The sequence below is a fragment of the Astatotilapia calliptera genome, chromosome 23 (assembly GCF_900246225.1).
Source record: "Astatotilapia calliptera chromosome 23, fAstCal1.2, whole genome shotgun sequence".
NCBI lineage: Eukaryota > Metazoa > Chordata > Actinopteri > Cichliformes > Cichlidae > Astatotilapia > Astatotilapia calliptera.
Window position 1 is genome coordinate 31,210,709 of NC_039323.1, and position 139,474 is coordinate 31,350,182.

Below are 139,474 nucleotides of genomic sequence, written 5' to 3' on the forward strand. Positions count from 1 at the left end.
CAGATTGGCACATTTTCTCAGCCAGTAAATGGGTGTTTCACCTTGAATTATTCAAACACTGGTAAATAATTAAGTATTGTTATGCCTCCTAATGCGAGTAGGGACCTGGACGCTGGAAGCTGGGGGAGGTCGGAGGTGAAAGAATCAGGGTGAGACAGGCTCAAACGCGGCACTCTGGGGTCCGACGAGCTGCATGAGGATTGGACAGAGTCCTGATGAAACTGTAAGTCTAGGCATGAATTAATAATACAAGGCCGTGCAAGACTCGTTATTCCCCTGGAGGAGGATGTGATGTAGTGTGTCAACAGGATGTTTGTATCATGATGGGGGATTTGCAGTTAATCTATGCCAGGTGATGAGAAACATTCAAGTGTGTGCGCATTTAAAACATGACCCTGGGGCAACTAGACATGTCATACTCTCTCGTGATGAGAAACAGCTAGTCATGGTATTGGTGTAAGTGTTGGATGCTGTGCGAGTGCTTTATGGTGACAAAGTCGCTGTGAATATCAGATGTGATGGGGTTTTACGTGAAGACTGACCAAATGAAGGACAAGATGGATTTCTCTCCTTTCTCCCAGGAGAGGAGGAATTACAAAATCACACTGACTAAGGTTCAATAAAAACAGCAAAGAACAAAGAAAAGACAGGAGTAAGATGAATTAAGGTGCAGATTTCTGTTCAAAATCAAAGCTACAAGACGTAAGAGGGGATTTACTCTCATGTCTCCATCTACACATAACCAAGCCATTACACAAAAGTGAGAGCGAGAGAAATGAAGGGAAGAAAACATTCCATTTAGATGCAAATGCTCCTCATTTTCCTCTCTACCAATGTCTCTTCCTTCTCACCCAGGTTCTGCAATGGAGCAGGTGGGTACGGGAGGGGGATTAAGCCAAGGACAGATGAGTTCCGACAGGCGGCCTTGCACCCGGGGCTCACGGAGGGATGAGGTTGTTCGTTTTCAGCACTGGACAGCGACATTGACATTCATTTACCCACAAGGGCCGGCTGCGCCGCTCTGACAGGCTGACGGCAAGCCAATTACCGCTGAGCTCCATAACAACAAAAAGCCACCAAAATATGGACAAAAAAGATGATATTTTGCTCAGGCGTGTCACTAAGCACGACCGGCCGCTTAATTTGCAACGACAGAATAGAGTGTTAGCGAGCAAACAGCCAGGGCATCGAACAAGTGCATATGGAGATAGCGATGATGTGAACAGAAGACTTGTTAGTTTGTGAGAAATGGAGATAAGAAAGGAAAAAAGACTACAACTGGGAACATTTAAAAATGGATCGCCATGGTGTAGAGTTGGACAGCAGGCTGTGATGTGTTTGCTGGAAAAATCTAACAAAAAAAAAAGTTAGAGTGAGTGTGAACTGTGATGGTGTAATCCTGGGTTACCTCGACACGTCACAAACACTTAAGGTAATCCTGGAAGTAAAAAGAGCAGCCCAGTACTCAGCAGCTTTACAAATGTTCATAAAAATGATTTATTTTTTTCTACAAACGCTAACGCTGTGAGATCGAAACACATCTTACATTGCAACGTCACGTTCATTATCAGAAAACCGCCCATCAGAAACCAATCCATGACAGAGGACTGTAACTTGGCAACAGTGTGACAGATGGTGGAGGAGGGGGTCGGGTTGGGGCTGGTTGTGTGAACTGGAATGGCACACACACAAACACACACACGCTTACATAAATAGATACAGTTTAAAAACAGGAGGCACCATCACATCAGGATCATACAAAGTTTAGTTAGTTGGTACAAAATCTGACCAATGACACGTGTTTAAAATTTAAAAAAAGAAAAGAAAAAAGATTTGCTGTGGACGTGTCACACAGAAAACAGCACGTATCTGACTTTTTTGCAGGTGTTTTAACATTTTGTTTACAGTGAAATAATTATAGTATAAAATTACCAGTAGTTTTTTTCTTTTTGTCTGAAAAGATGCAGTGACAATGCTGTGTTGCATCACCAGGGGGCAGTAGGGGACAACCTTGCTCTCAGGCAAAGCTATACTGCTTGCATGTCTTCTTGAGCGTGCTCAGTGCGACTCTTCTTTTTCTCCCCCTCTCTTTGGTGATTTTACCAGATCAGTTTTATCAGTTTCGACAGTAACAGAGGAACAGACACGTGTCATTTTGACTTCATTTAACTGTATTTTTCTGGCCTGCCGGTGTAAACCCATTCAGCAGGCGAGAGAATCCCTTCTGAGCCTTCCATGAAAGGACTGACCTCGAGGGAATTGTCAGACAACAGGGGTGAGACGAGGCAGTAAAGGAAAACCAGACAGTCCAGTTGGGAAGGAGGTTCCGCCCTGCTGCCGCAGCTCTCACTGCTGATAAAGACTCTGGTGATTTATCATCATACATAATGAAACCCTGTGAGCCCTGAAAGATGGAATCAGACTTTACATGTTGCTGTTTGTTTAAGCCAGTTGTTTAGTTGCTCATCTTGCAAATTAAGCATTAATGTCTGTTTTCACTTCACTACAGAGGAAGAAAATTTAACATTTTCTCTTGAATTTTCAAATTAAAAGCATTGCAGCAGGGGTAAGTTAAAGGTAAAAGGTGCATACTTGCACCACGTGTGCATACATATGTCAAAACCCAAACAAAACAAAGGAAACGTGGAGTGTTTGCAGACAGTAGTTTAGAAAAAGGAGGGTCAGTGCTGTGAAAATGGACACAATGGTAACTTAACGCCCACCTCACGCCAGGTGGGAGAGGTGTTACCTGTAACTTCAACCATTATTTGAAGACTGAGGTCTAAAGGAGAATGTACACACAATGAATACATCTGCTTTGTAACCCAAAGTCTGGAGAAATCAGTAGTACTTTTTAATTCCAACATGATGGCTGGGTCTCTCTTTCCCGCTGCCTTCCCCTTCCATCACGTCAGGCAGATGTGAGCGACATGAAAGCCCTGAGAAGGTTACCGAACCGCTGAGGCAGGGCAAATGTTTTTGGGCACGTGTCCATCTCAGTGCGTCTCCTATTATCCGGTTCATGCCAAGTTCACCCTGGTGTTCAAACACGGCACGCTTGCGTCGCTCCTGACTGGATTGGAAATGTTTCAGATTTGTGCTCCGTTGCACCTGGAGAGGAACTGAAAACAACTCAAAGAGTCCCAACTTTGGCTGCTAAAATTAGCGCTCAAGGGCGTGGGCCGCACGCCACAGGATGGACACGGTGGAGTGTGACGTCTCAGCTGTCAGGAAAAAGTGTTGAGGAGGCGTGCCTCTTCCTTTATGTGCAGACTGAGATCATTCCCACCGTCATGTGAATGTGCATTTAATGCTGAAACTGAAGTTGTTTCATTCTTGTATATATAAGTCCATTTATTTTTTTTGGTGTCCAAAAATATTCAAATACTTCCAAGTGTACACAAAACAACAAAACAACACACTTTCCTCCTGTTACTCTGTCCGTCTCATGGAAATCCAACACAAAAACTGCTCTCTGTGGAGATGTCAACCTTTAAATGCTACTTGTTCCCATCTTGTTTGAAGGGGTGATTGTTTTGACACAAAATTACATCACACACACACGCGCACGCACACACACACACACACACACACACACACACACACACACACACACACACACACACACACACACACACACACACACACACACACACAGAGCATGTGCACTCAACCGCTTCCAGAATCCAGTGAGCAAAAATCCTGCTGCAACTCTTCTTTTTTCGATTTTATCAACAATAAAAGATCAATATATTCAAACGTGTGCGATAGCTAGATTCATATATAATATATTTTTAAAAAAGTAAAAATTGAAAACTGCAAAACCCAAAATGAAAATATTGGAGAGCAACAGGGTGTGAAATAAAAATAAAACATCTGGCGTCCTACACAGATGTTTCCGACTGTAGCCGCAGGACAAACTTGTGTGATTTGGGATCGATGTACTCCTCGGACATCTGGATGTAGGGGATCTTCTTGGATGTCACCACCAGGCTAAAGTCCACACATTTGAGCAGGAAGATGGTGCCGTCTTTCAGGCCGCTGGTGACTGACGCCTCGCTGATCAGCGTCCACTGACGGGCTCGCCAGAAGTCCCGGCTGTACTGAACGGTTGGACCTGGAGTCAGGTAGCTCTCAAGGAACGCCTGGAAAAGAAGGAAGTATGAAACCATTATATTATAAAGATGCATTTAAATATTAGTTATTATTAATCTCTGGCCTTCTTCCACAGCATGTTGTGTCCTGTCTTTATCAGATGGCCCCTCCCTGAGCTTGGTTTTGCTGGAGGTTTCTTCCTGTTAAAATTGAGCTTTTCCTTCCCACTTTTGCTTGGTCGTAGTGTGTCATATGATTGTTGGGGTTTTTCTCTCTGTTTTCCTTGTAGGTTCGTTACCTTTTTTGACACTATATAAATATAATTCACTGAAATGACCCCCAAAGAAAGGCCGAATGCCGTGTGTAGAGGTCACAGGACTGACCTTGGGCGTCATGTTGTTGGTGATGCAGAAGGCCAGGTGTTGCTGGATGCTCTCCATGCTGTGGCAGTGCTGTTGCTTGGTGGTCCTCAGGTACTTCTGCAGAGCCCGAGCCATGGATGGGAAGATGGCTTGTGCTGCTTCTCGAGGGTCCATAACATCCCCAGGTGCTTTTTTCTGCTCTTCCTCCTGCATGCGCTTAATGTGTGTAAACGCTTCCTCTACTGCCACCACCAGCCTGGGAGGGGAAACAGCAAACAACAGCAGTTTCAATAACAGCAGGCTTTTGTGTTTTACTGCTTGAAACGCGTTTTGATCTGACCGACTCACCGTGCTCTGCGTTTGCGGACGCGCCTCTCGTGCTCGGCCTCTTCGTAGTACAGCTCGTTGTGGCTGGTGTCTCTGCGGCGGGCGGCAGCTGCGATCATCGCTCTGGACTGAGAATGGGCGATTCCCGCTGCTGCGTTGTTTCCGGGACCTGCCGCGGCAAAATCAGATTGACGGGAAGGGTTAAACGCATGTATGAGAGTGTTCACAGGTGGTAGCGGCCGGTGAAGGAAGAAAGAAATCTTTGGTGATGACACAGAGTGCAATGTGAGAGAACAAGCTGCTGTTAGAGTGAAGGGGGGAGATTATTAATGCACATAAACCTCAGTCCATTTCCTTTTATCACCTGCAACACTTAAAACCCCAGAAGCTGACAAGAAGAGCCGCACAAAGTCTGAATTTTTTATTGTTCCGAGCGATGTCATCAGTGGAAAATCCAAAACACATTCCTTCCCCCATGTACGGGCCATTGATATGCAAACACTTCCATTACTCTGCCTTCAGGAGGTACGGGGAGTGCAATTAAATGAGGGTCTCGGGCAACTTCAAAAGTTTACATTTTTAGAATTAGAAATTGGAGGCGGCTGATGAACCCCGCCTGATGTTAATGCAGGTTAAAAGATGGCAGCGCTGGCGAATTATTAATGCGGGGCAGGGATCGAGCATGAACAGAATAATTCATGGACCCCCCCTCCCAACTCTGCTCCTGGCATCACTGCACTGACATGAGGTTTACGGGCGGGAAACGTTACACTAAATGTCAGGGGAAGGAAGGTGCACTTGGAATTTGCCATGTGGCGCTTTCTGTACGGAAGATTTCAAATAACTCTACGAGACACACTTACAACAGAAACACGTGTCGGTTAGAAGTCGAGTGGAAGTAAAAGTAGTCTAGAGGGTCTTCAATAGTTCAAGACTGTATCTCTCAAATGTGAAAATTCATTGGTGTGAACAATAATAATCTGGAGTATGATGGTTTCTCAGGGGCACTGATACTGGAAAAAAACAAAAACAAATACAAACCGAGCCGAGCAGTGGGGTTCATAGTTTAGGAGAAGGATTTGTGAGATTAAAGCCACAAATTTACAAATAAACTTGGGAATTCTCCGACACTGTGAAGTCATAAGGCCACACCACATGATCGTACATCCTGTTTACAGCCAGTTCACAGTTTAAAGCTACATCAGTGAAATAATATTAACAGATGTACGTATCACAAAATGTTGAAAATCATGAATCTCATGTGTGGTGAGTCCCACCTGTACTATTCACACAGTGTCATTGTGTGTAACTGCTTAGGTACCTGTGGACACATGAAATGCTGTGTGGACTTTTCAAGTGAAAATGATACTAATCTTGTTAACAGCCGTGCTTAAAAAGAGCTTTTCTTTAAAGTCTGAGCAATGTTAGGCTGCATGTAGATGAAGCAGAACTGTCGCCAACTGTTAAGAAATGGGGAGATAATATCCAGCGCTGGGGCGATAGATATTAGGAAGCATTGCATGTACAGAAATGAGAATATTCCACAGATTCAGGAATGTGTCATACAATCAGACAAGAAAGTGGGACGACGATCCAAAACGCAGATCAGACTTTTAATGCTGCCTGAAAGAGTGGCACCATTACTCATGACTGCAACAGGAAATACCTGTAACAGCGGTGACTGTATTTCACTCCGCTTCTTTGATTTGGTAGTTCAGTCACAGAAACTTGAGCTGACTAAACAACACAGTTAAAATGTTGTTCCAGGAATCACAAAGCTCACCCGAAGCCATTTGGACGCAGTCTAATCGAGTATTACGGCTGTTTTGTGCTCAGAGCTTCACCAGTTTTTCATTAAGAAATGATTATCGTCTGTCCCTGAGTCAGAATTATTTATTACAGTAGCAGTGTGGCCGCAGAAAGCAAGAAGTAGGAAGTAAAAGTTCAAGACAAGAGAGCGATGAGAGCGACGGAGGGGTCCCCGAGCAGCTGCTGCGGGAGGAAAATGAAGGAGGATGAGGCTCGAGAGAGAAATGAGAATACTGGTGTTGTAATAGCTATTGATTTATCAGCCATCTCCGTCAACGCCTCCCACGAACATTTGAGAGGAGGAGGAAGAAAGGAGGGAAATAAATGGCAGGAAAATAAAACACCAAACCGAGAGGTGGGAGTCGAGTTAGTGCACTTAAGTGAAGCTTGAGTACACTTAAGGGACTGCAATAATTTAATCGAGGGTTTGTGTTGCATTCTGCCAGCTGTTGTAAGGACAACGCTGAACTTTTTCATCAACCTGTGGCATGCAAAGAGAGAATAGGAGTGGGTGGAAGTGGGGTGGGGGAGGTGGGGGCTTTTCATTTCAAGTACACTGAAGGAATATCTTTGTTTAAAGCGAGCACCAGCAGGCTGTGAGGGTACTTTTATTGGTGGCAGTGTTGCATTTACTTACTGTCCAACAGGTAGGCTTTCAGTTTAGCTTTAAAGATGTCTTAACGGGTTAGCGTCAGTGTGAGGAAAAACACAGAGAGAAGAGCAAGTTTAAAACACTCCACCTGCTCCAGAAGGTGCGCCCGGGGCGATATAGATAGCCACACTTTTTTTGCATGTTGTAACACATCAGCTACAAATCACCTGTGCTTTATACTACACTGGTCAATTTTCTAATTATGCCAAGACTGCAGATCAATTTTCTTCCTTCCAGGCAGTTATATGTTTTAGCACATTCCAGCACAGCTAAGGAGATTCGACCTGCAGAGACTTGAAATGTCATTTGGAGCGAACGACTGCTACACAAAAACGCAGTTTCTAACAGTTAACTCAAAAACAATGTGGCCTCTGTGTAATGGTGTTAAAGATGTATTTATTCTGCCAGTTAAGTGGTCACATTACATTGAAATGAGGGCAAAATATTGGCAGATATTATATTAAATATAATTAGAGACAGCCATATTTAGTTTAATTGTCATAAACAGACCAGAACCATTTAAGCGAATAAGCCTAATTAACTGGAACAATGTTGCCAATCGTTGGACATTTGCTGGTTTTCTCAGTCTGACTCTTGCTGCTCTGTCATTAAACAAAACAAGTCATATCTCAATATATAGTGTGGGAAATTGTGACCAGACAATCAACATGACCCTGAAGACTGGATCACAGTTGAGGCGGATTCTTTTTAAGCAAAACATTAGACAAACTTGCTGTTAAAGTTTTCAAATGAGAAGATTTGGAGACTTTTTTTTGTCTTTTTTAGCTAAAAATGTTGCGTTTAAATGTTGGACCCAAAAATAGGCAACGCGCGAATATGAATCCTTGGAGTTTAAAGGCATTATGGCAAATCAAATATCAAATACATGTTGTTTAAAAAGGGTCAGTGGTCAAACTACAAATCTGAATATGAGATAACTAATCCACATCATTTAAACTAACAAGAATTGAGAAACAGTTTTGGTGTCTAATCACTCATTTACCGAATGTCACTGATTCTTAATTGTCAAAATCCTATTTAAATCTATAGATTTCAATTCAATTCAATTTTTATAGTCAGTTTTATTTATACAGCGCCAAATCACAACATCAGTTGCCTCAAGGCGCTTTATATTGTAAGGTAGACCCTACAATAATACATACAGAGAAAAACCCAACAATCATATGACCCCCTATGAGCAAGCACTTTGGCGACAGTGGGAAGGAAAAACTCCCTTTTAACAGGAAGAAATCTCCAGCAGAACCAGGCTCAGGGAGGGGCGGGGCCATCTGTTGCGACTAGTTGGGGTGAGAGAAGGAAGACAGGATAAAAGATCTGAGCTGTGGGTCAGTCTGAAAACAGGGAAATATTCAGTGTCTGTGAGCATTTTAAAGACTGAACAATAATCAGTTTGTTGAACAGATAGTTGTAATAAGTAAAACACACAGTTTGCCCAAACAGATCAGTATAAGGAAGGAAAAGCAGACCTCTGAGACTCCACCACCCCAGAGCACAAAGAACAACCAAAATCACTGAAGACATGAAGCATCCCACTCACCCTCAGCAGGGGCTGCTGGGAACTCACCATCCACATTGTACACCTTGAGGCCAGCCAGATGCTTGGCAGCGCGGGACTTGGAGGCGGAAAGCAGCGCTGGGTTATGAACCGGAAAGTCACAGTAGTAGTGCTCTATGATGGCCAGAGCTGCCCGCTGAATACTGCAGAGGAAGAAATGGGAAAATCAAAGGGAAGTTTAAGCCACAGGAAATGTTTGAGTTTGGAATTCAGGTAGCTTTGGGCCAGCATGAGAGCTTCAGGTCCGAGAGCAGGACATGAGGAACATTAGCCACGGGATGTTTAACACCAAAGACTAGAAAATAGCCGTAGTAATTCTACAAGCCTTCCTGCTGAATACAAACGCACAGCGAAAAGGCAGAAGGCAAAAAGCAGGAGGAAGCACTAGCCAACAGACATTTCTGGCTTTCTTTGAAAACTTTCTGCGAGTGAAGAAAAACCCTTCTAGCATTTCTTCAGACTAACAGTACCATCAACATAAAACAGGGAGAGAGAGACAGAGCGAGGGGACGGAAGTGATATGGAACAAAGGTGGAACAGTGCAGCAACTGAAATGAAAAGATCTGACAGTAATACTTAATGACTAAGTGGAAATGATTCTTAAAGACACACAAAAAAACCACCTTGGAGAACAGAATATCAGCACGTCTAGAAGATAATGCACAGTGTAGAGGTGGATCTGCTGTGCTTGACGAGATTTAAGTGAAGATATAAACACAGAGAACAGAACCAGTGACAAAAACATTTACAGATCTTCATCACCGGATGACCCGCAATCCTCTGGAACTACATTAATGCATTAGTCAGAGCTGAAGACTGCGACAGAAAATCGGATTTCTGCTTCTCCTCGATGTCTCATTAATGCAATTTATTTTCACTGCTCGTCCTGGCAAACGTAAGATTTGAAAAGGCAGGGTGATTTATAGCCTGGAGGAAAAGACAAATCATGAGGTGGAAAAAAGGAGAGCTAGAGCTAGAAGAGACGTGGAGTGCTATTCACATTTATACCTTTATATAATTGTTCATGTACATGGTGAGCAGCAGCAGGTGATAACTGCATGTTCACAAACATCAGACGGGGGGCCACTACGAGCTGCAGGGTGAAGGTTGCCTTACAGGTGTTTAAGAGCCAACCAAGAAAAGGAAGTGAGGTTTGAGGTTACAAGAGGCGCAAAGATGACAGAAGGAGTCACGAGCATGAAAGAGAAGCCAGAGACTCAAAGTGAGCTCGAAGTGTATAACCCAGACCCTGATACTTTATACCATGGATCACTAAGCATGCCAGGTCCTGCACACAGGTAAAGTACTTTCACACGATAAAGGTCATAAATCACTGGCTTGATAATAATATAGTTCCTCTGTGGTTCCTCTTTCAAATAAAAAGGTAAATCACGCCAAAACGACACACTTACTCAAGCAGCGACACTACAGCCTTACTTGCGTTTACCAATACTTTACAGCAGTCATGCTAATATCAGCTGACTATAAATACCGACTCTCGTGTCACGGTTCAAAAATGTGATCGCTGATTGGAAAAGGTTTGCAGTTTTATATCAAAACATTATAGCTTCACATCAATAGTTTTACAGGGGCTTTTCGGTCCAAAGACATGCTCACTAGGTTAACAAGTGATTTTGGTGTAGGTATCAACAAGAGTGTGAATGATCATGAGTATAACTCTGTCATAGATGTTAATTAGTCTAAATGTTACGTATGATATCTTTTAACTCACAGTTAGTCTCAACAACTGTACCAACTCTGTAGCAACATCATGGGCTCAGTTTCACACCCTGCATTTGGCTGAAAGGAGGACAGCAGATGCTGCTGTTAACTAGCACATAACAAGACTTTACAGCTCAACACTGGACTCTTTTCATTCATTGTGTGAGCCGTCCTGTGTCATTCTTCTAACTTAATAAACCCAAACAACAACACGTGCTAGTCTGCAGCATGCGCTTCCTATTATCCCAAAGGAGGCAAAATGAATACAGACTCACTGATGAAAGCTCTTATATCCTTTTTCTGACCTTTAACATTCCTGCTTCTAAAGCAAACCTTACATTAAATAATGCGTCATGTGATGTATTACAGAGAGCTGGAAATCACCCAGGCAGCATTAAAAAGTCATTCGTTGTTACCGCTCTGCCATCTGATGACAGTCACATGTATGTGAGCTCACACTAACATCACCAGAGGCAAGCAGAGTTCTAAGAAATACTTCTCAATGACAGAGGATGTCTCCTCATGTCGATCCATAGGATTTGTTACACACTGGAGAAAAGTGAAGAAGACTCTAAACACCACATTCGCACTATGTCCTCTAACACGGTGAAGATACAGATCTCGAGACAGTGTTTTTGCTGGACTTTTTTATTTGGGCTGCCTTCATTGCCACTAATCTCATTGAGACTTTGAAAAACAAAACAAGTTTAAGTGAGCTAAGATGACAGCTAAAGGTTGTACAACATGCTTGAACAGGAGGATCTTTAAAATAAACAAGCGTGGTCTTGCCAATTTCCTAATCAAACAAGCTTAATTCTCTAAATTTAGCATAGGATTCATGCAGTTTCAGTCTGATGATTTCTTTGCCCGGCGGCACGGCGTTGCAGTGATCGGCACTGTCGGATCGCAGCAGGGTAGTTAGGGTATGAGATGGGTGGACTTATTTGCCAGATCACCGAGAAATAATGGCATCAATATTGACTCTGTGATCATTCTCAGAGATTAGCACCCTGTTGCATCCACTTCAATAACTTGGAAGTGAGACAGCACTTTGTTCTTGATTTCTGTTTGAATGTTTCTGACCCTAAGAAGCAGAGAGTTGCCTAAAAGCCCTCAAGACCAGAAACACAGCAAATTAACACAAAATTCTTTATCTAGTTATACAATCAGGTGTTAGGCTCACACACTGTTTACTGATATTTCAAAAAGAAAGTGTACATACGCATTTAGAGAAACTCTGAAGATTTTAGGAGATAATCTCTAATGGGATCTCCAGCTGCAGAAAAACAAATAAATCACAGGGTATTGATTATTTTAGCACGAGTGGAGTCGGCGCTCATTTTCGCCAAAGAGGCAGCAGAAAGTGTGATAACACCCAGACAGCCCTGTGCTGCATTAAGCACTCACACTAGGCAGCACCATTGTTTAGCTGTAACTTACGTAAATAGTGAGTCAGTCCCTGCTTCTTCCCAAGTTCATTCAATTATTAAGCAGAGCAAACATGACACAAAGCAATTCAAACCGAGGAGCTCAACTGGGCCCACAGAGCAAGGAGAATGCAAACTCAGAGAAGGAAATAAAGAACCTTCTCTTAAAACTTTGCAGTTCAATCATAAACCAGATCCTCTGAGAGCGAGGTGATTGATCACTGTTCTGATGCACAGGAATGCTCGGTAAGAGGGAAGTCCCCCCAACTGTGAATGTGTTTAAACCACTCCTCTCTTAACAACTTGGTAAGGAATGCACTCTGTATTCGACTCATCCGGTCAAACAACGAAGCAAAAAAAAAGAAGAAAAACCTCCTCTGGCCCTCAGATTGGCATCAAAGGCAGACAGAAACAAGCCACCGGGGCCTGAGGGCCCAGGATAGGGTCCTCATTATGATAAGGCTGAGGATGGATGCCAGAAAAGCAGGAATGTGAGCAGCACCAGCCACCGCCTGTTAATAGAGAACATACACGAGAGGTTGGCTGGGAAAACATAACACCCACTAGTGTGTCTGGGATTCTCTGTATGATACGCTGCTCGTGTTTGAGGCAATGTGTGCACAAATCTGTCATTTGCATGTATATGGTGCAATTATCCATGCACACACACACAGGCGTGCCTCCGTTTGTGTATGGCTGTGCGCGTCAGGCTGACCAGATGCCGCGCTGCAGTCTGTAGGGAGCACTAATTAGCTGTGTGTTTACAGTCACAGACGGACAACAGAGCGAGGCTGGGCCTGCTGCCGGCCGTGCAGGGATGAATGGCAAGGCTTACAAAAGGACGACACCCCCAAGGCAACCGGCGAACACACCGCTCAGACCAATAAACGCTTTAACTTGTCTGACCTGTTCCTGCTGATGCTTAGCAATTTTATTTCTTTTTTCCCCACATTTTAGCTTACTGATTACTTTTTTTAAAAAGTCTGAAAAGAGCCAGAAATGTTCAAAAAACAGTTAAAAAATTTCCATCCTGCTTTTCCAAACAAAAATATGGTTTTGTGCTAGGACCAATTCTATTTACATTATACATCCTTTCTCAATTCAGGTAAAACATGAGGTTAATGTACACGGTACACGGTTAACGTTAGAAACGTAGTGTGGAGGAACATACACTACCAGTCAAAAGTTTGGACACAGCTTCTCATTTAATGGTTTTTCTTTATTTTTTACTACTTTCTACAATGTAGATACATACTGAAGACATCAAATATATGAAGCAAGATATATGGAATTATGTAGCAAAATTAATAAATAACTCTAAATATGTCTTATATTGTACATTCCTGAAAGTAGCCACCCTTTGCTACTCCATGTTTGACAGACAGTGATGTGGATGCTGTACCAAAGTTTTCAGTTTTAGTGTAGCCTCATCTACTGTATGTCCACGAGCTGTGGGTAGTGAATGAGATCGTGGATATGAGTGACAGAAATGAGCTTCCTCTGAAAGGTGGTGGCGGCGGCGCTCCCTTAGAAATAGGGTGAGGAGATAGGTCACTTGGGTGCAGCTCAGAGTAGAGCTGCTACTCCTCCACATCAACATGAGCCAGTTAAGGTAGTGTGGGCATCTGATTAGGATGCCTCCTGAGTGAGGCGATTTGGATATGTCCAACTGGATGGAGGCCTCAGGGCAGACTCAGGGCATGCTGGAGATTGTGTCTTTCGGCTGGCCTGGAAATGCCTTGGTGTCCCCCCAGAAGGGCTGGAAGAGGTGGTTGGGGAAAGGGGTCCTAGGCATTTCTACTTAGACTGCTGTGCCTACGACCCACATCTGGATAAATGGTAGAAGATGTGTGGATGGAGTGTTTCAGTGCAAAGTTCTTCAATTTGTTAGTCAACAATGGCACCAATGCTCCAAAATGGTGCCAATGAACGCCTGGGACAAATAACCCCTTAAACACTTAGAGCAATAGGGCTGTGCGATATGACCAAAATCTCATATCCCGATATAAGAATTGTATCGTCCCGATAACGATATAAATCACAAAAATGTAACACGTTCTGTAAATTCTGTGAATCTCCGGCAGCTCGACTTGCGGGAAGTGTTTCCAGCTGCGCGTCATGTAGCTGGAGTCGAGTGTTTTAACCGATGTATGAAACTTTACATTTTTAGACATAAGTTGTAACGGCTGCCGTTTTCTTTGTGAGCATTTATTACACAGCGTGCTGCGGTGAAAAGCCTGTTCTAATGTTTGAGTCTAAGGTTTATTTTTTTAGCACCTAGTGGCTCTTTTTTAATTCTCATCCGTAAATAATCTGCTCTTTCACGTGATTCAGTTTATTTTGAAAAGTCCCAACAGGATCTTGAGCTTTATTGTGAAAGGTTTATGTGGAACATAAACAAGCGGACACGCGATGCCGTTACCGTCGTTGTTGCCAACCACAACGCATAAAAACAGGCGCTTGTCCATCAGTCGTGTGGTTATATAAAATATAAGAGAAAGAGAGAACATTAAGAAATTTATATAGCCACTACAGTGACCATCAAAACGATGAAAAAATATTGCCGTAAACAGTTTATTTTGCGACATCATGAAACAAACGATAGACATTTTTATATCGTCATCCGATACAGTGGGGCAAAACAGTATTTAGTCAGCCACCGATTGTGCAAGTTCCCCCACCTAAAATGATGACAGAGGTCAGTAATTTGCACCAGAGGTACACTTCAACTGTGAGAGACAGAATGTGAAAAAAAAATCCATGAATCCACATGGTAGGATTTGTAAAGAATTTATTCGTAAATCAGGGTGGAAAATAAGTATTTGGTCAATAACAAAAATACAACTCAATACTTTGTAACATAACCTTTGTTGGCAATAACAGAGGTCAAACGTTTACTATAGGTCTTTACCAGGTTTGCACACACAGTAGCTGGTATTTTGGCCCATTCCTCCATGCAGATCTTCTCGAGAGCAGTGATGTTTTGGGGCTGTTGCCGAGCAACACGGACTTTCAACTCCCGCCACAGATTTTCTATGGGGTTGAGGTCTGGAGACTGGCTAGGCCACTCCAGGACTTTCAAATGCTTCTTACGGAGCCACTCCTTTGTTGCCCGGGCGGTGTGTTTTGGATCATTGTCATGTTGGAAGACCCAGCCTCGTTTCATCTTCAAAGTTCTCACTGATGAAAGGAGGTTTTGGCTCAAAATCTCACGATACATGGCCCCATTCATTTTGTCCTTAACACGGATCAGTCGTCCTGTCCCCTTGGCAGAAAAACAGCCCCATAGCATGATGTTTCTACCCCCATGCTTCACAGTAGGTATGGTGCTCTTGGGATGCAACTCAGTATTCTTCTTCCTCCAAACACGACGAGTTGAGTTTACACCAAAAAGTTCTACTTTGGTTTCATCTGACCACATGACATTCTCCCAATCCTCTGCTGTATCATCCATGTGCTCTCTGGCAAACTTCAGACGGGCCTGGACATGCACTGGCTTCAGCAGCGGAACACGTCTGGCACTGCGGGATTTGATTCCCTGCCGTTGTAGTGTGTTACTGATGGTGACCTTTGTTACTTTGGTCCCGGCTCTCTGCAGGTCATTCACCAGGTCCCCCCGTGTGGTTCTGGGATCTTTGCTCACCGTTCTCATGATCATTTTGACCCCACGGGATGAGATCTTGCGTGGAGCCCCAGATCGAGGGAGATTATCAGTGGTCTTGTATGTCTTCCATTTTCTGATGATTGCTCCCACAGTTGATTTTTTCACACCAAGCTGCTTGCCTATTGTAGATTCACTCTTCCCAGTCTGGTGCAGGTCTACAATACTTTTCCTGGTGTCCTTCGAAAGCTCTTTGGTCTTGGCCATGGCGGAGTTTGGAGTCTGACTGTTTGAGGCTGTGGACAGGTGTCTTTTATACAGATGAAGAGTTCAAACAGGTGCCATTCATACAGGTAACGAGTGGGGGACAGAAAAGCTTCTTACAGAAGACGTTACAGGTCTGTGAGAGCCAGAGATTTTCCTTGTTTGAGGTGACCAAATACTTATTTTCCACCCTAATTTATGAATAAATTCTTTACAAATCCTACCATGTGAATTCATGGATTTTTTTTTCACATTCTGTCTCTCACAGTTGAAGTGTACCTCTGGTGCAAATTACTGACCTCTGTCATCATTTTAAGTGGGGGAACTTGCACAATCGGTGGCTGACTAAATACTTTTTTGCCCCACTGTATATATCGTTATATCGAACAGCCCTATATAATAATATTAAATCTGAGCAAAACCAGTAATTCCAAAATAAAAGACATGAAGTAGTTTTGGTGGTGGAGTTGACAAGAGGCGTAAATAGGTAAAATAAAACAGCAGAGTAACAATTATAACGGGTGCACTGGACGCCTGCATGAATATGATCAGATGTTATTTAGTGGCAATCGGCGAGTTAGCCAGATAAACATAATTGAAAATGCTAATGCAAGACTGACTGCACGTTCATGTATGGACTTGCTTGTTATTTCTGTCTCAGTGTGCATTTTGGCTGATGAATAAAAACATCTTTAAATATTTTGAGGCTGGATATGCAAATAGAAGTCCATGGGCAAAAATGCAGGAAGACATAAACCTTAAAATATAAGTGCAGATACAGTATACAGATAGTGTTTCACCTATCCGGTCATAAAAAAAGCTCCATCCATAAATCCGTCAGGTTTTATTAGATACCCAAAAGCAAAAGGTATGTCAGACTAAGGGCTGTGTATTGATAGCAGAGAGCAACGGGGGAGCTGCTGGGTCTGGCTGAAAATGGTCTCTTCCTGTTTTTACTCAGAGACGATAAAGTCATAAAAAGGTTGGTCTTGACGGTTCCTTCCCACACACACACACACACACACCTTCTTTCTTTCTTTACAACATTTTACAATTCGTCAGCACAACCTTTCCATTAACTATTAGTTCCTTGTTCTCTATTCTCCTTTTTGGTCCCTCCTTTAGATTTTTCCTTGTTCCAGTCTCCCGGGCTTTCCTATGTACTCCGCCCTGTGTCTGCAGCTCTTTTCTGAGGAGTTTCCTCTCTGAAGTCTTCCCCACCCTCTCCTTTCTTTCCTTCTGGCATGGTTTTCTCTCCACATCAGGCACTTTGTCTTTGTGCCTTTTTCATACATTCTACATTTTCTTCAGCTCTACCTTATAATAATCATTTCTACTATCTATGTGTTAATGACTCCTTAATATTCATCTTCTTCTCTTTCTTGACTTTCCTACATGAATTTCTTACTCCCATCTCTGTGCTAGTAAGCAGCTATTAGCCTCTTATTTTCCCACCTCTCTAACTTGAGGTGCCCCAGTTTCTGTCCTTTCCTCTGCCTTCATCTCGCCCACACGGACGTCTTTTGTTTTCCCTAAATTCATCTCCCCTTGATCTCTTCCTCTCTCTCCTGGTTGCTAACACAGTGTCACTAAGTCTTATAAAGTTGTTGACTTTTTAGTTCTCATCAGCAACAGCAAAGCATTTGAAAGCTCGCTGAGCCACATTTGGATGTAAATATGCTTTTCTTTCCAGTCCGATTGACATGGAAGCTACGATAGCAAAGAGTGTCACATCTCATTTTAACCCTCTGAGAACAAGTAGGCCAGAAAAATGAAACCAAAAGGCAAATGGAACTGCAAAACTGCAGTTCCCCTGATGGCCACTAGAGGCAAGCCTGGCTGCCAAATATGTCAATGTGTGCATTTTATTGGAAAGAACTCCCTCAAAAACCTACCTCAAACACTCCCTCTTGCTCACACTGTTAATGCTTTACCCTCGAACTAACGTCATGAAAAACACAAATTTATTCAAAGACGATGCTAAAAGAAGAGAATGTCTACATTTAATTGAGTCACTCTGTGCTCCTTACCTGAGCTGTCCCAGGTTGTAGTGCCTTGTCTCGCCATCTGTGGAGCGTGTGACGCACACGGAGTAGCACGGCTGAAGCTGCCGCAGTTCCAGCAGGACGATGGCCAGGTAGTGGATGAAGAGGAGAGCGTCCACAAGCGACACGGCGTACTGCACGATACCCTGGTAGTTCTCGTCCTATCAACAGTTAGGATTTTTGGGAATCATTTGTGACCGATTTACTTTATATGTAAAGTAAACACAAATCTAATAAAATAACTGCATAGTAAATATGTCCCAACACAGTTCCAAGCACAGATTATGCCTAAAATAGTCTTCCAGGCATAAACACATGTGAGACTAGATGTAGAGCATATAAATATTTAGCAGCGTTTCAAAGGACGGCTGAAACACCGTCCTTTGAAAGTGTGTATTCCTACAGGGATTCTCAATCAGGGACTTACAAGGATTTTAAATTATGGCTCACAGAGTAAACACACAGCACTGGGAAATCAAATATCTGTGTTTTAGCTGTTTGTGGCTTTGTTGAGCTTCTGATGGCATTAAAAATGAATGTGACTGCAGTACTCGTGCTACTGAAACCTTTGTTTCTGTGCGTATGTGTGTGTAGTACTCAATGAATTTTCATTCATACGTACAGTTTTCCCCTCTCTTAGCTCACCTGTGAGTCGAGTATCCTGACTCCATAGAAGAGCCAATAGGAGATCACAAAGAGCAGAACCAGTACAGCAAGTAGTGCCCGGAATACATAGACCCTTGGGAGTCCTGCCCGCGCTGGCCTGAAGAAGAGCGCCCAGACAGCCAGCAGCAGTATGAGCAGTTTGAAGGCCACAGAGATGAAGAGGCCCTCGCAGGCCGTCCCACAGCTCTGCAGCTTGTCTGGCCAGAGGATATGGGGTAGCACCAGAAAGGCCAGTGGCGTGAGAAACACCAGCAGGCCTAAGATTATTGCCAGGGTCCGGGTGAAGTAACGGCGGCAGTCGAGCCCCACACTGTCCTCCAGATCCTTTGTGATGCGAACGATGTCCTCCTGAGAGAGGCTGTGCTCCGAGGTGCCCGTGATGGCTGTGGTGGTCTCACCCCAGTTGTCATCCTGTGAAAATACAAAGGTCAAAGGTCATTAAAAAACACAACCTTGCCCTCCAGATTCTTCCCACAGTCCAAAGACTGATTGTAAGCTGGCCGTGGATGTTGGAAAATGGTTAAAGGGTGTCTTGCAGTGAGCGGTCAATAAGATGCATTCCATTTCTAGTAAACATTGGATGGTACTTGCCTTCTGAAGCCATCCCTATTCACATCATTTAGTCAAGGAAAAAAAGGATGGATTGACAGATGGATGGTTTTCCCCTCTGTTTGAGCCACTTCTCTTTAGCTTAACATACACTTGTAGATGGATATCACCTGTTACTGCATTCTAAAGTGGTTTTTCACCTTTGACTGAAGCATCAGGTGAAAGGAAAGAGAGACTCTTTCCAAGCACGTGAGAAAGAAGGGACTAAAAATGGGAAGTGGAAAAAGCTAACAGCACAAGCTGCCAACTGGGCTACACGCTGACGTCTGGGCTGGACTGCATCCGCAGATAATGATGGTTAGCGGTGTCAGAGCAGAGCTGCTAGAATAACAAAGATAAGAACTCTTTACGCTGTAGTCATAACAGGCCTCTAACATGACCATGCGAGCCGCTGAGTTCCGCCTCTAAAAGCAAAAAAAGGGTAGATGATGAACTGCCATCAGCTATAAGTAAATTCAGTAACAGATTTACCCACCAATCGGCCAGAAATGCTGCACCTAATGTGGATTATAATGCATATTTCGGGTTCATATCCATAACATGTGCCTGAGACTTGTAGAGATGGGAGAGACACATTATGAACAATTCCACTGAGGAGGTTGAAAGGATGATGATGCTGCACGGGAACAGAAAATATCCCACTGGCCTCAGGGTGAAAACTTTGCAGTTAATCTGCATACTCAAGTTTTAATAAGAGAATTCCACTACAAGACCACGTCTGCACCCACATACAAGCCAAGATGATGAGAGAAAAAGGTAAAAAGGTTTTATCAGGACCTTTCAGATGAATGGGAAAATGGACTGGTTCTTATATAGCGCTTTAAACAACAAGGGCAGCCTTATCATAGGATCAGGCTGGTCTAGAACTACCTTAATATCACCAAACAAGCCTGATTTTTATTCTAGCAAAAGGTATTTGCACATTTGCCTTCACACGCATAGTAACATGAGCGACATCCCATTCCTAATCCACATCTTAATGGACCTTGTTTTGTGCATGTTGGAACAGAGTTGGGAGCATGAAAGCATGAAATTGTCCAAAATGTCTTGGTATGCTGATGCATTAAGAGGTCCTTTCATTGGAACTAAAGGGGCAAGCCCAACTCCTGAAAAACAACCCCACAGCATCAACAAAGCTTTAAAAATGATGCATGAGGTATATTTTTAGTAGCGCCAACACTCACAGGGGACCACCCAGGCACCTGTTTTTACTGGTCTCTCTCTGAAGAGGTTCAACACTGAAAGCAGTCTCAAGATGGTCTGACGTTTGACCCGCTACAGTCATAAAAACGGACTCATATGATGCATTCCCATGATGCATTGAGTATTTCTTCTTCAGTCACCTTTCTCACTCACTATGTGTTAACAGACCTCTCTGCACTGAATCATACTTGTTATTAATCTCCGTCTCTCTTCCACAGCATGTCTTTTATCCTGTCTTCCTTCTCTCACCCCAACCGGTTGCAGCAGATGGCCCCGCCCCTCCCTGAGCCTGGTTCTGCTGGAAGTTTCTTCCTGTTAAAAGGGAGTTTTTCCTTCCCACTGTCACCAAAGTGCTCACTCATAGGGGGTTACACGATTGTTGGGTTTTTCTCTGTATGTATTATTGTAGGGTCTACCTTACAATATAAAGTATCTTGAGGCGACTGTTGTTGTGATTTGGCGCAGTATAAATAAATTGAACTGAATATGATAAGCAACTAAATGTAAGACTTACGAACATGTGTAGCCTGACAGTGGATGTATTTTTATATCTAACAAAGTGGAAAAAGTCCTTTTTCTCCACTGAATTTCAGTTATTCCCCAGAAACTGCAGAATACTACTACTGGAACGCCTGTTTACTATAGCAGACACAGATGAACTCTGTACATCGATTTAGCTGATTAAACCTAAGAGTTAAAGGAGATTAACAGACTATAGCAAAGCACAAAGCAAATGCACAACCGTTAATAAAACAGGCTTTAGTCCACTCAACAGGAGTGCAGATTGTTTGTGGAACAGTTGCAGCCACTTCATTAATAATGAAAGAGACAGACTGGAGAGCCCTCAGCTTCTCCGTGGAGACTTATGCAACAGGTCTTTAATTCACATGAAGCAATTATCCGCAGCTGAGATCTAAAGTTAGCTAAAGTCATTATTTTGTCTTTGCACTGGCAGATATCAGCAGAGACTGACAACCGGTGTACCTGGACAGGGGCTTTACATCACACGTCATCAGTTTTTCCCCTAAAGTATGGAAAAATGTGCTATATGAACTTCCCCTGCTTAGTCTACTATTACAGCCAATGTTAAACTGCTGCTGCTCAGATTAAGACAGATGTACAGCAGCACAGAAGATAAGTGAGAGCAGCTTTAATTTTGAAATGTTCCAGTGTCTGAATGAGAAAACCTACAACCACTGACCCGCTGACCCATGCTGAGCCGAGTACAGAGCATCTGATTCTTGTCTGCTCGCTCTCTAAGTCAAGCCAAGCATGCCGTGTGCGTGTTTGTGAGGAAGTGAATCGATAGGCATTAGCTGTAAGGAAGACTGCCTCTCTAACCACAGTGTACTTCGACAACACCCAGGGGGAAACATGAATCACAGCTTCTCAAGCCTCATGGCTGTTGTACACTCATCGCTCGTTGCCCTTGCCTCGAGCACCTGAATCTCACACCGCATAAATTACTCCATCAAGAACTCTATCATCACATACCCCCAAAACAGAAAAGGAAAAACAGATGTCCACTGACGTGTTTCCACTTTTCTTCTTGGTCTCATAGACAAAAATCATTGAACTGTTAAATCAGCAAAACTTAAAATAAAGCAAACCTGCCGACATTCCCCTCAGTCGGCTCACTGCTCCTAAAATTTGGAGCTGGATTTTTGCTGGATGCCTATTACCATACCTGGGCTTTCCCTCTGCCAGCGTGACTAAAAATAGACATCAGTGACCCACATTTCATCATGGGATTAACCAATCACCACAGGCTGATCTGGTTCAGTACCGGCAGCCTCGCAGGAGGCCCAGACCCATTCATCATATGAAAATAGGCGAAACAGAGAGGAAAAGTGAGAAGAGAAAGGGAACAAAGACGCAGGAAGAAAAGGGCAGGAGCATGACAAGAATGTTCAACAATAGGAAAGCCAATTAAACGAGGAAAGGGACTGATCCAGAGGGGCAGGCAAAGCCAGGCCAGTTCAAGGGCCAGACGGAGAGACCAACACATCTTCCATTCGTGACTACATACACACACGGCAGCTGAACACTTGTCAGGTCTGCTCTTGTCCTACATCTGCAGTGATTTGTTGGATGCAGACTGGGTGACAAACAATGACGAAAACATCTGAAATGACGTGTCCGCACGGGAATAACTCCAGGCTGCAACTTTACAAATATAACCACACATTCCTGAACTGCCAGTAACAGTTTCTCAACTGTGCAGCCAAAATGAAACAACCTTTAACTTAATGATAAGAAGCACATGGTAGAATTTTGAACCCTGATTGAGAGATTTTAAAATACTCTAGAAAAAGAGAAGATTTTTTTATTTCCAGCCAATCAAAACTAGTTGTTTTCCACCAATAGACTTTTTAATTTTTATTTTTATTTTGTTTATGTGTGACCACTGCCCTTGCTCCATCCATCCAACGTCTACTGTGCCACTCATCAGGATCTAGGAGTTAAGCTGAAGTGTCCAGACCACACTCTTCCCAGCCACCACCTCCAACTATTCCAGCAGGAAACTGAAGTTTTTATAGGCCGGCACAGAAACTGATTCTTTTCAGTGTGTCTTGGGTTTTTTTGTCACAGAACACAGCTCACGGTGATAGGTTAAGATCAGAAAGTGGACGTCTTGTTCTTCATGCTCAGCTCTAATTACCACAACTAATCAGAACAGTGCACTGCAATTAATCTCCCACTTCACTCTTCCCCCGGCTTAACCCTGATACTTTAACTCATCAACTTCAGGCAGCAACTCATTCCTAACCCAAAGTCAGCAATCTGCCCTTCGTCAGCCAAGAACCTTTGAATTTGGTACTGAAAAAAATAAAAAAAAATCACTAACAAAATTGTGACAGAGACGTTACACGTTTACATTCTCTCTGTCACGACAATGAGACAAACCCCCAGAATGAGATCTAATGATAACTCTGTATCAAAAACAGAGGTACTTCAGCAACCTCCAACAAAGCACAAATCTTTCACCCAGCAAACAATGTAGTGAGACATAACAATCAGCTGAGTAGAGACACTATGGAAAGCACGGCAGGTGCAGCAGGTGTAGTTTTTACATTGAAAGCATTTCTTTGAAAAGAGAAATTTATTGGTGAGGCAGCAAACTAAGTGTTGCAACACGATACCGTATCTGCTGAGCTTTAAACGCATCCAGAGAGGCTGATCTGAGCTGCACACGAGCCCGTGTTTGGATGCATCGTATTGCATTACTGAACTGCTTTGCTCAAAAGGCCTCTGGGGTGCTTTTGATGTGAAACTGTGTGACAGTTCCAGCTGTTTTTGCCAAAGTAGTGGCCCTGGGTGAGACATCAACCCATTTCTGCTGTATAAGTGGGAGAAACCAACACATTTTGCACCTGCAGAAATTCTTTACAAGTGAAATAACTGCCATAAGCTTTCAACTCAGCCTGCCAGCTCACTAATAACCTAAACCCTGAGCTGACTTCCCTTTTTCTGCTGCAAGTAGTGGAGTAGTTAAGAAATGATTAGAGTGATAACAGAGCAAAACAGACTCAGAAAGCTCCATGTGTGTTTGACACAGGTGTATATATATATTTATATATATAGTGCATGCCGTGTCAGCCAGGACACTTTTACAAAGCTTTCACTTGAGTATTTTCTGCCTTCTAGGTCCACCAGAGTATAAATAACAGCTATTGTTTCTCACAGTAAATCAAATGTTCACTAAAAGCCTGTTTTCTGTTCAGCTCTAAGTGGGCAGCAAACAAAGCCCCTCACTCAGGGCAGGAACAAGTGCACTCTACTGACTCCTGGGAGGCAAGGTGTGTGTGTCTGCATGTGTGTGTGTAAAATATAGCATCAAGCTGCCCCAAAGAGCTCTTCACAGCAATTTAAAACCTCCTTTGTTTAAAGTGCGGACAGCGTGTGCGGCTGCCAACAACTTGTCTGGACAAGGAAGCAAAGCACTTAAAAAAGTTTCTTTGACTAATTCGCGGGATAGAGGAGGGAGTGTTAGACAACAGGAGACTGACAGCTGAGTGGCACATGAAAAAGAGCCAAACTGCTGTATGATTAACAGGGTTATACACGATGTCAGGTAATCATGAGGGGGTAGTTGTAGAGTGGATGCAGAAACATGATTCATAGAGTCCTATCCCCACCTCAAAAGCCACAGTGTCAGTCATTTAGCTTCAGATCAAGATTCAAGTACATGCCAGCCATAAATAAGGCTTTTAATAACTACTTTCACCTGCTCGTCTGCATGACCAAGGTTAACAATGGCAACTGTTTTCAACAAAAAAGATCTAAATACCCGCTGTACATTTACCCCTCCATCCTACTCCACATAGCACCAAACAACCAGATAAAGCTAGCCGTTAGCTGATAAACACAATGAAGGATTTGTCAGATAAAAAGCCACAGATAAAAAGTTGGTGAAGACCAGAAACAGATATCAGAAACACGAGTCCAAATGAATGCTAGAACTGCTCTGAAATGCCTACATGTGTTTGTCATACCTGACATGAAGAGGTAACTAAGCTTTCCTTATGCTACCAGTGAAAAACTGAGATAGGAATTTCCTATAATAGGAAAAATAACTAGTCAGGCTTTGCCACGTATTTCTCTAGTTGGAAAAAGTGCCAAATGAATGAGCCTCTTGAACAGTCTCAAGTCTCAGATTCATCGAGTCAGCTTGTTTTTACTTTGGTTTTTTCTCACTTTGATCCCTCTTCTTCTTCTTTGCCTCCTCCACTAGCAGAGCTATATTTTCTGTCAGGTAGACTTCAAACAGTTGCTGTGGTTGTTCCAGCATCCACCATTTCTGCTGCCTGAGGAGGAAACCCAGCAGAGCTGCACTCTTTCTGCTTTGGTTTTGCTATTGACCAAAAAAATTCATTTCCTACTTGATGGCACATAGAACTGCGCAGTGAAAGCAAAGATTATATTAAGTCAAAATAAATGCCAAGCGTGCCACCGCTCAATGGCCATTAGACTGTACAAATGTTTTAGTGTTCTTTCCACATCAGCTGCATTTACAAGAATACTGTGGTGCAGCTGTGTTCAATGTTACAGCAGACCAACACACCAAATACATGCCTGCTATACCGTGAAGTACACGTTCCACCTGACTGGACGTGTGTCCGGACTCATGCAAATGATTGCATTAGGAAATAAAGCCACACTGAGCATGAAAAGCAAACACAGCTTGCTAAAAACAACAGAGCGTCGTCTCTGCTGAGTCGCAGAGACCTGTCAGCCTTACCTGGCTTGGTTTAGTTCCTGCTCCACAGCTGGTCACTGGAGTCGAGTTAGTATTAGAACCTTCTTCTAATGTGGTGACAATAACTTCTTTAATTTCCTCCGGAGCCTCACAAACCTCCAGCACCTGCAATACGTCCCCCGCCTCCAACACTGCTGGTGTCTGCATCTTGAAATCCTCGCCTACCGAACCTAACCTTGTCCCGTTACTCAGTTACTGCTCTTTCTTCCCCTCATCCATCTCAGACTGCTATTGTGTGTATGTGACCTCCCTGACTCTCGCCCGATCTGCAGCCCAGCCCTTCGCTTTATCCGTCTTTATATAGAAATCTCTCCCATGGTGCCTCAGGAGGTATTGTATGGGACTGTGTGCTCACTTGCCACATAATGTAAGGGGCTTTATTGAGGAAGACAGAGAGTGAGGGACCGCGAGGAGCAGGAGAGAGGAAGAGAAGCTGGGAAGTGGGGGAGAGAGGAGCCATTTGCTTGGGCTGTCTTGACAGCAGCAGGGATGGAGGGGGGATAAAAGGGATTGATGGCTTGAGAAAGAAGGGAAGAGAGGAGCAGAAAGAGGAGTAGACGAGCACAATAAACAAATATCTGAGCCTACTGATGATGGCAAACAAATAGCAACAATTAGATGCCAATGCCATCCACCCAAAGATATGTTTCTCCCACTCCTTCCTCCCTCTTCCCCTCAAGGCGTCCTCTCTCATCCTCCTCATTCTCTGTTCATCTCTTGCCTCAGCACCACTCTCCGTCTATTGCTTCTGACCCAGTGAGCACTGTGGTGTCACCGAGCTGCCACTGGCATGTGTGTCAATGTGTGAGAGAGTGCATGTGTGCAAAGTAAAACAAAACGAGTTTATCCAACCGACTGATGGCATGTCTTAAAAATAAAGGTCGGGTTAGATTCTAAATATTTTTGAACGCACAAATAAAAAGATGAACAACTCTTAATAACAAGTGTTTTGTATGTCCAAAAAAATCAGACTCATCTTATTCCTCTTCTCTGTTGTGCAAATGTATTAATACACAGCTGAAAATACAGACAACGCTGTCTCCTGCTTCAGTAACTCTGAATACAGTTACACTTAGCTGCCTCTGAGCTATTAAATAGAGTATATATACAGTATATATGACATTTAAAGATAAAGCTAATGACTAAAGAATGACGTGTGTGTCTCTCAGAATGACGCTTGTGCTGTACTTTGGCTCTCTTGCACAAAAATGTCACAAACTGCAGTTCCTCAAAAGGCCACTTGAGGCTCGCTCTAAAAGTGAGTAATTCCCCATAAACCTCCATGTTAAGACACCCAAGTTTAGAGAAGTGCCCATTTATGCAGTGTACTGCAACAGATCAGTCACACTAGTATATTTTGTTTTAGGCCTGTTTTCTACTAGTGAACATTAGCATCCCAAATGGAGCCCAGAGACCACTTCTGACTGACTAGAAACAGCCTGTTAGGAGCATACTGCTGAGCCATGTGACTCAGCTTTAAAAACATTCATACTGCAATGACTTTTTGACAGTGACACACAATGTGTCATCATACTACAGCTTAAAAAAGATAATCCTTAAACTAAAGAATACAAAAGCTAATCTAAAGCAATAGCAAATCAGGCAAGAACAAGTTTGCATGTTTATTCAAAGTTCACCTCTCTGTGCTATTAAACTTCCCCAAATGGGCTAAGGCAAAAGAACCATGGACCTAAGCATCTTAACAGAAGAAGAAGAATCCTGTCCACTCACTAAAGGCATAAAAACCACCAAAACACCTCAAAAATCATCTTCCAAATCTACAGCAGAAGAGCACGTCTTTCCCTTTCTCTTTCCCCAACCCTTGCAGCTCACAACAAGCACAGACGCACACACACAAAGCTCTGGGATAACCATGAAGCTCTGTGGGATTCTCTCTCACAGGACACGGAGCCAGGTGGCACTCACCACAGAGTAGGAATCCAAAACACCAGCCCAAGCACTCCGCCTGTTCCAGGAACCTGACATGGTTTAGAGTCTGTGGCAGTGAAGCTACCTGCGCTGTTCTTTGTGTCACTCTGACCGTGCTGAAGCTCGAGCTGGAGGACAGCTGAGATCATAAAGCAGCTGCTTTTAATTGGACCGAATAAACCAGGCTGCAGGGAGGGTGAGCGAAAGGTGAAAGAGCGGGAGGTGGAGGAGCAAGTTGTGGATTCTGACAGAAGGTGATGAAGAAGGGAAGCGTGCAACGTCAAAGAACTGGCTACATCGAGAGAGACGCATAAGGAACCCTAGAGGAAAGCATTATAAGGTGATTACTGGGCTAAATGTGTGTAAGCTATGAAGGGTGTGCAAAGATGTGAGGTTCTTTCCCCTGACCTGCACATAAACATGTAAAATGATACCTGGCTCCATGTGCTCTCTCCATCAGCTTTGAAAGGAAGGTGCTAATTCTCAAAGAATGCTTTACGGTTTAAACATATCACATTTCTTCTGTTTGACACTTCATACAATGCAGCTCCGCAGCACACTCCTAAGCTGCACAGCTGCCATGCCACACTGACCTCAGCTACTCCAATCCACCACTTACTGCATACTACACACTCCAATATCCAGTCACGTGCAACAATAACAGCAGCATAAACTGACACAATTTCTCACACAAGCAAAACATGATCGCGTCCAGTGTCATTTCACAGCGCACTTCCCATCGACACTGTATGATACCACTTTTCGCCACCTGAAAATTTCAGAAAAAACTACACTGGTTACCTCTGCCAATCAGGGCTTTTGTACTGTTTAGTGTGTCATTCCTTCTGGGTTAGGGTCTTCAGGGTCAACTTAACCATTTCTTTATTGAAAGCTGACAAAAAGCTTTATAACTTAAAAAAAAACTACAAGTGTGGCGTGTATTGTCAGCTTACAGAAAGTACCGTATAAATGGTAAATGGCCTGTATTTGTATAGCACTTTTACTAGCCCCCCCCTAGAGACCCCAATGCGCTTTACACACCCAGTCATCCACCCATTCACATACACATTCACGCACTGGTGGAGGCAAGCTACAGTTGTAGCCACAGCTGCCCTGGGGCAGACTGACAGAAGCGAGGCTGCCATATCGCGCCTTCTGGCCAACACCAGTAGGCGGCAGGTGAAGTGTCTTGCCCAAGGACACAACGACCGAGACTGTCCGAGCTGGGGCTCGAACCGGCAACCTTGCGATTACAAGGCGAACTCCCAACTCTTGAGCCACGATCTGACCCGAAGGGCAATGGATTGATCTGAAGTGCAAAGTGATAATAATGCTCTATAGAGTTATTTAAAACTATGTTTCCTATTGCCATTGTTTCCACTGACAACATATAAGAAATGATATATGGAAACTCTATCACACTACTTTGGACCTCTGACCTCCTCTTCAAGGTCAAATCTTTAAAATTATGCTTAAATTCTACTGCCTTTGTTTGTATTGGCAACATTTAGAAAGTGATCCTGGTGTATGGACATTCTAAATATTATATTATGGTTTGTATCCAAATATTACGTCACATGTGACCTCTGACCTTCCCTCTTTCAAGTTGTCCCCAATACCCGTTATATCTTATAAAGAGAATGTGCTGGCAAGTTAGTGATAAATAAACTGCATCATAATATTATAATAAGCTCAGGTTATTTACAAATCAGTACTTTATTACCCATTACCTACTCGTGCATAATGTCCGTGTAATCACAGTAAACATGTGTTGAATATACGCAAAATACAATAAAGGGTCAGCAGTTTGGCGGCGATCCATGCTTTCCACCACAACAACTCGTGCTTGTTTGTTTGCACCAGTGTGTGACTTCCTCTTATGACCCGCTCTCTCATTGGAAAGCTTTTATGCACTAACAGTGACACCTGTGTCACACCTCCTCCACTCTGTGTACACCCAAGGAAACTGAGAGCAAAGACAGGAGAAAGAACAGTAAAAAACAGCAAAGACTCTCACACTAAGCTCAAATAAAACAAGTGTATATAAACTGAGTGAGTAACATCAACAAAAACACATCATCCCTCCGCCTGCTTAAAACTCCAGTTATGCTTTCCAAAGCACTTCCATGTAAACCTCCCTTCTTTTATACTTCCTGTGGTGAGACATCACAGACACAGCCATCGGAAACTTTACCGCTGGATCGCGAAGACATCCCTGCCCGGAGCGATGTACTGTTCTGTCAGCCAAGACTCTGATTAAGTCTCAACAGTGGAGTAATGAGCGCAGTGCTGCACTGTGAGACTCTGAGATCACACTGACGCATGCAGACGAGGAGCGGGGGGCATATGTGAGACAGCAGACCTGCGCAACGAGCACGCGCACAGGGATTTGTACTGAGCCTTGCTCTCAGTAGAATTGGTTGCCCTGATTACTCAAACTAAAGCCAAACACTCCCCGCCCTGTCAGCAGCGCTACTGCAGGCCACGGCATGAATAAGACATGAAGAGCTAAATACTAAGAACGGCTGTGCTGTGTGGCAAATCCTGTTGTCTGTTAAAATAAGACACAGTATGCAGATGAAAAAAACAAACAGCCGCGCATGCAGACTCCTGCAAACGAGTCTCGCCACAGGAAAAGTGCATGTTTGCATTTGACATCATTTCCAGTCATCTGGTGAAGCGGCACATGTGATGAACTCCACTTGTTTCACACGGTTTGGCTAAAACACTAAACGCTCTCACGTAAACAAAGGCTAAATCCTAAATAATGTATTTGACAGTTTGACCTTTAAAAGTAAAACAGAAGAATTCAATACTGACTCCTTCGTATTGCCATTTTATCACCATCTTGATCCCCCAAAGTAGTTTTGAAGATGTTTAGGACTGAACCCACTGATAAAGAACACCGTATGCACAGAGAGGCAAGTGTGGATGAAGTAAAGGGCTCTGTCCTCTGACTCCGTGCGACATCAGACATTATAAGCTGCCATCATCTACTAAGCTGAGCAGTTACTCTCTTTTCTCTCGAGTAGCACACAGCACACAGTCTGCTCGCAATGCGTTTGGACTAGTGGAAATGCAGACTGCATGGAGCCTTGAGGAGGCAGGTCACAAGGCTCCATTGCCTCAGATGAAAGCATTTCTCGCTTATTAGTATTAGTGGTTTTTCTGTTTCGGTAAATGACAGAATCAATTTTAAATCAGTGCCTTACCAATGTTACTGTCTTTTTTAAAAACATTCTTACATGACCTCCAACAAATTTGTTTCTGAAAAAACTAAAAATATGGAAAATTTGTCGCTGTGTGTGGCCGCACAGACAAGGTCCATTATGTTTTAGTTTTCCAATGATGACATTCCTCATTGCAAACTCTTATAATCTCACGGTCCATAATTTAAAAAAAAAAACCTGAAAAGCAGACAGTTAATGGATTCTGAACGTAAGCAGTCAATGCAAATTTCTGTTTAGTGTGAATTTCTGCCAGTAGATGATGTGAGATTTTCATCAGTTTATTTCAGGTAATTTGCATTTCATCACAAACAATGTGACAAACTCGCTGCAGACTGATTGCGGACTAAGTGTTACTTCATCTTGAGACACCAAAGCTGTTTTAAAGGTGGCAAATTTCCTCAAGTTGTTCCTCAAGTTCATTGTACGCTATTGCAGTAATTGCAGTAAATGGCCTGTATTTATATAGCGCTTTACTAGTCCCTAAGGACCCCAAAGCGCTTTACATATCCAGTCATCCACCCATTCACACACTGCTGATGGCAAGCTACATTGTAGCCACAGCCACCCTGGGGCGCACTGACAGAGGCGAGGCTGCCGGACACTGGCGCCACCGGGCCCTCTGACCACCACCAGTAGGCAACGGGTGAAGTGTCTTGCCCAAGGACACAACGACCGAGACTGTCCAAGCCGAGGCTCGAACCGGCAACCTTCCGATTACAAAGCGAACGCCTAACTCTTGAGCCACAATCGCCCAGTAGTACCACAGTCTCCAACTACTTTTTCCTAGTGTGATTGTAGCACAAGGGGTCACCAGTTTTTTTCATCAAGATGCACAGATGCTACATTTAAACCTTCAAATTTTAAAAGGGCTTAAACTGCGATGAAAAGAAATCATAGTCAATTAAAATTCAATCTGATTTGACCTTTGTTAACAAGTCTACAGCTTATTTGGTTTGTAAAAAGCACATCAACATTATTCACTTACTAACACGTTAGACCTGTGTCTCAGAGGTGTGGACTCGAGTCACATGACTTGGACTCGAGTCAGACTCGAGTCATTAATTTTATGACTTTAGACTTGACTTGAAAAAATGTTCTAAGACTTGTGACTTGACTTGGACTTTTACACCAATGACTTGGGACTTGAATTGGACTTGAACCGGTTTACTTGAAAAGACTTGATATTTTACCCCAAATATAAAATTTAACATGCATATTATATAGAGATTGAAAATGTGACGTCATTCACGGGTAGAACCGCAAAGGATTCTGGGAACTCGTGGCAAGCGGTACTAGCGCACGCAGGCTTTCAATTAAAATCAGTTATACAGCGATAAAAAGAAACACAAAAATGTCAAGAAGCTGTTGTATTATTAACTACAATAGCCGGTCGCATGACAGCCACGGGAAGCCGACGGGTAAAGAGATCGGTTGTTATCGGATTACGTCGTTGAAGAGAAATTGTTCGAGCCATGTTTCCGAAGTAACAAAGAGGCGACTGGATTGCAGCCATTCAAAGATCAAATATAACGTCCCAGAACACTCCAGCTCACAGGTTAGTCTGCTCCAAGCATTTACACAAAGGTCAGTCTGCTGTTGTAGTTAATGCGTCATTTTTCTTAACATAATTAGTGATATAGGTTACAAGCAAGTCTGGCGCTGAACAGAAATTGTCGCGCTATGCTCCTTTATTTATTGTGTTTATTGTGCATAAATAGTAAATTGTCCTGACACAATATTGCGTTTCGCTTCTGTTATTATGGTACATTGACAAAAACACATACTTTTATTCACAGGATAAAACAGGTTTTTTGTATCACTAATTGTCCAGTACGATTACAGCATACAATATTATTGTCACTGCTACATTTCTGTGATGCTACCAGAAATTATTTCCACTACTAATTAATTACCGTTGAGCTCAAAGGTTATATTAATAAACGGTTAACGAATGTGTATTTATGACGACAATTTGTGAGACTGGTAAACTTATGATACGTACGATGGTCTTTCGTTCTACACGGTGCATTTCAAGGTCCTGCACCCATCCGTCGGTAAACTGTACCTGGGCTTGTTGCAGTGACCTGAAGTTACTAAACTTCATGAGTGTATGCACTCACTCCAAGAACCGTATGATTATAAATATGCATATAAATATGCTACGATGAGATAGCTGACTTCATCTAACTAGCAAATGTTGTCCAGGCTACGTTGGTGATACAGTTTTTTTTAATGTGTATGATATTTTTGTCATGCGATTTTAACGCTGGTCCTACAACCGCATCCAAGAATAACATGCAGCTTATCTCAGAACTGTCGGTGAAAATTGTTCTTGGAGCTAGGTTTAATTGAGCTGCATTTTAAAGAGGTGCAATTTCACAATTTGTGTATATTTTCTAAGTTCACTATTTTGTCATGTGTTGAGAAAAACACAGATTTTAAAATTACATGGTCTAATATTTACATTTAGCATATAACTGCAACATTATTTTTTCGTTTGTTTTTTTTAAAGACTCGAAAGGACTTGAAATTCAAAGTTTCAGACTTGTGACTTTACTCGGACTTTTACACCAGTGACTTGAGACTCGACTCTGACTTGCCTGACATTACTTGAGACTTGACTTGAGACTTGAGGATAAAGACTTGAGACTTGACTTGAGACTTGCAAAACAATGACTTGGTCCCACCTCTGCTGTGTCTCTCTATCCTGTGCAACTGACATAATTTCATGTCCGACCAAGCCACGAAAAAGCAAAACAATGAGTCACCATCACTGCCTATGGGAAAATAACCATCTGCTCTTACTTGCACTTTGCAACTCTGGAATGTGATATTTGCATCATGTTTACTATGGCTGGGGCAAAACACAAAACAGGAGTAGAAGTATTTCCTTCTTTAAAAGCTTTGTTGAATAATTTGCTTTTAAGATGCTAACAAGCAACCGCAGAACAGAAGCGAAGCTGTTTGTAGCAATCAGAAGAAATCAGGAGAGGCTCCCTCTGACAACATGATTACAGCAGTGTTTATGCACGTTATGAAGCAGCTGTGAGTAAATGACTTAACAAGTTATTCATACTGCATTATGTTGCCATGCAGTGAATAAAAACTAAAAGCAAGGACAGGGATTAAACTGAGAAGTGATGTATGCTGTTTAGTAGAGGGATGTATCACTACTACTAATACAACCGAAACTCTGTAAATACATCCAAACAAACTCGTTTCCACCATTTATAACACAGCACGTTCAGAAGAACGCTGATAAAAGTAATGAACCTGAGTTTAAATGTGCCCCACTGCACGATTTTAAAGGTTTTTGTAATTATTATGCAATTATTAAAGCAATAATGACTTTATTACATCGCAGATGATGTAATAATATTTTTGTCTATCAGCCATTCCAAAAACAATATTTCTGTGCAATGAAGTACTTAACTACAACTATTTCTACTCAATGAATTATGTTCTGGATCACAAAAACCACACAAAACAAGAAAACAAACCGGCTGTTACTCAGTGTCTTCCACTGTGACTAAGAAGTCGTGTACTGCTCAAGTGCTACCTGGAATTTCATGTCTCGACATGACAGCTTGCAGCCAACCGGCCCAGTTTACACAGAGCTATCTGATCTACCGACCTTTTATCTGAATCCAAGCAACATAGTCAAATGTCTGCCTGGTGCGTGAAATTAAACATGAGTCAGTAGACTTTCTGTTAGACACAAACAAACCAAAGGCCAGATGGTTCAGTGTATAGTACCAGATGTTTAGCAAACATTTAAGCTGGTGTAACCTATGATGTTGCCTACCTTATACTTATCTTGTATCAAATAATCCATCACATAATCCATATTTTGAGCTCGCAATCATGGAACTCCCAGTCAGCATGATTTCTGAGGCAACACTTTTGAATTTTAACAGTCAAAAGCTTAGCTTCCAGCTTAGCTGCTGCATGGGCTTGGCCTAGACCATTTCAGAGGGGGCCACTGAAAGCGTCTACCAACCCAGTGCTGGTGGATTTCATGAACTGAGCCAGCGCCTGCCGTTTGCCTTTAATGAAGTGGATTTATCAGAGCTTCGCCATCGAGAGAGGAAGCCTGCTGCGTCCATACCCTGTTGCAGATATTTTCAGAAACAGGCTTCCGGAAAGTGACGGCCCAGATCTTGACATAAATGGACTGGCCCTCCTGGCTTTTGCCCTGAAATACCAGATGGCCTGTCCCAGCCCAGGCTGATAAACACAATTATCATTCCAGCTCATTCTGAGTGCGAGTGATAAGTCTCCTGTGCTCCAAATTCTACAAATAAATCACAGCAGCAGAGCCCTCCGTCAAACTTATAGCAACACTGTTGAGAGGTCATCTATGGTAAATGTGCTGAACGTGTGGAAACTAAGCTGTGAATCAAAAGTGTGAGAGGTTTGTGAAGAAGCACGGTAGTGACTGTGCAGTGCCTTGTGTTTGCAGCAGGTCGTACCTGGACTTGCTCCCCCCGTACAGCTGTGTCGCCTAGCAGCGGCTCTGCAGGCGGCGTGTTAATCGTTACAGACTTCTCCGAGCGGCTGTCTTTGCTGCGCGACTTGTGCCGGTCCCGGCTTCGCTCTCTGAAAGAGAAAGTAAAAAGCAAAAATCACGATCAGTGAGCGCATTGTATGGTCTTTGCATTCCAATATGAATCGCCTTGAGGCGGCTGTTGTTGTGATTTGGTGCTATAGAAATTAAACAGAATTGAATTACACAACAAGGAATTTGAAGACATTCTGGTTTTCTAGAATTCAAGTGCGTGCAGAGTGAGCATAAAGCCTAAATATCTGAATCACTGTCCATGAGGTCTTCCAACCATGTCAGCTGCAATGTAAGCGCTACAGTAATCTGGTATAGAGCGAGAGCGGCAGGTCTCTCCATCCTCCACCCAGCATCACCACCACCACCACATGGCGCCGAGCCCACTCTGCAGCCCCTTTAATCCCTTATCCGTCTCCTTTCTCCTAGGCAAACACACGTTATGCTCTAATTTTAGTAACACTTCCAGATTAAAATACAGTAAATACAGTACAAATAAACTGCTTTGTTCAGCTTTTATGTGAGCAGTCATATGCTTGAGAACCTTTGCTGGACAATGAATGAGACTGACAAGACCAGAGCCGAGGCAAGGCTGTCGGATCTAACCTAGGTATGAAGACTCAGCAAGATTACTGACTGAATATGCAGGCAAATAAAGAAGAAATTACATGATTTTTCTTGTCTTCCCCTTCTTTTAAAGACAGAAGGATTGTTCTTGATGCTGTATTCTTTGTCATGCTAAATGTTAATGAGTTTCCTGCAGTCTCTAAGCTTGTTGTTTCCTCGTAATCACTTCTTATGCAGGAGCAGCACTGGAACAGAAGTGTAACAAATCTAATTTCCACAATGGAGAAGGCTTTTGTGTCCTGCTTTCTATTAAGACACACAAGAACACAAGCAGTCCTTTTGACACCCACATGAACTGATCCTTCTGACCTCTGTTTATTTACATCAAATGCGGAGAAACATTAGCATTAATTTAGCAAGTGTATATACTATAAAACCAAAACAATGACCTAAAAGATCCTCAATTGGCCTGCAGAATCAACAGGAACTGCACACTTTGGATTCTACATATTTATTTGTTCTGATATTAATATGAAATATTGATGCGATCAGCTTCAATCTTTGCTGTTACACATTAACCATCACCATCAACCTTACAGTGACCTATGCAAGAAAAACTCAAGTGACCCTTGAACACTACTGTCACACAATAACCATTCATATTCATAAAGTACAGGATATCCTGCCTTTGGTAATGGAGGAAGCCGTATGACTGACAGCAGTGGAGCTGTTATGGTCCAGCAAGAGCTGCATTAGATCCAAGTGTTTTCATTAAAGGGTGTAGCCCAGTCTGCCTTCCGCCTCTATTCTTGCCCTTCCTTTTTAAATATGGACTCGCTTTCCTGCAGAAAATCACGAGAGCGACGAACATTTCAAACCTGCACCGAGTGAGAGAAAGCTCATTTTCAATAGCCTGCAGCAATCCAGTTCACAAAGTGACTGACATGTTCTTATCTAATAAATCCAGGAGATTAGGAGGTGAATGTAGGCCTTTAAATATATTACCACAATCATTATTACTTTAAATATTATTACAACTAGTGTCATTGCTGTGGTGATGGTTATTCCAGAGGGAGCGCTCATCAGTCAAACGTCAGCGCTGATTATACTTATTAATTGGAGAGAAAAGCTGTAGAGGAGGAAGCAGGGAGGAGCAGCCGGGCTCACAAAGCAGAGATCCTATTTCAAGATCACAGTCAGAATAATAAGGAGGTCTGGGAGACAAGTAAGGAGAAGGTAGCAGCTACAAAAGAAGAGTGGAAAGGAGCAGAAAGTCACATTAAGAGCAAAATAAAACAAAAAAACTATGCTAACTAGTCACGTAAACGGGCTTACCACCTAGAGAAGTAATCAAACATTTCTTCTACTGAAAAAGAAAAGAATCATTTACATAATTATAATAATCACTTTATTTTACTTATTCAGAAAACCTTCACATCCACTCCTAAAACAGACCCCCCCCCCCCCAAATATGTCCCCAGTCACACATGTCTGCCAGTCACCAACCATCTGGCAACTTCTGTTAATGGGGAAAATTCCCCAACCATTTAGTCTTATTGAAAACACATTTTTAATTCAGATTTGATAAACACATTTTCAAAAAAAGAAATAAGTAAACAGAACAAGAAAAAATCAAATTAACAATATATTGATATTTAAAATCAAGATTCCACTCCTCCTTATCAACTCCATGTCCTTTTCCTATGTCTCCATGTCTCCAATTAGCCTTTCTGTGACTTCTTGGCCTTGGAGAAAAAGTAATGCAAATTAATAATGCAATGTGATGTAAGGAGCTCTCTGTTTGGTTAGAGAGATGATGATGAAGATGGCTGACCGGGTTTTTCTAGGTTGCTGCTTGTGTCAATAGCTCTGCCTTGACATTAACTGAAGAGAGCCCCGATCTTGAAGTGTGCACTTTGTGGAATCACCTGACCATCTGCTGAAGGTAACACGCAGATGTGGCTAAGACTAGCATCGCTGCATGTAGCCATACTCTTTAAGACTCATGTTAGCTTGGAAAAAGATTACATCCCATCAGTACTAGTGGGCTGCCATTTTTAGTAAGCTAATCTGCTCCTTTTAAATGAAGCCTGAATCAGCTAGCACAGTTAAAACAATAGCTATAACCTACAGCCTTTAATAATAATTAATTATGGAAACACTGTCTGTAAACAGTCTCAGGAGTCCACCTGTTACCACATAACCTTCTGATACCTACGATTTAAAATAATTGAAAAAGAGTGATTACAATGATACCGATCAGTCCATCATTCCCTGTATTAGTCAAAGTCAAAGTCAAAGTCAACTTTATTTGTCGATTCTGCCACATGTACAGGACATACAGAGAATAGAAATTGCGTTACTCTCAATCCCTAGATAAATAGCAAATGAACATTTAAATATATTTAAATATAAAAGTGATTAAAAATGCAAGTAAAATAATTAAAAAGTAAAAATTTAAATAAATACAATTTTACATATAACAAGAAAGCTATACAATATACAATATAATGGGTAAGTGACATTGAGTGTAAACCAGGCAGAGTAGTGCAAATAGGCAAATAGTGCAAATGGAGATTTAGTAGTGTACGGTAAGAGAAAGTGTAACAACAAAGTCTTATGAGGTAATGGCAGTCCAGTGCTCCACAAAGTGACTGGTAACTGGTGCAGGCCAGTGAGTGAGTCAGAGAGTGTGTGTGTGTGTTTGTGTGTGTGTGGCAGAGTTCAGTGAGACCGTGGAGGAAAGAGGGGAGAGGGGGCAGAATCGGGAGGGAGTTAAGCTATTATTGTTGTCTGAAGCTAGACTATATGTGAGACTACATGCGCAGTTTTATTTTTTACATGACAGCCATCTTTATGAATGCAGTTTGTAAAATCCCACAACACATTTATACACACATATATTCATGTATTTAAAATTGCTCTTATTATATATTAAATTGTCAAATAATTAATTGTTTTTTTAATATCTAATAAGTAAAATACATTAAACATTCATTTGTAACTGATTTGACTAATAAATAAATAAATTTATGACATAAGCAATTATTAATTCATGAATGCTTTATTTCAAATGTGTGTTACTCTATGGTAAATCAGACTGACTTGGAATTCTCAGTTTTCAGTTTACATCTGTCTCTTTACAGTTTCCTTTGAGCTTCACTGCAGTTTGGAGAATAAATGGTGATAGTTTGCAAATAAGTTGGTGTCTTCCATGCAAATTACAGGAAACTGTGGTTTCTAAAGCAAGGAGCTTTTTGGTGCAACTGATTTTCACCTAATGACAGCCAGCAACCTCCAGAAACCACTCGCCAGCCGGTTGGGATTACATATGTTTTCTAGCAACCAGAAAAATTGAACTTTCGAGTTGTGACAAACTGAAACTAAATTTGTCGCCAAATGCAGTGATCTGATTGGTCAGATCTGTTTATTCAGATTCTAGAAACTGGGGGGGGGGGAATCATCTTCAGTTTAAAAAAAAAAAAGCAAAAACAACCCTGACCCTCAACTGCTTGGAAAAGACAGACGATGCATAAATAATAAGATAAAAGATAATGTCAGTTAAACCCCAGAAACTGAACAAAAAGCAATTAAGAATGCAATAAAATATGCAATTTGCAAAGTAACACAGAGGCGAGCAAGCCTGCGGACAGCCCAGCAAGTGGTTTCGCAGACTGGCCTACCAATCTGTGTACCAGCCTCTCCCCTCTTCCAGCACATTTTCTCATTCCCCCTTCAGCAACATCCTGGGATTACTGCACTGTATGGATACCTCCTCCCCCTTTGTCTCTCTTACCACATCCTCTTCCTGCCTCATTAGCATGCAGCTGGCTCACTGATATTCCAAAATTGTGCTGCTATGATTTGATTAATGGGATTTGACTTGCAGCGTGTATCCCTGAAATGGGTGTGGCTTTTTGGAAAACTGACAATGGATGAGGCAGAGTCCTGCCAGTTTGTCTCTGGAAGCAGTATTTCCCTCCAACACCTGAGGACGAGTGTGTTCTCCACCTCACACAGAGGCTAGTGAAAAAGTACAGCCAACTAGGGTGGCATGCCAAACTGTCTGTGGACCAATTTGTCCTCTCTTTGGCTGGCAGAGTAACCCACACACCTGTGCGGCACAGAGCTTTGTGTCAACACAGCAATCTGAGCCAAAGCACTAGTGTCCAGATCAGCCACCACCAACAGCGACAATGGTGACACAAGTCCAAACCAGCACATCACACACTGAGCTAGCAGTGGTGTGAGCAAACAATCACCACTCTGTCTTAAGTGAACTTGGATTTTCATTCAAACTGACACACAAGTCCCAGAAACTTCATTTCCAAAGAACTAATGATGACCAAAATCCCCATGGGAAACAAGGTTTTCCAGCTAATTGTGACCGCAACTGGTCATGGTTTGTAGCTGCCCCTACCTCCTTCCTGAAATCTTTCAGGAAGTTTTTCCATTCCACAATCACCGAGCGCTTGTTTATAGGAATCATCTAATTGTAAGAGTTCTCTCTCTCTCTAATACTGTACAGTCTTTATCTTACATGAATCACCTTGAGGCAGTTGTTGTGAACTGATACCATATAAATACTTGATCTGATGTTTTCACAGCAGCTTAAAAGGTCAAGAAAGCCTCGGAAAAACGTTTACGGGCATATCCATAGTCTCAAATTCCCTTTGAACATGTCTTAGTTGGGAAATAAAGCCCAGACTTTGAGGTCAGTTTATTGGGGGTCAAACAACCCAAACAAAACAGTGAGAAAGGATGAACATTGATGCCTTTCTCAATCCTGATTGCAGGTCTGATTCTTTAGCAATCCCTTGTTAATTCCTTATGAGAGGGGGGGAAATATAAGGTATTCAGCATCTGAATCTACACCTATTTATTATCTGTGAGTTTTAACACAGTGTAAAAACAGAGCAAAAGTCTGTCTGCTGAAATCTCTCTTTTTTTTTTTAGTTCTCAGCTATAAAAAAAGACAGTACATGGTGCTCAGATCAACATATTGTTGCCTAGACACGCCTGAATTCATTAAGCTTCTTGGTAGCTATATTACTTAACCATAAGCTTACCATTAGATGATTCTGAAGATTGTTGGCCTCCTGTTTAATCGACAAGGTAATGAGTCACAAGAAGCCTCTGCTGTGCTGTCTAAACCTGAGCTGAATGGGCACTAAGTGAGATAAGTCTTTGTGTTTCTCTGATCCAATCTTAACCTTCCAGTTGAAACAAAAAGTAAACCGCTCTGCTTTAAGAATAATATCATGCAGGAACCTTTGAATGGTATTAAAACTATGACTTAATATTAGTTGAAGTGACTCTGTCCTGTGTGAATACTGGGTGCTGCTCTGTAATTGGAGTTACAGCAAAAGAACCAATCAAAAGAACCAATTTTACACATGAACAGCTGCTAATATGTGATTTGCAAGTCTATAGTCATTTAAATGCTTAAAATTGAATAAGTGAAGGAGCCTAGCTCTGGAGAAGTTCTGAGAGCAAAACTGAAGAAAGTTAAATTAGCTCTGCATCAAAACTCCACGCTCTGAAAGCATGAGAGGAGAAGCTCTTTAGGGCAGCTGCAATTATTATATTTGCAGGTAAAAACACAAATTGTTAGGATTTACTTAGAAGCAGCCTATTTTGAGTAGCAATTATTATGGATTGCACCTGTTGGAAAAATGGTGATTCAAGTACTGCAATCTACAAACACGTTCAATTCATCTCAGTTTAGTTTTATTTATATAGCCCCAAATCACAAGTTACATTGCAAGGTAAAGTCCCAACAATAATACAGAGCAAACCCCAACAAACAAGCACTTTGGCAACAGTGGGAAGGAAAAACTCCCTTTTAACAGGAAGAAATCGCGGGCAGAACCAGGCTCAGGGAGAGGCGGGGCCATCTGCTGCAACCGGTTGGGGAGAGAGAAGCAAAGCAAAGCTTTGGATAGCTAAACCTGTGCATGTGCATAATTTGGTTGTTTCACTGCTAATGTCATGCTCTAAATACAGAAATACACTAATTAACTAAAAGCAAGTAAGAAATTGGTGTCTTCAGCATGTTTTTGTGCCAAAAACATGGCAACAGCAGATCTGCAGACAGATCTGCTGCTGCAATTATTGGAGGGACAGGGGAATGTATTGTTGACAACACCAATAGAAGATGTCTTGCAACAGGAAGGGGTAAAAAGCCAGCAATGAGGGCGATCATGGCTCAAGAGTTGGGAGTTCGCCTTGTAATCGGAAGGTTGCCGGTTCGAGCCCCGGCTCAGACAGTCTCGGTCGTTGTGTCCTTGGGCAAGACACTTCACCTGCCGCCTACTGGTGTTGGCCAGAAGGGCAGATGGCGCGATATGGCAGCCTTGCTTCTGTCAGTCTGTCCCAGGGCAGCTGTGGCTACAACTGTAGCTTGCTTCCACCAGTGTATGAATGGGTGGATGACTGGGTGTGTAAAGCGCTTTGGGGTCCCTAGGCGGGACTAGCTATACAAATACAGGCCATTTACCATTTACCAATGAGGGGGGAAAAAACTCCAAAAATCCTGCAACTTCTGTTACTCAGACTCTAAGCAAATCCCATTCTTCTATCATGTCCTAGCAAATTACACACATGTACCCATATATAAGGATATTGTTCTTATCTGTTATTTCTATGGTTGTATGCACACAAGTAGTGAGCCCACTCCCACATGCTTGCATCTGTTCCTGGCATCAGGGTAATTAGACGACAGCGATCCGAAGCAGCTTCACGCATGGCACCCCTTGGTGTAAAAAGATTACCTTCCCGCGAGAACAGCAAGGGGTTTCAAAGGCAACAATTTAGTTTTTTCTACATTAAATTAGAGGCCAGCTGGTGGCTTTGGCACAGTCACGGTAGGACCGGAGGAGCAGGGAGCGGAATGGCGCCTGGCAGGGATGCCCATATGTCTCTTTCCAATTTGCTGTCACTCACTTGAAAGAGTGCAGCAAAAGAAATAGGAGAACACAGGTCTCCACCACTTTCCTAAGCACTGACCTCTCCCCACTGTCTTTGATTCCATGCTAAGTGAGAGCACTTTTGCTCAGTTTAACTTTGAGCTACAAGGACACATTGGTGCCCTGGGGAATGCAGACGACCAGGGAGCGAGTGATATCCCTGCGCTTTCTCATCCTCAAAGAGCAGCATTGACTACATTTAAAAAATGGGAGGAGAAAAGGGAAGAAGGGTGATCACAGAGAGCGGGGGCAGCTGCTGCCTTCATATCACGATTGGCCACATGGGAGCAAAATGTTTAATGATGAGGAGAATGAAAGGAAAGAGATAAGGAGGGCAGGGCTGAGGGGGGTGCAGTGTGAAGAGGACAGAGGCAGAAAGTTGCAGACAGCATGACAAATCCCTTAAACAGCAACAGGTGGCAGCTAGAGTGGGAAAGGCAGGCACAAGTACTCCAAAAGATATATGGCAAACAAGCTGGAGGGGACTGTCATTGACCTGGGAGGGGCTGTTATGGAACAGGATCCTGTTCTCCAGTTCTCTACTCTCATCTCCTCTCTGAGTCTCAATGTATCCGCTGAGCCAGTCAGTCAGGCCTCTTCAGCACCTGTCTCCTGCTGCCTTCCTGAGGCCTGTCAACCACAGTCATTTGGCTGCTGACAGACTAATGCGCCTCCAGGAGCTGTGGGCTCCACACATGTTTGGCCAGAGGGACAGACACAGATACACAAAAGGTGACACTACGGAGGTGGACAAAGACACAGAACAGGACAGGAAAACAAATGCTCAGAGTCAGAAAGAAAATCACAAAAGGAAAGTACAACAGATCCACTGATTTACTGAGCCCCCAGAGGCTCCAACAGGGACAAAGTAGTAATACCGTCCTCTCCAAGACATCTGTAAAAATCCTTGCTTCTTCTATCCATCTCCTAAAAACTGATTTTGCTGTTAACATCTACTACATCTATATCTACTAACCAACCAGTAGTAATCGTATCACATCCACTATCACTTCAACTTCACATAATAGGCACCAGCTCAGGCATGTTTTACTGAGGGAAATCCTGCAGCCCACACCAACACTTCACGTAAACCAGAGTCAGGAAAAACCGTAATAACCAACTGGCAGGACTTACCCATGTCTGTGGGATCCCCGGGAGCGCCCCGAATAGTAGGAATATCCCGAGTAGGTGGACTCTGTATCCATGGTGATGCAGTCCTGCTGAGATAGCTGGGCTCAGGGCAACACAGAGCCTGCTCTACTCAACCGCCAGCAGAACGAAGCAGAACCTGGTGTGCTGTCTTGTCGAGCTAGAAGTGATCGATTAGATCGCTCAGGAGGATGACAGAGGTGTCAGCTGTCAGCAGTCAGGCTTGAAAGCGACCCTGGGGGTGCCCGGTAAGGAAACATTAACCTGCAGAGTGGAAGGAGGGGACAGGGGGAGACAGGAAAATTTAAATTCAAAATGTTAAGTCTCTGGAAAACCTGTCCACATCTATTGGCGATAGAGACGAAAACCCAAATCAAGCATTCAAGTCACAAGCTTTTTCGCCACATCTATTTTCCTCTAGTGCATAAATGCTCAGCGTGCCGACGTTTATCTGCAGCTGCATGACAATCACTGCCTCCTAGCTCCAAACCTGCACAGTGACAACACTTCCCATAAAAGGCAGTTCCCAAGAGGTTACACTTCAACTGAGCATTCCAGATAAAAGAAACGCCGCTATCCCGAAACAGCAATTTGCTCCTATTCCCATTAGACTGGCGACTGTTGTTCTGAAGCAGCCTTAAGTCTGTGACACACAGTAAACAATTTATGCCCGGCACTGACAAGCTCCGTGATGAATACAGAAAGAGTGCCATAGAGATAAGGCTTATTTTCGAAGGAGACGTCAAAATGAGAATGAGGTGTTGCCAGTTTGGAAGTGAGTCTCAAAGAGCTGTGATAGCACAGGAAATTCACACAAACAGCAGTTTCACCTACATGTCTGTAGATATCTGTAAAATCCTGGCTTGAGAAAAACTGTCAAAAATACTGGTGGCCTCCAGTGCTACCCCTTAGCCTTTTAAGTTAACTCCTACAGGACTTGCTTAATGAGTTACCTCATTTACAAGAAAACCTGACCACCTTGAGGTCGAGGTCACTGAGAACTCTGAGATTTGGAGTCTCATATATGGATCCTGGATTCATATGCAAGACCCCCTTTGTCCTGGTATTTCCTCTGCTTCAATAGCTGGATGCTACAAACACAAATTCGGCTCCTGTTACAATTGTGTCAACCCAGGATTAGACTATTAGGAAGTGAACTCAGGCCCTTGCAGCCTTATAGTATATGCCTCACCAGCTCAACCAAGTGCCCTCAGTGTGGATTTAATAATAAATATAAAGTACAATTATAATTTATCCTGCTTGAACTAGATTGCACAGGCATACCTAATGAAGAAGTCAACAAGTGTGGCTTTAACTAGTAGGAATGCATGGGAAAGGTTGTAGGGTGGTAATGGGTTGTGTTGTGGTAATGGGGATTATCCTGATATAATATAAAAAAAAGAAAATGGTCAAACAATAGCAATGGAATTTTTTTTTTTGAAACTGTGAAACTGAAACTGAAAAGTGTCTCATCTGGAAAAGGGTCCAGTAGAGATTAACAGATGGGCTGGTTCTGCTTCTGCAGTGATGCAGGATGCAGACACTGTATTGGTCTGTAATGGTAATCGTGAATGTGAAAGCAAAGCAGTCGAAGTACATCCATCATGAGCTTTGTTTAGTGACCAAAAGAATGAGAACATGGATACATGCAGCAGACATGAGTTTCCTCCAACGGGTGCCTGGGCTATCTCTAAGGCTCTCCCTTAGAGAAAGGACGAGAAGTTCTGCTAGCCACAAGGGTCTCAGAGTAAAGCTGCTACTCCCCTACATTAAAAGGAGCCAGCTGAGAAAGTTTGAATATATGACTAGCAAGCCTCCTGGATGCCTTCTTTGTGAGGTATTCCAATCATGTCCTACAGGGAAAAGGCCCCAAGTCAGATCCAGGACCTGCTGGAGAGGTGATATTGCTTGGCCCAAGTGTCCCGAGCTGGATGAGGTGGTCAGGGAGAGGGCAGTAAGGTCTCTGCTGACACTGTAACCTGGATTAGTGGTAGAAGATGGATGGATGGATGGATGGATGGATGGGTGGATGTATATACAAACATTGTTCAGGTATATTGATGCCTTTATCCAAAGCCCTCAACAAAACAGTGATTGCATCAATTATAATTCTCAGAATTTCACTGGGTAATCTTCCTCAAGAAGATCACATAGCTCTAAAAATGCTCCAGCACTTTAAAAAAGCAAAATGACAACAAAAAACAATAGATTAAAATCATATACCGGAGCAGGTAGAAGGTTTGAAGGATTCATTACGGGGAATATAAGACGCCTTTTATTGGAATGGTTAGAGTTTGTATTCACAGGTGTGGAGAGTGAGATACATTTGGCTCAGAGTCAGATTAAAAGCACAGTTCTTTTTTTTTTTTTTTGCCTGTCCCGTTTGGATCTTTAGCCATCAGAATTGTTGTCTGAAGGCCAAGAAAGATGCCAAGTGGATTTACTTTATCAAGTGGATCATCATGGCCTTGCCTTATTGGTCCATTTGATTGACCTTTATTATAATTATGTATTTATTTTATTTTCGTTTTTTAAAGACGGGACAGACATGACTGGGGGATAGGACAGTGAGAAAGAATGAAAGAAAGAGAGGGAGAGAAAGAAAAATAGAGGGGAGAAGAGATGGTGAAAAAGGGGGGAAGAAAAAAGAAAGAAAAACAAAACACCTGGATCACCTGTACGGAGATAAAAAACCAGAAGGGAAAACAAACAACAAAGAGCAACATAATAAAAACAACACCATCACAATAAACTAGCTAACAATAGATAACAGTAAATACTTTTGTAATTTCACCTGTTGAGAATGAAAAAAGAAAACAAGCAGAAGAAAACGAGAGCAATAGAATAAACAACATCACGATGATATATGGGAATATAACTGTAAATACTAAATATTAAACATTATTGTGCAGCACATAAGATCGACAGCGCACAGTGTGCTTTGAGGTAGGAGCCAAAAAGGGTGTAGTTTGTGTGTGTGAGCACCCGTGTGTACAACTGTGAGCATGAACGCGCTTGTTTTTAAAAGGTTCCTTCATGTAATGATCTGCTAGAGGGTTTGGGGAGCTACAGCCCCGTCCACCAGGGCATGAAGCAAGTATGGAGGAGATCAAAACTCCAGACATCCAGAGGCCCTCAGAACACCACAGAGGACCAAGGAAAACCAACAGTGAGGGGCAAGGGCACCGCGCCAACTAATCCCAGGAAAGAGCTGAGGAGAGCCCCCAGACTGAGGCGGTCACTCAGCAACCGCCGGCCGAAGGCCAGAAGCTAGAGGGGCTTGTTTTGCAAGTGAGCGTGGCCGCGTGAGCTCTGTCGGGCAGCCAAGCTGGATGGCCAGAGTAGAAACGAGCCCAGGCCGAGCAGGGCCAAGGCCACCCACCACCACCCGAAGCTGGCCCCGAGCAAGCCCCAGGCTCCAGGCCCGATAAGCAGCCCACCAAGGGGATGAAGCCCCGTGTGGTTGTACCTCAGAAACGCCCATCCCCGGACAAAAAACCAAAAGGAACAACCCAACGGCACGCAGAATGTCTTGAGGGCCGTCTGCCAACTGTGGTAGGGAGCAAGCTGGTGGGCAGGAGATAGGCACCTCCACTACCTTTGGAGCAGCTGAGGATGTCCCCAGGAGAGTGGGGATGCGCAATCATGATTAAATCCCGAAACCCTGACATATGGACATCAAGACCAAGACAAGTGCACACACACAGACTACACAAAACCATCCATTCCCACCCTCATCTCTCATATGCAATTACTCAACACTCACCCAACATGGAGACAGACATAGAGAGACACTGTACACACAATCACACTCCCCAAGCGTACTCCAAGCCCCGGGTCTAGGTACCCTTGCCCCTGGAGGGGTAAACTGCACCCAGACCCAGGTGGTGCTACCCTTTTCCCTGGGGTGGGGAGAAGCAGACCGCTCCGATTCCGCAGCAGCAGGGAGGCCCCACATTCCAGACCCCCGCTCCAACAGGCCGCAGAGAACGGGGGTGTGTGAAGACTCCAAACCTCCCTCCGCCCACTCATATATGGTGTTGATGCATGTGTGTTCTAAGGTGCCTTTAAAACCCAGGAGGGTTTGAGAGGTGGGCAACGACGCCAGGGGTGAGGTTGTACACCCTGATGGTCTTTTGGATTGCGTGTAGCGTGCCCACCCCCAAGATCCTATATGTATGTGTTATGAGAGCGTGAGTAATGTGAATGTCTAAGTTGTGAGAGAAAATTGAGGCACAAGAAGCCAGAAGGGGACAGAAGGGGGGGATGCCTCCCCTGCACTCTGGTGATACATCTTTACCCCAAGGCCCTGCATGTGTGGGTGATTGTGGTGGAGCAGGAAGAGGGAGGCAGCTGGAGATGGGGAGGGAAGGAAGGGAGGGGCAGGTGACCCCTCCCTGGGGCCAGCTCACCTGCTGACCCCAGTAGGCACCCCCATACTCTGCAACCTGCCAGGGAAAGGGGGCCCAGGCCCATCTGGACTGGGGCCCAGTACAGCAGCGCCGCCCGGCCCCACAGAGCCCGGGACAGCCTACCCAACCCCACCTCAGAGAAAACTGCACCCACCCCGTCATCCACTCATCTTCCAGACTATACAAAACAATAGACGCCCAGGCTGAGATCTTCCTCCACTTCTCCTATATCTCCCCCTCCTGCAGAGTGAGTTCTTGAAGAGAGGAGAGCTCCTGCAAGATGTAATAACCTCCCCCACCAGTTGAAGAGCCCCCCAGGTGGCTCGATGCACCGGCAGCACCCTGCGCCAGGACTGGGCCCCCATACACCCACCCACAACACACCAACCAGGACCCAAGCCCCCGAGGCCCAGCCAGAGCCCCAGCCCAGAGACGGAGCGCCCCCAGAACCTCACGCCCGTCCGGGCCCACCGAAGGGCAGCCAGGCTACCAGGTCAGTAACCCACGTCCGTCAGCACAGACCCTCCCCTAGCCCCGCTGCACGCAGCCACGAGGAAACCGTCACCTAAGAGCCAACAGAGCCCTTAATAGGCCATGACCGCTACCCCGGGTTGAGCCCTCCAAGGAAGATGTTCCTGGGGAACCCCCCGACGCCCTAAGCCTATCTCTACCCCCAACCAATCACAACAGCGAAGGTGGGACTAAACTATGACCCCCCACCCCCACTAGGTGATGGAGCTGATCAAAGGAGCCCAGAGCAATTGATCTGATGTGGTGGCAGAGGCTGTATCAAGACTAATGTAATCTAATAGATAATTTCTATATTGGTTAGAATTAAGATTAGTTTTATTTTTCCAGTTCATGAGGACTGTTTTCTTGGCTATGCATAGGACAGTGAAAACCATATGGGCTATATTCTTTTCTGTAGTGACATTATCTAAGCTGCCCAACAAACACACTAAAGGGGAAGTTGGAATGTTACATTTCAGACACTTTGATAAGTCCTCACATATCTCGCGCCAAAACGTCTGAACTGGTGGACAGAACCAAAGAGCGTGGATATAATTGTCCGGTGAGTTGGTTTGGCAGTGTGAGCAGTTGTTGGTAGACGTAAAGCCCATCTTGAACATCCGATGACCTGTACAGTGCACTCTATGTAGTATTTTGTATCGAATTAATTGAAGACTGGGATTTCTAATTAGATGAAAGGTTTTTAAGCAAATCTGAGACCAGAAGTTTTGGTCTAAGTTAACTGATAAATCCGCTTCCCATTTTGCAATAGGAAGTGATATTGATTCATCTGTTTTAGAAAGCATTCTGTATATTTTGGAAAGTAATTTGGGGGTTTTAAGATTAAGAAATTGAACCACACTTGGTGGTGTTTGTAGTTAAACTTGACCTGGTTTAAATTTATTTTTTACTATGGATTTAATTTGTTGATATTCTAAAAATCTTTTCTTGTTGAACCCATATTGTGTAACTAGTCTGTCAAATGAAATAAATTCTGTTCCTTCTGATATATGTTCTAAATATTTGATTCCTTTACTACTCCAATCTGAAAAGTTTATCATATTATTGTTTTGTAATATGTCAGGGTTTTCCAGATAGGTGTACGTTTGCATGGGATTAATGAAGGCTCCATCAATTTTAGAAACTCCCACCATGCTGTCAGAGAAGAGCTGATGTTGACGCTTTTGAAGCATTCATGTCGTTGGATGTTTGAGCTGATAAATGGTAGATCTGAAATCGCTAGATTATTGCAAAGTGCTTGTTCTACATCTAGCCAAGGTTCATCTAAGAAGGTATGTTTTAGCCATCCTGAGATAAACTGAAGCCTGTTGGCTAAGAAGTAGTGCTGAAAGTTAGGTAGTTCTAATCCTCCTTTATCCTTGGTATTTTGTAGTAGGGCTGCTCGATTATGGCAAAAATGATAATCACGATTATTTTCACTGAAATTGAGATCTCGATTATTTGACGATATTTATTTAACCCTTTAAGACCTACCATAGAACCAAGTCTGCCAGAGCTTATATTATGTTTTTACATGTTGTAGTGCCATTTGTGGGAGCATTTCAAGTTGCTATACATCAATACAACTGTTATAGCCCATATTTTCATAATATGTATGTATTAAGTCCATAGTAACTACATTAATTGCAAAAAAGTGCAATAAACTACAAAAGAATTGAAAATCGTTTTTGTTTTTTTTTACATATATTTCTATTTGGAGAAATTTAAGAGGTTTATCCCTCAAAACTTTAAATACAAAAAAAGTTGCAAAAAATAGTTTACAACAACAGGAAATTTAGTTTGAGTGTCTTCATAGTTTTATTTTGGATATACAGCAATTTTTATATACTGCAGGAAAAACGAAAAACAATCCTATGATGCAAATTTGCAAAGAAAGCAGCATGTGCATCAAAATAAACTATTTCCAGCAGTGCAATTCGAGTTCTAAGCATCCCAGCAACTATTCAGAAAAGTCAAACATGACTTATAAAAACACCAGTACAGGCTTTTAAGGCCTACAAGTAAAAAACTACATTTTCTGCGAAAATGACGTCACTTCCGGTTTCGGGCAGGAAATGGCGGACATGCGATAGTTAGCGGTGACGTCTGTTTCAATGTGGGAAGTGTTATGAACAGCTGATCGGATCGGCAAAGCGTGTTTCTGGAGTATTATGTTTTTGTTCCTGCAAACGCTTTTTATGCAATTTTTGCAAAGCTATATGTGGAAGGAAACCGTGACTTAGGACAAGCTGATGGCATAAGATTTAAGTTTCATATGCAAAAAAATTATTGCGCTAGCTTACATGGTTCAGGTTCTACAGGGATTTAAAAATAGTTACACAAAACGGAGCGTGCTGCTCTGACCGGCTTTAAAGGGTTAACAATAACAATGTATTGAATAATGACTTTAAAAAATAATATAAAACAGTGTGCAAATACTGATAACAGTGCAAATGTTTGCAATATAAGAAATAAATTAAAAATGTAAACATCTATGTTTAGTGAACTTTGCAGTGTTGCTCTGTGGTGCAGCTACGACACCGTAGCAAAGTTTACACACTGTGTCTACTTGATCCACGTCTGACTCCGCGAATCCATAATGTTTCCACACTACTGAAGTTTTTTTTTTTTTTTTACCTCTTTTCAACCAACAGCAGTCACTCTCCTCTCCAAATAACTTCTGCTTAGCTTTCCAAGCATCCCTCGGGTCCTCTTAATTGTTGTGACGCGTGTTCAAAATGCAGAGAGGTGCGCTCGATTTGCCACACGGAGCAGCGCGAGAGTAAAGCATGAGGGAGGGGCTAATAATCGGCTCAGTCATTTTTAATGATCGTTGAAAGCCCAGATCGTAATCGTGATTAAAATTCGATTAATTGAGCAGCCCTATTTTGTAGTGTTTTTAAGCTTATACGTGGGGGTTTATCTTTCCAAAGGAATTTGGACATGTATGAAGCTAGAGATCTGAACCAATCTTGTGGCGGTTTAGTTGGGATCTTTGAGAATAAATAATTTATTTTTGGTAAGACCATCATTTTTATAGCGGCAACCGCTATAAAAATTGATATGGGTAGACATTTCCACCTAGCCAGATCGGCTTCTACCTTCTTTAAAAGTGGGATATGGTTTAATTTAGTTAGATCTGCAAGCTTGGGAGAAACATTAATACCCAAATATTTTTCCAATTGCAGTGGTGTAGAAGAAAAATTATGGAAGGAGCAATTAATCGGAAGGACTGTAGATTTTGACCAGTTAATTGAGTAATCTGATATTCTTGCAAAAGAGTTTATCAATTCAATCACCCCAGAGATATTGGTTTGTGAGTTTTGGAGAAAAGTAACACATCATCCGCATAAAGGCTGATTTTATGTTTCACGTTCTTGCATTTTATGCCCGTAATTACTGAATTCTGTCTAATTGCTGCTGCTAGTGGTTCAATAAAAATTGCAAACAGTGAAGGGGAGAGTGGGCATCCCTGCCTGGTGCCCCTCAGGAGACAGAAGCTGGAGGATGTTTGGTCATTTGTTTTGACACAAGCTGTTGGGGAATTGTATAATATTTTTAACCAGTTAATGAAAGAGGATCCAAAACCAAATTTGTGTAAAGTTGCAAATAGAAATTTCCAGTTAACTCTGTCAAATGCTTTTTCTGCATCTAAAGAAAATATTGTAGTTTCAAGGTTTTTACTGTATGAGTAGTCTATCAAATTAAGTAATCTACGTGTATTTGTTGATGAGTGCCTACCTTTTATGAAACCAGTTTGGTCAGGATGAATTAAGAGGGGGGTTATTTTCTCCAGTCTCTTTGAGAGAGCTTTGCAGATTATTTTAAGGCCTACATTTATAGGGGATATTGGACGATAGCTTGAGAGATATACAGGGTCTTTGTCTGGTTTTAGCAGGAGATTAATGTTTGCAGAATTCATATTTGATGGAAGTCACAGTTCTGTAGTAAGATGTGAGTCACAGCTTGAGGCGTGCTTGTAAATACATTCACATAATAAAGCAGCAGGACACACACACACACACACACACACACACACACACACACACACACTACTCCGAGGGAGATGAAATACACAGGTAGCTCAGACTAAATCTAATTTCTGCCTGACTCTGCACACTGAGCCTGTCTGCCTACACCTGACATTAAACAGCTATAAACTCTGTGGAGTGGAGAACAAATATATAGCTTATAGGGCTGGGCCATATTATACCGTTCACGGTAATACTGGTATAATGTTAGGCAACGATAGGAAAATGAAATATCGCGATAGAATGGGAGTAAAACGCGCATGCGCAGTGCCTTTGTTTTCATACGCACATGGCCGATTGTTGAGTGAAACAGATGAACCAGAATTGGTTTGTAAAAATGGTGCAACTTCCGTGATGTGGAACTGGTTTGGTGTTTGTCCGTCAGATACACAACAAAGCACATTTTTTTGCAGAACATGCAAGCGGGCCGTCGTTATTGTCGTATTTGTCGGACTAAGATGCTCTTAAATCTGGGAGTAATCTGGGTCCTAAACTCCCTATGCTTCAGGTCAAACAACACTGCAGCATCACTTAGAGTTAAAAACTGTCTAAATTCTTTCATCTTTAATAAAACGATCAGCATTGCTGCTTTACCAGGTGTAACTATAAAGTTTAACTTCCAGGCATCCATGAAAACAAAAGTTATTACATTTAACGGAGTTAGAAGTTAGCAGGAAGCTAGCGGAAGTTAGCTCGCTAGTTTCGCTAGTTACCTAAGCATGATATTGCATGTTCTGACTGAGAGATTTCTGAAAAAAATCAAACGTACAGCTCTGCTATCACTTCCAACATAAATGAAGACAGGAAACTAAACAGCAGTGACGTTTGTAGGGTTACTGAAGTTGGGCTAGCTGGTATATAATGATGTGCTACGTGATCGCTAGCGACACAGCTATGTTAGCATAACATAAACAGTGAAGCTGGAGGACGAACACTAACACTTTTCCACTTATAAAAGTTAACGTGAAGGTTCTTCATGGTTAGAGACAAATGCAATCGCATGGCAGGATGCTGTAAACGGACCAAACTTCAGTCAGGAGAACAACTGAGATAATCCATCCACAATACGAGGTTAGTCATTAATATACTGCAACAACATGGGAATAGAGCAGCTGCCAGAGAATTCAACATTAATGAATCAATGGTACAGAAGTGGAGGAAGCAAGAAGAATGAGTTTAATAAAGTTTGATTTATCTGACTGCTTTGTTTCGCTTAATGTGCCTTATAATCCCGTGCACCTTATGGTCCGAAAAATACGTACTGCACACTGCAGTTTAATGTTGCAAAGCACCTCTTTTTAACTTCAGTGGATATTATACATGGTTATGCTCAGGATGTGTCAGCCCATTTCTACTGGAAATGCCTTTTGGTTAAACTTTCAGCAAGGAATTTGCATTTGCACTGTTACATTTTTATAAAGCTTTAATGTACATAAAAACCAGCTTCTTGTTTAAGTGAAAATAAATGGAAGGTTGTCTTTTTGCGCTAGTAATGTTGTGGAGTTGTATTTTGTCTCGCATCAATTATATCGTCGGTTATATCGTTATCGCAAATTTTCAAATATATATCGTGATAAATATTTTTGGCCATATCGCCCTGGGCCCTGTGCTTCGTACGTCGCTTACTACATCCAAGATCAAATGAAACATCCAAGACCAAATCATCGCGCTAACTCTGAGCTCGCTATTCCGGTTCCCCAAACACACCTGTTGTTGACGATTAGTATAGCTGGATGAAGTAATGTGAGATCACTGGGTGGCCCAACAGGGGCTACGCATCGATAGTAGAAACATTGATCGGCAACCCTTTGATTGGTCGGCGAAAATGTCGAAGGAGCGCGCTCGGTATTTTTCGGCAGCAGAGCAAGAACTCTTGAGTGAGGGATTTCAGGAGTTTCAGAGTTTAATTAAAACGCAAGGGAACACTGCAAAGGCTGCAAAAGCAAGGAGAGAGGGCTGGCAGAAAGTTGCTGACAAATCAAACTCGTAAGTAATTCAATAATAACAATAATAATGGAGTGGATTTATATAGCGCTTTTCAAGGCACCCAAAGCGCTTTACAATGCCACTATTCATTCACTCTCACATTCACACACTGGTGGAGGCAGCTACGGTTGTAGCCACAGCTGCCCTGGGGCAGACTGACAGAAGCCAGGCTGCCATATTGCGCCATCGGCCCCTCTGGCCAACACCAGTAGGCGGTAGGGTAGATTTATCATATCACACCATATTATCCAATATTATATTACATTATATTATATTATAATATGTTATATTATATCCCCTTTCACATTAGAGCCACAACAGGACCCACTAGAACATGGGAACAAGTAAAAGTGAAATATAAGAATATTCTACAGAATGGTAATATTTATCACTTATACTGCTTTTCGTCTCTTGGAAAGAGACCCTGAAATAATCTGTTTGTTTGTTTATAACAGCAACCAAGAAAAGGGCAGAGCAAAAAAAGACAGGTGGTGGGCCTGCACCCCCTCGTCAACAAGTTGGTTAAGTGAATAATACCCTCACGGGAAAATCGATATCTCTCTATGAGCACACTGTCGCGCTGAGCTAAAGGATCCTGTCTGTCCCGCAATATACGCTGAATTCTGAGGACTCTCCTTATCAATCTTGCACCTTCCGCAATGGGTTGCTCGCGTAAACGGACAGGATATGACTGCGACAGACTTCCCAAATCCACCTTCGCTTTTATAGCCGTGGTCTCTCATCTTGATTACACGGAGTAATTTACAATTACTACTCTGAAATATGAATTACATCTGTAATAATCACATACATGTAATAGAATGTTAATAGTACATTTCCCTTTTTTAGGGAATGACCTGTATGTATCTGTGTGACATCAATAAAAGGATCAAGTGCTGCATTATCTTTAGTTACATTGATGTTATTTATTTATGGTGAAACAGTGGTGGAATATCGCTGTTGCTTTCGTATAAATGAAGCGGACATACCTGCGTGGCCGCGATCTAATCCTGTTTACATAAAGTAAACCTGCTCCCCAGCAGGTTTACGCTTACGGCTCTGTTGCTATGACAGCAAGTCCCGGATGGGCTTCGGGGAACCGAACGATCCAGGATCACGCGAAATCGTCAACAATCTAATCCAGCTAACTCACTTAGCGCGGTACGAAGAACAGGCCCCAGCTCTAATATCTGGCATAAAGCTAACACAGCATTTCATAAAAACAACATCAGACCAACATTCAAACATGGTGGTGGAAGTGTGATGGTCTGGGGCTCCTTTGCTGCTTTAGCACCTGAACGACGTATTCAGTTACTCTGCACGTTTGGACAACTTTTGTTGTCTCATATTAAAATTAGGTGACAAATATGCTAAAAACTAAGAAATGAAGATGGGGGTAAATACCGTTTTCCACCACTCTATCCTAGGTTCAGTCCAAGAATAACAACGTGACGCTGAAAATAAACACAATAGCTAGATTTTCATCTAAATTTCAGTTTACAAAGAGCACTCTTTGTCTGCTGTCTAAAGGATAAACAAAGAAAATGATCTTTGAGCTATGTTACAATGCCAAAGTCCTTTTAGTTAAATTACATACATGTGTTCACTGAAGCCGGTAATAATCAGATCTTGCCATGCTGCCAGCTTTTATTGGATGTGATGGGAAAGGGGCAGCTACGCAGCACTGTGTAGCTGGTGGCTGACAGCAGATGTCTCGTGGCCACAGAGGAACTCTGCTCTCAGATGAAAGTATGTTCTTGGGCTGTTTACGCAAGGTTGTTTGTTTCCATTCCCACTAATGTCTGCTGGGTGTTTATATTCTATGTATGTGCTCAGGTTGTTGTACCTGTTAGGTTATATTAGACTGGAGTGTATATAATCTTTCTACCATTTATTTTTCAGAGTTTAGTTGATGGGTTTGAGTCACTTAATTGAACGATATGTTTTCACAAAGCGCACAAAAGGGCCTTGTGAGAGTCTATACCCTTCATGCTTGATTGCAGTGATATAATATAGCCCCTACTCTTTTCCCACTGCTTGCTGCGGGTGTTTTCGAGGGCAAACAGACAAGCCGGCAGCTCAGCAGGGGTCTTGGATTACTGTGAAGAATCTGTCGGGTTGCCTCCCTCTTTAAGAGAAGGGATTCAGCTTTTTTTGCATGCACTGAAGCAGGAAATAATCGATCAGCTTTTAACCCGGCTGATCCTTCCCGTGCCTGCACTCAGACTGAACCTGGACCACGCTCTCATTTAACCCAATTAATCCCTCTTGAAGCTGCGTGCCCTCACTGTTAAGAGGATTAAACCAGGTATTGGAAATGCACCTGCGACATGTCCAGCTCACTTAGCGCACATCATTCAGTAGATGTAGTCTGCAGGAGAGCACTAGGTTGGACCACTTAACCAAGGTTGGCAAGCTGTTGGCTGAGCCACCAGAATAAAGTTTTTTTGGTTTTATAGTTGCTTTTGATTTGGAGAAAACCTTTTTTTAATACTTTTAGGTAGAAATTAAGAGTAGTTAGAGTAATTTTGAAAAAAATTCCTAGTATTTACACCTCTGAGTGTTAGCCACTAGTAGCCTCGGGTAATGCCTGTTTTCCTACAGAAAATGTTCCTGTGATCATAAACTGTATATAAAAGACAAATATAGCCACTGTGACTTCATCCATTGCTTTCTGAAGTCTCAACATTAACATTTTGGTTGCTGCCATGCTGGTTAAAGCCAGAGGTTGACCATATGGCCTGATTTAGACTTCTCTGAGGAATCTTTGTTGAGCCTATGATGTAACCAGCAAGTGGCTGATGTCATTGCAGGCATTTATGCGTGTGCTGGTGCATTGTGTTAATTACCATGAGGTTGTGTCCTGGTGTTTTATATGCGGTGCTAGCCATGATAAAGACCAATATAATGCTGGGACTAATTTTCTTTCTGGGTTCCCACTCCTTGTTGTGGTAAGTTTTCCTCAGGGGCAAACATATTTATCCCTCAAGTTTTTCCACATCTTTGTATATTCAGTTATATCCATTCCGATAGTTTCAGCAATCTCCCTCCAGGAACCTGCAGACATTATTGAGTCCTTACATTGATGCTATGATTTTTATTCCTGTATTGTAATAGTTGCAGACTACGTCAACCCAACGTGTAGTTACATTTCTACATTCCTTCAAGGCACTGTTGCAGATCTTTTCCTGTTAGAAGGGAGTTCTTTTACTACACTGTTGCCAAGTGTTTGCAAATAGGGGATTTTTGGCTCATTGGAGTTCTCGCTCTTATAAGGTTGATCTTATAATATACAGGCCCCCTTGAGATGACTGTTGTATAGATTTAACATAGATTTTGACAACTACACGTAATAAAACAGATGTTTTGGCTATTTAGTTTGGTTTTTGGGTCTCTATAGTAGCCATAATGTGGAAACTGCATTTTGCTGTTTTTCCTAACACAAGTCCTGAATCGCTTTGGGTTTTTTGTACAGATTAGGCAAATGGGATGTAACATTTTGAGCTTTAAAAGTGCTTTTAGTCAAACTGTATTGAGTTTGGGCTACACCAAGCTAGCTGTTTCCACCTGATACTGTCTTTATAGTAAGCTACTCAGCTGGTGACTCCAGCATTAGCTTCTATAGGCATGACGAGTATCTCGTCTTAGACTCAGCAAGAAAGAGGGTGGGTTTATTTAAAATGTTAAACTGCTCCTTTCAAAAGTTGTGTTGACTTGTCATTTTAAAACTTTACCCAAGATCGATACTTTGATGTACTACTTGTTACTCAAATCCCTGCTTGTTGAGAAGAGCTCTGGGATTTTTCTTTTTACCTGTTAAGTCTGGCCAGTAAATATACTGGAAAGAACTGGTATTGATCTGTTGGAGGCAGAAATTACATCAAAAATTGGGGCTTATGGAAACCCTACTTCTTCTATGTGAGTCCATGACAGAATACTGCATGCATGGGTAATGCAGCAGGCTGGCAAGACTGCAGAGAGCCAGTTGAGGGAGGATTTGTCATCATGTGAGGATGATTCAGACATTTAAAAATGATTTACAGGATTAGCATATCCAGATATGCAGTTTTGCAGTCCTCAAAGTATTTTTAGGGATCAATGACAGTCAGACAAGGATGCATTCACACAGTCACAGATGTGCCGACACCATTCTCCTTCGAAATGGGTCACACTAGATGTTTAGAGTGTATTTTTGGAACCAGAAATGTGTGTGTGTGTGTGTGTGTGTGTGTGTGTGTGTGTGTGTGTGTGTGTGTGTGTGTGTGTGTGTGTGTGGTCCCCATTAAGTGTTAGATAGGGAGTGTAGTTTGTGCACTAAACCTGGCTAAGTGACTCCTCTGCCTGGAATTTTGAATGTGGAATAACAGGGAGACAGTTTGTTCAGTTTCTCATCACCTTCAAGCCGACTGGAGCCATAAATCAGCCATAAATCTTTGTGTTTGCGCTCCAAGCCACTGCTCAGAGTTTCAGTGCAGGTTTCGATCTAGAAACTTTTGCAGCTTCAGACTAGGGCTTGTCAACGTGGAAACAGTCTTATCACAAAAATTCTCATATCAGTTGATAATCGATCCATCAATATATGCTATGGTTTGCATAATTCCCCTATATATATATATATATATATATATATATATTAGGGGTGCAACGATACACAAAATTCACGGTTCGGTTTCACGGATACTTTGGTTTCACGGTGCGGTATTTTTTCGATACAAAAAAAATTGTTCATGCCTTTTTAATTTGTCATTTATTAAAATTATAAATATATATTTTAACTCAAAAGTACAGTTTTTAAATTTAATGTTGCTGAAACAACAAAGGGATAAAATAATAAATCTATCTGATCGAGAAATCACTCATCTTTGGAAAAGAGAGTTTATTACAGAGAAATGTCTCTTTCCAAAATAAAAGCTATACTATACGCTTCTTCTGGGCTATATTCTCAGCAGCATATTAAACATATCAGGTCCCCATAAGGAGAATCATGTGCTAACGGCTGTCTAAATGACTCGGGTAAAGTTTGTAGCATGCGTGCTTGTTGTTTTTGTCTGCTTCCAGTAGGATGCTGTCGGAGTAAATGTGCAGTCATATTCATTGTGTTCCCACTAGTGCTGTCAGCGTTAATCTCATTGAAATGACGTTAACGCCGCAACACGGCAATTCTTCGTTCACGAGCTACCGCAGATCGCCCTGTGCCTGGGGCTGGACGACCAACACGTTAACGAGCTAACTGCGCTAACACCTAGTTCCCACCAATGTAACTGAGTATTGCGTGACACATCCAACATACTGTTTTACTTTAGTCCATGATGCGCTTACCTTCAGGGTCATATGTAACATGAAAACCAAAATAGTTCCAAGGCTGCACTGTCGAGCGCAGATCCACTGAGCGCTCAACACAGACAGCATCGTCAGAAGGAAAGTTGATAAAATAAATGAAAAATTTAGTATTGTTCGATACATATGCATACTATATATATATATATATATATATATATATATATATATAGATAGATATATTAGGGGTGTAACGATATTCGTATCGATATTGAACCGTTCGATACAGTGCTTTCGGTTCGGTACGCATATGTATCGAACAATACAACATTTGTAATTTATTTTATCAACTTTCCTTCTGACGATGCTGTCTGTGTGGAGCGCTCAGTGAATCTGCGTTTGACTACTCCGCTGAGGCTGCACTGTCGAGCGCAGATCCACTGAGCGCTCAACACAGACAGCATAGTCAGAAGGAAGAGCGCAGGGCAAGCTAGCGAGACAGAAGTTAAGCTCTCCTTGCAACATGGACCTCCCCCACTCTCATTCAGATCTGGCGTTTGGAATTATTTTGGTTTTCATGTGACGTATGACCCTGAAGGTAAGCGAGTCATGGACTAAAGTAAAACAGTATGTTGGATGTGCCATGCAATGCTCAATTACATGGGTGGGAACTAGTGTGTTAGCGCAGTTAGCTCGTTAACGTGTTGGCCGTCTAGCCCCATGCACGGGGCGATCGGCGGTAGCTCGTTAACAGAGATTTGCCGTGTTGTGGCGTTAAGGTCATTTCAACGAGATTAACCTGAAAGCACTAGTGGGAACACAACGAATATGACTGCACATTTACGCCGACATCATCCTAGTGCAAAGACAAAAACAACAAGCATGCTACTAACTTTAGCCGAGTCATTTAGACAGCTGTTAGCACATGATTCTCCTTATGCTGCTGAGAATATAGCCCAGAAGAAGCGGATAGTATAGCTTTTATTTTGGAAAGAGACATTTCTCTGTAATAAACTCTCTTTTCCAAAGATGAGTGATTCCTCAATCAGATACAGCGCTCGCAAAATTTCTTTCAGAAATGTAGCTGGGTAATTATGTCATTGGCATCGGTGAGCCACTGTCAATATGTGACATATTGAAATCGCGTTTGAATTTGCGCTTGTTTTTTTGCTTTCACTTTGCAATCGTGCGAACTGTGTATAGAGAGCGACAGCACTGATCTGTGAGTGATGATAATTTGTGCACCAATTCCTCTGACATCGTCTTATTAATCGTTAGCTTACTATGCAAACATGACAAGTGAAATCTCCCGCAGCAAGCTTAAACATGTGAGAGGTTGATCGCGCAGAGAATCGCTGAGCTTATGTGAGTCCGTGTGTAAAAGCAGCAGGATATATATTTTAGTTCTGCTGAGCCAAATAAGACAGGTCAGGGTGAAGAAGTGACAGCCAAAGAAAAGCTTACCACAAAACGGAGAAGTTATGACAAATGAGACTATAAGGCAAAAAGAAAGTGCAGCTTTATGGCTTCATGGACAAAATAATTTCTGTGGCTGCGATATGACGAGCTAAATAACCAGGGCTGCACATAAGTGGTCCGCAGGTGCGCATTCGCTGTCAAAATAAAAAACACGCACAAGGGTTAGGGTTAAATTTAAAAACTGTACTTTTGAGTTAAAATATATATTTATAATTTTAATAAATGACAAATTAAAAAGGCATGAACAGTTTTTTTGTATCGAAAAAATATCGAACCGTGACACCAAAGTATCGAACCGAACCGTGAATTTTGTGTATCGTTGCACCCCTAATATATATATATATATATATATATATTATGGTCCCTCATCCTATTCATGTAGCCCCTTCCGCCGGGGTTACTTGCGTAGTAGCATTCCAACAACGCCCTGTTTTCGTCTCTTGCCCACCGATGCCTTCTTGTTCCAGTAGCCCACTTTTCGTCAGGGTGCCCTGGTTCAACACCTGACGCGGACCTTGTTGATCCGGGCGACGTCCGAGCCGGCATGCCTTCATATTTATCTGTCTCGCTCAAGTCTGCGGTAGGCTTGCTTAGCATAGGGGGTCTAGCCTTAGGACCCTTACTGGATACAGACGCCCCAGGCAGGAATCGAACTTGCGATCCTCTGTTCCAAAGGCGTGTAGTCTAACCACTGGATACTGGAATGCCTAGAATTGTACAAGATCAATGGGACCCTAAGAGCCTTCATCAGGAACTCAATGGGGATGTGGCGTACAACACTAGAGGCCAACTCCAAGCCCATAGCACAAGTCACCATCAAGTGCGGGATCTACCAAGGAGATGCTCTGTCCCCACTGCTGTTCTGCATAGGCCTGAACCCCCTCAGTGAGATCATTAACAAGACTGGCTACGGATACCGACTACGGAACGGAGCAGTTGTCAGCCACCTCCTGTACATGGATGACATCAAGCTGTATGCCAAGAGTGAACGAGACATCGATTCACTGATCCACACTACCAGGCTATACAGCAATGACATTGGAATGTCGTTCGGACTGGAGAAGTGTAGTCGGATGGTAACAAAGAGAGGGAAGGTAGTCAGAACTGAGGGGATTGAACTACCAGAAGGCAACATTGCAGACATAGAGGACAGTTACAAGTACTTGGGGATCCCGCAGGCGAATGGGAACCATGAAGAGGCCACTAGAAAAGCTGCAACCACCAAGTACCTGCAGAGGGTCAGGCAAGTCCTGAGGAGTCAGCTGAATGGTAAGAACAAGATCCGGGCCATCAACACGTACGCCCTGCCCGTGATCAGGTACCCTGCTGGGGTAATAGGCTGGCCAAAGGAGGAGATAGAAGCCACTGACATAAAGACAAGAAAGCTCCTTACCATGCATGGAGGGTTTCACCCCAAGTCCAGCACCCTGAGGCTGTACGCTAAGCGGAAGGAAGGGGGCCGGGGACTGGTGAGTGTCAGCACCACAGTCCAGGATGAGACAACGAACATCCAAGAATACATTGGGAAGATGGCCCCAACTGACCGAGTGCTCAGTGAATACCTCAGGCAGCAGAAACCCAAGAAAGAGGAGGGAGACGAGGAACCATCATGGAAGGACAGGCCCCTGCACGGTATGTACCACCGGCAGATAGAGGAGGTGGCTGATATCCAGAAATCCTACCAGTGGCTGGACAAAGCTGGACTGAAAGACAGCACAGAGGCACTAATCATGGCAGCACAAGAACAAGCTCTGAGCACAAGATCCATAGAGGCTGGGGTCTATCACACCAGGCAAGACCCCAGGTGCAGGCTGTGTAAAGATGCCCCAGAGACAATCCAGCACATAACAGCAGGGTGCAAGATGCTAGCAGGCAAGGCATACATGGAACGCCATAACCAAGTGGCCGGCATAGTGTACAGGAACATCTGTGCCGAGTATAACCTGGAAGTCCCGAGGTCAAAATGGGAGATGCCCCCAAGGGTGGTGGAGAATGACCGAGCTAAGATCCTGTGGGACTTCCAGATACAGACGGACAAAATGGTGGTGGCTAACCAACCGGACATAGTGGTGGTAGACAAACAGAAGAAGACGGCCGTAGTGATCGATGTAGCGGTTCCGAATGACAGCAATATCAGGAAGAAGGAACACGAGAAGCTGGAGAAATACCAAGGGCTCAGAGAAGAGCTCGAGAGGATGTGGAGGGTGAAGGTAACGGTGGTCCCCGTGGTAATCGGAGCACTAGGTGCGGTGACTCCCAAGCTAGGCGAGTGGCTCCAGCAGATCCCGGGAACAACATCGGAGATCTCTGTCCAGAAGAGCGCAGTCCTGGGAACAGCTAAGATACTGCGCAGGACCCTCAAGCTCCCAGGCCTCTGGTAGAGGACCCGAGCTTGAAGGATAAAACCGCCCGCAGGGGCGTGCTGGGTGTTTGTTTATGGCATTGTCTTAGATGATGCTTGGTGTTACAGTTTGTCCCCCACCAAGTTCGGTAACACTGTTGCTCGAGTTCATTAACATTTTCTGTTGTCAGTTTTTCTTTGAACCCTCTCGCACTCCTAACATGTGTGTGTGACTGCAGTACCTCAAACGTTAGTGCATGTGCTGCTGCCAGCAACTCCTCCTACGCTCCGTGCATCAACCTAACGTGATGTGGCTTCTGTTTTATTCCAACCACCTAATTGGTTTGGTGTCTGTCAAAATATGGATGGATTGAGTTCTACTGACTTTATATTGACCATGTCTCATACTTCAATTGAGGGGAAGTAATTTTGAAGTTAGTGTCTTTATTGTTTAATAAAACCATTCCAGGACACAGCTAGGATATGGTATGGAAGCCTGGATGGATGCAATTATTCAGAATCAAAAATATTTCTCATGGTTCACCATAACCAAAGCACCACATCACTTGTTATGTTATTTGAGGCTGGTGTCACATTAATATCAGCCAAGAGTTAATATAAGCTATTAGAGCAGGGCGATATGGCCAAAAATATTTATCACAATATATATTTGAAAATTTGCGATAACGATACAACCGACGATATAATTGATGCGAGACAAAATACAACTCCACAACATTACTAGCGCAAAAAGACAACCTTCCATTTATTTTCACTTAAACAAGAAGCTGGTTTTTATGTACATTAAAGCTTTATAAAAATGTAACAGTGCAAATGCAAATTCCTTGCTGAAAGTTTAACCAAAAGGCATTTCCAGTAGAAATGGGCTGACACATCCTGAGCATAACCATGTATAATATCCACTGAAGTTAAAAAGAGGTGCTTTGCAACATTAAACTGCAGTGTGCAGTACGTATTTTTCGGACCATAAGGTGCACAGGATTATAAGGCACATTAAGCGAAACAAAGCAGTCAGATAAATCAAACTTTATTAAACTCATTCTTCTTGCTTCCTCCACTTCTGTACCATTGATTCATTAATGTTGAATTCTCTGGCAGCTGCTCTATTCCCATGTTGTTGCAGTATATTAATGACTAACCTCGTATTGTGGATGGATTATCTCAGTTGTTCTCCTGACTGAAGTTTGGTCCGTTTACAGCATCCTGCCATGCGATTGCATTTGTCTCTAACCATGAAGAACCTTCACGTTAACTTTTATAAGTGGAAAAGTGTTAGTGTTCGTCCTCCAGCTTCACTGTTTATGTTATGCTAACATAGCTGTGTCGCTAGCGATCACGTAGCACATCATTATATACCAGCTAGCCCAACTTCAGTAACCCTACAAACGTCACTGCTGTTTAGTTTCCTGTCTTCATTTATGTTGGAAGTGATAGCAGAGCTGTACGTTTGATTTTTTTCAGAAATCTCTCAGTCAGAACATGCAATATCATGCTTAGGTAACTAGCGAAACTAGCGAGCTAACTTCCGCTAGCTTCCTGCTAACTTCTAACTCCGTTAAATGTAATAACTTTTGTTTTCATGGATGCCTGGAAGTTAAACTTTATAGTTACACCTGGTAAAGCAGCAATGCTGATCGTTTTATTAAAGATGAAAGAATTTAGACAGTTTTTAACTCTAAGTGATGCTGCAGTGTTGTTTGACCTGAAGCATACAGAGTTTAGGACCCAGATTACTCCCAGATTTAAGAGCATCTTAGTCCGACAAATACGACAATAACGACGGCCCGCTTGCATGTTCTGCAAAAAAATGTGCTTTGTTGTGTATCTGACGGACAAACACCAAACCAGTTCCACATCACGGAAGTTGCACCATTTTTACAAACCAATTCTGGTTCATCTGTTTCACTCAACAATCGGCCATGTGCGTATGAAAACAAAGGCACTGCGCATGCGCGTTTTACTCCCATTCTATCGCGATATTTCATTTTCCTATCGTTGCCTAACATTATACCGGTATTACCGTGAACGGTATAATATGGCCCAGCCCTACCAGATATAATGAAAAATTTATAACATTACAAAAAGTTCAGCTTTTTTTTCAAATCAATCAAATAACCCTTTCCAAATTTCTCATCCATTTCTTTATATTGTGCTTTCTGGGAGCTTTTAGTCTACTTCACTTTGTCAGACAGGTTCTAATTAAGTGATTTCTTGATTCAACAGGTCTGGCAGTAAACAGGCCTGGGTGTGGCTTGTGAAATTGAACTCAGCTTCCCAAAAACTGTGGTTTATATTAATAAGCAAAGCAATTACACAGGACCAGCTAGGCTTGGATAGCTTTTTTTCCTTTAATAAATGAAATCATCATTTATTCACTCTGGTTATATTTATCAAATATTAAAATTAGTTTGATTACGTGAAACATACATGAAAAAAAAGAATAAGAGAAATCAAGAAGAGGACAAGTGAGACCACCCAGTTTTTAAGCGAGGGTTCTTCTGACTGGCTATGGTTTGAAAACTGTGATTTCAACAGCACATGGGTGAAGCTGTTGATTCACAACCAGAGCTGCGTGCCAGAGGCGATCATATCAGGGATAGCTGCTCTAACCGACATCGTACAGATCCAAGAGAAGACAAAAAATGTACAAAACAGTCTGAAGCCTGAGCTTTTGTTGCATTAGGATTCACGTTTTATGAACATAACATGGTAAAGGTATGCTGACTAATAAGGGGAAGCATAATAGATTCACTTTTAAAAAAATGCATAGTATGTATTTTAATGAGAATGTTGTGGTTTGGAAGGCTAAGATAACTTCCAGGGAAAGTACTACAATGAATATGTAATAGTTATAATAGCAGACGTGCAACACGAGCCACAGTGAATATCTTCCAGCCATTGTAAGACGATGCTTATGGACTGATGGACGTTTGTTCGTGGTGCAACAAATCTAAAATCCAGAATGCAAACTGTGACTCAAAACATCTGGAATACTGTCTGCATCTTGCTCTGTAGCAGGCATGCCATCGTTAATGTCCGGTTAAATTATGCTAGTCTGCTGAAAGATGTAATATTTAAAGATGTAATTTATTTTTTGTATATGATAAAATTATCAGTGGTAAAAAGACTGATGATCTTCCAGATGAAGATCATCAGCTGTACTAATAATTTCATAGTGATCTGAAATAAGGTGAAATAAATGGAACTCTCTTAGCTTTAATATGTCATAAACTGGTAGGATCATAAGAAAAGAGGAGTAGACTGATTATAGCAATGAAGTAAGTAAACTATACAAACATGTTACGTGTTAATTCTCATACAAATGCCATCACATATCCTGTGCCTTTTCACAAACTAGAGTTCACTTAGAATAGAACTAAGGGTCCCCGAAAAGGTCATTTTCAGTCTGGGTGTCTAGTCCTGAGCAGACCTGACTGACAGCTTCACAGCAACCAGCCTGAAAGAAAAATATGTGATGTTTTAATACATCAAATTGGAAGCACTTAGTAGTTACAGCTGCATCTTGAGGGGATTAACAATTATTTGTGAGACTGACATTTGTGAAGCTGTTTACGGAAACTCCAGGAAGCACACAGCTCACTCACAACCTACCAAATTACTGGTCCCATAGCACACAATGAACTTTTACAGCAACAGACGAAGAGACATGCAGCCTGTACAGAACCTGTTGTTTTCATGCGGGCCGAAGTCACTGAACCAACAAGGTGATTTGCTGCAAGCTGATTTCCTCCTAAACCACGAAGGCATGCTCATTATACGAGTAGGAGCCAAGTTAGAGGCAGAAATGGCACTTTCCAGTGTTGAACAGCAAATTAGGCATTTAATGAAGCAGCCAAGATTATCTATCGTGTTTTCATTCAAAACCTCCTTTCAGGCAGCCTGCTTATCCGTTCTTCCCCTTTACAGAGCAGGAGTGCAAAGCTCTGTGGATCATTCACACCCAGCGCTGATTAATCCTGAAATCCCACAGCCTTTTATGGCAAATCTTTGATTCCTGCACTGTTTCAACCCTAATTTTATACTCAGTAACACTCACTTTGCTTTAAAACAACAAAACCCAACTGAACCACAAGTTTAAAAGGTCGAATGTTCCCGGCATATTGGTTGAAATGATTAGGGCCAAATCTGTAGTGAACATCTCATCTCTGAGTGATGCAGGTTTGAGGAAATATACTCAGGATGCACAGAAGTATTGACCAAGTATCAGTATTTGATGCGGGTAGAGAGGTATTTACTGATAACAGAGGTTTATGTGTTGCTCCTCATCAATGTTGTGCTTGATAAAGGTCAAAAAAATGATGTGATGACGCGCTGACAGACTTTCTAACAGGTGGATGAACATCTCCATCAGCCCAGACTGTCACAATTTGTGCATCCCTATAAGACGTTATTAAGAGCTAATTATGTATGAGCCCCGTGTTTAATCAGTTCTTCAGCATGTGATGGCCTTAGTGCTAAACTGGGGATTATCACTTAGTTATAAAATAACTGGATAACCTGACTTTTGACATAATCTCTACACAAAGATGTTTTTGTTATTCATTACAATACAAATTAGCATGCTCAGTTGCTCCCCAACATCAGCACGCAGCTCATTCCTTCTCCCTCGCCGCCCTGCTCCATAGCCACAAGGCCCTCGCAGCACTGCCTCTATTACCACCATGATAAAACATCTCCCTTCGCTGTAATAAGACCCAAGCAGCTCCCAGTTCAAAGTACCGACTTCACTTCACTTGGAGAGAAGGCAGCTCAATGACGGCTGCAGTCATGAGGCGTGCCGGGACACGAGGGAAGCATGTCGCAGTGGAAGTCTGGCCCCGGTCACAAGCTCGCTGTGTTGTCATCTATGACTGAGCAAATGAGGGCCATTAATTCTGTGGAATTCAATCAACATCCCCAAGTGTCATGAAAGTGAAGCCCAGAGAAAACCACTGAGATGAAAACAGAGCCAGAGAACCAGCAGCAGACACTTACAGACTCCACGAGCATTTCATATTTGGAATCTGAGGATTTCTGACTTCACACTTTTTCAACGTGCACATTTCGCGCTGCTGCAGAGTGGCAGGCTCACTGACACCGACTCCACACCTTATGCTTGATTCACAGCTGGCCTTTACCTGTTGCAGTTTTGTGCCGGTGTTACTAGGCAACCGCAATGAGCTGGTCCTCGGTGGTCAGTCAATAAACTGACTTCTGATGAACGCAATAGCTACAGTCAGATTATCTAGTTGATATGAAGCTCCTGGTTTATACAATAGGGCTGGGCAATATGCCCTCAAACAAAATCGTGATTAATGGAACATTTTACAGATTGGTGGTATTAGCTTTCGATTCACTTTTGACTCTATTCAATTCAATTTTATTTATACAACACCAAATCACAACATCAGTTGCCTCAAGGCGCTTTATGTTGTAAGGTAGACCCTACAATCATACATACAGAGAAAGGTCCAACAATCATATGACCCCCTATGAGCAAGCACTTCGGCGACAGTGGGAAGAAAAAACTTCCTTTCAACAGGAAGAAACCTCCAGCAGAACCAGGCTCAGGGAGGGGCGGGGCCATCTGCCGTGACCAGTTGGGGTGAGAGAAGGAAGACATGATAAAGACATGCTGTGGGAATGAATGAAGTGCCCAATCCTACTTTAAAAGAATTTTTAAAAACAATTTACATCTTGAATTACACAAATTAGCTACTGGCAACTGCTCCCTCCTTTTTAACAGGAAGCAGCCCTTTTAAAAATAATTCTGTTTTCAAAGTGCTTCCCTACATTAATATGCCGGTCAAAAAAAAAAAGTTTCAATAGGTTATGAAGGAGTAGTGAACTTCTTCGTTTTATCCTGTCAAAGCAAAATAATTCCCATTATGCAGAATGAAAATCAGATGTTCTGCTAATCTTCGGAAACGCAAGCCTCACTGATGTGAGACTTTAAATATATCCAATTTAGGATCCTCTTCAACCCCATTTTGTCTCACACTTTAAAGAAGCTGTTGTAAACGAGAACAGTCACTACAAAAGGCGTTTCTGTTTACACTTCATCTGGTTACCTGTGTATCTGACGTTGCTCCAGGACAATCGTTTAAACTGATCAGTTACCTCTTTGTGATGTCATGGCTTTGTAAGACAAGGGGGAAAAAAGACCACACATATGAGAGGTTTGCCTTCAGGGCTTTCAGTCAGCAAGATAAGCAAGATAAGCTTTTCAAAACATGGTTATCATTGCGAAAGGGACTAATTTGACACAAACCATAAGCTTTCCCCAAAACTCACCGAGTCGTTTAGAGGTCTCATAAATAACTACAGTATTTTCTTTGGTTTGTTTTCTTCCAGGCAGAATAGTGACAATAAGTCTCAAAATGTCACTATGAATTATTAACTACATTTTAAATATTTTATTATTTCAACCACTGGACATGTGAAAATGCCAGCATACTTTTAAAAAAATCATTTCACAATCATTATTGTTGTACTAAAAGCAGTAGAAAAGTAAAAAGAATTAAAAAAAAATCACTCCACCTTCACATGAACGACATAAATTAACATGATTACACAAATCTTATTTTTCTTAGAGAAAGCCCTGTTTCCTCTATGATTCTACTTGAACAGCTCGTGTAACTATTTAAATAGAAGCTATTCAGCACATCACATTATACTGCAGCAGTGCATGTAAAGTGGCTGAGCCTCTTGTTTATCAGAACCACCCCAGCAATGTAAGGAATTCTGCAGAGCTCACTGATTTCTAACCAGCTAATGCAATGCCTAGAGTTCATGGTTATTTTACAGAAGTAATGTCAAGCTTAAGAATTAGGTCCAAATATGCTGTATACACAGACGCACTGTCAAACACACATTTTACATATGACAGACAGACCATTGATAAGCTTTGAGGAAACCAGAGACACTGTTCTAGAGCAGGAAATGAAAAAGAATCCATGTGCACTGTGAATATAAAGTCCTTATGATGATGAGGGTCTTACATAATTTATGGAGAGGAAGCTGTTGTCACAATGTAATGTCGGTCAGGGATCTCACTGCATCACTCATGCAGCTTTTATTTAGACAGATTTCAGAAACTGTGTGAAAACATTAGCCTTTATATGACTGACTGTAATTATATATAAAACTTTTTTATTAAGGCTAACCAAGTGGTTAGTCGCTTAACAAGTACTTCAGCAAGTCTAAGTGCCACAAATCTGTTGTTCTGCTCCGTTTTGTATCATTTATTACAGTTTGCAGTCTTTGGCTCATAGTAATTAGATGCTACCCTGTCTAAACTAACATGGCAAAGGATGGCCTGGTGTGTTTCACTGGAAATTAAAGTTTCTGTCAATCACACACTGGCCTGTAGACAGAGCAGGCAACCACTGATGATGAAAGCAGCTCAACAGAAACCATTACAGGTTATTAATTAGAAGTCACCTAACTTGCACGTGCCACATAAGCACCTGCTTAACTTAATTTAGACTTTTTTTCCCCTCGTGGAGTATTTTAGCAAGTCACACACGAAAGCAAAAGCTACCTAGCCTAAGCCTACACGAGGGAAAGTGATACCATTTAGCTAAACAGAAGTCATGTTTCGGTTTGGTGGAGCTGCTGAGCAAGGTTACCCGCCCAACCTCTACCTGTGACCCGGCACGCAGGCGGACCTATAGTGGCAGGAAACTCCCCGGTTTTACCGTGGCCTCGGACGCCCCCCTCTTGCTCTCCCTAACCTCTGTAGCCCATATTTACGACGAGCTGAATACCCAAAGCGTGCTGCAGTGGTCACAGGCGGGCGAACTGGGTGTTTTTCGGTTTACTGGTTGCTTTTCGAGGCTTGAGGTGTCATTATGTATCCGTCCGCGACAACTCTGCCGCCGCAGGTTACAGTTAACAGCTGAGCTGCGGTGCACCAGCCGGGGTTATGCGGATCCAGCCATCCGTATGAAACATAGTTCACTTTTCTCTCTCTCTCAGTAGCTCTGGGAGTTTGTGTTTGAGAGAGCGACAGTAATAAATATGTATATCTACTCGATCCGAGACGATTAGAAACTCCAAACTGCGGCCAAATATGAACAAATACGGGTAACTTTCCGAGTGTGGATTTGTGCGTGGGTCTGACCGCAGTTTAAGGGTATTGAAATTAAGTTAAAAATATTTCCTTTCATACAGGTAGGAAAAAAGCAAGGGCGTGTTCCCAAGTCTTTCTCTAAAAACACACATTCAGCGGATAACTGCCTTTGTTGTCTGTATGGAAAAACAGGTAGGCACGCTAACACACATTTTTGTAGGCGACTGGAATCAAGACAGGACGTTATAGGCTATAAGACTGAGCTTCACACACTGCTGAGCCCGCACACTAACATCTGCAGAACACACATGGCCGACACAATCTCAGGTGTAATTAAATCATAACTCACCCTTTATCGCTGGGGATATCATTCCCGTGGTTGATAATTTATCCAGAGGTTATAAAATAGTTTGCCACACAGCACACGGTAAGCTACAGTAGGAAGCAGCCCTTGGTAACCGTAGGAATCACCCTGGCAGTCAGGAATTTCACAGGGGGCAGTGCTTCTCGGCGTGAGGGGGTGCAGTGCGGATACATGGCGCTAGGGGGGTGTCTTTGCCCCCAGTTTGCCACTGCAAAGATCACAGAAACACCGAATTAAAGTGAACCTGCTGCATAAGCCGTTTAATAATATATAAGATATGAAGGACCAGAAGAGTCGAAATAAAGCATTCGATAACGAACTGTGCAATAAAAAATGCCTTAGTAAATTCCTGGATAAGTAATGAAATGTTTCACCCACTGAAAACTGCGGTGTCCAGAGGGACTTAATGTTTGTAGAAAAAAAAAGTGTTGTTAGCTGTTGAAATGGTCAGTAAAGCTGATGAAAACAGAAGGTTCTTGGAATATATGTGAAAATGACAACTTTCACACATGTTAGTTACATAACTGATGACAGATCATCCTCCTGAAATTCTTGTTTCCATTTTCTATTATTCTGTTTGGGATTAATTGGAAGTATAAAAACTAAGCATCACTTTACAGTGAATAATGAATCATTTTTAAAATGTGTAGTCATATTGGATTTTACAGCACAATGGATTAAAATCACCATTGTTTAACAAAGTGTAAAACACTTTATTGAGCATAAAGTGTAGAAAAGACTAAATGTAATGGGAACACATTATGCCAAAAACTTAAAAATGATCATTTACTCGTAGTCTTTGTTGCAGACTTTGTGTTGCCTTTTCCCATTTCTTGCTTTGGTCAACCACTGCTGTAGAAAGGAACCGATTTCTGGCTGATCTTGATGAGTGGTTCTTGCTGTTTTTCTCTTTCTCTGGAGTTGTTTCACAGAGTTGCTAAACACTGAGGTTTTTCTCCTTGTCAGGATTATAGTGCTGTGTGATACTGTGAATTTCAATATCCATCCAGTACCAAGTAAATACAGAGCAAGTATTGCCAATACTAATAATGATACTTTTACTTTAAAAAATACTTAATGATAAATAGCTAATACAACAAGACACACCTTTTCAGCTGTTCATTAATAATTGGAGATAGTTCTGCCCACTTCTACAGGATTAAGCCATCACAGGATTAAGCTTGTAGGTAAGCCAAAGTGGTATAAAAGATCTAAGGAAATACTCAAATACATCCTTCCAGAGCTGCTGATGAATTCTAAAAAAGAAACCGTTTCTCACAGAGACTTACAGTCCTGGTTGTTGCCAGACACAAAAACAAAAGAGAGACTTATAGCAAAATGGACCCTTAAAGAATATCTCATTCTTCAAAAAAACATATACTTTTCCACAAACAGTTGGACACAGAATTCAGTACTTTGAAAAGTGATTTGAGTGGCACAATGGTGCAGTGGTTAGCTCTGTCAGCTCACAGCATGTGGGTCCTATATTCAAATTCACCAGCCCTGCGGGATCTCTATGGATTCTCTCCAGGTACTCCAGCTTCTCCCCACAGTGCAAACACATGCATGTTAGGTTAACTGCTCATTCTATATTAGCCATAGATGCAAAGGTGGGAATAGCTGTCCATCTCAGTGGGTTAAACATGTGACAGACTGGAATCTTGTCCAGCCACCTCTTGTGCTATGACATCTGGGAGAGTCTCCAGCTATCTTGGAATCCTGCATCGGATAAAAAGAAGAAAATGGATGTCAAGTTGAAAATTGTACAAAGTTTAGACTGAGAAAATGTATTCAGATCTTTTCACCTTTTTTATGATAGAAACAGTTATAATGTGAGAGGAAAATAGAAGAGAGCAGGTGGAAGGCAACAAACGGTCCAGAGCAGATTCAGTCACCAGTCGCTGCATGAACCTTGTGGCGTATCCGTCGTCTCCTTAACCTGGTGAGATAAACAAAACCCTGGTAAGGCAGTCTAAGATGATCTGAGCTTTGTCACATGGAGCATTTTACTGCTGGTAGCACCCATCAGAAGATAGGTACAGTGTGATCATAAAGCGATCAGCAACAATACCCAGGAAGTCTCTGGCATTTAAACAACACTCAGTAATCAGGGGCCCAAAGTGTGCCAAAAAACTATGCCCCAAACTGTTACATCACCAGCTTCAGTCTGGACCGTTGATATTAGGCAGGTTGCATCTATGCTTTCATGTTCAGCTTTCAGATTTTGACCCTACCGTCCAGATGTTGCAGTAAAAATCGAGATTCATCAGACCAGGCAGCATTTCTAAAAATTGTTTACTGTTCCATTTAGAAGAGACTTTTCAAATATTAGCTGACAGGAGGGGCAGCAGCACGGTCTTTTGCTGCTGTAACCCATCTGCTTTGGTTTGACACCTTGTGTGTTCATAGATGCTCTTTTTCACTTTCTTGCTTGGTTGTAAGAAGTGCTTATTTGAGCTACTTTTGTCTTCTTTATCAGCATGAAGTAATCTGGCCATTGTCGCATCTCCTGCATCAGTAAGGTATTCTCATCCACTCACGGGAGACTTTCTTTTTTTCAGACCAGTCTCTTTAAACCCTAGAGATGATTGTGTGGGAAATCCCAAGAGATTAGTACATTCTGAAATACTCAGATTAGCTTATCTGAAGCCTGTAAACATGGCAGACTCAAAGTGACTTAAATCACCTTTCTTCTCCAATCCATTGCTCGGTTATACCTTTAGCAGGCTGTCTTGACATGTCTACACACCTAAATGCATTGAGCTGCTATGTGATTTGTTGATTAGCTGTTTGGCTTTTAAAAATAGTTGAAAAGTTGTACTTTAACTGTGAGTGTAGGATTTTAGCTCTTCAGTAGTCCTTGCCTTGGTCTTTGTATGCAGAGATTTCTCTCATTTAAAACAAAACATCTTAAAAATAATAGCGCTGCTTATTGAATACACAAATACTGTGCAAATAACATGAGAAACTAATTTAGAACATTTGTAAGGAAAATAATTTTAAATGACTTAACTATTTGTACAGTTAGTCCATCCATCCATCCACAGTGGTAGTAATAGAGAGAGAACCTCTACACTGTGACAGTTTCCTGTGAGCAAGTGTTTAGTGACAGTGGGGAGCAAGAACTTACTTTAAACAGGAAGAGACCTGGCAGTTTTTCATAGTGCTGAACTTCTTATCTCTGTTTCTTCATATGCAACAATATTACAAATGAATCGCTTATTTGCGCAATTTGTTTTTTGTTGTTTTTTTGTTGTTGTTTTTTACCGGGTACATTTGTTTTTGAATTCATTTTTAATATTTTACTGTATATCTCAACTTTTGTAAGACATGTTAAGCATAGGGCTATATTGGAAAACGCAAATACAATAATTTCAATTTGTTGTTGTTTTGTTTGTTTTGGGGGTTTTCTGTGCTTTTGTAGATTGAATATAATATCCTTCTTTAATCTGGATTTTTAAGTGAAAATTGCAGGCATTTATATCAAAATAGCACAACATTAAGAAAGATTTAAAATTAGATATTTTAATGTAAAACTGCATGAACTAAATGGGCAGAATATGAAAATCTAGCACAGTTCTAAAAAGATATTTTTCCTGTGATTTATTGATATATTAAATGTATTTGTTTATTTACAAAAGCACCAATCTCTTTTCTCCCCTCCCACTTACACAGAGAGGCAATGTTTTTGTCACAGCTCATGATGCTGAAAAAGGTAAACAGTCGTCAATGATGTCAGTCACTCACTCAGAGCAAAAAATCAAAGCAGTGGAGCGATAGCAATCTGGCTTGGACACAGTTAGTGAAACAAACACAATGAAGTCAGTGAGGCCTTGGGTAAGCCTCTGAAAAGAGAATGTAAACAAGCACTCCAGATAACTACTCTTCTTTTGATAAAGGCAGACACGAATGTTATGATGCTATAGTCAGTGTCGCCTGAGCATTTGGCTGTTCAGTTTTAGAGATAATCACACTTCTGTGGATTAACAGTTCAGCAGTGGTGGAAGAAGTATTTAGATGATTAACCTTACTAAAAGTACCAATATAAAGTATTAAAGAAAAATAAGTTATTGTGCATTAAGATATTTCCTGTTAGCTGGTTTTTCTAAGACAAACAATACATCCACTCATCCATGGTGAGAGACCAGATAATGGGTTTCAGAAAAACCCCTGTGATGAAGAAACAATCGAGGGACACGGGTGATGGACCGAGGCTGGAAATTGCATTAAAGCAATACATGGGTCGGTCTGTGGGCCCGCCACTCGCAGGACGGACTGTAGTGGTTCAGTGCCTTCACGTTGGGAGTTTTCAGTGGTGGACAAGAGGACTGCTTCTCTGCAACTTCATATCATTTGCACTTACTGCTCAGTGTACCCAGTCTCCTTGGAATCCATGGATGTGGTGCTTGAAGGTACCCAAGCTGGGCTCCATTGTCCCCTCCGGGGGACTTTTTATGTGGACATCTGTGTTAACCACTGTTTACCCATAACACACACCATATGTGAGAATAGGGGGGTCCACAAGTGCACCTGGCACCAGGCTGCCCTAGGTCGCAGGTCGATCATTGATTTTTTAATTGTATCATCAGACCTACCGCTATATAGTACATGTGTATGTTTCATTAGATCTGTGGCTGCATGTTTGAACAAGAAGGGAGTAGAGCTGTCAACTGATCATCACCTGATAGTGAGCTGAATCTGGTGGTGGGGGAGGATGCTGGATGGACCTGATGTAGTCTAGGGTAATGACGGTGCATTAGCAGCATCTGACAGAGGTCCCAGTCTGTGAGATCTTCAAATCCAACTTCAACAGCATTACAAAGGAGGCTGTAGACACTGAGTCCGTGTAGACCATGTTGCACAGCCCTATTGTCGAAGCTGCAATATAGAGTTGTGGCCCCAAGGTGGTTGGTGTTTGTTATGGTGGTAATTTACCGACCAGATGTCAGAGGTGAAGGCAGCTGAAAAAAAGAGTCTTATCAAGCTTGGCTGGCTTGTGGGATTTTGGAGACAGCTGACAAATACGAAGATGCCGAGTAAAGCAATGTGGTCCTAGCAGTAGCTAAAGCAAAACCTCAGGTGTTGATTACTCGGTTAGGCCATGGAGCAAGATTTTCGGTCAGCCTTGAGGCAATTCTGGCAAACCATCAGGAGACTCAGGAAGGAAGGAGACCTGGCTTCCTGCTATGCTATATGCAATGGGGATAGAATGCTGATGACCTCAACTGAGGATATAGCCAGGTGGTGCAAAGAATAGTTTGACAATCCCTATTGACACACCTGGAAGCAGAGTGTGGGGGAGAGGGGGAGGAGGAGAGAAAGGTGAGTCCTCTAAGACTCTGGATATTGTAGGGCTGTCTTGGTTGACACACCTCTGCAGCATCTTGTGGAAGTCAGGGACAGAGCCTTGGGATGACCGGAGTGATGGTCCCCCTTTTTAAGAAGGAGGACTGGAGGGTGTGCTGATTCACACTCCTCGGCCACTGTGTGAAGGGTATGCCAGGGTGCTGGAGAGGATTGGATTTGTTAGTCAAACCACTGATTTAAGAAGAGCAATGCAGTTTCTGTCCTGGTACAGCTTGTGTGAAGGTGTGTGGGAGGTAGCCCAACCAGCCAAATTGTGTATTCTGGACTTGAAGAAAGCATTCTTGGAGAATCCTGTGGGGGTTCTTTGGGAATGCAGGGTGAGTGGCCAATTGCTATGGGTCATTCGGTTCATGTATAGCCTTAGTGAGAGCTTGGTTCGCATTGCTGGTAGTATAAGGATGTCAACGCAATGGTATACCTGCTGGTCTGTGTCTTTTTGTCAGCCTCAGGGACCATGGTATAGTTTTTGTGCAGTCATTTCCCTCATTGCTGGGTTTCAAAAATGTTGGTTTTGACTTTCAAGAAAGAGATGTTCTTGTGACTCATCAAGTGATGCCACTGACTAGCCAATCATTCAGTCTGTTGACATCATATTTTCAGATTGCCCTGGATCGCTTGGAACCCTGGCCGAGTAGGCGCTAAAAACATACCTGATACAAGGAACCACCACCTAATGGAAAATCCTACGAACTCAGCTGTGCTGAGCCAACTTGACTAGGTAGTAGTGGAAAAGGGCTGAAAGTGTGATACAGTGGTCCTCACTGTAAAGGGTGGATTGCTCACTCCGGGTCAAGCACAAGTTGCTGAAATAAGTGTAAGAGTTTAAGTGTCTTTGGGTCTTGTTCATGGGAAAGTGAAGTGGGAGACTGAAAGACAGACTGGGTGGCGTCTGCAGTGATGGGTCTGTACTGATCTATTATAGTGAAGAGAGAGCTGAGTGTCAAAGCAAAGCGTTTGATTTACTGGTCAATCTACATTCCCATCCTCAACTATGGCCACAAACTCGTTGTAGAGACCATAAGAACAAGACTGCTGAAACAATCAGTGGAAATTTGCTTCCTCTGAAGACTGGCTGGACTCTCCCTAAGAGATAAAGTAAGGAGCTTGATGAGGAGAGACCCAAAGTAGAACACCTCTACTTAGACTTTCCCCTGCAGCTTCTATATATAGCAGTCTAACCTTGATAAACAAATTAAATAAAGGCTACAGAACATCAGTGATAAATATATATCCCCACCAACTGATTTCACATTTCTCTGTTGTTGTTGTCTTCTCCATCTATTGTGTCATAAGACAAAGAGGGCTCGAGCCAGTTCATTCAGTCTCCAAACACACAGTGCTCAATCCACAAGGCAACAGATGCCTCCAGCAGTTGCACAGCTGTATATGAATCAATATTTTGTCCTGCTTTGAAATGCAATGCACACACACACACACACACACACACACACACACACACACACACACACACACACACACACACACACACACACACACACACACACACGCAGCACTCTTTTAGATATATCTCATCCCCTCCAGAACACAATGGAGGTCATGACTGGGACACGACCCCGGAGCTTCCCTCTTTTCTCCCCCCTTTGGAGAACCAAATAATCACCAGTCTTGTGTCAAGCCTGGGGGGAGGGAAGACATGGGTGAATGTTAGATTCTCCGTCACTTTATATGAAAGCTAAAAGAAAACACGTGTGATTTTAAAAAATCAGCAGTGAAAATGTTTTCACAGTTTTCACAACTTTTCACAATTTAGCTGCTTTATTTTTGAATAATCCAGTTCACGTGCAGCAGCAGTTTCCAGGCATCGTAGTTTAAGATTAGTGCGCCACCAAGTGGTAATCTGCCACAATTACACTCCCCAAATGACTGACCAGTGTATATCAAGCAGCTGGCAGACGTATATATAATAATTTCTATTATTGCAGTAACGAACGCCATAAAATTGAAGAAACGTGCACATTATTTTTGCGATAACGTGTTATTTTGTCTGTAATTCGCCATTATTTTACTCCTCGGTTAAAAGTGAAAAGTTGTGATTTTAACTTAGAATTAATAAAGCGCAACGTTTCAATGTAATTACAGGACACTCAAGTTAACACACGGCCCCTCCGCCCCCACATGAGTGATAGTGAAAGCACGAGGAGCCCTCATTGGCACGCGCGTCGTGTGACGGCAGGCAGCAGGAGCAGCGGCAGCAGCGCGTGCTGTCACTTTTCACGTTTATTCAAAGCGGGAAGCGCGCGCAGATGGCCCCTTTTGAGAAAACGAGGCGCCCACCTCCCCACCCATCCCACCTCCCGAGATCAATTCAATTTGGTGTTGGGAAGATGGATGGATCCCTCCCCAAAGACACGGAGTTTATGAGTTTAGAGGGGCTTTTTTTGGTAAATAGGGGAGAAAAATGAAAGCGCGTAAAAATGAAGACGAAGTGGGAAGAGATGCCGTTTATGAGACCACACGCATGCATGCAGAGAAAGAGAGAAAGAGATGAATGCCAGAGTTTCCAGAGAAACACCGCTTCGCAGTCAGCCAGATGAGATTCCATGTTCGGGGCCTGTTTCATTCAGTGTATGTGACAAATTAACTTTAAGTTCAAGGCTTCCTCTCAGATATATATATCATAAAAATATTTTTGGCGCATTCACAATTCAGACTTTATTTGTGTATCATCTCTCATGAAGGTTGGTGTATTTCTGATCTGCTTCACAGACTGGGAAACAGATAATCAGACAGAACATGACGTAATTAACATAATAATAACAACAAACAGCCTTAAAATAATTTTTTAAAAAAGATTAAAGATTAAGATTAAACAAGATTAAACGATTCAGTTATATTAAGAATAGCTTGTAAGTACAATATAAGATGCCTGTAAAAGAATTCAAAAACAAAGTTCAAATATTAGAAATATTTAAAAAGTACTAAAAAGTAAAACATAAATACAATAAAATGACCAGTCAGATATCAATAAGTTATAATCAGCAAATAAGAAGGTGTGATGCTGAAACATTAAAAGATTTAAGGCCAAATAATTAAACAGAATAAAACTACAGGTCAGATGAGCAGATATAAATCAAATAAAATGAAGTTATTTCAATAAAGATCAACTGAATCAAAAGCCAGACATAAGAGTACAGTTTTAAGACTTACAGACTTACATTTCCAGCTGCTTTCAGGTCCACTGACTGTAGCTGTTCAGGTCATAAAGGGTGAAAATCTTTTTGTCCTGCACTTTGGAACTGCTCTATACTGGAGGTAGGTCATGAACTTCTTTAAAAATAAGCTTTCCAAACAAGCAATACTTTTTAGGTAGGCTATATACACTTACAATACATGCTAGATGTAAACGCATGCATTAGTTTCTTTGAGGCACTCAGACAGACAAAAGGATGAACATAGCACTATTTTTAAGTTGATGAAGGGTAGATTTACTGGAAAGTCCACATGAGCCCTTAAATGAAGTCACTTTGTTATTTTAGAGGTTGTCAAGAATTCTCTACGATAAAGATAAACAAATAACAATTTAAATGTGTTGCTTTCAGCCCAATGCTTAAAATGATTATATGATCAGCTGTATCAGATTCTAAAATAAGATCAAGTACTGATTGTTAACATCAAAAACAAATGAGCAATGTTATATATATTCATATTATCTATGGTTTAATATTTTTTATATAGTAATGGTTTAATAAACTTTAATACTAATAACATACAATTTTATATATGTAGTGAGAATCAAACAAGACAAAATCATTAAATCTGATATAAAATGACACAAATAAAGTTAATTAAGACAAAATCCAAAAAGACAAAAAGCTGGATTACCAACAGACAAAATGAGCAGCTACAGGGCACTAAAAACCTAAAACCTAAAAGTTAGGTTGCAGGAATAAAGTTCTTTTTTTTTTTTTTAAACAAGTGTAAGTTTAATATCCATCACAGCAATATCAACTGAAATGATGTTGTCCAAAAGGCCCTACCTTTCTAAATGTACCTAATTCATAGAGATTCGTTGCCAGTTTTTGCCTCCCAGCACGTTGAGCGGCCTTGCAAATAATTCAAGGAGAAGAGCAACACTGAATGCCAAAATTGCCCTTGAACATCAGTTAAAAAAAAAAATCAAACACAAATGAAAAAACATGACCAGGTTCTATGTCTCACGTGAATATTTAATATATTTCTGTGTGTTTCATAATGCCAAATCTAATATCTTTTGTGTTTTTGCGCTGCAAAATGAACAGTTGTGTCTATAACTTCTGTTCCCTGAAGGAGAGCCATGAAGTACAACAGCTAACAAAACCTTTTTTTAGATTAATTTTATTTTCACTGTGGAGTCTGGGATCATATTTTTATACACCGAACAGTGGTGTGGCAGAGTAACTAGAAATTAGTAACTAATATTAGCTACCCAGTTCTGCAACAACCTGAGGGCTTGAGTTCAAAACAGGGCCACAAGGAGCAAAAATGTATTTCACACTAAAATATAATAACAGGATTAAAGTAGAGATCATTCTTCCTTAATGTCTTTAGGATTTGCTAATTAGAAATCTACATCTTGGCTCTGTCCCTGTGCCCTCTGAGACTTAAAAAAGGGACAGCAGGATGTTGAATAAACTCCCCTCCTCACTCACAGTGACTCACATCCAATGAGGCGTCCGCAACAAAGGTCCAACAATTGGATTTAAACGATCTTAACCAAATAGAAACCCAATGAATATCACCATTTTAACTCGCCAGACTGGGCCGTATGCCGAGGCCTAATGCATGCACGCACACCTTATGACAGACCCTGTGGTACAGATGGTCCGAGCGTGAGCCTGAATGAGAGGGGGAACATCCACGGTTGCTGACGCATTGTGGGGGGACGTCTTCTTCAATACAGCACTTAATGAGAACAGACTGACTCTTTCTCCCTCCCCTTTGCCTTCTTCCATCCATTCTATTCCTTCCCTCCTCCTCCTCCTCCTCTCCGATTCTCCACTTCTCCTCTCCTTTGCCCATTTCCATCTGTTTGGAGACAAAGGACCACGAGCCAGCTCGAGCCCCGGGACCCTGCTGGTGAAGTAGGCAAGGATAATACGGTCCATCCCGGGGGCTGCATTTCAACACATGGACCAGGCTTTGTACTTCTGCAGCACGAGCACCCTTCATACTGCACACACACAGGCAGGGATGTGCACACTCCACGCACTCTCCCAAAAGCACACTGCAATGATAGAGGCAAGCAAGAAGGAAAGGTGGGGAAGGGGCGGGTGTGGGTGGGGAAGGAGTTGCAGTGGGGAGTTCTCGCCTTGAACATGAACACTTCCATAATACCCGGTGACGTGGAGAATAAAAGCGAGGGAGAAAAAATGAGGCAGCACAAAAAGCCCCAAATGTTGTTCCTTGTACTGTGAACATATGGCTGTTTGTTGTCATACTCTTTCTCCCTGTCCAATTTACACAGAGCTAGTGAGCTCTCAGAATTAAATGTGTGTGTGTGTGCTTCTCCTGGATTTGAGTAGCTCTATACCTGAATGATGATGAGGAGAAGGATGTCCAAATGCTGCTAATGGCCCCTGTATAATCCCCTGCCGTCTGCACACACCTCCTGACATATGGTCACTCCTCGGCCTCCGCCGTTACATAAGCCACACGGTGCAAAGAGAGTGGGGGGATGTGGTGAAACGTGGCACTTTCTCTCACTCTCTCTCTCTCTCTCTCTCTCTCTCTCTCTCTCTCACTCACACACACACACACACACACACACACACACACACACACACACACACACACACACACACACACACACACACACAAGCACCGGCCACACTGTCAGCCAGGCTGTTCAGTGCCCTCAGCAGTTTGGGCTTCGCCTGTCACTTTTCTCTCCCCTGCCCCTTCTGGGGGTTTGTAAAGAATAAATTGAAGAGGACTGATGCTATGGAAGCTTTTGGGATGAAGAGCACAAATGGCCTTGTAGTGCTTCGTGGCAATGTACAGATGGACTCCTCCATTCAATAAGCTTGAGCAGAAGTCTGTCTCCACGCCATGCCAGAATCACAGAGCTTGTTTTGTGTTTCTGAAGAGGACAATCTGTTGATGCAACATATTGGTGTTCTTTTCTTTCTTTCTTTCCTTTTTTTTAAAAATGAAAGCGTTGATAGACTCTGAAATACTGGGCCAGTCAGATTTGGATAATGTAAAACAAATAATCTCGTGGAAATCAAAATGAAATGTCGACAGTAATAAGAGCTGAGTGTAGCAGACCGCGTCCTTTCAACATGTGACAGGTGTGGTGTTCTTGTCCTCAGTGACGTGTTTTAACAGTTGTTGTGACTTCAGGTAAAATGGGAAGCAAGTTTAGGCATGAACTCATTAAAAATGTTTAGCAAGAGCCTTAGCAAAAAAGTTTACACACATATCCCAGGGTGTACAGGGAGCAGAGAGCGGGAACGAGTCAACAGGGACGTGGAGTAAAGAATCAGATTTTCTGGTGTTTTTGGTCAGAGGCTGAGCTGAGCACAAGTTTAGGCTATATGTTAACACACTCCCACACACACAGCAGCAGTGCCTGTTGCTATCAAACTTGGTACAATGGTAAATAAACCCGCCAAGTGGATCGTATGTACACTTAGTGCATAAAAGGTGCAGCGTCTTTGTTTATGCTAGCCTAACATTAGATTTAGATCAAATTAAAGTTGCTTGAAAAATAAGAAACGGTTCCTTCTAGAGATATTAACTCATTGTTGCCTTTAGCTACTTACAGTTTTTCTCAGTCGCTTTGGTGCGTTTCTCAGATCAGAATTGAAATTCTCATAACTATTAGTTCAACCTCCACAACACTCAGTCATTTGTGCACATCATAGTAGCAATTTCTCCTCTCTCTGAACAAACTGCAAATGATTTTGGACATGAATCAGTTGCTTCCATACATTTCCCTGCTGCTTTCTGACATTTCCATTTGCTTATGTCATGTCAGTCAAAAGTAATCATACCTATGGATGCTGAACAGTCATTCCCAATAAAACTAATAGTCATACATCCATTGCTTAAGTCATCACACACAAAATTGTTGAACTAGTTATCACATGCCAAATATTGGCCATCTGTCAAGCAAATCCTATACCTTTCTGTATCATTGTTCCTGGAAATGTCTCCGAAATTGAACAATTGATCTCAGGTGAATTACAGCTGTCACTCATGAGGAGGCTCTACCAAATTGGTGATTTTATGTTTACATGTATTCTACAGTGAACAAGTGACTGTAGCATATTTTTCTTTTGCACAATTCTGTAGGATTACAAACACTTCTACACAATGGAAATGTGAGACGTACGTATTCAGTGTCTCAGTTACTCCCAAGACTCCCACAACATCTACAGTGACTTTACTGCACATTTCAGATGGCTGTACAGGTAGGCCATAGTGCTGTCGTCAGCATTTTCAGGTGTCACCAATTGTTTTTGCAATGGGAAACACTGAAATTATAAACTGTCATAGTGGAAACATGACAATGCCATTTGACTATCTTGTTCATAAAGATGGTGTCAAGACTTTTCATTTTGATGGCACTGACAGTTTCATTGACATGGATACTTGCTTTTGAGGTATGGATAATCAATTCTGTGCATGTGACGTGCTTTAGCAGGCTATCCACTAGGTTTTGCAGTTTGCACTAATTGTTTTGGGAAATGCACTAACTGCTGTGCAAATGTTAATGGTGTTCTGAGAAACGCACCAAAGCGACTGAGAAAAACTGTAAAAGACTTAAACCTGCTATCCAAGGTAAAAGTCTTTTGCTTATCCCACTGTCTCATCACATCTTCCTTCAGTTCCAGCTTACAGCCATACCACTGTGAGCCCTCCTGAACTCAATGTGATTGTTGTATCTCAGATTAACTGTAAATTCATACAAGCAGTTATTTTCTATGGTTAAGTACTTTCTATCTAACACTCACACACATTCATACTCCCGATGGATGACCTGTTCGACCAGGTAGAGTAGGTCATCCACTGATTGGGAGGTTGGTGGTCAACTCCTGGCTGCTCCAGTCTGCATGCCAAAGTATCCTTGGGTAAGATACTGAACCCCAAGTTGCTCCAATGTGTTTGTCAGATTATGAAACGTGTGAATAGGTGCTTGTATGTACATTTGTGTGAATGTGTCATTTTGTATAGAGCGCTTCAGTAAAGTAGAATAGCGCTGTAAAAAGAAACAGGCCATGTATCATTCCTGTGTGTTTCTTCTTAGACCAACTTGATAGCATTACTTACATAATGGCGAAAGCTTATTATGGAGTTCTGTTTATTGATACCCAGAATGTGTTGTCAGCCTTAAGGTGTGGGTTGTGAAGAAAGATCCTTCTACTACAGAATCCAGAAAGTACTGAGATTGAACCTAAACCTTTAGTTAGAGGCCTGACAGCCAGACAAAATGCCAAATGACAAAAGTCCATGCTGGTGGCTTTTTCAAACTCTCAAGATTTCATGTAAATGTTGAGACAAACTGAGAGTGGATAGTATTTGACCGCAAACAGAAAAGCTACCTGAGTAATGTCTGTTGTCTGTGTCATGTAGCTGGATGGGAAATCTGCAGCAACTTCATGATGCTATCACGTGAATTTGGATCAAATCTCTGAGGAATCTTACTAGCACAAAGAATTAAGACAGTTCTGAAGTCAAGGGTCCAATCCAGTACTAGAAAGGTCTACCAAACAAAGTGACCAGAAGTGTAGAAGTACAAAGCAAAGGCAGCAGTGGAGGGTTTTATTAATTTTACTGACTTTATATTCTCAGAGGCAGGGCCTAAACAGAAGGACCAAAAAATGCACAAACATGAACAAGAGTGACCTGTGTTGTTCCATGTATTTTTGCCACTTTTGCTTCTAGTGAGATTTAGACATGAGTATGCAAAGCTCTGCGCAGCCCCCAAGGACTCCTTACCCACAGTTTAAGCTGAAATCATCAACCACTTTTGTCTTTTTCAGAATATGAGACATGAATGAGTTTTTCTTTTATATTTCAGAAGGTATATACTGTATGCTGAATTTAATGACTGACGTGTCAGTCTGATTAGTGAGTTAGCAATGTCGGCCAGCAAACTTTCCCAGTCTGCAGTTGAAGTTAAAGCAAGAATGTCTGGAAGATGACTGACTGAGAAATACCAAATAGAAAAACAAGACCCAGGAGACCCTTGAGCTGAAAAGGAAACAAAATGTCCTGCTACCTTCAGTGTCTACAAAAAAAAAAACTTTAAAGGAGAAATGTGACTGCACCTGCCACCGTAGATAGATAGGTAGATAGATAGATAGATAGATAGATAGATAGATAGATAGATAGATAGATAGATAGATAGATAGATAGATAGATAGATAGATAGATTTTTATTTATTCTGTTGCTGATTTGGAATTCTGGCATATCCAGGGTTAAAGGTTCAATTCCCTCTGGGGCTGTGCATGCTTAAAAAAGGTTCTCTCATGATAATCTAATGTGGCTTAGATAAAAGCATTTGCACATCTCTGTTTCTGTAACTCGACTCAGCTACAAGCCTTTTATAGCACAATCGATGGGGATAGGCGTCTATATTTATATCGCAAATGAATATAAATATTTGGATCTCTTTTTTGCTCATACCATTTGGCAATATTACATCTCAGCACTTGCTCTCTCACTCATAAATTTCCATCTCTCCCATCCCTCCTCTCTCGCCGGGTTTCCCACGGGAGGTGCCAGACGGCCAGTAATTTGGTTGTCTTGGCTCGTCTGGAGTAACACCTGCCCCCTCTCTGGGGAGGGAGAGAGCCTTTCAGCCAGGAGCACACATGTAGGCTACCACTGCCTTTAGCTGCTGACCATTGGGTCTGTGTGTGTGTGTGTGTGTGTGTGTGTGTGTGTGTGTGTGTGTGTGTGTGTGTGTGTGTGTGAGAGAGAGAGAGAGAGAGAGAGAGAGCAAGTGTGTGCGTGTGCAGCTGACTGAGTTTCCTTCTATGAATGTGCGCTTATTTTATCATGCACATGTGCAAACACACACAGCCATGTGCATGTGTGTACAGTAGGCTGAGTTTTCATCTGTATGCTAAACTGGATTTGCACTTGTTTCACCTTTCATTTTGTGTGTGTGTTTGTACATTATGCACATTTTTATGTGAGTAGGCTAGTGTGTGTGTGTGTGTGTGTGTGTGTGTGTGTGTGTGTGTGTGCTCTCAGACGCCCAGAAAGCATCTGAGAGCTTGCACTACATGCATGCTGAATGATTTGCATGTACACTTATGTCACTTCGATCGTGCGTGTACGCGCGTGCGCGTTACGTGAGCCTGACGTCATCAGGCCAGTAGGCTTTTCTTCATTAGGATAAGCTGAATATTCTAACGGTGGCTATGTCCTAGTTCTCTGTTACATTCCAAAACCTCAAAACTTTTTTTTTTGAGTAAAATAAAATACAAAACGTGCTTTTTCTTTTCAAGTATTACCTTTTTAATTAAAAATAACACCGAAAAATATGAAAAGTTTGTCCATTAGAAACCAGCTGTCACACAATACCTCTACTACAAAAGATCTGCATAAAGCAACAAGTAGCCTACACAACCCTGAAGAGACAAAAAATCTTTGGATAGAGGATATGTTTTTTTCCCTTTCACTATAAAATTACTTATTGACTTTTCCTAATACAAAGCAGAGACAAATAAATAACCCAATTAATCAGAAAATAAAATAATAGTCAAATCAGCGCACTGAAGATAATATTTTTTTCAAAATAATAATTTTTTGGTTATAGCAAATAAATAAATAAATAAGACAAAGAGGTTGAGCTCTGAATCGTATCCCCTTGGTGGTTTGAATTATTTGACAATCAGTGTCGATGAAGCAAATGTTTTTTTTACTTAGTTTTTTTTCTTTAGCAGCCCAATTCTAATTCACAGAGAAACCTCTCAAAAATGGGAAACAAATTCATGGGGCCACTAGACCCCATCTTGAAGTGCTTATCGTTGCCATCGATAGACAGCGGACATGAAAAATAATAACAAACAAAAAACAACAACAACAACAACAACAGAAAAAAGCATCGAACATACATCAAACGAATAAATTATACAATGGATTAACAGAAAGTGCCATTTTTGAAGAACACCACCACTTTCCAAGTTCAAATTCACAGCCTAAAATATAGAAGCAACAAACCATTATACATTTATACAAAAAAGACGGCAGCTTATGATATTAACATAAATAAATTAGCCTTAAATATTAACACAATTAAATAAATAATTCCATACACTTTAGGAGAAACAAAAAAGCATGATTAAGGTCACAATTTTATATGTCATAAGTGGCACTTACGCATTGAAATGTTTTTTTTTTCTTCCTTTATGGAAAATCTAAGCTAGATCTAAAGCAGCTATGTTTACGTCCTTTCGTTCCGATCGGGGGGGGGAAAGACCCCGTGTTTATTTTGTTCAACCTCAAAGTGACACAGTGAGGGGAGCATTCAGAAATCTATTCATGATATTAGATGAGATTAGGCTAATATCATTTTTAGATGTAGATTAAATGTGAAGCAAATTAAAATAACCAGAATCTTCTTGAATTTTTTGCAGCCCACGCGAATTATTATTATTTTTTCTGTCCTCCACTGCATCACTGCAAAGGAAGCATGAATGCCTGCGGGGGCTCTTCCAGACCCCCCCCCCCTCCCCTTTTGCTGAATATCGGAAAAAATAATTGTCATTATTGCATCCAACGGCTCAAAACAACTCGGCGCTTGCTGCTTGCAGTGAGCGATCTGGACTGAAAGTTTAGGCTCCCGTAACTTTTTGCACCGCTGCCACTACATCAATCAACACTGGACTCGCACTAAAGGGCTCAGCTCACCATTAGAGGTATGGCAGAGTGTCAGCATCCGGGGAAGTGATGCTTTAGTTTGGATGGAGATGATGCTGGGCAGATTTTGGGCCTTGAATTGGATGGAAATTTTTTATTACATATCATTAAATGAAATAGAAGTTTCGGTGAGATGAAGGCAACACTGTGTCACAGGTGTTAGACCGATATATATGTGGAGCCGATATCGACATTTTTACATCAATCAATTAAGCAAGTCCACCTTAAAACAACAGTTTCTACCCCTGCAGCAGAAGTTTCGATTGTTTTTTTTTTAATTCACTGCAAAATTATCTGATTACTTAAAAATTGACCTTCCTTTTATTCAAAGTAGTGCTTTGTGGTGTTGAAAGCTAAAAAAAATCTCCTGCATCATTCCACCCTGACCGCTAACCTTGCCATAACCAGTTAACTCCCAGCACGTCGAGCGAGTCCAGTCTCCCAACAACTCAACCAGTTTCTCTCACATATGTGTGCGCGTAGAGGGCGGAGTGGGGGGTGGAGTGGGTCACTTTTAGACATCCAGCACATGATTGAGATAGGAGATGTAGCATATAGCCAGTCTGAGGATCTCGATCTTGGAGAGTTTCTTGTCCGGAGGTAATGTGGGGAGTAATTTCCTCAGCTCCGCGAAGGCCACGTTGAACGCCTCCACCCGGATCCTCTCCCTGGTGGCGTGGGCTGAGCGGTACTTGGCCGTGGCCCTCCGTCTTCTCCTCTTCTCCTCCCTGCTCAGGGGCTGGTCGGCTTTGCATTTGGCTCTGTCCTCCATCTCCGCCGGCTCGTCCGAGGCACAACCGGCCGACTTCAACCCATTGAGCATCGTCTCCGGGTCGGACTGAGTCCAGGAGAGGTCCGCCTCAGCCTGATCCGGGCTCAGCATCATTTTTATTCTGCGGTGTTGGCAGTCCTTCTCAAGAACCTGTGCACGGGAAAAATCTGTCATTGAAACATTAAAACATTGCTGCTTTTATTTTTTTAATGGTCATTTTAAATTCCACATTTTACAGTCAGAGAGCTACTGTGTCACATGCGTTTGGATGAAATAAAAAACTGGATTGATTTTTGAAATCATCGTTTTTGCTGTTTTCCTGCACTCAGGCACCACTATGAGAAAGCCCACAGCGGGTGCTCCAGTCCCTCCTGTGCCTATTGCATAATAAAATTAAACTCCATAAATAATGAATGGTTCAAAATTCGCGGTTAATTCACGAAAGCTTCAGGCCTTAAAAACAGCCCAACAAATTTGAATTTCCAAGTGTCATGTTTGCAAAATATTGTTTTTTAAACGACGAAACTCTTTAAAAATACTATTTGTTTTTAAATTAAAGAAAAAAAACCTCATTTTTTTGCGAATTAACATAATCAGAATTGGCCATCTGTCACAGTGTGATGAACACATCTGCTTGGCTGAGGCCGGAGCGACTTGACAGCATGAAGGCAGGAGATGGTAAAATAATGTTGACATCTGCTGGACACCAAATTATTGGAGCAGTTGCTTTTTTTCTTGATTTTTGTTAATAAAGAAAAATAGATCTACGAATCTAAAAATAATAATAATAAAAATGAACAAATCGGAAAAAATCGTATTTAATTTGTTTTTATTTAAAAGCTTAATTTTCCACAGAAATCTGAGACTCACCTTGACAAAGGGTTGGAGGTTTTGTTCAGTTTTTTTCTTGTTGGGAACTAAAAGGCGCTCTTGAGCGGAGCTTCAACTCCAAATTAACTCATATTCCACCGGCCAAAAGAAACAACAAAAAAAAAGACAACAACAACATCAGATGTTAATGAGACGAACATTCAAAGAAAACAAAGAAAGGAGAAAAATTATTTTCTTTTCTTTCTTTCTTTCGGTTTTTTTTTTAAATAGTTTTTGACTTTTCTCAGCCGCGAACTTGCAACATGGGATCACGCGGGGTCAAACGTCAAGCGTGGAAATGTTTCTGCTGATAAAAAAAACAGCCCATCAAAAGTCTTGAGATGATTAGGTCGGACGAGTTGGAGAAAAAGAAATAATAATAATGATGATGATGATGACAGTGGTGGTGATGGTGATGATAAGCGTGGATCAGTCAGCCCCCCTGTGTGATCCCAGCGATGGAGAGACAATAGAGGAGATGGGCTGATAGCGGTGAAAGTGCAGCCAGGGCTACTCGTCCGTGAGCCTTTTGGAAGATGGGGATAAAAAGAGGGACAGATAAGCGAGGCTCTCCCTTGTCAGGAATCAGCGGATCGGAAGGCGGTTCGCGGATAATCCCCCCTCTCTCTTCCTTCTTGCGCCGAGTGTCATATGCGAGATAAGATCCAAGCGATCTGGACTAATAAAGGCTCACTTCATGGACGGAGGGGATGGAATATATTTGAGGAATGGTATTGTCTAACGCCGCCCCTCCCTCCTTCCCTCCCTCCTCTCTCACCCCTCTCTCTCCTTCTCTCGCTCCTCCTCACACACACACACACACACACACACACACACACACACACACACACACACACACACACACACACACACACACACACCTCCTCCCTCTTTCCTCACTCCCCTCAGCCCCCTCAAGCGGTCTCACTCCCGTGGGAGCAGTGGGCAAAGGGAAAGCAGAGATGTGTGCATGATAAAGCGTGGAAAAAAAGGAATACTTGTCCATGTTGTGAGTTTTTGCACGTGCTCACATTTGTAGTGAATATTAATGATTATAAATAAATGTATATATGTATTTTAAATGCAAATGAAGGGGGGGGGGGGTCAACTTAAATGCGATACAAGCCTGTAAAGAAATATTTTCTAGAATGCTTTAGAAATGTTGCTTATTTTTGGTTATTTTCTTGGATTTATGAAAATTAGAAACCATTTTTTGTAAAGAGGTGAAATAATAAAGCAGCTCCTCTGTTTTTTTATATGGTTTTAATTTGGTGCTGTTGACAGGTTGAGACTTAGATTTCCCTGGCTGACACACCTGAGTGTGTTTCACCCTGCGTTTATCAGTGGTCTGTTGTACTAATGATTATTAAAATAAATAAATAAATAAATAAATAAATATTTGTTTTATTGTCAAAACTAGTTGGTGTGGAGAGAGAAAAGGGTGGAGAAGCTGCATGCCAGTCCGAGGATGTATTAGGATTAGGTTATAAAACAAGAACAAGAATCAAAGCAACTGTTGTCAGTCAAACTTCTTCCTTTCATTTTTTTTCCTCACAGTGTTTAACACTCATTGAATCTTTTTTATGTTTAAAACAATTCATATCCATTTGTTGACATCCTCATTTGATTTGGTAAATAAACAGCGAAACTATAAAAGAGAAAAACAGCACCTCAAAGAATCCTGGCTGCTAATCTACAGCAGGGGAAAATATGCTTTAATTTGCTCTATGCTACTCAATGACTGCCCAAATAAGTGCCCAGAGGTGTTACCAAGAAGGCCCTGATTGATGACACTTGCTTATTAAAGGACTTTGATATTAAAGAATAGCAAAGAAGCATCAGGGAGAACATTTTTCCTATTTTCTCAGATATGCGACTTACAGTATAGCCTACACATCGCTGACTTTTATCCAAGTTCTGCAGCTCTTTCCTGTCCCTGTAAAAAAAGAGAAGTGGAAGTGTAGTTTAAGGGCCTCGGAGAAACAAACCTGATATCCAGACACACAATAAAGATGGATGTAACAGCTGAGTCCAGCGGAAGAATGGCTGGTGAAGAATATAAGTGGGGATAAATGCCAACATATTGTCCCGCTTGTCACATATATATCCCAGGATTATGTCATATATAATGTTTTTGGAGTAGAATTGACACAAACATAAACATAACTTTTTCTTTTCCTTATTATATTGACATTTAGATTTAGGAAAACTTCAAATCAAGCAAACTTGATCTCTTCTCTTCTCCCATCATGCCGCCCTGTGCCCGGTGGCACCACCAGCATCGGGTCAGGAGGGCATGGTTCCAGAGGAGGAGCAGCGGCCAGTAAGTGTGGGGACTAGCTGCGCCTAACGAGGTGATTAAAACGATAAGGGGAAGCACGGATGACTTGCCGTGGCCCGCAGCCACCGACGTGTTTATTGTCTCACGCACACACACACACACACACACACACACACACACACACACACACACACACACACACACACACACACACACACAATATGTGAATGAGGGAGAGAAGTACTACCACAGTGCCAGAAGGACCATATCACTGAAAAATCAGCGTGTGTGTGCATGACAGAGAGAGAGAGAGAGAGAGAGAGAGGGAATGCTTGTGTGTGAGATGACGGACAGCTCGCCTTGGGCTCTGGCCGGGTCCGTGGAGTGTGTGTGTGTCACAGAGGGACTCACAGCGGGGCGTATCGGAGACATGTCAAGACCAGGAGACAGAGGCCTCCTGACAGCTGGAGCCCACAGACACACACACACACACGCACGGACCACCACCCTAATTACTTCACAGATGGAAGAAGTGGAGATAGTATAAGCTTGGTGGTCTGCATCGTCCGGACCCCTCCTCAGACCATAAGGCCCTTGGCCAAAGACATGAAGGACCCCTCCAAGGCTGTTTTGTTAGTGCCTGCTGCAATTACATCCCACAGCTGATGTAGTGATTCCGGAGACAGACAGGCAAGCTGCAGGGTGGTGGAGTCACCAGAGAACAGTTAATGGATGATGTTTGCTTTAGTCATGGCGGTGCTGGTAAAGAAGCTGAGCTGGTTCCGAGCTGATTTGTGTGCACGTCAAGTCGTGCTTCCGCTTATGAAAATGAAATTTTGTTGTGACACAACACTGCATGTTAATAACAACCTCACACGTGTCATTTCCAGCAGGTCAGTGGGCGCAGAGATGATGCAAAGAAAGTTTTAGAGACATTGCACACAGACATTGTAGCAATATGAAGATAAAACAATCCAATAAGTCATTAGGTTTTGACCATTACACACCTCCTTAAAAAATGTAATATGATGAAAATGTAAACAATGAACAGTGTCATCTCATACTTAAAATTTCAACAAATCAAGCGCACACTCATTTTTCCTTAAGTGGCTAAAAAAGCATTATAAAGAACTAATGAAACTTTTTTCAGACTGAGATATTCCCTCGAAACAATCACCTTGTGAACACGAGTTTGGCGTAGGCTGATACTCTCTCTTGCTGTGGTTCCCATAATCATTCAGACCGGCAGACACACGGGAAGGAAGCCGTTCGGTGATTTATGATTATGATTATTATTTGAGGGGTTCATATCAACCAGCTGAGGCCGAATACTGCTGCTGAGTTTGTGAGGAAATAAGATGCAAATTTGAAACCTGAAAGGATCAAATTGTTTTCCGGGCTTAGTCTAAAAGTCGAAAAGACTTAAAAGCAAGCCTTTTTGTGTGTGTGTTTGTGCGTAGGTGGACGTAGGTGGTGACGAAGCTGTCAACAAGAAGTTGGGAGGTGATATCACTCTGATGAGATGTCTGTAATGGAGTTATTTCTCTAATCAGTCAGAGCTCTGTAGACCCCTGTGGCTGTCTGAGCTGCTTGTTACAACAAAAAAAAAAACCCCACCTTGAACCTGTGTGACATACTCCCTCCTGTCACCTATCAGACACACTCGCACGCACATACACACAGTTTTGAACATTCCCAGAGAGCAGTGGGATGGAGCTGTGAAATGGGAAGGATTAGTCACTTTGTCAGGAGATGTATGAGGCTTCTCTCAGGTGGACGGTGAGCCACAGGGGGCGTCTGCACGAGGCAGAAGGGAGAGAGGAGAACTAAGAGGCTGAGAGAGAAAAAGAAAAGATGGAGAAGAGCAGGCACGCAGGCCAGGAGGTTCCACGAAGGTGAGCGAAATGAAGACAAAGTGGGAGAAAAGACAGTTTGAGAAATACAAAGAACACATTGAGGAAGTTGCTGCGACTGATCATTTAGCCCCAGAAGCCAAAAAGTTGATAGAACTCTAACTCGACCCCTCTCACCTTTGCTTCACTTGCATCACTGAGACACACGCTCACGCACTGGGGAACACTCTGGGCAGCGTGTGACCGCCAACTCGTCCATGTGTTGTGTTCTCTCTTTTCTTCCAGGCTAGTGAAATAGGCAGCGGCCTGGTCTTTGGCCTCGTGTGTGTTTGTGTGTGTGTGTGTGTGTGTGAGAGAGAGAGCGAAAGAAAGTGAGTGTGTGTGTGTGTGGATGGGGAGGGGAAGCGTTTGTCAGTTCAGGCCTGAACAGGAGGTGTGGGATCCAGAAAGCTGGAGGTCCCATGTGAGAATGTGGCTGTCGTCAGCGCTGCCGTGGCAGGCCTCGGCACCATCTGTGCTCCCAGCAGGGCGCCCAGCACGTTCTACGCCACCCAGACGCATATGGACACACAAAGGTGCTCGCTTTCTCTCTTATGAATGTGCAGTTACGCGCACACTCACTCATCAGGAGTGGAGAGACACACACTTGGGAACGAATAGTGAGAGGTGCAGGAGGACAGATGATGAGTTTGTTGATTGTGCAGTGAACAGGATGAGAATGTCTTGGTGATGATGCTGATCTAAGTGTGATGACTTCAGAGGCAAAGATTAGTCAGCAAATGACCCAGATGTGCTCTGCTCACATAAAACATTCAGTTTCATTTTAATAAAGATGACAATTCATTTTCTGTGCTTTTTAAAAAACTTTTTTCTTTTTTGACTAATTTAAGCAGAGTCATTATTATACCTGTGTGCCAGTGTTGGCTCTGACACACCAAATTCAATAATTACATTGATTCAATTTTATTTACATAGTGCTAAAACAAAACAGCAGTCACCTCAAGGCACTTTATATTGTATGGTAAAAATAAAGAAACCCCAACAATCAGCAGCAACTTCCTTTTAACAGGTAGAACCAGGCTCAGGGAGGGGCAACGATCTGCCAGGACGAGTTGGGGGTGAGGAGAGGAAGACAGGACAAAAAACGTATTTATCACATTATTACTGGGTGGCTGTAGCTCAGGAGGTAGAGCAGGTCATCTACTGGGTTGGTGGTTTGATCCCTGGCTGCTCCAGTCTGCATGCCAAATATCCTTGAGCAAGATACTAAATCCAAGTTGCTCTGAATCCAAGAGAGTGTGAATGTTAGACAGAAAGCACTTAAGCATAGAAAAGAAATGGTTGTATGAATGGTGGATGAAGCTACTGGAAGTTCTCAAGTAGAGTAGAAAAGCACTATAAAACCAGTCCATTTACCATTTACTTGCATTAAAAAGGTTCCTCAGTTATCTGCATGCTAAGAGGATCCATTTTCCTGCGCTTACCCAGTTCAGGGTTGTGGCGTGAAGAGGAAAGACAAAAATAAAAGCAAACAAACATACCTTTTTCTTCCAACACATTTATGCTACACTTGGCTGGTTCCCATATTTGTATGGAAGGAGGAAAACGGTGGAGTGGTCTACAGATTTTAAAGAGTGGAGATTATAAAGGAGAATGACATTACGGGGTGGTTGTAGCTCAGGTGGTAGAGCAGGTCACCTACCATGTTGCTCTCTGATGCATCCATCGGAGTATGAATGTGTGTGGATGAAGTGATTGTGTGAATGGTTTAATGCACAAGTTGTGTAAAGCGCTTTGAGTGCTCAAAATAGAGTAGAAAAGCACTATATAAGAACCAGTCCATTTACCATTGCTTTTATTTTTATTGCATGAAAGGACAACAGCACAATACTCAAATACAGCCTCTGTACAGAAACAGCCGTATTATACTGTTAATACAACTTCAGCTCTTTATAATCTTTACATCTGCACAGATAGCATGCTAACACAAAGCAAGCCAAGAGTCCAGAATGGTATTAAAGCTGAGTCCAAGCAGCCGAGATCCTGATGAGCAGTCATATTTGTAACATTGGAACTTTTTTCTTGTAAATGTTTCTATTGTAGAATCACTCTTGGCAGTCTCTGTGTTCTAGTTTTCAACTTTAACAAAGAGAGGTTGTGTGTTCACAGTAGGATAGGGATTTGTGTCCATCTGCAGAACTGTAGATAGGGTTTATATTGTTAAATGTGACAATTTATGAAGTAACACAAAAGGAATGCAAAAGGAATGTAATGTAACTTCTGGCGAGAAGTTCAGAAACATGTTGCATTACTTTTAAGAAAAGTAAAGAGTAATGTGTAATACATTACTTTTGTTGAGTAATGACCTCAACAGTGCTGTGTGATAACAACCACGCTACAGTCAGAGACTGGATATACAAATGGCAAAGCTGGTAGGCGGAGCTAGGTTGACATTCATAACTTGCCAGGCAGCTGAACTAATGTAATAGTCCACAATTTTTCACGTTTGTGTGTTTTAAAAATGGGTTAAACAAGCATATTTAGAAGGATTTAGAAGTTCATTGGTGTTAGAGTACTTTAACCTAGCCTCTTGCTAGCATGATATTACATGCAAATTATAGAAAAAGGCATCATAAAATGCCCTCATGAGTCATTACTCCACCATGTACTGCCAGAACAGTTCCTTGGGATTGACTCTGAAAGTCTCTGGAACTCTAATACATGGATAGAAAACCATTCTTGGAAAACTATATTCCCATATTTAGGATTTTGAACATGGTGGTTGGAAAGTGATGTCTGACTCACTAAGCCACAGGTGTTGAGTTGGGTTTGACTGTGAAGGTCCGGCTGTGAATATAAATCATTTTCATACCCATGAGGACAGAAATGTGTCATCACAGGAAAAAGGTGATCACTCAGAACAACTTGGTATTGATTTGCATTGACCCTTCCCTCTAAGGGAACACATGACCTGCAGTGTATGGGTCAAGGGTTCATGTTTTTCCGTCAACCATCCGCACCTAAAAGAGGTGTCAGTCTTTGTATCACTCTTCTCAGCATCAGCGTACACTTTCTTCTGTGTGTGGGAAAATGCATTTGGTCAGCCTCTGCCCTTTTGTTTTTGATCGTCACAACTGTACATTTTGTAGCTTCATAAAGCCCTGTTTCAGTTTGCTCTGCAGTGCCTGAAGTTTTGTGTTTTTCCGGTGACTTTGTTTATTCAATCAGACTGATTTTCTATCTGAGCTCACAGCAGTAATCAGCAAGTTCTTAAGCAGCTGTTGTCTCAACTTACTTTTTAAGAAATTTGTGAAACTTGATATGAGAAAAACAAGAGTATATATGGATAATTTTCAGCTTTTTAGTTCAGATTTTAAATCCTGACTATGATCCTTTTTTAGCATAATTATTTTTATGCACTATCCATGAATCCATGAGGTGCACTGACTTTTTTAAAAAAAAACATATTTCATTCCTTTCTGCAACTTTCATTTCAGAGCAAAACTAGGCTGGTACATAATTTAGAATGGCAATAGACTCAAGAAAAAATGTAAAATATTCAATTTAATGTTCTTGTCAAATTAAATGGACTTTATTGGATTTTAGCAAATATGTTTACCTTTAAGATTAATCATTTGAATGAATAAACCTTTGTTTTCAAATATTTCATTCGACTTTTACTCAAAATGATTGCTTCCTGTATATCATTTTCTTGAAGGTTGCTCAGAAAATTGTTATTTACGATAGGAATTATATATTGAGTGGATCTGCAGCTTCAATTAGAACATTAAAGCTCTGTTACTTTGAATGGCTTCTCTTTTCTTCTTCTTCTTTAGTGCATTTAATTCTTCTCTTAATCTTGACTGGAAACTTCAGAACTTTTGTGTTATCACCTGCCCATCTGAACCCCATGTTAGAGCCATCCATCCTTTCCTCTCCTTCCTCTTTCTCTCTTGCCATCCCACCTTGTTCTGCTCATTCTCCACAGCCTCCCATACCTGTTCTTCCTGCCCGCTGACCCTCCTGTCTTGGCCCTCAGCCCTCCTCTGAAGCTGCACCTGTCTCATTTATGGTGTTCGTTAGCTATCTTCAGCCACCCCACACCTCCACTTTCCTCATACCTTGCACCCCAGCCCGATGACCCTTTCTTTCTCTCTCTATCTCTCTCTCTCCCCCTGGCCCCTCATCCTCCCCTGAGCGCACCCTGTCGCTCCATCTAGGGCCTCCAGCTGGCTGATGAGTTCATTAGGCCCAGAGCTCTGCCAAGGAGTATGGCGTTGTTTGGGCCAAACCGGGAGGGCATCAGGGGGCCCCCGGTGGCCATTGGGCACAGGCCTTGGCCATTGGAGTTGGGACAGAAAAGTCCCATAATGTCCCACATGTCAATATGCAGGCTTGGTCCCATTCCTGGAACCTGGAGACTGTTATTTCGTACATTAGCAATCTGGTTTGGGGCTTGTTTCTCCCTTAAACTTCAGAGGGAAGAACGCAAGGCGTTGTGGTCTGAAGGGGTCCACATAAACAATGAGGGTAACAGATTTCTAATAATCCCCACAGGTCGCAGTGACATCTGGCCCTGCACTTGAGCGTTGGCTCAATTAATTCGGAAAACACAAAACAAAAAGTGCCAGGGGCAAAGATCTGGGGGACGTCACAGTACACTTTGCATGTGTGTCTATCAGTGTGTGTGTGTGTGTGTGTGTGTGTGCATTGACTGTGGCATTTGATCAAATCAGCGGCAGTTTATGTATGTGTGAATTTTTTTCAAATTAGTCAGAGTATACAGCTCCTACACCGAGACACACATGATTATAATTTTTCCATGTGAAACAACAACAAAAAAAGGTGCGTTGGTCTATTTTTTTCGTTAAAATATCTCCAAAATACTCCATACTTCATCGTTCCCTCTGCTCTCACCTTTTCCCTCCTCTGTCCTTTGCTTCCTTGCGGCGGGTCAGCTGGGGTTGGAGCCTCCGTGGCTGGGCTCAGGTGTAGCCTCAGCTGGGCAGAAGGGGGGAGGATGGAGCGGAGAGGTGATGTGAGGAAGAGCAGAGGAAGAGGAGAAGAGAGGAGAAGGATTCTGTCCCACGGGGAAGCCGAGAGGGAGTCAGAAAAAAAAAAAAAGGAAAACAAACACGTGCGTTCACGCAAGTTAAAAAAAAAAAGAAAGAAAAAAAAGACAACAGCTTTGTCCCTCACCCTTCTTTTCTACACCTCCCCCATCGTCTCTCTTCCCCTCTTTCTCTCTCACTCTTTCTCTCCTGGGAGAGGCCTGGCCGGGCTTGGCCTGCACGCCATCTGCTGCATAATGTAACGGGATGGAACTCCAAATCCTTCATTTCCACTCACTGCCTGTCATCTGTGTGTGTGCACGCGTGTGTGTGTGTCCACTCGTACAGTTGCATAGGCACACTGAAAGGGTGTGAATGTTTGGGTGCGTGTGAGATCTCATTTTACGGATGTTGTGACATTAGCTCGCCCGGCGACGATGTCGAGCGATGGGTTTGATGAAACAAAAGGTGATGCCAAAAGTGTGTTTGTGTTTTATTTTTCTAAAAATACTTACTCCACCATTCAACATGCAAGTCTGGTTTTCGCAGCGTCCGCCGAGGACACAGAGTTTCAACTCTCAACAGCTCTTCGTAGCTGGCAGCATTGTGGCATCGCAGAGTTGTTTGTCTTTCTTCATCCATTTTCAGATGTAACAAAAGCTCTAAATGAAATAGTCTTTAAACACAAGCTCCTGGGAAATCGAGCTGAGAGTGGCACCTTGCCAAGGATGTCACAAATTTGCTTTTTGTTTACAAGTTAACACACAAAAGTGCACACACACAGAGTCGTGTTTAAGTGCTCCACCCCTCTCTGCAGTGCTGGTAACCTGGAGGTGCAAAGAGTTGTCCCTCCAGGTCCCCCGTGGGGCCACTATGAATTGGGGGGCCATCTGTTTTCTGGTAATAAGCTTTCTCTTCATTCAGTCTCTCTCTTTCCCTCCCTTCATCCTCTCTGTGTTTGTTTGATTCTACTTTTGTTTTGGAAGGTTTTTTTTCTGTCTCGCTCTCATTCCCCAGACATGAAAAGACGCAGACAGACAGAGAGATCTGGTGCGAGAGGCAGCGTTGCTTCTGGACATAAACACAAGCTCCACTGCTGTTTAGGGGAATGGAGACATGGCGAAATATCACAGTGTAACCCCTGAACCCTGACCAGCGATCTATGGCTGTTGACACAAAGTAAACGTGACACATCTCTCCTCACATAAACCCCTGCACCCACCACCCCTACCACCCCACTCTCTCCCCTTCCAGCTGCTGGGCAAGTGCTAAAGTCTGCATTAGATGCTATGTTCTTTGTTGCTGTGGTGCTGTATGGAAGCCCCAACAGCTCTAAAAACTAAAGGAAATGCCAGAGAATATTTGAAGTGTCTCTGTAGCCTTTGGAAAAAGAAGTGACACCACACGGATGAAGGACAAAACTCTGTTGTGTGCTGTGCAAAGCAGCAGAAAAATAAACCCAGTGCAAAACTACAAACTACAGTTCCACATGTGGCTCCGGAAGCGTGTCAGTGTGATAAATTCTGTGGTAATGTGCAGAAATTTTAAGTGGAAATAAAGTTGTTTACTACTGGTAAAAAAAAATGTTTTGCTCCTGTAAACAAGGCGATTTTTAAAACCATTTACCCTTTTTAAATTAATTTAAGTTGAACTGAATGACGAGTGGACACTGACGCTGACGTGGACCTCTCACTTGTGTTTGTCAAACTGATGTCCACAGATTCTATTAAATGTAACATTTTGCATTGTAATTATGTAACAAAACGACATGCAAAATTACATGTAAAAAAATTAATTTGAGCAGATTTATTTATATTTTCCTTTTCTTTGAGTTCAGGCCTTCCCAGAAGTCTGTGCTCAATCTCTGGTGATTGAACTTCTCGCACTTTATTTGTGTGCTACTCAGCGCTAATCTGCAGATGAGACTTCACAAGCCAATGTATGCACATCTGTTTTAGGTTGTGACTCACAGTGTAAATAGACGATCCGTTAATTTGTGTGATTTAAATGGGATTGCACAGTACTTATTATTGAACTGAATTCAGAGCTGACACACCAGCAAGCAAGGAAAGCAAACCTCGCTCTCCCATCATCCCCTCTGCTCCCCGATCCGTCGCTGACGACCTGCATGATTGTTTAAGTTTTGGTTCGGAGAAAGATTTGGTATTAGATGGCACCGGATCGATCACAATAGTTGCCATGGCTACGGTGCAGCGTGATAGGGGAGAGGCTGAAAGGGGAAAAAAATAAAGGAGGACAGTGGACTTGAATTCACGTATATATAAGCACAACCTCGCATTAAAACAACCTTGAGTCTGAATGGAGACATGTCCAAGGGCCTGCTTTAAAGCGGTCGCAGCTCCTTTGGCTTTCATAACTTCCCGTACGTGTCGTGTGGAGCAGTGTTAAGGACAAATAACGTGTGTTTGCAGCTGTTTGGCTGCTCCAGCCTGAGTGTACTAGTTCAAACCTAATATTGCACAATACGCGTTTATGTTTCATTGCGGGCTGTGCATGACAACATCAATATGTCATCTGATATTGTTCATTATCCCAGCTGTAGCATTATCCAATTTATGCCTTCCTATGGCAGATTTCAATGCAGCCCCGTGTTATATGATGATTATGAGTGGTCTGGGCCTGGGATGCTGTCTGCATCTCATTGAGGCAGAATGAAGTGGATCAATATACCAGAGGGGGCTGAATCAGGGAGTCCTGCATATATGAGAGACAGTGTGTGTGTGTGTGTGTGTGTGTGTGTGGACAGACAGCCTTGGGAGATCAGAGTGCACAACTGCTTGCAGCCTCAAACAGCTTCTCTGTTTGGGTCTCTCACACACACCGCTGTTTTTTGGGGTTTAATTTTTTTTGCTGCATGCACAAGAGCAGACTGTGTGTGTGTGTGTGTGTGTATTTTTGTGTGTGTAAAACATTAAGGTGAAGCAACAATGTAATCACACAGTATATCTGCCTCCAGACTGCTTTGTTGCAAACTTCACGAGGCTATATCTCTTCAGCGGCGCAGCAGGTAAGCAGGCAGACAGACAGGCAGGAGTCGGGCTCTCACTTGCTCTCATTTAAGTGCAGATTTACAAGCTGTTTGCGACAGCAGCTTAGGTGCCTTTTCAACATGCCTAGCTGGGAGGAAGCCGCCATGTGAATACATCTGTTGTGTCATCCAAAGTGCAGCAAACAAGCTGTCAGGCATTCTGTGTTATGAAACGGAAAAATCTGAGCCCTCTAATAGCTCAGGTGCTTTGTTGGTTTGTTCTGAGAAATGGATTTGCTCTCGTTGGAGGGATATTTTTATTACGTTTGCACGCACAAACACACACACACACACGTATATAGTGCTGCTACCTCACAATTACACAATTACACTAATTTAATGCCCCATTCTCCTCTATTAATCCCGTATTCTGTCCACATTTTTATTCTTGCTTTAAATGAAGGGGCTGCCACATGCTTCACTCCAAACAAAAGCAGGGTTAGATTTATTCTTCATTTGAGGCAGTGTGGGTGGTGGTGGAGTATTTGGTGTGGAGGGTGTGGTGTGTGTGTGTGTGTGTGTGTGTGTGTGTGTGTGTGTGTGGTGGTGGTGGTGGTGGGGAGGGGGTTCATGCATGGGCATAACCCGGCCCCTGAAGGAAGGCCCCCGCTGCCAGCTGCCAGCCATAATTAAACAGCCCTGCCGTGTCTATCACTGATTATGTTTGACCTGGCTAATAAGGCGAGTGTGTGCCACCTACGTGTGGCAGGAGAGCACCGCGGCCTGCGTCACAGCGCCCATTGTCCTCTTTTAGATGAGGTTATTAGTTTGATGTATCGCCGATGCCAAAAAAATGTGTGTGTTGCTCAAACATCAGGTGCTCGGATGCTGCACCATTTGGTGCGTCACATAATAGGGAATATGAAATATCCCCACGTTTGATGGAAACTAGGTTTTTTTTATTTTTTGCTTAAAAAAAAATCTAAGAAATTGCAAACAGAAGCCAGATCTCATGTTCACAGTGTAACACAGTGTTTGTTAGTCGTGGAGTTTTAAGACAGATTGGACGTTGTTTTTCTAATGTTGCAGTAAACCCAGCACATTTCTGCTACAGCACATCAGGTCTTTTTTGGTCAGGAAGACGAAGCAAAGACTGTATATAAAAGATAGATGCAGCCACAGTGACATCACCAACTGATTTGGATTTTTGACTTCAAAAGTGGTGGATCAGACTGTGGGCATCAGCACACCCTCTGGATTTGTCGCTTGTGGAACATCATCGCACAGTCCTTTTTATTTATACCTGCCGTTAAGGTGCAGGAAGCTGCAGTTTTCTCCTAAATGATAGGTGTCCCCACTCAGACTCACCACCACATAAGTGCTGATATAGTAAAAGAAGAAGTCAAAACCACAATCAAATCCTTTTGCACAACTGCCTGAATAGCCACAAAAAGTGTGGTGCGCTGTATAATTTGACGTCCATCGAACACCATTAGAAATTGAGGATGTGTACTTATGTGTTTAACCACAAGGTAGCCACACCCCTGGTTTTTCATCAGTTATACTCTGAACAAGGGCATTAAAATAGATATTGTGCTGTGTTCAGTAAGACATAAAATTATCAGTTAAGATCACAAACAAATCAGGAAACTGTTTACTGATCAAGTCAGAAGTTGGGTTTTTGTTGTATAGATTTCTAAACATTTTGCAGCTTGAGTGACCCCTCTCTGCTGGTTGTTAAGAAGGATACAATTTTTGAGGTCTTTTTGCTCTAGCTTCCCTTTTCAGAGACAATATTCATTATTTAATCCATTCTGTGAAGCACATGTCTCCTGATGAGTGGGTGTTTGCACAAACACAACAAAGTAAACCTGGAGGCAATCGTGCCAAAGCAATGAACGCACAAAGATGGGGAACGTTAGGTTCCAGCTTCCCACTTAAGATGTGCTCTGCATTCAGAAAAAAACTTGTTATCGGATGTTTTTCTTAAACTTCAAATTCATCCCACTAGCTTTGGAACAGATCACATAATTACACTGTGAAATGTTTATTCCTACTTGGGTAAAGATCACTGTCTTCCCAAATGGCAATCCCAGGGAGGGGTATCCTTTAGTAACCGCTTTTGCCTGCATGTACACCAACATTGCAGCAATCAGTATAAATTAATAATAAGTGAATCAAAGTGCTTAATTTAATGGGGGCTATGAAAGATTAATACCTGACATTATCCAAGCTGCTGTGCTGTAAGGGGAACCACCCATGCCTGAGGTAAACCAATCACATTTCTATGAATATGACATTAGACACATTGATGTGATGTGTTCCATCAATGTCAGCCAGTCTTCACTACAGCAAGTCTGGATAGAAAGTCCACTGAGTGTGACTGGTCTATTTCTGTCTCTTTTTCCTCCCTCCCTCTCTCTCTTGGTCTAGAGGCGAAGGATCAGTTCAGGGTGGAGGAGAGCTGGTGTTTGGCCCGAGGGGGCCTTGGACACAGATTCTGTCATTGTTCCACAGCTGCCTCTCTGCCCCTCCCCTCCCTAGCCCTCTCCACTCTGTGGCCATCCTCACCTTAAGGGCGTCCCCTGCTACCCCGCCTCCCTAATGAAGAGTGACATGCGTCCAGAGGATCTGATCTAGTCTGAAACTGGGCCCTTGCCTCCTCTGTTTTGTCTCCTATTATTGACTGTGGTGGCTCATGCTGAGCTACGGTGATGAGAGAGCCATATACCCAAGAGGCATCGCTCCCAATTCGGAGGGGAGCTCAAAGGGCAGATGCAATTGTATGGAATCGTGAGGGCCTAATTGTCTTTATTCATGAGCTGTGTGATTGATATTAGTGGGAAATGAGACACTCTAATTGTCCTCTTATATGAGGAATTTCTTAAAGGCCCACACTTTGGATTATCTGTGGTTGTGTGTGTGTGTGTGTGTGTGTGTGTGTGTGTGTGTGTGTGTGTGTGTGTGTGTGTGTGTGTGTGTGTGTGTGTGTGTGTGGTGGGTGGTATGCGTGGGTGTGTGTATACACTACTGGGTGAGATATCAAACTGACAACTCCTGAAGGGCATCTATGCAGTGGTCTCCCAACATATCACTTGAAATGATTCAGGTCGCCTTGTTGTCCTTTCTGACAGTTTCTTGCCTTTTATGACATTCAGAGAATCCAAACGCAACATTGCTGGGAAGAAACATGCAGACAACCTCTTAATAGAAATGGCAAGCAACCTTTCTTGTTTACGTTATGTTCAGTGGCTCGTCAGTTAACACTGTAATTCTATTAGTTCTGTAGTTCTATTATAATCAACTTTAAAATTATTAAAAGCACTTCTTTGCTTACTTCCTGACAGCATACTGCAGATCCATAAGTCAAAATGGTGTAAGTGACAGTTATTATGAATAGCACCGATCAGCTTGAAAAGCAATGCACTGCTGGAAAAGCTGTGGACCTGATATTAATGTGCTGCTTTCATCCGCCAACAATTTTGTAATAAATGTACCATTTACTTCAACCAGTCTCACTCATAGCTTGTCATATGCTAACACTTGGTCAGGAACCTTTGATCTACGTGGTGACACTGGGTCTCTCCTCAGTGTCATTTTTCAACAGACCTCAGTAGTCCTATACTGACTCAAATAGATACAATGTGACCACTTGGGTGAAAGTGTAGTGTTGTCACTGTAGCTGGGCAGAAAACCATGGTAACCAAGGAAGCCAAAATGTGGAATAGAATAGTATTTATGTAGACCTTTTCTAGGCTTCTACACTACAAGTGGCATTCACTCTACAGAGCTTTGTTGTCCCGCTTTATGCCATTTAAGCACTTATCACACATATTAAAGGATACATCAAGGGCCACTTGGATGGGTGTCTTTGACAAATCCTTTGACATTTGAACTTTCCATGTGGCTACTAAACCACCAACCATTCAATTCATAGTCACACCCATTCAAGGTAACCAAGGAAATGTCAAAGCAACTTGATGCAGATCAATTAAGTTTGGCTCGTTGACGTGGTGAGGGGGTCTATTATAACTCAAATTATGACTTTTCCCTTGATCCTGAAGCTGTCTTGGTGTCTAGACCCAATTTAATGCCTAGACCTACACTTAAAAAGACACAAAGTGCCTTATTGTACACTTAGCAGCTTGTCACTGGGATAGTAACTTCTGAGGATCTTTCACTGTGCCCTTGTACCCACTTGTGGTTTGTAACTTTTCAATTTTATTTATATAGCAACAGTCACATCAAGATGCTATATACTGTAAGGTGAAGACTACAATAATAGAGAGAAAATTCCAGCAATCAAACAACCCCCTCCGAGCAAGCACTTGGTGACAGTGGGAAGGAAAAACTCCCTTTAAACAGGAAGAAACCTCAGAAATCGCTAATCCAGGGTCAGGGAGGGGCAGCCATCTGCCACAACTGGTTGGGGGTGATGGAAGGAAGACAAGATAGGACACACTGTGGAAGAGGCGCATAACTTTTTACAATTTTACAACCTAATTGTAAAATCAATATTACCATTAAAATCTAACAGAAATGATGTAAATATGAACCTTTTGGCTGCTTAGTGTTTTCAGCTTTTGCATAAAGACAAATGAACCTTAAGTAGACTGCCCGTGATTGTATAGGGAAGGTTGAAACTCAGAAATAAAATAAATAATGATGCAGAAAGTTCTTCTTGTGACATTAAAATAATAGGGTATGTAAGTGTATCCATCTGTCTACCCAGCTGACCTATCTACATACTGCACCTACCTTTTCCATCCTTCCGTGGCATAATCTAAATCCATGAGGGAAAACACCTTGACGGACTCAGGTGAGCGTAAATTATCGTGTTCGTGTGTGTTATATTGTGGGCCAACATGCATGCATACGCCAACCCACAAATAAAGATGAAAATAGGGTGTGAGTGTTTATGCACGTATGCATGAGTAGGGTGTCTGCGTGTGTGTGTGTGTGTGCGTGTGTGTGTGTGTGTGTGTGTGTGTGTGTGTGTGTGTGCACCCACCAGTGTAATGTGATAAGCTCCAGCAAAGCACATACCTGATGCCATTAAATGCAATTTCCCCTGTGTGTCAGCCGAGCCATTTGTCAGCTGCTAACACTGCACGCTTTATTAAAAACCTCATCCGCTTCAATTAACTGCGCTCGCAAAGCAGTTTAACTCCACTCTAATCCTGTCAAGATGTTTAAACAGGCCTTACGTACAGTAGGTACATCATTTCAAAAGATGTCAGTGAGGTTTTTGGGATTTTTTTCTGCCCCTTCACTTGTTACCTAAAGTTGGGGCTTAGCTCAGTGAGGGTGCTGATTTTTTTTCTTTTTTTCCTTTCTTATTGTGAAGCACCTCTCCCCAACAGTAAAATAAGTTTATGTAGGCCATCATCCTGCTGCTGACAAATGTGTTTGCATTTTTCCGATAAGCACATTCTGTATGCTATGTTACATACTCTCTACTTATATGCCAAATTTTAAAGCTGTTTCTGCCTGAGTAAACAGGAAAATTAAGCCTGTAACTGTAAAATCAAGCTTTAATTTTTGTGTAATAGCTGGCAGCTGTGGCCCACTATGGCTTGTCTCTTTGCTTAAGTCGGTTGTGACAGAAAGCATAGTTGTGACCAGAGTATTTGGGAACTGCAGAAAAAACAAAAAGTATATTTTTTATATGTACAATAGGATTCAAGTTACAATTACAATCACAATCTGTGCCCACTTTGCTCTGATTGGCAAGTTTGTGCTGGGCATTCATTCCTCATCTGTCGCTATCAATGTAAATAGTAGCACTAGGATTTGTTAGCATCTATAACTGTCTCTTCAGATAGAGTAGTCAATCACATCTGGTTTTCCCCCCAGCAGCAGAGTTTTGCCCCATTGAGCCACTTACTGCTAATTTTCCTCAATAAAAAGTTAGTCTGGATTTGCAGCACATTTATAGTCTCATATGTGAGAGTTTCAGAGTTTCAGAGCAGCTTAGTAAGAAATATGGAGTAAACATGGACAACACGTTCTCATCCCAAAGCGTACGCCATGTGACAAATCGTTGGTATGTTACACGTCGGGAATGAGAAATATCTGCCGAAGGATTCTTTAGGTTAGAGACAGATTGTAATTATGGCAAATAAATAATGGTTAAAATGAGATTCATATTTCAGTTCAATTTGGTTCTATTCAGTCATCCTATACTGTAAGGTAAAGACCCCAGGGTAAAGGTAAAACACTGGGATTTGAAGTATGAAGTAAAAATCGTTGTCATGCTTAACAGCGAGGTTGGACTTAATAACTAGAATCATCACACTTAGAGCAGTTTAAAAGGTTTATTGAACACTGGGGGAATGGACTTGAGGAACTGGTTAGTAAGATGTGAGAAAGGAGAGGAAAGCTTATTCCAGGTCAAGGTTGAAATGTAAATATTATTAGAAATTGAGTGAATGAAGTTGCCTTACTTAGGGAGTCTTTGGTTGACAGGCGGAATTCCAGCGGAGCAAAGTGAATAGTGGCAGGAAGTACAGGCTTGGAGTTCGTTGGGAAAATGGGTTAGTCAGAACAACTGGTGAACACAGTTTCAGAGAATGAGGAGCTGAGGAACAGATGGACTGATTGCATTGACAATGAGGGATTTTCAAAGCGTTCCAAGTGTTCAGTGCAAAAACAGTAAATAGACATAAGAGAGTGGAGAGGTTGGAGAAAGGGTGAGACTGAGGTTTTTGTACTCTTATTTAAAAATCCTACAAACATGGTGTGTGACGACTTCCTTACTCCAGATACCATTACCACATCCAAAATGTTGCAGTGAGAGTACTGTCAGGGATTTCCTGTTAAAGGGGACTTTTTCCTTAGCACTGTCACCAAGTGCTTGCTTACTGGGGGTCGTCTAATTGTTGGGGTTTTCTCTGTTCCTTGAGACAATTGTTGTAATTTTTCTCTGTGTAAACAGGAATGAATTTGAGTGAATTGCTTATATATTTTGCAACTAACGAAGGAAACAAAGTGCAGGCATTTAGGTGGGTTAGGATCAGATGTCTTGTGGAAGTAGGAAGTAGTGGGCTAGGACTGGAAAGTGAGGAAACATCAGAATTTGAAGACAGCCACTCAGTAAAACTGAAGTGGAGAACTGGAAAACATGCCAAACTTCAAAACCTTTAAAAATGTTGACTTGAAACCTGCTCCTCGTTTTAACCCTGAAGTCAAGTCCTTTTTTCACATTAGGGCCTTGAAGGCAACAAAATGAAAATCCCATTGCAAAAAAGAACCTAGTCTGAAGGGCTAAAACTGCATCCCCCAAGGATACCACACATGCTCTTCTGCTTTCTTCCACTCTCGTCAGTGCACACAAACACACATGCTCACACACGGTCATGCCAGCAGGGAGGTGATGGTTAGCATGGTGCTGTCACCAGGGGATCCTGGGTGGGGTTTGCAGGAAAGGGAGAGGTGTAAATTGGGTGAACGCTGGGTGCAAAGCATTCTGAGTGAAGACTTGGTACTCTTCCTCTTGATGCTTTGTCACTCACACACCCCATGAGATACAGGTGGTGGGTAAGGTGAAGAGAAAGGGGAGAAGGAGGAGGGGCAGCTTGGCTCAGCTGTCTGTTGTATATTATGTTTGTATCAGGACTGTGAGCTCTACTGTGTCTTTCACGGCTGCTCTTTCTTTAACCTGTTTACGGACTTTCTTTGCTGTCCAACACGCTATGAAACACTTGATTGGATTTCGAACACTAGAGCAGAAAAACAAGGTGTGAGCCAGACAGAGGGAATTGGACGCAGTGGAAAAAGATGGGATTGTGATGGCGTTGACCACAAGCAAACAGGTTTATCCCGTAATTTCATATCTATCCACTTGACGTTGATGAAATTTGAAAGTGTAATCAGCGAAACGAAAGCTAAAGACGAGCAGGTGTGACTTGCCTTTGATCATAACGGAGACCAATTGCAATTAGGCCCGAAATGGCTTGACGGCAGCATCGGGGGGCTGTTTGCAGATTATGTATTTTTAATCACAGTTGTTAGCATCTGTGATGGATGCCCATTTTGCTCTCACCAGTGTGTGATGGCATACGTCATGTTTGTTACCTGTTATCAACGCATGTAATCTGTCGATGAACTGCATGAAAAGGTGTACATTCTGAGCGCTACATGAAAACCATAAATGGCTTTGACATACACCTCCACTTGGGTTTAATAGGAGAAACAGATAAGCTCTCAGCTAATGAGAGAAAAGCAGTCCTGTGATTAAATATTAAGGTACAGAACAGAAATGCATTTAAAGCTGCATTAAAATATTTTGGTCACTTGAAATAAAAACTGCACACTCAGTCTTGACTTTCATATCTTTTATATTTGAGTCCTGAAACAGCTTTTTTCGATCTCAAAGTTCTGTCTCATAGCTTCAGACATTTTCACATAACATGTGCTCTTTGGCCAGTTTATTTGTACTTGTTCAGCCGCTGGTTAATGCAAATATCAAATAAGCCATTGGTAACAAGTAATAAGTCACATGCCTAAATGCAATGAGTTGTATTTAGGCATGCAGGCATGATCAAGATGACTGGCTGAAGCTCAAACCAAGCATCAAAATGAGAAAAAGGGGGCTTTATGGGACTTTTCACACTTGGTTGTTTGTACTGGATAGGTTGGTCTTAGTATTTCAGAAACTTTAGATTGACTGGGATTTTCCTGCAGAAGCATATTTAAGGTTTACAAACATCGGCCTGAGCAAGAGAAAATGTCCAGCAAACAGAAGTTCTCTTGTCCAAAAAGCCTCATCAATGCCAGAGGTCAGAGGAGAAGGGCCAGACTAGTTAGAGACCCAGTAATTCATTTTTGTGCACTGTAGTACACATTTAGTTTTTGCTTGTAGCTCTCATACTCTACTTGCCACTCATCTAAGTCCTGATGTTTCTTAGAGAGGACAACAGTACCTTTAAAATTATATCACATGTGTGGGGGTGTGGCCTTGCCAATTGTTTTTTTCCCACCTTTTCAAAATGGCTGGCATGCCCACAAGCACATTTTATGGAAGAAAGAAAGGTAAGCATGATATTTACATTTAAAATGTTTTTTAAAATCAGATTTTGATTAATTTTCAAAAATAAACATCTAGTAAATAATTTGAGGGGTTTTTAAGAATTAAGCTTATTTAGTTTCACAGAGGAAATGACTAATTTATTAATGTGTACTTTAGTGCACGTCGGGACTTTGTACTTATATTTATTTCACTTTTTCCTAGTAGACAACTCTTTGACAAAGGCAGAGAAAATTCTTAACAGAATCATTGAGGGAGATTCAAACATAGATTTTTCAGAAGATGAGAGTCATGTTAGCCAGATAGGAGAGGGTGAGAACCCAGGAGGAGCCACACGAAGATTATCAAGATGCAGTGGCAGATGTAATAGAGAAAGACACAGGGCCACCTGAAATCTGTCGTCCTATCTGGTCCAAAACCAACATGTAGGAGAATCTGGAATTTTTGATTTTGAGTTAAAAATAAAATATGGGTAAAATGCAGAAATGTTTTCCAGTAAAGTAAAAAAAACAAGAGTCGCAATTATAGCTGAATCCATGACACCTGATTGTTTCTACAAGATCACGTCTTTGCTGAAAGTTGTCACTGATCTCAATGTGTGAAAAGAACTCACAGTATCTGGAGTTCAAGCTCCTCTTGGCTGAGAAACCAGGGACAAACATGTGAAAAAGACCTGAATAATACCAGTGATGAAGAGTTCTCTCCAAAAATCAAGAAAAGGAGGCCCCAACCAGATGAGAGTGTAACAAAATATGGTTCACTCCACTTGCCTGAAATGGTTAACAGTCCAAGGCATTTCATTTGTAGAATGGTTGGGTGCAACAGTAAAACATATGTGAGATGTGGGAAGTGCCAAATGTTCCTTTGTGTCTCCAAATAAAAAAAATCACAGTACTTCCTCAGATATCATACATGAATTGACTTTTGTGAAATAGAAAGCCCAGTGCAATCACTTGTTCCTGAACCAATGGCTTACAGCTAGTGAAGTGTCAGTGACTTCTAAGTTGACCCATGATCTACATTTTTATGATATTGTTATATAAATAAGTTTTAATATCCTGCTTACAAAAATTTCAGTGGAGCATTTAATTTTCTTAAATAACTCTTGAATTTTGTTAGTTTCACATTCGTGATCAATGAACTCCCCTTGTGCACTGTAGTGCACATGTTGTAAAATTTAAATAAAATTAGTTAAAAATAATTTTGTTTTTGTAATGTGTTTTTTACCATCCCAACACTTGATTTATCTGAAAAAAATCACAATCAAAATACTTTTTTCCCCCTGGGTCTCAGGGGGTTAAAACCAAGGTTACAGTAGGAATTAAAAAAAAATCAGTAGACACAATTAAGGTGTGCAGAAGAGCAACATGTCAAACCTTAATTCAGTTTTATTTATATAACGCCAAATCACAACAACAGTCGCCTCAAGGCGCTTTATATTGTACAGTCGATCGTACAATAATAGATACAGAAAAAACCCCAACAATCATATGACCCCCTATGAGCAAGCACTTTGGCGACAGTGGGAAGGAAAAACTCCCTTTTAACAGGAAGAAACCTCTGGCAGAACCAGGCTCAGGGAGGGGCGGGGCCATCTGCTGCGACTGGTTGTGGTGAGGTAGGCAGAGACACTGAGCTGGAAAGGATGTGCAGGATAGACAGAGATGGAAATGTAAGAGAAGAGAGTATGAGCGAGAGTATGATGAGAAGGTGGAAGGAGTACTTTGATGAGTTGATGAATTAATTTAATGACAAAGAAAGGAGGACAGTGAATTAGGGTGGCCAAAGGGTTGGCAAGGAGAAGAGGGCAGCTATGAAGAGGATGCAGAGTGGAAAGGCAGTTGGTCCAGATGATATACCTGTGGTGATATGGAGATGGCTAGGAGAGAGGGCAATGGACCTTTTGAAAAGATTGTTTAGCACAATATTGGAGGGTGAGAGGAGTCCTGGTACTGATGTGCATAGTTGTAGTAACTACAGAGAGATAAAGTTGATGAGCAATACCATGAAGCTATGGGAAAGAGCTGCCGAAGGCAGAGGCGACAATAAGTGAGCAGCGAGATGGTTTTATGCCAAGAAAGAGCACTACAGATGCAATGTTTGATTTAAGAGTGTTAATATAGAAGTATAGAGAAGGTCAGAAGGAACTTCACTCTGTCTGTTGGACCTCTTGGGGCAATCATGGCTCAAGAGTTGGGTGTTCGTCTTGTAATCGGAAGGTTACCGGTTCAAGCCCCGGCTTGGACAGTCTCGGTTGTTGTGTCCTTGGGCAAGACACTTCACCTGCCGCCTACTGGTGATGGCCAGAGGGGCCGATGGCGCAATATGGCAGCCTCGCTTCTGTTAGTCTGCCTCAGGGCAGCTGTGGCTACAACTGTAGCTTGCCTTCACCAGTGCGTGAATGAATAGTGGTATTGTAAAGCGCTTTGAGGGGTCCTGAAAAGTGCTATATAAATGCAATCCATTATTATTATTACCTGTTGTACTGTATGAGTCCGAGTGTCACATAATCATGTAGGGGTGGTGCAGGACATGTAAGAGGACAGTGAGACAGTGATGAGGTGTGCGGTGGGAGTGACAGATGGGTTCAAAGTGAGGGTGGGATTACATTAGGGATAAATTCTGAGCCATTTCTTGCAGTGGTGATGGACAAGTTAACAGATGAGGTCAAGCAGGAGTCTCCCTGGACCATGTTGGTTTCAGAAGACATTATGATCTGTACCAAGAAGATCTGTGGAAGAGATCCTGGAGAGGTGACGGTATGCACAGGAAAGAAGTGAAATGAAAGGTACTGGAAGCATGAAAAAAGGTGTGGTGAAGTGCGATGAGTGTCAGGGGTGATTTGTGACAGAAGGCTAGCAGCAAAAGTGAAAGAGAGGATTTAGAAGATGGTAGTGAAACTTGGGGTGATGTATGTTTTGGAAATGCTGACCCTAAGAAAAAAGACTGGAGGCAGAGCTGGAGGTGGCAGGACTGAAGATGTTAAACTTTTCACTGGGAGTGATGACGACAGATTAGAAAGAATACATCAGTGCGACAGTTCAGTTTCATGTTTGGAGACAGAGTTTGAGATGGTTTGGACACAGACACGTGCAGAATATGTGTTGAATATGGAGCTGCCAGGCAGGAGGAAAAGAGGAAAACTGCAGAGAAGATTCATGGATGTAGTGAAGGAGGACATGCAGAAGGTTGGCATTGACTGAGGGGGATGCTAGGGATAGGGTGAGCTGTGGCAACCCCTAAAGGGAGCAGCCATAAGAAGAATGAAACATAAATATTCCATATTTACAAAGACCAAAGGCTGTATTTGTCAGGTGTGTGTGTGTGTTTGTGTGTGTGGCCCCTAACTCGACCATGTGCTAACCCCACACAGCTGCAGAGTCCCCTTGAGGGTTTGTCACACAGGCAACAGAGGAAGGGCGGAGAAGGTGGGGTGGGGGGTGGTGTGTGTGTGTGGACTCATTTCCATGCCGCACTGTTCTGGCAAAGACATTGTACACCGCTGTGATTGTGCGTCTCTAGTGCTATTGCTCAATCTTTTTAGGCCTGTCAGTTAGTGTTTTCATCAGATAATTCTCTAGGCGCCAAGGTTGGAAAGGTCAATGTGTACTTCACTGTGGCAAATGTGTTTATTTGTGTGTGGCATTGCATGTATACAGGAGATAGAAGAAGAGACTAGGGGACTGTTTAGAGGGAATTAACAAGAGCATAATCTGATTGTTTTCTTTATGCTAGACATCAAATGGAGTTGCAGAGAATACAAATTAATTTAGTCTCTGCTCAGATACCTTAGCTGAATTTTATTCAGCTGTATTATCGTAGCACTTGTCACTCTTGTAAAACTACAAGTGTTTTCTGCACACTTATAGCAGACATACGACAGCTCATAGTCCAGCCTGAAAACAGTAATGGAGAAACCAAGGAGTCTCAGGTTCCTCAAATATCCCTGTCAATCACACACCGTTTCCTCTGAGTGCGTTTTCTATCTGTCAAGGGTCATAGAGAGTGAGGATGAGCCCCGTCTCTCCCTCCCTACTGCTGCTTCTCCATCTCCTCCACCTCCATCCCTCCCTCCCCTCCTTCTCCTTAGAGGTGTATCTCTACCTTGTGCATCACGTCTGGGCATGACCTGTTGCTAGGTAACTCTGGGTCACAGCTGCACACTATGGCAGACCCTTTTTTTATTTATCAGTGAGTTATGTGGGAGACGGGGGCTGTAATTTATTAGTTTGATATTGGCCAGGCTGCGCAAGTTTGGGATTGTAAAAAGAAGAGACGGCCTATAGCTCATCAAAATGCTCATTCTGATCCTGGGCCTCCTTTCGCTGAAGAGATTCACAACAGAGGGGATCACAACATTATAAATTCATCTGCTTTTTACTAAGAAAATCAAGCATCTCCAACAACAAAGCCAATAGTAATGCACTTTCCATGCTGGTAATTGAACAGATGTGGTCAGAGCTTAGAGGACCGAGGAAAAGGAATTCATCTCAGTACAGTATGTGACTGATTCATGTCCAAGGATGAAGTGGCTGCAGACAAATAGCGTTATCCAGCTTTGTAGTACCTCCAGGGTAAATTTATGCAGAGCTTGCATCAGACTGATTAAGTTAACACATTTGTGTGAACCAATGATTTTGATAGAAATAAAAGCTAAAAATATGATAAATGTCTGATCTGATTTCAAATGCACGGTTTCATTTAGATGTATTTTGGTTTGCTATATAGGGAACTCTGCTTCTTTGCTTTCGATAAAGTTGCCGCCGCTCTCATATCTGTGAGGTGAACGCAAAGCTGGAGCAGCAGCTGGTTAGCTTCGCTTAGCATAAGAGCTGGAAACAGATGGCTTATGTAGTGTAATAAAAGGTTATCAGCCATAAAGAAGATATAAAGATTATATATCAAAAGATCAACATCTATGGCATTAACTGGAAATATTACTAATATAATAGATCGAGCACAATGTAGCGTTTTCATTGACCTAAAGAGAAGCTTTAGAGACAATTAATCATGAAATCCTTTGACACTGGAGCACTATGACATTAGTGGAGTGGTGTTGGAATGGGTCAAGAGTTCTTTGAGAAGCAAACAAAAATTTGTGAAAATGTTAATATCAATCAAAAATGCCCGGACACTGTTTTTGGAGTACCTCAGGGATTAGTATCAGGACCAAATTTGTTTATCCTGTTCATTAGTGATATATATGAAATATCTGATATATCACAGTTTAATTCATTTGTAGATGATACAAATATCTTTTTGTGCTGGAAAAAAATTCACGACAGCTTTTGGAAATTCACACAAGAAATGATTGAGTTGAGAACATGTTTGATGGAACCAAGTTTGAAGAAAACTAAATTTGGCGGTATTGGTACATACAAAACTTCACTTCGACAATTATGTAAACTTGATTAAAAAAGAGCAATCGGGAAACTTAATGGTCAAACATCAGTTAAAACCTTTTGCATTTCTGTTTGTGGATTAAAAGCTGTGGAACAATGAGCCTTCAGCAGCGGTCCCCAACCCCCCGGGCCTCGGATCGGTACCGGTCCGTGAGTCGTTTGGTACCGGGCCGCGAGAGTTGAGGCTCAGGTGTGAAATGTATGGTTTTCAGGGTTTTTAGCGGTTTTCAGCGTTATTTTGTTATCGTCTTTATATATATATGTATATGCATATATATGTGGGTATACATGTATTTGTAATTGTATATATGGGTTTGTTTGTTTTATATGGCAGAAATAAAAGGTTATCATCATTATCATCATCATTAAAATTTTATAGGTGGCAGCCATCAACTGGAACAATAGTAACCATTAATATTATTACTGCTAGCTAATCACTAGCATAGGGCAAAAACACCAGAATGTCACTGCAAGGAAACCATAACTGCTTGTTTTTACTCATAAATTCTAAGTAATATGTACATACTGAAAGAGATCTTGGTGTTTCCACTGGTGCGATTGATGTTTCTAATTAGAATTAAAAATGGCGGGAATATTCTAACTAAAGTAAGCTAACCGGCGGCTAGCAGAACTGTTAGCAGTATAAATATTTTTGTTTCACTCTGAGAAAGAAAGCTTGTTCACTTAAATATACCAACATATTTCCATAAAATGGAAGATAGTTATTTTCCATTTTAAACATATTTTTTGTGGGAAAACAATTTAAAATTTTTGGAAGTTTAATGACCCGAGAGAGATTTGTAGATACCGGCAAAATGCGTAAGGTGAGACATTTCCCTAGGATTATTACTACTCCTTAAAATTTATCAGAATAAAAATTTCTACATTTTGCCGTAAAATGGCTCTCATATTAATTTATACTATATAAAATAAAATTCTACATTTCTTTTCTTTCTTTTTGTAGTTGAAATAAACAGATACATGGAAATAACTCAGCCCCTAAACTAAAATATGGCTTGTAAAATTTTAGAACAGACTGCTACCATGTGAAAGTTTGACAGTTTTTGCAACACTTCAGTATGATATTAATTTGTGATGCATCTGCTGCTGTTGACTCAGCCACATCTCTCTCTTTGCCCTGATGAAAGCTCAGCATTGCATCCCAGGTCTCACCCACAAAGCTTTTGTTAAATTCCTCTCCCTAATGTGCGTGTGATGAATATTTTTCAGATGCTTCCTTCAGGCCATAGCTGATCAAAACAAATGCACCTGCACTTTTTTTCCCTCCTTGCAACTGCAACTCCCCCAGGACTGGTAAAAATTGACTCCCTGGCTTCCTCCACCAGGCAATTACGTGCCATCTGTTCCCATCTTGGTTGTTCCAGCTCGTTTTGTTTCTGCGATTGTTCGTCTAATATCATAGGCCTGAAAGTGTTAGAGAGGATGGTGGGGTGGGGGGTGGGGGTAAGAGTGGAGGGGGGCACAAAAATGAGGAGTGGCATGAAGAGGAATTAATCGAATCTAACAGTCGAACCAGATCTTCCCCTCTGAAAGGAGATAGTCCCACTAGAATGAGGACAATTACCATATTCATCACCTAATATTGCCTGCTGTATGCAAAGTGGAGAAGAAGAGTGTGATATGACTTTCTTGACCATCTTTCTAATTCCATCTGTGGAAGCTTACAGGCTTGTCTTTTAATTGTTTGTTTGCAACAAGTCCATGTTGTACCTGCTTTGCTGTGGCGCTGCCATTTGTTGGAGAGTGCTAATAATAACCCATTAACTTCCCTGTCATATAACCCACTGATAAATCTATATGTGTGGTTGTTATGCTGCCATGCTGAATCACAATATTGTTTTGTTACAGTAACTATTGGGCCCATTACTCTCTGCCACACACACGGGCTGGTAGCGGCGTGTAGATTTAATTGCGGTGATGTTGCAGGCGAGGCGAGCAGCTGGATTGGAGAGTTTTAACAGTGATATCAATAACGGAGCGCCACCTTAGGCCGATATTATTTTCCATCTCTCTTGGCAGAGCGGAAGATAGAAATAATCAGTCACAACACCAGCCAGGCAGCCTGTAGGACCCCGTCTGACATCCAGCAACACTGATGGCTTAGGACCCATCTGTGTCCAGGGGGCAACGCTCAGTGTGTGTGTTTGAGTGTGTCGCTGACGATAATTGGTGAGAAGATGCCGGATCCTATAAGAAGCGTGAATCTGTTACTGTGCTGAAAGGCTCATACAGTAAAAACCTTAACTGTGTTAATCAGTGGATATCAAACCTCTTTCGTACCATCTTAAACAAGTATCCAGTGCTTGCTTTGGCAAACCAACATTTTACGCTACAGTTTTTAGATATCAAATGAAAAGAAAGGAAAAGAAAAGAGACAGCAAAAATAGCTTGACAATAAAATATTTTGAAAAAACGAGTGACAAAAAAAGAAGATGGAAATTATCTGCAAGCAGCTGAGGACAAATTCAAGCACAATATCATTCCAGTATCTCCTTAACCTTCTTCTGTAAATTGTTACCTCTGAGAGGTTTCGAGTCTCCTCCCACAGAACCGGTGAGATCATTTGGTTTTTAATAACGGTAATTAGATAAGCAAAATCCCATAATGCAACTGAATATCGACAGGCAGCTGTTGAACATACGTGGTTTGAACCTTGTTGACAGCAGCAACAAACCCTGTAGGTTTACTGTTATTTTAAATTCATGTGCGCAGTTTCTTTTCCAAAGTGGCCACCCTGGTTGGAATGGCAGCTTTAAAAAAATAGGAAGGTAAGTGTGAGTCTTTAATTGGTTGCAAATCTGTTAAAAATGTGAGCTTCCTGTGGAGAGATGCTGATAAGATTGACCGACAGACAAATCTGTAAAATGCTATATGATGGGAAATTTTCATAGCTCAAGTTATTTAATATGAAAATATACACAACTAAGAAGTATTTTCCTCTAATTAAATTACTTTATGAAAATGATTTAATCTTTATTTATATAGTAAAGTATCTTTAAGTTGTGTGTGAAACGAAATATAGCTGTGGGGTGAACCCCTGGGAGTTTTGGCTCCTTGTTCAGTTGGTGAGAAAGTAAGTCTTGACACTCAGCCTGAATGATAACCTCTTTCTATAGAATAAAATACATTGCTTTCTTAGAGCTGTTTAATTTGGCATTAAACAGCTCTAAGGAAGAACAAATTCTATTAACTTGCATGGCAGTCTCCCCTTCGATTCTTTATATTTGCTGACATCTAGTGGTTCAAACTTGAAATGGATGTGTAGAACAAGCGTCAATGGAGAACTTCGCTCTCAGACTGCTGCCAACGTGTGATTTCTAGGATATTTAAAAGTAGAATGGGAGGCAGAGCCATTGGCTTTCAGGCCCCTCTTCTGTGGAGTCAGCTCCCAGTAAATAAACATGCTTTTCTTTTCTGTTTCATATTTCATATGCTGGTTTGCCTGCAATAATGCCAAATAATAAGCTACTCCGTCAACATGACGTGATTCTATAGCATCACACATTACGATGTTTTATCTAATTGTCTATGACCTCAGCGCATTCGAAATACACTAAAAGCCTATTAAGAGAGATATGAATTTATTTAGAACTCACCGGAAAGAAAATGATGCGAGCAAACCAACAAAAAATTGGGGATGGCAGAGAACTCGATATCCGCTCATCTGACCGCTGCAATCCAAGCCTGACATCTTCGTTTAGTAATATCGGATACATGAAATCCCTCCCGTTGCCTCCAGGAGGGGAAACGATTAAAAGTGAGCCCATTTTCCAGCTTCTTGCCTTCCCTATCGTGTGATCTAACGTTGCAACCGACAACACAGCACGTACGAACCATAGCTGACGCTTCCGTGTACTTTCTTTGGCCTACTGTCATGGCGAGAGGGGGCGTGGCCCAGCTCCCGTGACATCACGCTCCAAAGCCCTATAAACCTAAGCTGCTGCAGAGTTCCCATGATGCACTGAGTGTTTCTTCTTCTCTCATCTTTTTTCACTCACTTTGTGTTTATGCATCAGTCTGCATTTAATTATTAGTTCTTATTCATCTCTGGCTCTCTTCCACAGAGCGTCATTTGTCCTGTCTTCCTCCCCTCATCCCCAACCGGTCTCGGCAGATGGCCCCACCCCTCCCTGATCCTGGTTCTGCCGGAGGTTTCGTCCTGTTAAAAGGGAGTTTTTCCTTCCCACTGTCGACATTTGCTTGCGCATTTCGGGTCATATGATTGTTGGGTTTTTCTCTGCATCAGGTCCTTAGTTTACAATATGAAGTACCTCGATTTTGTGATTTGGCTTTATATAAATGAATTGAACTGAAATGTACCGAATTAGTACATTGGTGTATTTTCATTAAATTAAAAAACTGATGGCTTATAATATACAGTGTTTGTGTTTCTAAACCTAGCGAAAGTTTGCTGATATAACACACCGAATAGTTAAGTTACATTAAAATTATTAGTAGTATTATTAGAGACAGCTATATGCCTATTGTGTATTTCGTTTATCTAGTTTAGGAGCCAGAGTCCAATCAAAGTGAGTTCTAATGTGACATAAAATAATCCATCCATCCATCCATCCATCCATTCGCTTCCACTTATCCTTTTCAGGGTTGCGGGAGCCTATCCCAGCTGTCATAGGGCGAGAGGCGGGGTACACTCTGGACAGGTCGCCAGTCTGTTGCAGGGCTATCACACAGGGACAGACAACCATTCGCACTCACATTCACACCTAGTGGCTATTTGGATTATCCAATTAACCTATCCCCACAAGCTGCATGTCTTTGGATGGTGGGAGGAAGCCGCAATACCTGGAGAGAACCCACGCAAACACGGGGAGAACATGCAAACTCCACACAGAAAGACCCCGGCCTGGTGGAATTGAACTCAGGACCTTCTTGCTGTGTGGCAACAGTGCTAACCACCTTGCCACCGTGCTGCCCATTTTGATATAAAATAATCAAAATTAAAAATCCATCTGTAATTATATAATTGCTGATGGATTTTATTATTCAAATATTTACAAAATAATAAGGAGTAAGTCTGTGAAAAAAACTTTTTACTTGATTGATTTTTGAATGGGAATTCATTCTTGAAAAGCAGTCATCCTCAGGATGTTTGTAGATCTTCATCCTCACCTGCTAAAGTCTGCCTCAGATCAGCAGGTATTTAATGAGAGACATTTGTCATGAGCAGACAGATGATGGCAGATGATTTCTGCAGCATCTTTCTGTGGGAGAATATGTATCATCACAAATGTACCAGCAGGATCAAAATGACAAAAACATAATACACATTACATTTGTTTCAGAATAGTTCTGTGCTCCATCAATCTCATCGTCTTGGGGTGGGGTGAAGTTTTTATGTCTCATGTCGCTGATAGGGTGCTTGAATGCGAATATACTCCGGATTAAGTTTGAAGGTACACCCTCTTAGCTATCGTTTACATATATCATGCATAAACTGTTTTTGCTTTTTCCCCCCTCATAAATTTTTCAGCTCCCCAAAATGATCTACATTTTCAAAGAAGTTAAAATTATTATCCCTTACTGTAATTCAATAACACAACAATGCAGCCTGTGAAATATGCAAGGACAAAAAAAAGGGAGGGGAGAAAGATTGGGGGTGAGGGTGAGTGGGGAGGAGGGAAGGAGTAGAGGCTGCAGGTCAGAGCAGAGTGAGGAGCAGAAGGAGCAGTGCACACCTTGGTCACAGGTAGGACCTCCTTAGCATTGCTACTTTTAAGACAAAAAGGTATACATTGTTCTGTATATTCACCTTTAAAATGCTGGTATGCTATATAAATACCAAAAATGCAAATGATGGCTTTTAGGGACAATTTGCGACTCACAGATTTCTTTCAACCAACTGCGGGACATGCGAGTTTCAAAGAGGTGTTTAGCTGTGCTGAGCTTTACACTCCGTAACACTTTCTGAATAGCTCTCTTGTTTAGTTTGGATATGCAGTAACGCTCATGACCGTACTGCATAATCTTTTCAATTATGAATGGTATCATTTATTTTACACTCAGTGGAGGGCGTTTGGTAACTTAGCAACTACTGCCTCTCATTCAACATTAAAGTGGGGTAACATGAGAAGTCAGTGTCTTCTCTCCAGATAAGTGACAGGGATTTGTTACTGAATGTAACCTACAATTTCCTTAACTTTAACCGACAGATTAATTCATAAACCGTGCATCTTTTAACCCATGTGTGCATAAACTGTAGTTTGATTAAACTTGTGTTTATGTGTTCCGTGATTTCCTGCATCTGAGTTCTGTTTAAAATAATGTTTCAATTGACCTAAAAATGTACAACAAATCACTCATGGAAAATCTTAAACATAAAAGAACCCATAGTAAATAGATTTTATCCATTCAAAACAGGAGTTCACATCTTTCCTTTGGGGCCTTATTGTGAACCTGCACAGGTAAACTGATACCACCCCTTTCATCCTCGCAAAAGCTTTTTTGTTTGTTCCAAGGGAGCACAGAACTGCCTACCCAGGTCTACACTAACATATACAGTACATGCTCCTACCAACAAATGCCAGCTCCGAATATGATCCCTTTATAAATGGCCATAAAACGCATAGGCTTGCTGAAAGCACTGACCTTCTCTCACATACTTTGTGTCAGAGTTGAAAGACAGAGTTCAGTTTCAATGCTTTAAGCAGATAAGCGTGGCTGTTTCCATCAAGAGCGACAATGGGGCACCTGTGCTGCTTTCAGAAAAAATATTTGAGGCTAAGATTTCACGATGAGTAACATCAAGAGAAACAACTTGGCAAGCATAAACCAATGTGTTTTGCCTGGACTCCATGTGTAATGAGGATTTAATAATAATTTGAAGTGAGAAAAAGCAGTAGATTATAAAATAAGATATACTTGAGCCAACTGTCGATTAGCATCCTGTTAGAGACATTTATTGTCTTCACCAAACTCTTCCAACAGAGTTAAAGTCTGATTACAACACTGACCTCAGAGAAATGGAACAGTGGTTACCTGAGAGTATTTTGGAGTCCCGTGAGAAACTGGATATTGTGTGGGATAGATAAAGTTGCAATGAAAGAGACTCTGTGTCCCAGTTTTAAAACAGCAACAGATAGGCCATGTGGTTTTTCACAGGGCGGACTGTGGCATTCATTAATAAAACACCACAGACTGTGTTGATGAGACCCAAGACATCTCAGTGACATACCATACTTAATTTTGCTTCAGATCTACTTAGCTTTTATATTGACCTGCCACTGGATGAACATCTTATTTTGAATTCTACCTCCACATGTCTTACATTTTTTAATGCGTTCAAATACTACAAAAGTCTGTGTATTTTCTATTTACATGAATAATCTTTTAATTCTTTACAGAAACATAAAGGAGTAAAAAGTAAAAAGAGGACTACTGAAATCTGTCCAGCACAATGTTAATGAGGTCTCACTCAGAAAGAAGAGCCCTTCCTGGGTTCTCAGCCCTGCTGACACATAGCACTCCAAAACTGAAAGATGTGACTTTCCCACCTCCACTTTCTCAAACCCCACGGGAGTCCATCTTTACTCCCATATCTCTTACTTCACCACCTCCATGGGTAACACAGGCTCTTTCCAATCTGGAGCGAGGAGAACAAGAACTTTTAAATCTCAGGGAGCAACAGCAGGCCGAAGTAGAGGAGGTGAACCGCGAATTGGACAGCGCTGCAATTGAAGCTCAGCGAGAGGAGCGTCGCCTTCTTGAAAAGGTTGAGCAAGATCACAGAGAAGCCCAACGGCACCTCAGTCAAGTGAAGAGGGAAAATGCTGCTGCGGTGAGAGTTGTGCAGTCACTTGTTGATCAGCAACTCAGAAAAATTGGTCAGCTGAGGGAACAGATACAAAGATGGGGGAGTACAGCTGGAGAATCCAATAGAAATCAACTGCAAAGAGGGGTGGCAGAGATCATCCAGCCATGGGAAATCTCTCTAACACTTAAAAGAGTCAGTTTTTTACCAAGTCCTCAGTCCAAATCTTTAATCTTAGGGGAAGTTGATGTTCGTGAGCAAGGTATGACCTACCACATTGGTGTCTGTAGTGCTCAAGGACAAAAGTGTGCCTTGCACTCAGGAGATTTGAAATTTTTGAACCTTTCCCCTCTAGAAATTAGAAAGGAACCTCAACCAAACAGAACTGGCCAAAGGTATAGTCCAGAGGAGAGCATGAAGATAAATAGTGGGAACGTGCGTATTGTCCGGAAACTACGTCTGTCAAGTTCTACAGAGAATGAGGAAGACTTAAAATCACCGAACTCTCCCATATCAAGACGCCGTGGTGTATCCGAGTCTTCCCAAGATGAAATGGAATCCATGTTTTCAGACACACAAGGGCAAGACCTTTTCCTTGCTGTCCAACCTGTCTCCAGTCAAGGAGAATCTGAAGGTGATGACTCTGACAGCAGACCAAAGGGACCAAAGAGACGCAATACAGTGAAAGGTAAAAGAAAGCAAAAGTCTCTTGTCTTGGTGTCATGTAAGGAGCCATCCTGTCCCCCTGAAGAAACTGATACAGCAACATCTCCAAAGACTAGGCACAAATGTTCACTCTCCAGGCACAGTCTTGTAGATGTTTCTACAAGGCATCTTTCTCTTTCCCAACAAAGCCTTTCACAGAAATCTTCATTGGACAATGGAAGCCCACCATCCCCAGCCAACAGTGAGGATTTCTGCTACACCTATACTGTGAATACTCCAGTAAATGGATCGCTTAGGCAAGAGCACTGTCGATCAGTATCCACAGCTGACCTCTATGGTAAACTCCGTCCTTTAATTAGTGATGACAAGACTGAGAGCAGTGGAATCAGAAAGGTCAACAGAATGTGTCTTGTCTCTGAAACCTCAACTTTTGAGCAAGGCCAAGGAAACTCCCCAGAATTTGAAGGGAACACAAGCCGTGATGAACAGCAGTCCACAGCCACGACTCAAGTTACACAGGGTTTGAGTTCAAATCGTGTGAGCAGATCTCTGTCAATGTCAACCATTGAAGGTGACAAATTCCACAGAGCCAGTGAAACACAGCAGGATATGGAAGAGGGAGCTGTGTCTGGTCTGAAGGGGCTGGGGGAAAGAGCTGGTGGTTCAACTGCCCTAGACTCGGCTTATCTAGTCAAACAGTTTGGAAAACAAGGATCAGGCCGTACTGACTTCAACCTGCCAAGTGGTATCCACGCAACTGTCAAAGGGCAGCTATTTGTGGTGGATTGTGGTAATGCCAGAATTCAAGTCACAGATCTCCAGAAGAATGTTGTACAACAGGTGTCTCCTTCAGGACCTGAAAGGTCATCCCGCATCTGCAACTACTTTGATGTGGCTGTGAATTCAAAGGGCCTCATAGCCCTGACTTGTGCTGCTGAACGAGCTGTGCTGGTGTTCAGTCGTCATGGACGGCTGCTGCAAACATTTGGAGGCACTGCAATCGGTTCTACCACGGAAGAGTTAGATGCTCCAAGAGGGGTCACTGTTAACCGTCAAGATGAGTTTTTAGTTGCTGATATCAAGCGCGGCACTTTAACTGGCTTAAAGCTGGATCCCAAAACAGGGGCCAGGTTAGAGCGCACAGTGGTGACAGGGTACCACAGACCCTACTTGGTTGCAGCTTGTCTCACCACTGGGCTCATGGCAATATCAGAAAGAGGCAATGAAACTGGGCGTGTCCCATGCATTCGAGTCCTGGAGCCAGGCTGGAACACTATCCGAATACTGGGAGTGTGTTCTGGCCTGGGGCCAGTCCTGACCTGTCCATGGGGCCTCTGTATCGACAGTGATGGGGATGTATTGGTGACAGATTGGGGTAAACAGCACCACCGTGTTCTTATCTACCCATCCAAGGGAGTTGGCTGGCCTCTGGTGACTGACAACCTAAGTAGCCCAAGAGGTCTAGCCCTTCTCCCTGATGGCCACATGGTAGTGTCAGACAGCATGAATCACTGCATCAAGATCTACCAGTACAAATAAATGCGGTGCATGGTAAAGACTGAGATGCAACAAAATAGAGATACAGTAAGGGTGAAAAGTTTTAGAACACCCCAATTTTTCCAATTTTTTATTGAAAACTATGCAGTTTTATGTCTCATTGCACTCTGAAATGAAAGCATGTATTTTAAACTTCTGACTGATCAATGTAGCCACATTTGGCAGATATAACAGCTGAACACACACCCGTGGCATTCACTCTACAACAGAGATCAAATATTCTTCAGAAAGTTCTTCCCATATCTGTTGCACAAGTTCCCATAAATGTAGCACTTGTAGGTTGCTTTGCTTTCACTCTTCTGTCCGGCTCGATGGGTTTAAGTCTGGAGACTGTGCCGGTCACTCCATGTTTTCAAGCTTACCATCTTGTTCTTTTTTTCCTGAGGTAGTTCTGGCATAGCTCGGACCTGTGTTTTGGGTAATTATCTTGCTGTAGGATAAAACCCTGACCGACTAGGAGGATAACAGAGGGTATTGCATGGCGCTGCAGAATGCTGTGTTAGCTGTTTTGGTTCAGGGTGCCTCTCACTCTGTACAAGTCAAATCAAACTTCAAGCCATCACACTTCCTCCTCCATGTTTGACAGTTGATGCCACGCATTGTAGAGCCATCCTTTCACCTACTCGAAGGCATAATACCTTTTTCCAGTCTTCAGTAGTCCAGTGGCGATGTCTCATGGCCCAGGCAAGCCTCTTTGTCTTATTCTGACGTCTTAGCGATGGCTTTCTTCCTGCAGCTTGTCCTGTCAAACCTGCAGCTTGAAGTCTTCTCACAGTTGAAACTGAGACTTGCTTACAACAACCACTATTGAGCTGTGCTTGAAGCTGTTGTCCTGTGAGCCGCCTGTAACACGAACTGTGAAATCTCAGAAACTTGTCCTCTGATTCAGTTGTGGCTTTGGGTCTACCAGACCTTTTCCTGTCAGAGTTTGCCCAAGTTTCATTGCCTTTTGATGGTGAAAGAAACTGTACTCACTGACACCTTAACTTTCTTTGCAATTTCTCTTTAGGAAAGACTTACATTTTTAAGTGTTATGATGGTCTGTCTCTCTTCCATTGTTAATTGCCTCTTTCTTTCTTTCTTTCTTTCTTTCTTTCTTTCTTTCTTTCTTTCTTTCTTTCTTTCTTTCTTTCTTTCTTTCTTTCTTTCATTTTTGTAGCAACAAACTACTTTCTGCCGTGCAATACTGTTCAGCTGATGCTCACGAGGGTATGGTACCACAACGTGTTCCAATACTGCTTTCATGCAGACGTAAGTTGGAACACCTGTAAGAATTAGTCGCACCAGCTTTCAAGGGTTGATCAAGCTCTATTGTTGCAGAACAGTTTTAAATTGTTAACCCGTTTTGTGTTCCCTGAAAAAGGCCTTTTTGAATAGTTCTGAAATGCACATTATTTTTACCCTTTTTTATCCTCTGGTAGTTCACCACTTACCTTCTCACCATCTCAATCTATTCATTTGACTTGAATTGCATTAAATAACTGGAAAAATTTGGGTGTTCTTAAACTCTTGACCGGTAGTATATACTAACAATAATTGGTCTAATAATTTGAGGTAGGTTAAACTCTTAGAAGAGTTATAATCTGACATTTTTTGAGATTCTTCTAAAATCTTGTACCTCTTACCAGTTATATTTGACATGATCATGCTTGAAGAGGTTTAAAGATTTAGTGTCATAAGTTAGAGTGGTGTAGAAAATTACTACTTTGATAGAATAAATTTTCAATATTTTCCTTTAATTTCCAATTCCAGAAGATGCAAGCAATATGGCATGCTTGGAAAATGTGAGCACAGTGCAACGGGTACATCTGTAACTCTTGATAATTGAGTGTTCCTGCGTGATATTTAGACTTTTTGTGTATATTCCCATATTGGAAAACATTTAGATGATGAATAATAATCATGACAAAATATAATAAACTCATTGTAATCTCTCCTGTATCAAACTCTTTAGTTGGCTTGGGAAGGTCTGAATAACGTTTGTACTGTCAGTTTCTTAGTTAATTTTATTAAACTTTCATTCAAATCTAATTTCCAGCTATTTTGTTGTTTCTGGAGATTTTTTTTAACCCTACACTTTCAAGGGTGGTTCAATAGCTTTTGGGTATTTCTATAACTGAGAAACTGTCCAAAATTGCAGTATTTCCAGAAATCTCTTACAAACACTGTAACACAAATGGAGTCTTTTTTGACCAACGTGCAGTTATCAAATGTAGTTAGAAGTGGTAACCAGACAGATCAATGATTACACTTTAATCTGCTCCATAATGAAAGTAAATCTTCTCCTCCTTTACTCTCATCTCAAGGCAGATATAGAAATATATTTTGGTCTGCACACGTTCTCATGCAGAAAGAATAAAAATTAGCAAAGTTGAGTGAAAAGTGATAAATAATTATGCTACAGCCATATTTTGCAACAACAAAACTTCCATCACTCTGGCTATACAAACACACACACAGGAACACAGGATTTCCCAACCTGTCCACCCACACATGCACAGCACAGAATAAAAGTGCAGCTTCAGCTCCTGTGAAGCTACAGCTACAGCACCAGTCCAGAGTGAGACTCCAGATCTGAGGACTTCAGCAAGAGAAACATGGAGCTGATCACCAGAACTCTGCTTCTGGGTCTGGCACTTTCCCTCACTAATGCAGCACCTGCGTGAGTGTTAATGAGCTCCATTTATATTTTGAAGTTTTAGTCAAAATAGACAATTCGTGTTGGCAGGATTTTTCCTACTATCCTGGCTTTAAAGGCAGCATGATGCGCCATGTCTTTTAAAATAATTTGCGAGCACTTGCAGTACGAATTCTCTGTGTGTTGATTCTTTATTGAGGTTAAAAAGGCAAAATGTGAAACAACTCATAAATTCTCTCAACTCTGTAAATTCAGGAATAATGGAACATATTAAAATTGATAACCTTTCTCAAAACATCAGTCTGTAACTATTTAGACATAATAATAGAATAATTTCTGGATTTTTTCTTCTTCTTATCAGTTGGCAATTTAGTGAAAAAGTCAGCTTTATCCATTTGGAACCCTGTTTGTTAGATTACAAAGGTCACCAGATGGATCAATTGAACAAATTTAAGACTGCTTAGTCATCATATTATTGCGTTGTTTTGTAAGTGACTCACTTTTTTTCATCTAGTATAATAACTTTTTGAAATTATCTACAGGCATCAAGACGAGCCAGCACCAGAAGGTAGGATTTTATGTACATAAACTGTACGTTGTTTGTCAGTTACATAACAGCTAGATCTCAATCACAGCAGCATTCTATACCGAGCAATACTCGTATGTGTCTAATGACATGCATTTTGAATATTAAAGTTACATTAACAGTTAAAAGTATGTTACTTTTATCTTGGGAATAAAGATGGAGATGCTGCTCTACCAGACCGGTGTGAAGGAATTGAGTTTGACGCTATCACTCTTGATGAGAGTGGAAAAAACCCCTTCTTCTTCAAAGGTATTGGACATGTTCTTTTTCTTAAAATGTTGGACTAAATCATCCTCTAAAATATTGTGTCTGTGGTGTTTTCTCCTCAGAGGGCCACCTGTGGAATGGTTTCTATGGTCCAGCTAAACCCTCAACGATGTTCTTCAAGGAGCTAGATGAACACCACCACCTCGGCCATGTCGATGCTGCTTTTCGGATGCACAACCCAGCGAAACAAGATGCCCACGATCACATCTTCCTCTTCCTGGTACGATCCTCATATGCTTTCAGCTATCATATGGGTCAAGACATCTTTTACTGATCTCAGATATTGTGTACTACTGTGTACTATTGTGTACTATTTCCAGGATGACCACGTGTTCAGCTATTACAACCACACTCTGGAGACCGGATATCCAAAAACTATCCAGGAGGATTTTCCTGGAGTCCCCACACATCTAGATGCTGCTGTGGAGTGTCCTCAAGGAGAGTGCATTACCGACTCTGTTCTGTTCTTCAAAGGTATGTTGGCATTTACTGCTGCAAAACTATTCAGTAAGTCGAAATGAATTCTTTGACAGCATTTTGTTGAGTACTGTGATATAATGAGGCTACAATAAATAAAAAAGAACATTGTGATGACTTGTGATCTCCTTCTCAAAGTGGTCATTTCCCTCCATAGGGCAAGATGTGTATGTTTATGATATAGTCACAAAGACAGTGAAGACCAAGACATGGCCCCACCTGCCTCTCTGCACCTCTGCTTTCCGCTGGGCAGAACACTACTACTGTTTCCATGGACACAACTTCACCAGGTTCAACCCAGTATCAGGAGAAGTTAGCGGCACGTACCCAAAGGATGCCCGCAATTACTTCATGAAGTGCGAAAACTTTGGTGGGTTCATTAAGAAGAGAATCTTAGAGATTCATTTTGGAGGTTTTTTTGTCAGATACATACAATCTTGTGTGTTTCCCGCAGGTCACGGAGGTGATCACAAGGCTCCTAAATGCAGCGAAGTCAAACTAGATGCCATTACTACAGATGACAGAGGCAGAATTTATTTATTTACAGGTAATGTGACATATGTTTCAAATTCTCAGTCAGCTCTCACTTAGTGTGTGATCTCCCATAACTGAATAAATAGATTATAATTTAATTATTTCTAGATGGGCTTTTAGCTGAGGGAACTTCGGACAGTCCTTGTATTTTGAGTTAATTTAGGATAAAATTTAAAGCAAAAAAAATGATATTTCAGTTATTTTATTGCCATCAAACATCAAACTGTAAGAGTTTAAATACCAAATAAAATAACATTAACAGTCAACTAAATAATGATGTTACCAAGCTAAACTAAGAAGGTGCTTATTAATAACACACTTAAAATAGCATTTAGCTATTTGGTTAAGTAACATATAGCCTTATGTAACTGCTAAAGTAGGATTCTTTTGCAGTTTAGTTGTTGCACAGATCAAACAAACAAATTGTCACTTTTCTTTTTTGTAACTTTACAACTTGCCAGGTGTATTTTTGAACTTTAGTGAGAGTCAGGCTAACCCGGAAAGTTTACAAGGAAACAGCTGAGCTAATAGCATGTTGATCCACACTTTATATGTAGCATACAGATTTAGGAGTGCTTCATCCAAATGTGATCCTGTAAAAAAATGTCTTTAAGTTTTCTGCCATGATAAAGAACAAGTTCAATTTCTCAGGGCTTAACTACATGCGTGTGGACAACAGGCGTAACGGCCTTCACGCCTTTCCAATAACCAGGGGATGGAAAGAAGTGACAAACGGGGTGGATGCCGTTTTCTCCTACACCAACAAAATGTACCTGATTAAGGTAGACACCATATAACCCCCCCCCCCCCCACCCCCCCCCCACACACACACACACACACAATTTCTGTGTTGAAGTTAAAACTAAAATCCACTTATTCTAACAAAACACTTACAGGATGATCAGGTTTACATCTATAAAACTGATGCCCACTACGTCCTGATTGAAGGCTACCCTAAATCCCTCAGGGAGGAATTAGGCATTGAAGGAACCGTGGATGCCGCTTTCCTCTGTCCCAATGAACACACAGTTCATATACTCCAAGGTAAGTTACTGAGTGCTTATGTCTTAGTTTTTGTGGAGAAAATTGGTATTTACATTTGCTTTCTCCAAAAGGACACATGATTCGTGACGTTGACCTCACTGCCACGCCCAGGGTCATCAACCGAGAAATACCTTTGCCCTTGCCTGACATTGATGCTGGTCTCTGTGGTCCAGATGGCATTAAAGTGTTCAAGGGTTCACAGTATTACCTCTATGAAAGTCCCATGATATTGGCTACAAGCAGGATCGCTCCTGTTCCTCGAAACATCACGTCAGGAATGATAGGGTGTGAGGATTAATCAGAAAAAGAAAAATGAGGAAGAAACCTTAATAATAATTTACTGGCAAGTCAGTTTTTGGACGTAAAGACTCCAGCGAAAGCTAAAGTAATAGGGAACAGCTTTATTAGGTGACCAACGCGTTTCGTTGGCCTTAATCAGGGTCATTCAAGTCAGTTTTTGGAAAAATGATCATATCTTGCAATGAAGTTTGACTTGCTTGGTGAATAAAGCATTTTTCATGGTGAAATCTTTATTATTAAAGCATCTATATTTTGAATCTGCAAGCTTGGAACTGAAATCAACCAAGTTCAGTTAAAATGAAGTAATGTCAGAGTTTGGCCACAAGAGGACCTGCTGTACAAAGGCATGCATATTCCCATGCATGGCTCTGTCCCAGTGATTTGCTTCTTTAATGAACAAAGTGTGACTTCTTCTTGTTGTTGCACTGATATTACAGGTCCTCTTGCTGACCAAAAGTTTTTTCTTTTCTTATAGCTTTCAGAAATGATACTGGTACTTTAAAACTTATATATATTTCTTTTCTGTCAGCTTTATACAATCAATACGGAGTATTCAGGTATATGAAAAATCCTTTTCAGGACTATTACTTGACTAAAAGGCATCAGGTCAAACAAACAGCTCATGCAGATTGTTTTCAGTCATTGCTTCTGTGCCCAAATGAGACACATCCTCTGATGTCACATCCAAGGGGGCACTTGAGTGCTCTAAATGCCTCTTTTGTAAGTGCATCTGCCTTCCAAGGGGCTCTTCGGTCGGCCCAGATAACATTTCGGTTAGCTTAAGTGCTCCTTTAGTGTGAAAACTAGGAATTAAAAAATGAACTTTTGGCTTAACCCCTCCCTCTTAAATAGCCTATTGATTGCACAAATACACAAGGGCAGCACAGTAATGCACGTGATGGAGCTTTTATCCATTGTGTTGATTTTAAAATAATTTTCCTCAGACAATCTCTTTTTCACCTTAACTTTTGAATATGTCATATGAAAAATAAAACTTTTACTAGATCATACCTTTTATTAGCTTCTTGAACGTGTTGTAGGTTTTACAATTATTTTTGAAATTAAAAAATGAAAACAAAGTTAATTTTTAATATGTCAACATCAAAGTCAGGTATTGCATTTCCATCATCCTTTTATTATCAATATGTATATGTAGATATATATAACAGAGTTATAAATCCAGTTCTCTCTCTTTATTGCAAAATATTTAAATTACTGTCTCTAGCCATACTGGACCATGCAGACACGTACGCACCAGCCTGCAAGAGTCCAGAGGTCGGAATAGCATTAGCAGGCATTCAAGGCCTTTTCTCTCCCCGGAGAGGTTTTTGTTCAGCCAAAATCCCTGGGACTTTCAGCCAGCATAAAAGAAGTGCTGGCCTCAGCACAGTTTAATGGGTGAGGCCACTGGGACACACACACACACACACACACACACACACACACACACACGAATATGTAAGTGCATATTCGCGCATGCGATCCAGTGTACTTGTTACTGTGATTAAATAATAAACATCTGTTTATGAATTTATTGATTGTCAATGCTTCTGTTAGCTTCTTTTAGACCGGTTTTTGTTCCGCTTTCTAGCACTGCGCATTTAACTGAAGGAGCTTGCTGAGCTGAAGCAGGAGTTTTTGTTTTTCTAATATTTATTTATTCATGGTGTCATGGTGAGTTATGACTTTCAAAAGACAAATGCAAATAAACATATATATTTTCCATTTCCTGTATTTAGAGGGATTGCAGGTCGAGTGAACTATTTTGCCACTTGGCAGAGAGCACAGTTCATACCTGTTACATATTTTTACACTTCAACTGAGTTACTTGATTTGTGATAATAGATGTAATTAAAAGAAAATGACTCAATTCGATTTAGACTAGGAATACACTATCTTGGCTATACTTGTGTCAGTGGGTCTATCCTTTCCATTAAGTTGTATGTTGTTTGTTTCACCACATGTCAGGAGCTATGCCTTGTTTGATAGAGGGAGAGCTAGCATAGCATGGAACGCTAATAACAAAAGCTCAGTACGTTGTAACTATTTGATATCTGCTATATCAACAGCTCTTCTTTGTAGTTTACAGTAGCTTTGACTCCAAATGAAGCTCCTCAGCCTCAGCAATCGATATCATACAATATCATACATATACAAACTAATAGACTGCTTTTTTTCTATCTCACATTTTGCCTACAGGCTGCTAGAACACAATTAGGTTTACACATTTTTGGATAACAACACAACTTTTGTAATTTTGCATCTGTACACCACCACAGTTGATTTTACAGTGATGTGGAAAAGTATTTGCCCCCTTCCTGGTTTCTTAGGATTTTGCATAATTGTCACACTGTCATGTTTTGGGTCATAACATACATTTTATTATTAGTCAAAGAAAACCCGAGTAAATCCAAAATGCAGTTTTTAAATGATGATTTAATTTATTGTAACTGCCCCCATGAATTAACTACATTTTTTTAAAGCTGACTTCAGTTCCACTAGCCACACCCAGGACTCATCACTATTACACCTGTTGAATTAAGAAATCACTTAAATCTGTCAAAGTGAAGGCATCTTCTGTGGCCTGAAATACCACAGAAGTAGGGATGGGAATCGAGAACTGGTTCCCAGTATTCCAATTCTTTAGAATGTTAGTCTACTTGTCTATCAATCCCAATTATTGGCTCTACTTACACGTATGGTTTGATCTATCAAACCAAGTCATCTATCAAACTTGATGGACACCAACACGTTCTCACTCCCAAAGCGTAACATTTTACGCTAGGTGACAAATAATCAACATATTACGCTTCTGGCCACCCAACACGTCCCTACATTACGAAACATGAGAACCGTTTGGAATGAATCTACACATGTACGTTCGTTTCGATTAAATCGCTTTGGAAAACACTATCTAACGTCATTAGAGTGCTGGTTAAGGTTAGAGATGAGGTTATGGTTAGGTATAAGGTTAGGGTTAGAGCTGGAATACATGGCTGGAACGTGTATTTCATCCATAACCCGGCTTGTAGCATAGGAACGCGGACGGTCACCTTTCGCGTTCCTCAGGAACGCGAGACTTGACAAATCGTCATTATATTACTCCTCGGGAGTGAGAACAGGGTGTGGAGGCAGTGTTATAGTTATGTTATAGCATGGACATCACTAGTACTTTTGATGATGTATTCTAAAGCTTACATGGCACACTGTCTGTTCAGATTCAAACAAAGTCTGCAAAACTGATGGGAAGGAAAAGTGCAAATATGAAGAGCATGTTTTTCAGTTAAAAAAGACCCAGCTGGATGCAAAAAAGGCTCACAAACAGTGATGGCAGATGCAGTAAAAGGTCTGAAAGAGCATCTCAAGGTATCAAGCACAACATACGGTGATCAGTCCAAAGGTTCCAGAGAATCATTGACTGCACAAGATTTTAATTTAAAAAAAGTAAAAAAAAACAAAACAAAATACTCCTTGCACTTAAAATGATCGTTGTTTGTCCAATTGAAAATGGGGGACTATGTAGAATCACTGAGGGTTAGATTCAATGTATCACCAAAAATTTAATTAAAGAATCTTTAAGTGTTCCCTTGGAGCTTGGAAATAACTAGAAGTGGCTGTGCATAGTGTACATCTGCACAAGTAAAGAAGAAACTGATAAAAACCCCACATTGGCTGAGAGGCAGAATAAAAGACTGATGCAACAAAACCATGAATATGCTAATTAGCACTCTCAGTTCAATTCAATTTTATTCATATAGCACCAATTCACAGCAGTCACCTCACGGCTTTGTAAAGTAAAGACCCTAAAATATTAGAAAAAAATCCCAACAATCATACAACCCCAATGGCCAAGCACTTTTTACCAGGAAGAAACCTCTAGCAGAACCAGGTTAGGCTAAGTTTTAACTACTTTCCATTGAAATCAATTGGCAACATTGCTCCGGACCCCAAAATATTCCAAAACAAGCAACAAATATAGGTATGGTACAAAATATTTATTGAGTAACAGTTCTGTAAACATCTGAGGTAAATCAACATTTACATCAACATGTTCTTCAACAAAAGGTTCAGACAAAAGGCCCTTCTCTTCAAAGACAATCATTTTACAGTGGGAGTAGTCGCAGGGGTTATTCTGTGTGTGCTCCTGCTTGTGTAGATGATAAGTCCATCATATAATCTTCATCATTTCCCATCAGAAAGTCTTTGATTCAAGGTACATCCACTGGTAAAAGCTAGAGCCAACATCTCTTCAACCATTTTCAGGACAGAAAAATATCACTTTAGTTTCATTTCTCGTCCATTCCAAGTCTAATTGTGTTTGTTATTTCCACAAATAAACTAAATATGTTAATATATCCCTCTTTATACGAAACCCTTCTGATTTTTGCTTCTCTCTAAATATTTCAATGTCTTCATAACTGTCTAACTGTGCAAAACTTTACCTACATGTCAAAGATACTAAGAACAACTTGGTACAATAAAGTTAAAAAAAAAAACATTTAAGCAATAAAAAAAGATAATACCTTATTTCAAAAAGTCATCTTTTTAAAAGAAACTCTAACATAATGTATTTTCTGTATTATCTCTTTGGTGGATATTTCTTTGGTTTGGTTAAATCAACACATCACAACCTGCAACTTCCTCTCTAAGAATAGATTAAGTGGTTCAGAATCTACAGTGTGCTGAATTTATTGTCACCCAAACTTGATCAGAGACATAAACTCTATCCACAAACAGCATTTATGGGGGGGCTTATTTTATGCATTACAAAATGATTTGTTCTTAACTACAAAGTATGTAGAACAAGTTCCTTTCACCGTATATTGATTCTCATTTATCACCTTGTTTCTTATGTTCATTTATGCGCTTTAGGAGTTGAACTCATGACAAGATGGAAAACTTTAACTCCGAACTTTGAAAAGTTCCAAACATGAACCTCAGATTGACCCCATCAATGGTATGCCATCTAGTTTTACAGAAAATACATTCTTAATCACAAACTTAATGACTGCAATAACATCATAATCAAATAAAACAGAGGTAACACTCTACGAACAGATTCAATGTCACTTGAGGCATGTCCCATCTCCAGCGAATAGCAAATATTTGGCAAGTACTGTGGCATTCTCCTTCACTGTTTTGATATTGATATTGGTATTAGGCCATTAAAAAATACCTTAGGATGTCAACACTTTTACAGATTGATGAAACCTGAAATAGTTAATGTAATGGCCTGTAAATGGCCTGTATTTATATAGCACTTTTCTAGTCCCTAAGGACCCCAAAGAGCTTTACATATCCAGTCATCCACCCATTCACACACTGGTGATGGTAAGCTACATTGTAGCCACCCTGGGGCGCACTGACAGAGGCGAGGCTGCCGGACACTGGCGCCACTGGGCCCTCTGACCACCACCAGTAGGCAACGGGTGAAGTGTCTTGCCCAAGGACACAACGACTGAGACTGTCCAAGCCGGGGCTCGAACCGGCAACCTTCCGATTACAAGGCGAACGCCCAACTCTTGAGCCACGATCGCCCCTTATGTCTGAAAAGGGCTCTGGTTTATACCATGAACGTGGTAGATGCTTGCAAGGGATATTGTATTTTGGG

The 139,474-nt window shown here is 41.8% G+C and overlaps 3 protein-coding genes across 6 annotated transcripts; 1 reads left to right on the top strand and 2 right to left on the bottom strand.

Annotated features, from left to right (window-relative positions):
• Positions 1-3,830: 3,830 nt before the first annotated feature.
• Positions 3,831-72,694, bottom strand: LOC113015920 (vang-like protein 1). 4 transcript variants are annotated; one of them, XM_026158292.1, is made up of 9 exons: positions 72,500-72,694; positions 44,005-44,283; positions 35,250-35,376; positions 18,526-18,957; positions 17,866-18,041; positions 8,831-8,964; positions 4,806-4,953; positions 4,479-4,713; positions 3,831-4,145 (listed from the first exon to the last, which is right to left on the bottom strand). In XM_026158292.1, the coding sequence occupies exons 2-9, from the start codon at positions 44,073-44,075 to the stop codon at positions 3,885-3,887; spliced, it is 1,584 nt and encodes a 527-aa protein (XP_026014077.1). In that variant the 5' UTR covers positions 44,076-44,283; positions 72,500-72,694; the 3' UTR covers positions 3,831-3,884. The 4 variants fall into 4 exon arrangements, with proteins under 4 accessions (XP_026014077.1, XP_026014076.1, XP_026014079.1 ...); XM_026158291.1 differs by having other exon boundaries at positions 8,804-8,964; XM_026158294.1 differs by lacking the exons at positions 35,250-35,376; positions 44,005-44,283; positions 72,500-72,694 and adding an exon at positions 34,583-34,723 and having other exon boundaries at positions 8,804-8,964.
• A 15,646-nt stretch (positions 72,695-88,340) lies between these two features.
• Positions 88,341-91,554, bottom strand: LOC113016358 (helix-loop-helix protein 2-like). Its single transcript, XM_026159142.1, has 2 exons — positions 91,402-91,554; positions 88,341-90,681 (listed from the first exon to the last, which is right to left on the bottom strand). Exon 2 carries the CDS (start codon positions 90,643-90,645, stop codon positions 90,274-90,276), a length of 372 nt encoding a protein of 123 aa, XP_026014927.1. The 5' UTR covers positions 90,646-90,681; positions 91,402-91,554; the 3' UTR covers positions 88,341-90,273.
• Positions 91,555-130,528: 38,974 nt separating this feature from the next.
• hpxb (hemopexin b) lies at positions 130,529-134,092 on the top strand. The gene is made up of 10 exons (XM_026159741.1): positions 130,529-130,679; positions 131,198-131,223; positions 131,398-131,490; positions 131,571-131,728; positions 131,829-131,982; positions 132,143-132,355; positions 132,440-132,532; positions 133,171-133,301; positions 133,416-133,563; positions 133,635-134,092. The coding sequence occupies exons 1-10, from the start codon at positions 130,615-130,617 to the stop codon at positions 133,859-133,861; spliced, it is 1,308 nt and encodes a 435-aa protein (XP_026015526.1). The 5' UTR covers positions 130,529-130,614; the 3' UTR covers positions 133,862-134,092.
• Positions 134,093-139,474: the final 5,382 nt, after the last annotated feature.

What these genes read in the sequence shown, in the direction of transcription:
- LOC113016358 (XM_026159142.1), bottom strand. Translation starts at nt 90,645, where the DNA reads ATGATGCTGAGCCCGGATCAGGCTGAGGCGGACCTCTCCTGGACTCAG.
- hpxb (XM_026159741.1), top strand. Translation starts at nt 130,615, where the DNA reads ATGGAGCTGATCACCAGAACTCTGCTTCTGGGTCTGGCACTTTCCCTC. An exon ending in ATCACATCTTCCTCTTCCTG is followed by an intron (nt 131,729 to 131,828) that starts GTACGATCCTCA and finishes TACTATTTCCAG; the next exon opens with GATGACCACGTGTTCAGCTA. An exon ending in CATGAAGTGCGAAAACTTTG is followed by an intron (nt 132,356 to 132,439) that starts GTGGGTTCATTA and finishes TGTTTCCCGCAG; the next exon opens with GTCACGGAGGTGATCACAAG.
- LOC113015920 (XM_026158291.1), bottom strand. Translation starts at nt 44,075, where the DNA reads ATGGATACAGAGTCCACCTACTCGGGATATTCCTACTATTCGGGGCGC. An exon ending in CGGGGATCCCACAGACATGG is followed by an intron (nt 35,377 to 44,004) that starts GTAAGTCCTGCC and finishes TTTCTCTTTCAG; the next exon opens with AGAGCGAAGCCGGGACCGGC. An exon ending in CCAACAACATGACGCCCAAG is followed by an intron (nt 4,146 to 4,478) that starts GTCAGTCCTGTG and finishes CTTCTTTTCCAG; the next exon opens with GCGTTCCTTGAGAGCTACCT.